Raw genomic sequence first — 144179 nt, forward strand, 5'->3', positions numbered from 1 at the left:
AGTCTCCTGCATACCTCTGACCGAGCCACTGGTCATGGCATGCACAGGACCTGGATGCCCCCCACTCATCCAGGCTCTGCCCCTGACGAGTTGCCAAAGCGACCCCGGCCACATCATCGGGACGCTGACCACATCACAGTTCCCGCCCAGGATGTGTCACCAGCAGAGACCCTGGCCGGCCTTGTCACACAGCTGCCCCCGGAGCTCCAGAACACACCTCAGCCCCACACAAGAGACCATGCAGAATCTACAGGGGTATACTTACCTTCTTCCGGCGCTGGTAATCTTCCAGACACCACTCCACCTGTCTGCTCACCGTTGTGCAGCCCACCCTGGATCCACCGTGGGGCTTCCAGGGACCCCACACCAACCAAGGCAAGTCATGCTGACTGAACCGACAGGCCAGGCCTGGGATCTGTCAATTCTTTTCAACCTTCACAGGTATGTCTAAGGGAAGAGTTTCCGTCAGGGACAGGAAACCAACTGATGAGTGGGAGAGGTGCCGCCCTTTTAGGTTTTCTGTCCCTGAAGGGCGGATCCCCTCTCTTGTGGTGCTGTCATGGGAGACTGAGTAAGTTTATATCCTATTTATTCAAAGAGCAACTTTTCCCTATGATCCCAAAGCAATTTGGTGATGTACAATGCTTTTTCCAGCTTGATAGAGCATTGTGTTACAAGGCAAAAGTGTTATCTAAATGGTTCTGTAAACAAACATTAACCCCTTTCTGACATGTGACGTACTATCCCGTTGAGGTGGGGTGGGCCCGTATGACCACCGATGGGATAGTATGTCATACACGGGGGAGCGCGGCCAGGTGTCAGCTGACTATCGCAGCTGACATCCGGAACTATGTGCCAGGAGCAGTCACGGACCGCCCCCGTCACATTGCGATCAAACATGATCGCGGTGTGCCGGCGGTATAGGGAAGCATCGCGCAAGGAGGGGGCTCCCTGAGACCCCTGGAGCAACGCGATGTGATCGCGTTGCTGCGAGGGTCTCTTACCTCCTCCTCCTCCTTGCAGGCCCAGATCCAAGATGGCCGCTGCATCCGGGTCCTGTAGGGAGGTGGCTTCACTGCGCCTGCTCAGAGCAGGCGCCGGGAAGCCAGGATAAATGCACGTCAGATCGCTGATTTGACACCGTGCACAGCAAAGTGTCAGATCAGCGATCTTACATTATAACATGATGCCCCCCCCTACCTGGGGCAATGTTATAGTGTAGGAAAAAAAAAATATTCACATGTGTAAAAAAAATTTTTTTTAAAGATTCCCCCCCCAAAAAATATTCTTCATATAAATACATAAAAAATAAAAAAAATAATAAAAGTACACATATTTAGTATCGCCGCGTCCGTAACGACCCCACCTATAAAACTATATCACTAGTTAACCCCTTCAGTGAACACCGTTAAAAAAAAAACCGAGGCAAAAAATCACGCTTTATTCTCATACTGCCAAACAAAAAGTGGAATAACACGCGATCAAAAAGACTGATATAAATAACCATGGTACCGCTGAAAACATCATCTTGTCCCGCAAAAAACGAGCCGCCACACAGCTTCATCAGTGAAAAAATAAAAAAGTTATAGTCCTCAGAATAAAGCAATGCAAAAAGAATTATTTTTTCTATAAAATAGTTTTTATCGTATAAAAGCGTCAAGACATAAAAAAATTATATGAGATATCGCTGTAAATGTACTGACCCGAAGAATAAAACTGCATTATCAATTTTACCAAACGCGGAACGGTATAAACGCCTCCCCTAAAAGAAATTCATGAATAGCTGGTTTTTGGTCATTCTGCCTCACAAAAATCGGAATAAAAAAGCGATCAAAAATGTCACGTGCCCGAAAATGTTATCAATAACAACGTCGACTCGTCCCGCAAAAAACAAGACCTCACATGACTCTGTGGACCCAAATGTATAAAATTATAGCTCTCAAAATGTGGTAAAGCAAAAAATATTTTTTGCAATAAAAAGCATCTTTTAGTGTGTGACGGCTGCCAATCATAGAAATCCGCTAAAAAACCCGCTATAAATAGTAAATCAAACCCCCCTTCATCACCCCCTTAGTTAGGGAAAAATTAAAAAAAATGTATTTATTTCCATTTTCCCATTAGGGTTAGGGCTAGGGTTGGGGATAGGTGTTATGAAAGGTAATTCAGTACCACAATGGACATAGAGGTCAGCGCACATATAGTGACCTGGCAATAACCCAAAAAACAAGAACGAGCTCTGAGACGTGGGAACTCTGTTGACCGCAATCCCTAATCCTCTCCAACCACACTAAAGGCAGCCGTGGATTGCGCCTAACGCTCCCTATGCAACTCGGCACGGCCTGAGAAACTAGCTAGCCTGAAGAAAATAAGCCTACCTTGCCTCAGAGAAATACCCCAAAGGAAAAGGCAGCCCCCACATATAATGACTGAGTTAAGATGAAAAGACAAACGTAGAGATGAAATAGATTTAGCAAAGTGAGGCCCAACTTTCTGAACAGAGCGAGGATAGGAAAGGTAACTTTGCGGTCAACACAAAACCCTACAAAAACCACGCAAAGGGGGCAAAAAGACCCTCCGTACCGAACTAACGGCACGGAGGTACACCCTCTGCGTCCCAGAGCTTCCAGCAAGCAGGAAAAAACAAATTGACAAGCTGGACAGAAAAAAACATAAAACAAATAGCAAAGAGGAACTTAGCTATGCAGAGCAGCAGGCCACAGGAACGATCCAGGCGGAAACAGGTCCAATACTAGAACATTGACTGGAGGCCAGGATCAAAGCACTAGGTGGAGTTAAATAGAGCAGCACCTAACAACTTCACCACATCACCTGAGGAAGGAAACTCAGAAGCCGCAGTACCACTTTCCTCCACCAACGGAAGCTCACAGAGAGAATCAGCCGAAGTACCACTTGTGACCACAGGAGGGAGCTCTGCCACCGAATTCACAACAGATAGGGTTAAGGCTACCGTTAGGGTTGGGGCTTAAGTTTGGGGCTAAAGTTATGGTTGGGGCTACATTTACGGTTGGGATTAGGGTTAGGGGTGTGTCAGGGTTAGAGGTGTGGTTAGGGTTACGTTGGGATTAGGGGTGTGTTTGGATTAGGGTTTCAGTTATAATTGGGGGGTTTCCACGGTTTAGGCACATCAGGGGCTCTCCAAACACGACATGGCGTTGATCTCAATTCCAGCCAATTCTGCGTTGAAAAACAGTGCTCCTTCCCTTCCGAGCTCTCCCGTGTGCCCAAACAGGGGTTTACCCCAACATATGGAGTATCAGCGTACTCAGCACAAATTGGACAACAACTTTTGGGGTCCAATTTCTCCTGTTACCCTTGGGAAAATACAAAACCGGGGGCTAAAAAATAATTTTTGTGGGAAAATTTTTTTATTTTTATTTTTACGGCTCTGCATTATAAACTTCTGTGAAGCCCTAGGTGGGTCAAAGTGCTCACCACACATCTAGATAAGTTCCTTAGGAGGTCTACTTTCCAAAATGGTGTCACTTGTGGGGGGTTTCAATGTTTAGGCACATCAGTGGTTCTCCAAACGCAACATGGCGTCCCATCTCAATTCCTGTGAAATTTGCATTGAAAAGTCAGGCGGCGCTCCTTCGCTCTGCCATGCGCCCAAACAGTGGTTTACCCCCACATATGGGGTATCGGTGTACTCGGGACAAATTGTACAACTTTTGGGGTCCACTTTCTCCTGTTACCCTTGGTAAAATAAAAAATTGGAGCTGAAGTAAAAATATTTGTGAAAAAAAGTTAAATGTTCATTTTTATTTAAACATTCCAAAAATTCCTGTGAAACACCTGAAGGGTTAATAAACTTCTTGAATGTGGTTTTGAGCACCTTGAGGGGTGCAGTTTTTAGAATGGTGTCACACTTGGGTATTTTCTATCATATAGACCCCTCAAAATGACTTCAAATGAGATGTGGTCCCTAAAAAACAAAAACAAATTTGTGTTGTAAAAATGAGAAATTTGTGGTCAACTTTTAACCCTTATAACTCCCTAAAAAAAAAAATGGTTCCAAAATTGTGCTGATGTAAAGTAAACATGTGGGAAATGTTACTTATTAAGTATTTTGTATGACATATCTCTGATTTTATTGCATAAACATTCAAAGTTGGAAAATTGCAAAATTTTCGGCAAATTTCCATTTTTTTCACAAATAAACACAGGTAATACCAAATAAGTGTAACCACTAGCATGAAGTACAATATGCCACGAGAAAACAATGTCAGAATCGCCAAGATCCGTTGAAGCGTTCCAGAGTTATAACCTCATAAAGGGACAGTGGTCAGAATTGTAAAAAATGGCCTGGTCATTAACGTGCAAACCACCCTTGGGGGTAAAGGGGTTAAAGTTTTAGTTCTGTGGTCGGGGAAACTCCCCTGGTCTGAATCCCTTTGGTCAATCCTCCAACAAAAGCACTGGAATTGTGATAAATGCCAAGCACTGATTAGACCTGAATGGGTAGCCATCCATCAAGATTTGTACAAGCAGTGGATATTCAGAATACCAGGGCAAATTGCAGAGGTTTTGAAAAATAAGGAAAAGGTCATGTTTTCAGGGTTTCTTTAGCATTACACAGTATAAACTATAATACTAAGAAAATACTGAAAACAATCTGTTAGTGAACTTTAAGGACTGGACTTAGGAACACTGATGAAGCTGCAAAATATAGTACCATGTGTAACAGTAGGTAAACTTTCACAATTTTCTTAATGATAATGATTGTCTGCAAAACATATGAATAATCAACATGTAAAACTTACTATAATACAGTAAATATTTTACAGGTTAGCCTAATGTCTGAATGCCTACTCTGCATCAGAAACGCAACCTCCCTTTACAATGAGATTAGCATTTCCCTCCCTTCTCAGAAATGCCAATAATGTATCTCCTTTTGTGTCCAACCATCTAGTGAACTCACAGCTGTCAACATAAATGCCCAGGTTTTCATCACACCTAGCAAGAAAAGTGAATAGTGTGATTGTAAATATGGCTAAAGGCTTCAGGCATTACTAAACAAGGAGTTTCTCAAACAAAAATGTCGTCATCTACAGTATTGTATATCAATTCAGACCTATTAGTAGAATGCCTGAGAAAATAGGTAATACACCTGCTACACTACTTGTACGATATTTATTCCTAGGCATGCATGAGGTTCAATGCGATAGCACAGCTAATGTTTTGTAAGTTCATGTGTATGCATCGGTCTTAATATATACAACTGCATTTGACTCCAAAACTATTGGTAACGATATTTTACAAACATTTTCAGTTTTAGTCATTTTATTTTTCTTGTCTTTCTGCTTTGCTTAAATTTGGTGAAAAATTCAAATGGCGCAAAATGATGAATTTGGTGCAAATTTAAACACGCTTTTTTTTTCCTTTGCTTGTCGTAGAGGAAAATTAAAAATACATACCGACAGCTCCAGAAAGAGGACATATCACCCTCACGTTGAACATATGGGCTTAGATATAACTGGGGAAGTGAGAAAGAGCTGACACTTGAATCTCAATTGAAGTAGGAACTCACATTCAACATGAGATTCATTATAACTGGGGAAGTGAAAAACGAATAACTGGGGAACTGAAAGTTGACACTTTAACATCTATTGAAGTGGGGACCTCCTGTAGTGGCCAATTACAACAGGAGAATTGCTTGGAGAGACAGCCACTAAGCTTGGAATTTGTTTATTCAGTGGTGGAGAATTACGCTTTCAAGGCATGAGCTTTCATTCATCAAAGCACGGGTCCCAGACTTTTCGGAGCCAGTGATGAATATTGGGGTTTGCATCAATCCGATTTTTATGGGAGATATATACACTGCTAAAAAAAAAAGGGGAACACAAGTCCAACATCCTAGATCTCACTGAATGAAATATTCCAGTTGTAAATCTTTATTCACTACATAGTAATGTGTTGAGAACAATAAAACCTAAAAATTATCAACGTAAATCACAACTATTATCCCACGGAGGTCTGGAGTTGGAATGATGCTCAAAATTAAAGTGGAAAATGAAGTTACAGGCTGATCCAACTTCAGTGGAAATGCCTCGAGAAAAGGAAATGATGCTCAGTAGTGTGTGTGGCCTCCACATGCAGGTATGACCTCCCATCCTCTCCTGGGCATGCTCCTGATGAGGTGGTGGATGGCCTCCTGAGGGATATCCTCCCAGACCTGGACTAAAGCATACGCCAACTCCTGGACAGTCTGTGGTGCAACATGACGTTGGTGGATGGTGCGAGACATGATGTCCCAGATGTGTTCAATTGGATTCAGGTCTGGGGAACAGGCGAGCCAGTCCATAGCTTCAATGCCTTCATCTTGCAGGAACTGCTGACACACTCCAGCCACATGAGGTCTGGCATTGTCCTGCATTAGGAGGAAACCAGGGACAACTGCACTAGCATATGGTCTCACAAGGGTTCTGAGGATCTCATCTCGGTACCTAATAGCAGTCAGGCTACCTCTGACCACATGGAGAGCTGTGAGGCACTCCGAAGAAATGCCACCCCACACCATTACTGACCCACTGCCAAACCGGTCATGCTGAAGGATGTTGCAGGCAGCAGATCGCTCTCCGCGGCATCTCCAGACTGTCCGTGCTCAGTGTGAACCTGCTTTCATCTGTGAAGAGCACAGGGTGCCAGTGGCAAATTTGCCAATGCTGGTGTTCTGTGGCAAATGCCAAGCGTCCTACACAGTGTTGGGCTGTGAACAAAACCTCCATCTATGGACGTCAGGCACTCAGGCCATCCTCATGGAGTCGGTTTCTAACCGTTTGCAGGGCTCTGGCAGTGCTCCTCCTGTTCCTCCTAGCACAAAGGCTGAGGTAGCGGTCCTGCTGCTGGGTGGTTGCCCTCCTATGGCTCCCTCTATGTCTCCTGGTGTACTGGCATGTCTCCTGGTAGCACCTCCAGCTTCTGGACACTATGTTGACAGACAGCAAACCTTCTTGCCACAGCTCGCATTGATGTGCCATCCTGGATGAGCTACACTACCTGAGCCACTTGTGTGGGTTGTGGAGTCTGTCTCATGCTACAAGTGTGAAAGCACAACCAATATTCAAAAGTGACCAAAACATCAGCCAGAAAGCATTGGTACGGAGATGTGGTCTGTGGTCCCCACCTGCAGAACCACTCCTTTATTGAGTGTGTCTTGATAATTGCCAATAATTTCCATCTGTTGTCTATTCTAATAGCACCACATCATATGAAATTGATTGTCAAAAAAACAGTGTTGCTTCCTAAGTGGACAGTTTGATTTCACAGAAGTTTGAGTTACTTGGAGTTATATTCTTTTTAAGTGTTCCCTTAATTTTTTGGAGCAGTGTATTTCAGAGTCATGGACGTATTGGTTTTGATGGATGATGATATCCACACCATGTTTCAGCTCTAAAGAAAGACAAGATCGCAATAGGAAACATACCATCTACCACCTGGGGCCTCCAGTGGCTTAGATATTCTCTAAGTTGGGGATCTCATATGCTACAAGACCTAGAACAACCCACAACCAGCATAAGCAATAGAACGTGGGTGTAACCCTGATTTAATAAAAATGAGAGTTTGGGTATTGATCCTTGTTGATTCTGGAAGACATACTATAGTTTGCTGTGAGAGTATTCCATTTTCCTAATGTGAGCGCTTCCCTCCGTAAAGATGAGAGCCATTCCTGCAACATCATGTTCAGTTCTTCTTTCGTTATTCCTTAATATCTTATGTAACTGCATATACCACATCGTAAATGTAAATATATTACATATTCATGGAATGAATTGTGTAAAAAAAAATATATATATATATTTTATAATATAATTTTTTTTTATTTATTTATTTTATTAACACTGCCTACTTTTACGGACTAAATATATATAAATGCACTGCTATGTATAGAGAAAGTCGGTCTCCTATGAATGACAGTTTAACTCTGCTTGTTATGACCAGTCTCCTGTATTTGTCAGACTAGTGTGTCATTGCAACCTATCGGCAACCCCGCAATCTTAGTCACAGGCACAAAGAATGAAGCGCCACTCTGCCAGTGCTTGCTAAATGCCGCCAAGAGTCTGGCACAGGCATTTAACATATTAAAATAAATGTATATCATGTCGAGGTTAATTTTGGTCAAAGTTTGCCTTATTATCCCACATTGCTGATTAAATCAATACTAATAAAATAAAAAGCAGACAAATTACAATTTGACACAGTCAGTGTTTTATTTCAGCAAATATCTTGTAAATAAAATGATCAACAATACAAAATAAAACTAAATAAAATTTGTCAGTAAGGAACACTGGAAATGTATCCATTTGAAAAAAAAAACATTCTAAAGAGCACCGTTTACATATAATGCTTTATTGGCATTGGCTTCTGTGCGATATTCCTATGCGAGGAAAAAAATTAAAGTTATACTACCATATCACACACACACAAAAAGTTGCACTATGGGTCAACCTTGCAAATATTGCTATAAAATCATTTAACTTTGGCAGAACCATAGAAGCATTACAGAACAAGCCTATTTTTATCGCAGTGCTTTAAAGCTGTTAAAGAGGGTGTATCAGCAATTCTGAGACCTGTGTCTAGAAAAGTATTCAGGTCGTTATTTCCCACAAAAAAATAAAATTATAATAATATGATTGCCATCATCTTCACCTCAATCTCATGGAATTTGTGATACATCCTCTTTAACATCATTTCAAATATCTTCAATAAAGTGCTGGTAATAACCTTACCCCATGTTAACGATGAAATGAATTGTAAACCTGAAAGGTCCTTATGATTGTGGATAAAAAAGGTACCCCCTTTGGCAACATAATGTAAAAATTGATTTTTTTTTCTAAAGGAAACATCCACACGTACAACCACTAATTTCTATGTTCTGAAAGACACTTGTATCTGTAACAAAAGAAATGAAAATATTCAGAGGTATTGGAGTAAACCCATTACAGTGTTTGCCCTTATTCGCATCTCCATGAAAGAAAGATAAAGTAGTTAAAAAAAAAGCCAATCTGACACAGATAGAGGGCCAGAATGGCAAAAATCCACTACAGAGATTTAGTTGTATGGGCATTAAAAAAAAATAATATTTTTAAGAATGCTGCAAGTATTCAGACTGCAAAAGGAAAGCCTGTGTTGGTTAGATTTACTATCGTATTTTGCATAGAATTTAAAGTTGTGTAAATCCAAATGCAATAATTTTTTTATTTTGTGTTTATTTGGGAACTGCAGTCTGGTTTGCAATTTTTAGGTTATGCCAATACAACATACCGTAAGTTTCCATGTCAGAAGAACGTACCGTATATTAAATATAAAATACAATTGCCAGGCTTACAGCAAACAGCCTTCTTTGGTGGCTGCTGCAAAATAAAGTTACATGGTAGCCATTGAGAAGAAAGACCGTGCACCTGAAGAATACAGCTACTCAAGTCCACCATGACGATAACTACTCCTATGAAGAGACTAGGCTATAGAGGAGAACCAAATACTGGAGTACTAGCTATAATTCTGGCGTGTTTATGCCTAGACTACTGTAGCCTTCCACATTAAACATCAGAATCAGGCTGATGGGATAAGTCCATGTGAACAGATCCGAATAGAGTAAATCTTGCAACTCTGGATCGAAGATTGGATCCACAAAAGGTGAGAAATACTTCACTGCTGCATTTCTTACATAAACATCCCCAATGCTTTAAAACAGTTGAATTATATTTTTAAAGGGCAGTTCCAAACATAATTGACAATTCCCCCTCCCCCCAAAAAAATTGTAATCAATAAATTTTTAATAAACTACCACAAAAACAAGTATTCTGTTAAGAACTACATCTTGGTATATCCCACCCACCATAAAACAGCAATATGTAGAGTTCTTAAGAAAGTTGACTTGAAAAAGCTTGTGGTCTTGTTTCTTTTGCAACAGAAGTGGTCATGACCAACTTATATATCTTTTTTTTGAGGTGGACTCAGTTTCCGCATGCCTTGTATCCTGGACAAAAGTTGGTTGATAAAATCCTATAGGGTGAAGAAAAAAAAAAAAAAGACGAAAAAACAAAATTAACATTAACCACATGTCGAAGTTTGGATATATGTTACAGTACATCAGATAAATCAGAGGGGCTTTTTAGGCCTAAACTAAATTACAGTTAAGAAAATGTAAACTCGTAATTTTTCATATGCACTTTTTTTTACCCACATTTCAGTTCTAACGAATGCTCAACCTTCCACTCTTGTCACTGCTGCTGGAATAAGTAATGCTACTTTCTCAAACTGTGCCATACATATGAGAAAATGAGGCCAAACAATTCTTGCAAGTCTGGAAGACTACGTGCTGACCAACACAAAGGTGTGAGGCATGTTGAATTTCAATGCCGGATCCTCTTGTTTTCCTGCATGATTAGCCACCATTAGGGGTGCCTAGCAGCGCTCCTCCAATTAAACTCATGTGTATGTGAGGGGGGTGGGGGGTGTCGAGGGGAAATCTGTTGAGTCATCTCAAGAATTATGGGTGCAATGCAATTAAGTGTATCAGAAGTCTATTGAATAGGGAAATCTATGCTGGAAACCATACAAAAATTACTTTATCGAAGCAAGTTATATGCCCTGTTTCGGATAAAGTATAAATTGAGGCCAAGACAATGATTTTATGTAAATACCCAAAATCTAGAAATGCTACGATAGAAGTTAGATAACATATCTAATACCCATTTTCTACATCAATGCACTAGATTAGACTTGGGCAAAGTGTGGTCTGCACGGGAACAGCCCAAGGGCTTTGTGGGCAGCACGGTGGCGCAGTGGTTAGCACTGCAGCCTTGCAGCGCTCGAGTCATGGGTTCTAATCCCACCCAGGACAACATCTGCAAAGAGTTTGTATGTTCTCTCCGTGTTTGCGTGGGTTTCCTCCGGGCACTCCGGTTTCCTCCCACATTCCAAAGACATACTGATAGGGATTATAGATTGTGAGCCCCATTGGGGACAGTGATGATAATGTGTGCGCTGCGGAATATGTTAGCGCTATATAAAAATAAAGATTATTATTATTATAAGCAGTCGCTGGTCGCCGGCGTCTCTCCTTCACCGATATCTGCTTCTTTGGAATGCAGATACCAGGGAATATAATAAGACAGGCCATGCTCCATCATTGAGCCACTGCATTTGAGAGAGCAGCAGGCGTGATGGCATCACTACATCGTGCCTCAGTACACGGAGCTGCAGGGGGACATGCAAAAGGGAATAGCTTTTTTTATTTTTACACATCATTCTGCAGGAGGTGTTGGGGGAGGGGTGTTGACAATATTGTGTAAGGGGCTATATTCAGACATCTTTCTAAGTGAGTGGATGTGTGGGTACATCATTCTGCATGAGGCAGAATACTGTATTAGTCTATGTTTCCACATTCCGCAAAGGCAGCGCTTTGGACGCAGCACATACCGGCTCCGTCCAAAGCGCTGTCGGCTTTTGTGCGCAAAGCGATTCCATATGTGTTCATTGAACACATGCAAAGTCACCGCATCCTATACATAGGATGCTACTTATCTTGCGGAGACTGAGCCACATGTGTGTATACGCCGGTCTGCCACCTGCATCTTTGCGCATAGTGGAGATGGGATTTCATAAAATGTACACAGCGCCCAATCCGCAGCAAATACTAAATGTGGAAACATACCCTAAAATAGCTACGTGTGGATATTCTTGGGGGGCTGTGGGGACATAATACTGTAGTGAGGCAGTGTGGGAACTGCGGGGCATAATTGTATTAAGGGTAGTGATGAGTGAGTACTCATTGCTCGGGTTTTCCCGAGCACGCTTGGGTGACCTACGAGTATTTATGACTGCTCGGAGATTTCGTTTTCATCATGGCAGCTGAATAATTTACAGCTAGTAGCCAGGCTGAGTACATGTGGGGGTTGCCTGGTTGCTAGGGAATCCCCACATGTAATCAAGCTGGCTAATAGCTGTAAATCATTCAGCTGTGGAGATGAAGACAATCTCTGAGCAGTCAAATACTCGGATGTCACCTGAGCGTGCTCGGGAAAACCCAAGTAATGAGTACACTCGCTCATCACCAATTAAGAGCCGTTGTTCAAAATAAGTGATCCTCTGTAATTAGCTGCTACAGATAATACATGTCACAGTGCGGTCTGTTTTAATATGTATTAGCAGCAATTAATAAGCAGAATTAAGTCTGACTAGTTTAGTTTTACATTGATTTGTATCCCTTAATATTGAGAATTAAGTTCAGCCCTCCACAACAGTCACAGTAGCTCATGTGGCCGCTTTGGAAAAATCCCCACCTCTCTGCTATAGAAATTCTACAAGAACTTAAAAATTAAAATGACTGTTACTCTTTATTTCATAAATCAATAGTACACCTGAAAATAAGAAACTTTGTAACATCTGTGAAATCTGCTGCCTTCTCTGCCAGAATTGGTCATTATCAAAATTCTCAATTCTGATGTATAATCAGTTTTCAGTGAAGACGGAATCTCATCAGTAGCCGCTATCTCCTATCTCAGGAATGGGAGAGTGTCTTCACTGAATACAGATTATACATCACAATTGAGAATTTTGATAATGACTGAACAATTCTGGTAGAGAAAAAAAAACAGATTTCAAAGATATATACCGTATAACAATAGTACACTTGAAAATTAAGAAACTTTGTATTTTCATGTGCTTAAAGAGTAATCTGTTTTAATTTGTTTTTGCAGTGTTGTCTTACTTCATGTATGAATTCTAAGTCTAAATACATGGAGTGCTTGATTTTTTATTTTAGTCTGCACATTTTGCAACAGGGAAAAAGTGCAAAACGCAACAAAAACCTAGAAATCAATGAATATAAGATTGTATGGGAGCAAGTTTTTTTTTTATTATGTACTCTATAAATTTGGATGACAACTTAGTATTCCATCTGCTTTGTTTTGTTGAATTTCACTTTATTACAGGTCCTTCTCAAAAAATTAGCATATAGTGTTAAATTTCATTATTTACCATAATGTAATGATTACAATTAAACTTTCATATATTATAGATTCATTATCCACCAACTGAAATTTGTCAGGTCTTTTATTGTTTTAATACTGATGATTTTGGCATACAACTCCTGATAACCCAAAAAACCTGTCTCAATAAATTAGCATATCAAGAAAAGGTTCTCTAAACGACCTATTACCCTAATCTTCTGAATCAACTAATTAACTCTAAACACATGCAAAAGATACCTGAGGCTTTTATAAACTCCCTGCCTGGTTCATTACTCAAAACCCCCATCATGGGTAAGACTAGCGACCTGACAGATGTCAAGAAGGCCATCATTGACACCCTCAAGCAAGAGGGTAAGACCCAGAAAGAAATTTCTCAACAAATAGGCTGTTCCCAGAGTGCTGTATCAAGGCACCTCAATGGTAAGTCTGTTGGAAGGAAACAATGTGGCAGAAAACGCTGTACAACGAGAAGAGGAGACCGGACCCTGAGGAAGATTGTGGAGAAGGACCGATTCCAGACCTTGGGGAACCTGAGGAAGCAGTGGACTGAGTCTGGTGTGGAAACATCCAGAGCCACCGTGCACAGGCGTGTGCAGGAAATGGGCTACAGGTGGCGCATTCCCCAGGTAAAGCCACTTTTGAGCTACAGAGAAGCAGCACTGGACTGTTGCTAAGTGGTCCCAAGTACTTTTTTCTGATGAAAGCAAATTTTTTCGGAAATCAAGGTGCCAGAGTCTGGAGGAAGACTGGGGAGAAGGAAATGCCAAAATGCCTGAAGTCCAGTGTCAAGTACCCACAGTCAGTGATGGTGTGGGGTGCCATGTCAGCTGCTGGTGTTGGTCCACTGTGTTTCATCAAGGGCAGGGTCAATGCAGCTAGCTATCAGGAGATTTTGGAGCACTTCATGCTTCCATCGGCTGAAATGCTTTATGGAGATGAAGATTTCATTTTTCAGCACGACCTGGCACCTGCTCACAGTGCCAAAACCACTGGTAAATGGTTTACTGACCATGGTATTACTGTGCTCAATTGGCCTGCCAACTCTCCTGACCTGAACCCCATAGAGAATCTGTGGGATATTGTGAAGAGAAAGTTGAGAGACGCAAGACCCAACACTCTGGATGAGCTTAAGGCCGCTATTGAAGCATCCTGGGCCTCCATAACATCTCAGCAGTGTCACAGGCTGATTGCCTCCATGCCACGCCGCATTGAAGCAGTCATTTCTGCCAAAGGATTCCCGACCAAGTATTGAGTGCATAACTGAACATTATTATTTGTTGGTTTTTTTTTGTTTGTTATTAAAAAACACTTTTATTTGATTGGATGGGTGAAATATGCTAATTTATTGAGACAGGTTTTTTGGGTTATCAGGAGTTGTATGCCAAAATCATCAGTATTAAAACAATAAAAGACCTGACAAATTTCAGTTGGTGGATAATGAATCTATAATATATGAAAGTTTAATTGTAATCATTACATTATGGTAAATAATGAAATTTAACACTATATGCTAATTTTTTGAGAAGGACCTGTATTTTCTTCTCCCATCTTTATAGCTACACTGCACCATTAATTCAAATCTTATGCATATAAGGTCAAATACTAAATTATTCAGCTATAGTCATTAAACCATGCATTTTTCTGCCTTTAACTAAACACTCATTCTTGTATTTCTATTTAGTTAAGGGAAGACATACAAATATTTTTTTTATAACAATACTATTACAACTGGAAAGAATTTTAATGACAGATGGAAATCTGCAATGTACAGAAGCTTGGAACAAAAATAACCCAGTTGTCACATCTCCAAACTGATAGCATGGTTTTAGAAGCAGAATCCCAAATCAGACTCATGAACCGCAAAAGCTAGGAACTCCGCAGCCTGCATTGCTTTCAGCGCTCAGATTTTGTTATCACAGTTGGGCTCATCAGAACCCAATAAAGTATGAGTAATTTACACACTGGTGAATGAAACCGTGTATACAAAGTAACAGTGTCATTTAAACCTGTACGTGCTCTTCAATAAAAAAAAATAAAAATAACGCCCATATGTGTAAAGCAGATTCATGCTGCCTGATTCATGGGTTGCATATATCGGGCTCTGCTGTATGATTTCAGCCAGGTACTTGTGACTAAGGGTAAGTTCACACAGGGCGTTTTTGCTGCTTTTTTTTCTGCAGCAAAACCTGATCTTCTGACAGGAAAGAAGCTGTGTCAAAACACAGGTTTAGGTGCGTTTTTTTGTTGTGTATTTGGTGAGGTTTTTTTTGGGTATGTTTTTTTTCCCCCTCTTTGTTCTTGCTAATGTCCTTGGAATTTCAGCAGCAAAAACGCAGCACATAATGATACCTGCATTTCTGCGGCGTTTTTTTCTTCAACACCCATTCAAGTCAATGGGTGAAAAAAGGCAGCAAAAACACTGAAAGAAGTGACATGCTCCATGCCCAAAAACACAGGAAAGCACAAAATACTGATCACACAAAAAAATAATGTGTGTGCATGAGATTTCTGAAATATCATAGGCTTTGCTGGTATTGTAAAAAGCAGCTGAAAATTAGCATAAAAAATGCAGCAAAAACGTCCTGTGTGAACTTACCCTAACACACTGCAGTGTTTGAGAAAAAAAAAACAAAAGAAACCAAAAACACTTTGAAAGCCACCATGGACCAAAGCACAGGATAATAATAGGAGAGGCTGGTCTCAAGTGTCTTCTCCGACCCCCCACCCCCTTGTTTGATGGGTTTTCGGCCTGCATGTGTAGAGACCTGCCAAGCCTTGGCCATGGGTGGGAGAAGCTTTTTTTTCTCCTAGTTGCCCATATGCTTGGTTGCTTGCAGCTTCTAATGTATATTTTTCTCTGAAACGCCACAGTGTTTCACAGTCAAATATACCTACTTTAACCCCTTAATCCCATATGACGTACTATCCCGTCCAGGTGACCTGGGACTTAATTCCCATGGACGGGATAGTACGTCATATGCGATCGGCCGCGCTCACGGGGGGAGCGCGGCCGATCGCGGCCGGGTGTCAGCTGCCTATCGCAGCTGACATCCGGCACTATGTGCCAGGAGCGGTCACGGACCGCTCCCGGCACATTAACCCCCGGCACACCGCGATCAAAGATGATCGCGGTGTGCCGGCGGTGCAGGGAAGCATCGCGCAGGGAGGGGGCTCCCTGCGGGCTTCCCTGAGACGATCGGTACACGGTGATGTGCTCACCGTGTACCGAGCGTCTTCTCCCTGCAGTCCCCGGATCCAAAATGGCCGCCGGGCTGCATCCGGGTCCTGCAGGGAGCACTTCCGGGTCAGGATCAGGCTGCAGCTGCAGCTCTAATCCTGCCCGGCTGTATGTCAGATCACCGATCTGATAGAGTGCTGTGCACACTGTCAGATCGGTGATCTGTGATGTCCCCCCCTGGGACAAAGTGAAAAAGTAAAAAAAAAAATTTCCACACTTGTAAAAAAAGAAAATAAAAAAAAAATTCCTAAATAAAGCAGAAAAAAAAAAAATATTATTCCCATAAATACATTTCTTTACATAAAAAAAAAACAAAAAAACAATAAAAGTACACATATTTAGTATCGCCGCGTCCGTAACGACCCGACCTATAAAACTGGCCCACTAGTTAACCCCTTCAGTGAACACCGTAAGAAAAAAAAAAAAAAAACGAGCCAAAAAACAACGCTTTATTATCATAACGCTGAACAAAGAGTGGAATAACACGCGATCAAAAAGACGGATATAAATAACCATGTTACCTCTGAAAACGTCATCTTGTCCCGCAAAAAACGAGCCGCCATATAGCATCATAACCAAAAAAATAAAAAAGTTATAGTCCTCTGAATAAAGCGATGCCAAAATAATTACTTTTTCTATAAAATAGCTTTTATCGTATAAAAGCGCCAAAACATAAAAAAAATGATATAAATGAGGTGTCGCTGTAATCGTACTGACCCGAAGAATAAAACTGCTTCATCAATTTTACCAAACGCGGAACGGTATAAACGCCTCCCCCAAAAGAAATTCATGAATAGCTGGTTTTTGGTCATTCTGCCTCACAAAAAAATCGGAATAAAAAGCGATCAAAAACTGTCACGTGTCCGAAAATGTAACCGATAAAAACGTCAACTCGTCCCGCAAAAAACAAGACCTCACATGACTCTGTGGACCAAAATATGGAAAAATTATAGGTCTCAAAATGTGGAGACGCAAAAACTTTTTTGCTATAAAAAGCGTCTTTTAGTGTGTGACGGCTGCCAATCATAAAAATCCGCTAAAAAACTCGCTATAAAAGTAAATCAAACCCCCCTTCATCACCCCCTTAGTTAGGCTAGGTTCACATTGCGTTAATGGGTTAACGCTAACGGACAGCGTTGCACGGCGAAAATGTCACAATTAACGCCGTGCAACGGGTCCGTTAGCACAACCATTGACAGCAATGTGATTTTCAGGTGTAGCGCATCGCTAGAGCGTGCCATTTTCGGCTCGCGCTAGCAAGGTGCCATTCTTTTGTGGCGCGCCTCAGACGCTGCTTGCAGCGTCCGCGGCGCGCCCGAGGTCCGATCCCCGATCTTCCAGAGCGGGGACGTTAACGCGACCACTAAACACGACACCTAAAAAGACATTGTGTTAGCGCAATCCGCTAGTGCTAAACGGATTTCCCTAACGCAATGTGAACCTAGCCTTAGGGAAAAATAATAAAATTAAAAAAAATGTATTTATTTCCATTTTCCGGTTAGGGTTAGGGCTAGGGTTGGGGCTAGGGTTAGGGTTTGGATTACATTTACGGTTGGGATTAGGGTTGGGATTAGAATTAGGGGTGTGTCTGGGTTAGGTGTGTGGTTAGGGTTACAGTTGGGATTAGGGTTAGTGGTGCGTTTGGATTAGGGTTTCATTTATAATTGGGGGGTTTCCACTGTTTAGACACATCAGGGGCTCTCCAAACGCGACATGGCGTCCGATCTCAATTCCAGCCAATTCTGCATTGAAAAAGTAAAACAGTGCTCCTTCACTTCCGAGCTCTCCCGTGCGCCCAAACAGGGGTTTACCCCAACATATGGGGTATCAGCGTACTCGAGACAAATTGGACAACAACTTTTTGGGTCCAAGTTCTCTTGTTATCCTTGGGAAAATAAAAATTTGGGGGGCTAAAAATCATTTTTGTGGGAAAAAAAAAGGATTTTTATTTTCACGGCTCTGCGTTGTAAACTGTAGTGAAACACTTGGGGGTTCAAAGTTTTCACAACACATCTAGATAAGTTCCATGGGAGGTCTAGTTTCCAATATGGGGTCACTTGTGGGTGGTTTCTACTGTTTGGGTACATCAGGGGCTCTGCAAATGCAACGTGACGCCTGCAGACCAATCCATCTAAGTCTGCATTCCAAATGGCGCTCCTTCCCTTCCGAGCTCTGCCATGAGCCCAAACAGTGGTTCCCCCCCACATATGGGGTATCAGCGTACTCAGGACAAATTGAACAACAACTTTTGGGGTCCAATTTATTCTGTTACCCTTGTAAAAATACAAAGCTGGGGGCTAAAAAATCATTTTTGTGAAAAAAAAAAGAATTTTTATTTTCACGGGTCTGCGTTATAAACTGTAGTGAAACACTTAGGGGTTCAAAGTTCTCACAACACATCTAGATAAGTTCCATGGGAGGTCTAGTTTCTAATATGGGGTCACTTGTGGGGGGTTTGTACTGTTTGGGTACATCAGGGGCTCTGCAAATGCAACGTGACTCCTGCAGACCAATCCATCTAAGTCTGCATTCCAAATGGCGCTCCTTCCCTTCCGAGCTCTGCCATGCGCCCAAACAGTGGTTCCCCCCCACATATGGGGTATCAGCGTACTCAGGACAAATTGGACAACAACTTTTGGGGTCCAATTTATTATGTTACCCTTGTGAAAATACAAAACTGGGGGCTAAAAAATTTTTGCGAAAAAAAAATAAATTTATTTTAACGGCTCTGCGTTATAAACTGTAGTGAAACACTTGGGGGTTCAAAGCTCTCAAAACACATCTAGATAAGTTCCTTAGAGGGTCTAGTTTCCAAAATGGTGTCACTTGTGAGGGGTTCCAATGTTTAGGCACATCAGGGGCTCTCCAAACGCAACATGGCGTCCCATCTCAATTCCAGTCAATTTTGCATTGAAAAGTCAAATGGCGCTCCTTTCCTTCCGAGCTCTGCCATGCGCCCAAACAGTGGTTTACCCCCACATATGGGGTATCGTCGCACTCAGGACAAATTGCACAACAACTTTTGTGGTCTAATTTCTTCTCTTACCCTTGGGAAAATAAAAAATTGGTGGCGAAAAGATTATTTTTGTGAAAAAATATGATTTTTTATTTTTACGGCTCTGCATTATAAACTTCTGTGAAGCACTTGTTGGGTCAAAGTGCTCACCACACCTCTAGATAAGTTCCTTAAGGGGTCTACTTTCCAAAATGGTGTCACTTGTGGGGATTTCAATGTTTAGGCACATCAGGGGCTCTCCAAACGCAACATGGCATCCCATCTCAATTCCAGTCAATTTTGCATTGAAAAGTAAAATGGCGCTCCTTCCCTTCCGAGCTCTGCCATAAGCCCAAACAATGGTTTACACCCATATACGGGGTATCAGCGTACTCAGGACAAATTGGCCAACAATTTTTGAGGTTCAATTTCTTCTCTTACTCTTGGGAAAATAAAAAATTGGGGGCGAAAAGATCATTTTTGTGAAAAAATATGATTTTTTATTTTTACGGCTCTGCATTATAAACTTCTGTGAAGCAATTGGTGGGTCAAAGTGGTCACCACACATCTAGATAAGTTCCTTAGGGTGTCTACTTTCCAAAATGGTGTCACTTGTGGGGGGTTTCAATGTTTAGGCACATCAGTGGCTCTCCAAACGCAACATGGTGTCCCATCTCAATTCCTGTCAATTTTGCATTTAAAAGTCAAATGGCGCTCCTTCCCTTCCGAGCTCTGCCATGCGCCCAAACAGTGGTTTACCCCCACATATGGGGTATCAGCGTACTCAGTACAGATTGTACAACAATGTTTGGCATCCATTTTATCCTGTTACCCTTGGTAAAATAAAACAAATTGGAGCTGAAATAAATTTTGTGTGAAAAAAAGTTAAATATTCATTTTTATTTAAACATTCCAAAAATTCCTGTGAAACCCCTGAAGGGTTAATAAACTTCTTGAATGTGGTTTTGAGCACCTTGAGGGGTGCAGTTTTTAGAATGGTGTCACACTTGGGTATTTTCTATCATATAGACCCCTCAAAATGACATCAAATGAGATGTGGTCCCTAAAAAAAAATGGTGTTGTAAAAATGAGAAATTGCTGGTCAACATTGAACCCTTATAACTCCCTAACAAAAAAAAATTTTGGTTCCAAAATTGTGCTGATGTAAAGGAGACATGTGGGAAATGTTACTTATTAAGTATTTTGCGTGACATATCTCTGTGATTTAAGGGCATAAAAATTTAAAGTTGGAAAATTGCGAAATTTTCAAAATTTTCGCCAAATTTCCGTTTTTTTCACAAATAAACGCAAGTTATATCGAATAAATGTTACTACTAAAATGAAGTACAATATGTCACGAGAAAACAATGTCAGAATCGCCAAGATCCGTTGAAGCGTTCCAGAGTTATAACCTCATAAAGGGACAGTGGTCAGAATTGTAAAAATTGGCCCGGTCATTAACGTGCAAACCACCCTCGGGGCTTAAGGGGTTAAACCCTACATCCAGACTGATGCATGCTACCCGTAAAACAAGCAGCATATAGCAGTTGTCAGTGCCTCTTTAAAAAAGAAAAAAAGTTAAATATTCCTTTAAAATGCAGGCACTGATAGCTGCAAGTATTGTACATAACATTTTAGAAAAGTTATAAATGGTGTCTATATGTTGGAGATGAATTATGGCACATCAGCTCTCCGTTCAGCTAGCTTAACATTTCAGTACATAAATAGAGGTGAGAAAGTGATAATACAAGTGGATTACGTGTGTTCTACAATGTGTAATGCATGACCTTAGAGGAATAGCGCCTTCAAGTGATTTGACCAAGGTCATACTTTAGACTATGGACCTGTATTACTGTCCTATTCTCCTCACTATAGGACACCTGGTTCTAAGAGCTACCACCATTTTACTTGGGAACATCCCTACACAAAAATGCATCATTTTAAGCAAACTGAACCTCAAGTTTTACCAAATTTGTTTGACTTTCCTATATATGAACTAGTATTATTCGTAGCTAGGTACAAGGTCAACTAAATTGGTTTTACATTTTGGTTTATATTAAAGGGCATAATTTTTCAATTAGCTCACTTGTGCTAGAGCAAGGCATTTTATAAAACACAAATTAGAAGAATATTTAAAAAATACATAATCAATAATTACCTCTGTTGGTTTGTAGCAATCTACTAACGATTCCTAAAAGAGAAAATACAATGAATGAAGACAAAACAAACTACAGGTGTCCAATATTAAAATGGAAGTAATCAGAAAATGTTCCCTACATTTGGGCAGTGAATTTTTGTCTTCACATCACAATCTTCATTAAAAACATAGTTCATACTCTTGCAGTTTTTACACGGACCATTGGCATTTTCTCTTCAACTCCTAATACCTGTCCTGTAGTTCTCTTATCAGTAGAAGCAGCCTTAAAATGAGGCATAACACCCCTATACACTGCTGATAACACAGTATCCATCATAGTATACCATGTCAGAGGTGAACCTCCCCCACCACTCCCTTCAGAGACCTTTAGGCTGGAGTCACACTTTCCTTGTGCAAGGGACTAGGGCCAATTATGCAAATGACACTCAGCTCAAACTTTGTCAGACTGAGTCCTGTCGGTGCACTGTGCTTAAATTCTCTCACATGAGCGAATCGCAGTACAGATACAGAGGAGTTGGAGAAAGTAGTTTCTCCATCCCCTCCATTGCCACAATCCACGGTAATTGGACATCCAAATGTAGTCTAGTGTTTCTCATGCACCCAAAAACTTGTATGGGTGCGTGTGGTCCGATCATGGGATGCATTCACAGCATGCTGCGACTGTTTTCTGATGCTGAATAGGCATGCAAAAATAATCACAGATCTGAGCTGCTCCATAGTATAACATTGCGCCGAGTGCTATGTGATAAAATACAGCAAAGTACTCGGTCATTTTATATGTTAGTGTGAGCGAGGGAGGCCTCAAACGAACTCATTAGATTCATCAATATAAAAGATATTGAAATTGACAGTTGTGACAATGTATACAGGTTTCCTGAAAAAAAACAAAAACAAAAAAAAAGTCTTGAAAAGCCTTAGTAGTATAGTAGTCAATGCAAGTTTTTTTTTTATTATTAAAAAATTAAAAGAACTAACAATTTGAAAAAAAAAAAAAAAAACCCACCCCAATTTAATGAACAGGTCATTTTCTGACGATATCTTCCCTACAGATTGGATAACCATGGGCACGGTGGCTCAGTGGTTAGCACTGCAGCCTTGCAGCACGGGAGTCCTGGGCTCAAATCCCAGCAAGGACAACATCTGCAAGGAGTTTGTATGTTCTCCCCGTGTTTCTGTGGGTTTCCTCTGGGTTCTGCGGTTTCCTCCCACATTACAAACACATACGGATAGGAAATTTAGATTGTGAGCCCCATCTGGGACAGTGACGATAATGTGTGCAAACTGTAAAGTGCTGCAGAATATATGTTAGTGCTATATAAAAATAAAGATTATGATTACCAAACAAACTTCATGAAAGCGGATTAAACTGGATGGATACACTGGGGCTTAAAAGGGCATATCTGGAACTATATGGAGAAGAAAAAAAAAAAAAATGTACCCAAGCACTAACAGGCAGGTAATTGTAGCTTACCTGCTGGTTGAGCATGGCGCCGTTATTCCCTGACACAGAGCGGTTACATGCTCCTGCCGGGAATTCCTATGCCTCCGACGCGATAGGGTAGGACTTCTGATTGACAGCCAGCTCCCCTAGTTAGGCAGCGGGGATCCGGCAACTAGAATGACACTGGAAGTCCCGCCCCCATTGACAGAGCAGACAAGAAAAAAAGACTTCTCCGCTTTGTAGACGTGAAGTCAGCAGAGGTTTCTGAATCTTCGGCAGGAGACCGCTCTGTGCTGGGGAAGAACGGCAATTACCTGACTGTTAATGCTGAGGCACATTTTTTTGTTTGTCCATAAAAGTCCTGGATATCCCCTTTAAAAAGGACAAGGAAAAACAGATGTATGAACGAGTGCTATTAAAAAAAAAAAAAAGGGGGCGACAAATTAAACCAGGGCTTTTGGTATTACCAGTCTATATATAGTTTACCAAGCACAAGTGATCAGAACCATTGATAAAACTGTGTGTTGGCCCCTAAACAGCATTTCCCTTTTCAATGTTGTGCTAAATGATTTATCATGGCCAACAACAATGAAACAATAATAAAAAAAATAATAATAATAGTAGTGTCAGACATCAAACCAGTAAGGGGGTTTCATTACAGGATGTGGTATGCCATGGTTTCCAGCGGTATAAGCATACACTGACAAGAACGCTGCCATCAGGTGACACTTTTTTGTAGGATGCTTCTGTATATTATTTAGTCAATGACACTATTCCCATATACGGTACTTGGGGGGGGGGGGGGGGGGGGGGGGTTGATTTCTACATACACTATATAGTGAAAAAAGTATGAATGCGGTACCTGTAATTTGACAACCCGTTCTTCTTCATTAGCCGCATCTAGAAGATCGTCTATATCTATTTCTACTTCTGGCATTTCTTCTTCCTGAAAGGAAACAAGGATACAATGATTTTGAACAAAAAATGTGCACAATATGCTAATCGTACGATAGAAAAGCCAGCAGTTGTGTATAATTCACGATTTATTATAATTATTAAATAGGGGGAGCCTTCCATGAAGCCAACAATTGAACTGCTGCAGCAGCGTGCAGAAATCCAGCCAGCGTCAGCAGTGCTTGTATGCTGTATAGCACATAGGAAACCGGCAACAAGCAGGAAAGTAGCAAATTAAAATGCTCAGTTCTTCAGAGTGCACAATGTTAGGAAGGAAATTGCAAAACTGACGTTTTCTTGCAAGCATTTTGCAATAATTTATACACTAATGATTAAAATGGGAATCACTCTAGGATACCAAGAAAAGTCAATAATTATATTAACTTATTCAAAAAGGAAACCAAGTCATTTTTAGACCCTGAATTACCCCTGCATTAGGTTGCTTCCCAGTATCTCAAACACTAACGTCAACTTGTAGTTTGGCAAAACAACAACTTTTATTAATAGTTCTTCAATAAAGTGCTGCTCCACAGAACTAGAAAAAGCTATTACACCGCCTGAGCGACTACATTAAAATAAATTCCAAGCAGCGGGATTGGTGTGGCATTAAACAGTTGAGCGAATATGTTTGGAATCAGGCGCCAAATCTGAATTTGCCATATTGGTACTCTATTCATGTCGAATTTATGTTTGATGATAGTTTCTGAACATATTCGTTCATTTCTACTACCCATTAACTCCAATGACGTTCAGCGAATATTGCAAAAAATAATATTAGACGATCATAATCAGAACCAAATTTTGAAAAATTCGCTTAACTCTAATCATACGCACACAGACACACATGGGATACTGGAAAATAGCCCACTACAGGGCTGGAGTCAGTCAAAATAATGTGACCGATTCCCTTTAAGAGTTTTTTTCCCCATACCATTTATGGTTCAGCATAATTTAAAATAAGCCAGGATCTCTCTGTTTTCCTTTTGTGCTGTACAGTAATGTGACTAGCACAGCACTTAAGAACAATCGCATGTCTATGCACAACAGATTCATTCTCTGAAATACACAGGAACCAGCGTGGTTGGGGAGGCTGAAGAGAACCAAATTCTCAAGCATGCCTACGTCAAAATAGATCAGATATACAAGAACTGCAGGGCAAATCTTATTCAACATCCAATGGGCAAAAGTGAAGCCGGAAACATGCACAAAGAAAGCATTCACTAAATATGAGTAGGTGCTGTTACTTATTAAAATCAAGATTTCATGAAAATGCTTTTCACAGCAAAAAAAAAAAAAAAATAAAAACAGACACTTTGTAAGCAATGAAATATGTAGGTGCCATCAGCAGGAATTTCCATTGCTAGAAACGAGATGCGACCTAAGCTGGAGACCATCCAAATGCTGAACATGTAGGATAATAATAGGCACCATCTGACGCCATAGCAGAAAACACTGTTTCACATAGCTCTGTATTGTGCTGAAAATTACAAGCGAGCAGACTGCACACAGCATGTGCAAGTAGAAGCATTTAGTTCCCCGAGAGAAGATTATAAATAGCAGAATGCAGAGGGAGAATTCACGACAAACTGTTGTGAGCTTCCCATCAGCGCAGCACCAGTGTGTGCACAGCCAGTGTCAAGCCAAGTGGCCTCTGGTTTGCTTCGGCTCTACACTGGGCCATCAAGGGTAAGTTGTAGGGACACTTCATTGTCAGTTCTGGAAATGGATAGTCATCATAAACAGAATGTACCTGGTCTAGAACATATGGGAAGCAAGACTAATACAGCAAGAAACGAGAAATTGTAAGGCAACATTCCTTTGCTGAACTCCTGACACCTCACAAGTTATCAAGAAGTCCATAAAAAATAAAAAATTTACACACCACATCTAACAGCTAAATCTAATGATCGCTACTTCCTGCAGATTCCCCTGGATCTCTACGCAGCATTCAACATGGTGGTTCACCAGCTCTTCCTCACCATGTGCTGCTCCATCAGCCTAAGGGCTCCTTTCCACTTGCGAGGAAAACGGACGAGTGCAATCCGATAAAAAAAACAAAAAAAATCGGATTGCACTCGGACCAATGTTAGTCAATAGGTGTCTTCATTTGCAATTTTTTTCTCAGCCGAAATCGGAGAAAAAAAAAATAAAAAAAATCGCAGCATGCTGCGTATTGCTGCAATTCTCGGACGAGACTCGCCAATGCGAGTCAATGGGTTCGACAAAAAAAAAAAAACGCACAGCACTCGCACCATGCGAGTGCTGTCCAATTTTTACGCACCGGTGTCCTTTGAAAAGCCAGCAATTCAGCGCGGTGTACAGTAAAATCACACTGACAGGTTAGATTAGAGTAGATATATACACACAGAATGGGTATATATACACATATATATGTCAGGGACATACATACATACATACATACATACATACATACCAGCGCTAGATAGCAGAAAAGCCAGTAATTCAATTGCCGGCTTTTGCCATCTCCTTCACAAACCCGACATGATATGAGACGTGGTTTACATACAGCATATCATCTCATATCCTTTTTTGTGCATATTCCACACTACTACTGTTAGTAGTGTGTATGTGCAAAATTTGGGCGCTCTAGCTATTAAATTTAAGGCTTAAATCGCGGAAAAAAAAAATCGGGCAGATATTAATAGCCTGGAGAGGGTCCATGGTTATTGCCCCCCTTCCCCCGGCTAAAAAAACATCTGCCCCCAGCCACCCCAGAAAAGGCACATCTGGAAGAACTTTTCAGAATTATTTTCCCAGGCTCGAATTCATATGAGGACATCCAGCAGAGGGCACATCACCGCAACTCGAGGTAACTACAGGTCATTCACCTACATTCCATTCATTCACTGGGGTTTTACAGGCAGGGGTGGCTGCATTAGCTTACAAGCAGAAGCTTACAGGCTTCTGCTTGTAAAATTAGTTAACCCCTTCAGATGGATTTACATCGTGGGATAAGACTGAACGACGGAAGGTATATGTTGTGATAGGCAATTCAGTATCACAATGGACATAGCGGTCAGAGCACATACAGTGATCTGACAATAACCCAAAACAATAGAACGAGCTCTGAGACGTGGGAACTCCGCAGACCGCAATCCCTAATCCTCTCCAAACAACACTAGAGGCAGCCGTGGATTGCGCCTAACTCCGCCTATGCAACTCGGCACAGCCTGAGAAACTAACTAGCCTGAAGATAGAAAATAAGCATACCTTGCCTCAGAGAAATACCCCAGAGGAAAAGGCAGCCCCCCACATATAATGACTGAGTTAAGATGAAAAGACAAACGTAGGGATGAAATAGATTCAGCAAAGTGAGGCCCGACTTTCTTAACAGAGCGAGGATAGGAAAGATAACTTTGCGGTCTACACAAAACCCTAAAGAAAACCACGCAAAGGGGGCAAAAAGACCCTCCGTACCGAACTAACGGCACGGAGGTACACCCTTTGCGTCCCAGAGCTTCCAGCAATACAATTAGACAAGCTGGACAGAAAAAATAGCAAACAAATAGCAAAGAAGAACTTAGCTATGCAGAGCAGCAGGCCACAGGAATGATCCAGGGAAAAACAAGTCCAACACTGGAACATTGACAGGAAGCATGGATCAAAGCATTAGGTGGAGTTAAGTAGAGAAGCACCTAACGACCTCACCAGATCACCTGAGGGAGGAAACTCAGAAGCCGCAGTACCACTTTCCTCCACAAACGGAAGCTCCCAGAGAGAATCAGCCGAAGTACCACTTGTGACCACAGGAGGGAGCTCTGCCACAGAATTCACAACAGGTATGGGATATTGTTGATTTTTTATTTTTCCATTTTTACAGAACGAGGGTCTTCAGGTGGATTAAGAGTCTAATAAAATATTACAACAACCTGTGTCTTTATTTCATTAAAATACTTTGTAATAATGTGTGTTTTATTAACCATTTCATACTATTGGATTACTAATGGATAGGTGTCAGAATTGACGCCTCTCCATTATTAATCTGGCTTAATGTCACCTTACAATAGCAAAGTGACATTAACCCTTCATTACCCCATATCCCACCGCTACACGGGAATGGGAAGAGAGTGGCCAAGTGCCAGAATAGGCGCATCTTCTAGATGTGCCTTTTCTGGGGTGGCAGGGGGCAGATGTTTTTAGCAAGGGGGGGGGGCAATAACCATGGACCCTCTCCAGGCTATTAATATCTGCCCTCAGTCACTGGCTTTACCACTCTGGCGGAGAAAATTGCGCGGGAGACCACGCCAATTTTTTTCCGCGATTTAACCCTTACATTTAATACCTAGAGCGCCCAAATTTTGCACATACACACTACTAACATTAGTAGTGTGGAATATGCAAAAAAATAGAATTATTCTTACCGTTAATTCGGTTTCTAGGAACCTTCCACGACAGCATACGGAGGTTGCCTCTTTGCCCTAATGGGGAACAGGAAATACGGAGAGGTTAAAAGGCCCTCCCACCTCCCCGTGACTTATAACTGAAAACCAAAGCACCTGTTTACCTTGAATCCCAGTTTAAATCTAGCGCCGTCGTGGAAGGTTCCTAGAAACCGAATTAACGGTAAGAATAATTCTATTTTCTCTAGTCACCTTCCACGACGGCATACGGAGGAATACCAACTAATTTGGCGCTAGGGAGGGACAACGGCCTGGAGTACTTTCCGGCCGAAGGCTAAATCCTTGTTGAGCATTATGTCCAATCTGTAATGTCTGGAGAAAGTATGCAACGAAGACCATGTAGCTGCCCTGCAGATTTGTTCTGCTGATGCACCTGCTCTTTCTGCCCAGGAGACTGAGGTTGATCTAGTCGAATGAGCCTTGATTCCCACTGGAGTTTTATTTTGAGCAAGATATGCTTCTGCTATCGCTTTCTTGATCCAGTTAGCAATAGTACTTTTTGCTACTTTCTTCCCTTTATTTTGTCCTGATGGATGGACAAATAGATTTTGATCAAGTCTGTAAGAGCTGGTTTGCACTAGGTAAAATAATACAATGTGTCCAGCGTATGAAATCTCTCTTTTGGATTTGTTGGATTTTGGCAAAAAGAAGGTAGAACAATTTCCTGGGAGCGGTGGAAATCTGATACGACCTTTGGAAGAAAGGAAGGGTCGAGGCGCAGTATTATAGAGTCATCTCTAATGGACAAATATGGTTCTCATTGAGAGGGCCTGTAACTCTCCCACCCTCCTTGCTGAGGAAATGGCCACTAGAAAAATTGTTTTATAGATAAGATTTTTCTGAGAGCAGGAGGATAATGGTTCAAAGGGTGGACCTGTAAGCCCTTGTAACACCAGATTAAGGTCCCATAATGGTACTGTTATCCGTTTTTTAGGGTTCATCCTAGAAGCTGATATCATGAACCTCTTAATCCTGCGATGATTTGCCAGATCCTGATCAAATATTGAACTGAGGGCGGAAACTTGGACTTTTAGGGTGCTAGGCCTGAGGCCTATTTCTAAGCCTTTTTGCAGAAAGTCTAGAATTTGTGATAAATTCGGATTGAAGGGATCTGGTATTTCAGGAAGACAAAATGATGAGAATTTCTTCCAGACTTTATTGTATATAGCATTGGTTACTGGTTTCCTTGATTTTTGGAGTGTGGAAACCACTGGTTCTGATAGTCCTTTGGCTCTCAACACCTGGGCCTCAGTAGCCATGCCGCCAGATTCCATTTGTGGGCATCTAGGAGATGGATTGGTCCTTGAGAAAGAAGGTATTCTTCTATCGGAAATTGGATCGGGCCATCCACCTGTAAATCCATTATCAGGTTGTACCAGCTCCTCTTTGGCCACAATGGGGCTACCAATATAGTTGGTGTCTGTTCTTCCGAACTTTCTGCAAGACTTACCAATATCGGAATTGGTGGAAACGCATAGGCCAGCTGAAAATTCCATTTCTGGGCCAGTGCATTCACTCCTCTGGAGCCGTCCCTGGGGTTTAGGGAGAAGAAGGCTTTGACTTTCGCGTTTTGGCGGGATGCAAAGAGGTCGATTTCTGGAAGACCCCATTTGTTCACAAGCATCTCGAAACTTCGGTTGCTCAAACACCATTCCCCCGGATGTATGTCCTGGCGACTCAGTCTTGCTTGAGTGTTGGATGAGCCCTTCAGGTGAACTGCAGTCAGGGATAATAGATGTCTTCCTGCCCAGGAACATAATCGGGTAGATATGTTCTTCAGGTTGTTGTCCTTTGAACTGCCCTGATGTCTGATGTGAGCCACCGCAGTCATTGTCCGAATATACTCGAACGTGATGTCCCTTGATAAGATGACCCCCTACTAGCAGAGCTTCCTCTACAGCCTTTAGTTCTCTGTAGTTGGATGACTTCCTGCTTGTTGTCTGGTCCCAGACCTTGGAAAGGGGTGTGATTTATCATGGCCCCCCAGCCTCTTTCGCTGGCATCTTTTGTAACTGTAGTCAATGGGACTTGTGTCCAACTGACTCCTTTTTGTGAGTTTTTTGGGGTTACCCACCATGCCAGGGAGGCTTTGACACGACCAGGTGTGTACAACCTCTTGTTCAAAGAACTGGGATGACCGTTCCAATTCTGCAGGATATGTGCCTGAAGACTTCTGGAATGGGCTTGGGCCCATGGTACCGATTGGATGCAGGCTGTCATGGATCCTAGAAGAAACATGCCTTCTCTGATTGTAGGGGATCTGGTGTCTCTGAACGTCTTGACCTTCGAAAGTAGGGTTAGACGATGGTCCAATGGAAGGAAGGACATTGGTCTTGCAGAGTCCAGAAGAACTCCCAGGAATTTCCTGCATTTGGAGGGTCGTAGCTGTGATTTTTCCAGATTCTGAACCCATCCAAGAGATGTCAGGATATTGAGAGTCTTTGACACATGAGACTCCAAGGTTTGTTTGGTAGGAGCCACTAACAAAAGGTCGTCTAGATACGGCACTATACAGACGCCTTGCCTCCGGATAAAGGAGACTACTTCCCCCATTATTTTGGAAAATACTCTTGGTGCAGAGGAGATCCCAAATGGAAGGACGTTGAACTGATAGAGCACTATCAGATGTCCCCTCTGTACTGCAAATTTGAGATACTATCGATGTGTCTGGTGAATGGGGATGTGAAAGTATGCATCTTTCAGATCGATAGTAGCCATGAAGGAGTGCGGGCTTATCAAGGGAATGGCATTTTTCACTGATTCCATCTTGAATCTTCGGTATTTTACATGCCGGTTGAGGCCTTTCAGATTTATAATAATACAGGACTCGCCCGAAGGTTTGGGTACCAGAAACAGACGGGAGTACAAATTTTGAGAGTCTCCCCCCACACTGGGTCGAAGTCACCGCTTCTCCTGCTGAGACCGCTGCTGCTGTTGAGGGATAAGGATATTTCTCCCCCCTCCCTTTGGGTAACCATCTCCCAGGCTTGCCTTTTCCTCTGAGAGGTTTGGGTCTGAAAGGGACGAAAAAGCCGGATTACGTACCGGTAATGCTCTTTTAATGAGTCCACGACAGCACCCCACATGAGAGAGAGGGATCCGCCCATAGGAACAGGAAACCTACAGAATAAAAGGAGGCGGTCCCCTCTCCTCCTCAGTTTAGTTTACAGAGTATAAAAAGGGAACCGCAAAAGTGTTAGTATTAATTCTTATTCAGTAACATAAAATTCTTAACTCTATACAACCATTACTTGTGAACTTAAAGGAAAGAGCTGTGCATAATTTAGGGAGGGTAATACATGGGTGCTGTTGTGGACTCATTAAAAGAGCATTACCGGTACGTAATCCGGCTTTTTACCCTTCGCCACGACAGCACCCCACATGAGAGATTTTCAGAGAGTCATTATTTGGGTGGGATTACTGTATTAAGAACAGCTCTACCAAAGGTCAGATCAGAAGATGTAGATAGATCAAGTCTATTATGGTTGTAAAAGGTAGAAGGTGTAGACCAAGTTGCAGCCTTACATATTAAATGGATCGGTACATCTGCTTGTTCCACCCAGGAGGAAGCCATGGCTCGTGTTGAGTGCGCTTTTATACCCACTGGAGGAATCTCGCCTTTTGACGTATAGGCCAAGCAGATAGCATCTCTGATCCACCGAGATATGGTAGCTCTCGTGACCCCATGTCCTTTCTTGTGGCCCTGAAAGGAGATAAACAGAGCCCTACTCTCCCTCCATGTCTGACACCTTTCTATATAAGTCAGGATGGATCTTCTGACATCTAAGGTGTGGAACTTATGTTGTTCTGGAGTTACAGGTGAATCAAAAAAGGAAGGGAGAAATATTTCTTGTGACCTGTGGTAGGTGGACGCTACCTTAGGGAGGTATGAGGGGTCTGGTTTCAGGACTATCCGATCATGAAATATCAGTAAGAAGGGTGGGTCTACTGATAGGGCCTGGATGTCGCTAACCCGTCTAGCTGAGGTTAGGGCTACTTTATATGTCAGGACTTTTAAAGGTATTGAATCTAGTGGCTCAAATGGGGAGCTGGTTAAGGCCTCTAATACTAGATTTAAATCCCACGGAGGTAGACGGGGAATATGGACCGGTTTACTACGTTCACAAGATTTTATGAATCTGGAGATCCACCTATTAGCTGCTATATTGCATCCATATAGGGCTCCTAATGCTGAGACCTGAACTCTTAAGGTATTTACAGATAACCCTAACTCTCAGCCTTTTTGCAAGAACTCTAGGATAGGTGTGACTGGAACTTGCTTAGTGAACGGTACCGTGTAAAAGTCTAAAAATTTATTCCATACCCTACTATATATTAGGGTGGTAGATTTTTTTTCTGCTCAATAAGAGGGTGTTTACTAGTTCTGCTGAGAACCCTCTTGAACTTAATAGTTGCCTCAAATTCCACGCCGTCAAGTGAAGACCTTTCACTTGCGAGTGGAAAAAGGGGCCTTGGAACAGCAGCTCCTTGTCTGATGGGAGAATCCATGGATCGCATAGGCACATGGTCTGGAGACAAGAGAACCATGGTCTTTTCGGCCAGAATGGTGCAATGAGGATTACTCTTGCTTGTTCCTCTAGTGATCAGAAAGATCAGGAGAGAATTAGTGACATTGGAGGAAAGGCGTAAGCCAGTCTGAACCTCCAAGGATGGTGGAGAGAGTCCAACATATTTGGGTAATCCATGGTGTTCAGGGAAGCGAACCTTTCTACTTGCCGGTTGTCTCTTGTGGCAAATAGGTCGATTTGTGGTATCCCCCATGATTCTGTTATTATTCTGAATATGGATTTGTTTAAGGTCCATTCCCCTTGACGTAACTCGTTCCGGCTGAGGTAGTCTGCCCTGATGTTTTCTACACCTCTGATGTGCAGGGCTGTTAGGGATGTTAGATGAGTCTCCGCCAGCTGAAAGATGTCTGCAGCTATGGTCATTAGACTTCCTGACCTTGTACCACCCCGACGATTCAAATATGCCACTGCGATGGAATTGTCCAAGTAAATTCTTACATTTCCTCCATGAATCTGCGGAAGAAAATGATTTAAGGCATATTCTATTGCTTTTAACTCCTTCCAGTTGGAGGAACACGTTAATTCTGCCTGGTCCCAAGTATTTTGGGCCAGATTGTCTTCCATATGAGCTCCCCACCCAATAGGGCTGGCGTCGGTGGTAATTATTTTAGACGGGTCTATTATCCATGGCACACCCCCCGATAGGTGGTCCATGTCTAGCCACCAGGATAGTGATTCTAAGACATCTTTGGAAAGAGCTATTTTACTTTCTAGATATCCGTCTTTTCCCTGAGCCGATAATACTTCGTACTGCAATTGACGAGTATGGAATTGCGCCCAAGGTACAGCAGGGATACATGATGATAATGACCCCAGTAAGGACATGGCTTTTCTTAGTGTCATGTAGGGGTTGCGTATTGCGTCTGATACCCTTGATTGTATAGTCAGTCTTTTTGACTGAGGAAGGAAGCATTTCTGACTTACGGAGTCTAGCTAGATTCCTAGAAATGTCTGAACGGTTTCTGGATTCAGCTGGGATTTTTCGAAGTTAACGATCCAACCTAACTCCTGTAGGGACGAGATCGTATTAGATAAACGAGTTTTACACTGAAGTATAGAGTTTCCTACTACTAGAAAGTCATCTAGGTAGGGTATTATCAAGGTATCTCGTTGGCGTAGATGAGCCATCACTTCTAGTATCACCTTAGTGAAGACGCGAGGAGCCATATAAAGCCCAAATGGCATTGCTACATACTGAAAGTGACGAACCTGTCCCTCCAGGGTGACTGCCACCCTTAGGTACCGCTGATGTTCGGCATGTATGGGAAGATGATAATAGGCATCTTTTAAGTCTATTCCGGCCATGACACACCTAGGAAATAAAAGTTTTATGGTAGAACTAATGGATTCCATTTTGAAGGTATGATTACGCAGGAAGGAATTTAATCTTTTAAGATTTATGATGGTTCTAAATGAACCATCTGGCTTATTGATCAAGAATAAAGGGGAATAGAACCCCTTCCCTTCTTGATCCTGGGGAACTTCTATCAGGACCTTTTTACATAGAAGAGATAGGATCTCTGATTCCAGAGCCCTTTGTTGGTCTTGACCCTTTGGTGATGTTACTATAAAGGAATCCCAAGGGATTCGGTTAAATTCCAATTTTAGGCCGTATTGCACAATGTCCAGAATCCACTGGCTGGATGTTATCCGTTCCCATTGGGGAAGGAAGAATTTTAATCTGCCGCCCACTCCCTGGTTAGCGGTATTTGCGCTTCGAATTATGGGACCCGCTAAAAAAGGCACCTTTTTGCTTCGGGTCCTTCGACTCCCATCGTTCCCTTTGTTCAAATGGCTTGTTCCTGGTAAAGGGGCGTCTTTTGAAGGCTCTCCTGTTGGATGGAAGGTACTGGTTAGGGAAGCCTTTTTTCCTTTCTCCCGCTTTATTCAGGAGTTCATCCAGAGTCTTTCCAAAAAGGAACTCACCCTGGCAGGGAATCGCGCAAAGTTTTGCTTTGGCCTGTGCGTCCTTTCCAGTTCTTTAGCCAGAGTGCACGCCGAGCTGTGTTCACTAGGCCGGCTGACCTGGCTGCAAGACGTAGCGAGTCCACCGAGGCATCAGCCAGGAATGCTACTGCTTCTTTAATTAGAGGAAATTTCGGCAGGATAGATTCCCTCGAAGTTGTACCTCTACTAGTATGGATGGAGCAATTGGAGGAACAGATTAGTGATCTTGCAGTGCAGGTACTAGATATGGCGGGCCTGAACGCCCCCGTATTGGCTTCCCACGACCTCTTTAGTAAAGCTTCTGCTTTACGATCCAGCGGGTCTGTCAGGACCCCTGAATCCTCCACTGGTAGGATTGACTGCTTGGTTGTGGAGGCTACAGCGGCATCCACCTTCGGCACTTTTGACCAGGTATTCAGCTCCTCATCGCCGAAGGGATAGCGTCTTTTAGAGGACGATGGTAGAAAACCTCTATTTTGCTTATCCCACTCCTTTTTAATGATTTCCTTAATGGTTTGTATGACGGGGAAGGACCTACGTTTCCTCTGTCCTAGCCCCGCGAACATTATGTCCTGAGCCGATTTCTTTTCCTTTTCATCTGGGCACCCCATCGTGCTCCTGACAGATTTTATTAAGTTGTTCACACTACTGTTGGGAAGACAAAGTCCCCCTTCAGTTTCGGATGAGCTCGACTGAGATCTCACTTCGCCTGAGGATATACATACATCCCCTGACTCCGAACTAACTGGAGATCGGGACCTGCTGAGCTGACGGGTACTGGCGCTACTTGTCTGCGCCAAACCCTGCATTTCTTCCCGGATAATAGCTCTGACATCTGACGGAGTCATAATATTTTCCTGCCGTAGAGTTTGCATGATACACTCCGAACATAGTTTTTTAGCATAATCATCCGGAAGGGGTTGCGTACATAAAGCGCATTCTTTGTGCTTAGATTTGTGTGTCCTTTTCTTAGTCTAGAGGAAGGATACAGGAGGAACATATATCAGCATATAGGAAGAGACTGTTTCAAAAACTCACCCAGTGAAGCTGACAGGTACCAGTTCTGGAGGCGGATTTTGTTTGGTGGTAGAACCTTTCTCTGGAGGTCGGCCACCACTCCTTGTGCTGCTCCTTGCACTTCTCTCCTTGCTGGGAGAGCGCTGTTGCACTGCGGGCAGGTGCGCTTCGTCGGCCGGTGAAGCCATCTTACACACACACACACACACACCGGCCCGACACTAGCGCTGCATTTTTAAAACTGCCACCCATTCTCCTGCCTCCCCCGGAAGTGCTCCAGCGACTTCCGGGTTAGACGCGCCGCTCTCACTCACCATGCAGCGGCCGGAGGTATTAAGCCGGCCGCTGCAGCGCGCGCGTCCTCACAGTGCCGGTCGGACCTACGGTGACCGGACCCAGACCGTGGATGTTTGGCCAGACGAGGGGGGAGGCTGCAAGCAGGGGCTCCCCCGCCGCTGCTTCTGGAACCGCAGCCCCTGCCGTTCCCACAGACACCGACGCAGGCGGGTGCATGGCCCAGGGATCCTCTTCATCTGTAGGTAAGCCGGGTCCCTGTAGGAACAGGAAACCTAAACTGAGGAGGAGAGGGGACCGCCTCCTTTTATTCTGTAGGTTTCCTGTTCCTATGGGAGGATCCCTCTCTCTCTCTCTCTCTCATGTGGGGTGCTGTCGTGGCGAAGGGTAAAAAATGTCTTTTTTGGAGTTTCTTGTTCTGGGAGGGCTTTATTCTTATCGGTTGCCTTTTCCAAGATGTCATCTAGGGAAGGCCCGAAGACATAGTTACCCTTAAACGGTATGGCGCACAATTTGGCCTTGGAGGTGATATCACCAGACCACATTTTTAGCCAAAGCGCCCTTCTAGCTGAATTAGTTTGCACTAATGATCTAGCAGCAATTCTGATAGTTTCCATAGAGGCATCCGCTAAGAAACCCATGGCTCTAAGAAGACTGGGTAGAGAGTAACAATTCAGCTCTAGAAGTGCCCTGGGATATGTGGGATTCCAGTTCTCCCAAAAGTGCTCTAGCCACACATGTTGATGCAATATTGGCTTTGAGGGCTACCATGGAGGTCTCCCACGATTTTCTCAACACACTTTCTATTTTTCTGTCCATTGGATCTTTTAATTGTGACGAGTCTTCGAACGGAAGGGCCGTTCTCTTAGCCACTCTTGCCACTTGTGAATCGACCTTGGGGACATCCCATTTGGCCGAATCCCCTTCTAAGGGGAATATATGCTTCATCTCGGATGGGGTACTGACGTTTTTCAGGTAGTTCCCACTCTTGATCAATCATATCAGATATATTAGAATGAATTGGGAAACCCACCCGTTTACCCTTCGTTATACCACCAAACATCTGGTCCTGTATGGACTGTGGTTCTGACTCTTCCTCCAGCCCCATAGTACTGCGCACGGCAGCTACTAAATCCTCAACCCATTCTGAAGAAAAAAGTTATTTCCTAGCTTCAGAGGTTATAGGGGGACGTAGGTTCCTCCCGTCGACCCGAGGATGAGGCATAGGAGAGGTCTGATTCAGATTCAGAATCCTCATCCTGGATTTTTCTTTTCTTAGCTGGAGAAAGTGGTGGTGGGGGTGGAGGGGTAAAGGCCGCTAGGGAAGATTGTACCTCTAGTTTGACTAGGGAGCGGATTTCTTCCAATAGAGAAGGTTGCTCTGCCCTGACAATTTTGTCAGTACAGGTTCTGCAGAGTTTTTTCTCCCATAATGGGGGCAGCTTTATGTTACAGATGGCACACTTCTTTTTACTAGTAGTTTTAGGGGTGGACTTTTCTCCCTGCAACGAGAGGGGAGAGAGAGTCATAACTAATAATATCCCCCTAAATCACTAGCTAAGGACCCCTGTCCCTGCAGCACTTACTGTGGCAGGGGCAGCGCTGGGCTCTGCAGGCGCAGGGCAGGTACTGCTCTCCATGACAGGACAGCCTTACCTGCGACGTTTTCCAGCAGGTTTTATGCACTGCAGCATGTCCCTGCCCCCAGCGGTTAATGAAATCCTCCTCCCCTCCATGGTCCCAGGTGGAGGAACGGCGTCCTGCACGAGGCACCGCCAGCGGAAGTGCCTCCAGAGAGCGCAGAAAAGACAGGAAGTGACGCGCGCGATCACTTCCGGGTCGCCAGCAGCGTGAAGAGGAGAGGAGACCGGAGAGCTCAGGGAGGACTCCGGTCAGGATCGCTGGCCTGCTTTGCCCTCACGGGAGCGCGGGAAGGCCAGGGAGCGGTCCCGAGGACACCGCAGCGCGGCGGGAGTAGCACAAGGGAGGAGGTAATATACGACCCCATGCTGCCCAGTTTTAAATAGGCAGAGCCTTAGTAGGTGCAGTAGTTACCGGCCACCACAGCACACGAAAGAAACCCCTCTGTCCCATGGGGAACAGGAAAGACACTGGTGAGGGGGAGGTGGGAGGGCCTTTTAACCTCTCCGTATTTCCTGTTCCCCATTAGGGCAAAGAGGCAACCTCCGTATGCCGTCGTGGAAGGTGACTAGAGTAAAAGGGGATATGAGATGGGTTACTGCATGTAAACCATGTCTCATATGTCGGGTTTGTGAAGGAGATGGCAGAAAAGCCGGTAATTCAATTGCCGGCTTTTGCTATCTAGCGCTGAGAAATATATATATATATATATATATATATATATATATATATATATATATATATATATATATATATATATATTTTTTTTTTTTCTCCCTGATATATGTATATTTACCTATTCTATGTGTATACATCTACTCTAATCTAACCTGACAGTGTGATTTTACTGTACACTGCGCTGAATTACCGGCTTTTCAAAGGACACTGGTGCGTAAAAATCGGACAGCAATACGGATGTTAAATCGGACCGTTTTTTTCCAGGCAAGTGGAAAGGAGCCCTAAAGGAAACTGCTCTTTTGGTTCTCCTCCTACCTGACTGCTCCTTCATTGCATCTTTTGCTTGTTGTTCTGAAAGGGAAGGGGTTGTCCGGTCTAAAATCTGCAGTCACTGAGTGACTGCAGACTTATGAATTCCCCAGCCCACACACTGTGTGCTGCGAGGATTCACCAGTTTCTGAGCTGGTAACATGCGATAGGCATACTCTCGGCTAGTGGGCATGGCCATGTTCCACACTACACATGCCCACTAGGCAGGCTCTCCATGAAGCATATACTGTATCTATACCATTCCTAACTCAGTCTCAGTGACTGTAGACTTTTCATATTAGACTGGACAACCCGTTTAATTTAACAGTCAATAGAAAGAAAAACCTTGGACCTGTAGAAGCGACAGTAGCGCAAAACTGTTGGAGTCCCCGCGTTATGTTTTAAACTGCTCTGAATAAAAGGATTGCATAAGGAACGGTGGGTGATGCCTTCTTTTTCTTGGACAACCCAATTAATCTCCTCCTCCATTTATTGTCGGGGTTCCTCAGGGCTCAGTTCCCTTCTCCACCTATATACTGCCTCTAATGAACAAACCATTAGATTCCAAATTATACACAGTCTCCTGACCGCTCCCCTCTATTACAAGATACCAGCGATTGTCTTTCAGCCATTTAACATGTCCTCCCTCTATCCAAAATTGAACCTGTCCAAAACAGAACTCCACCTGTTTCCTCCCTATACCAGCCTTCCCAAACCCAACACTGCCATTTCCATGTGTGGTTCTACCATTACTCCCCACCCAGCAGCACGCCAGCGGTCCAGAGGTTACAGTATATTTAACCCCTTTCTGCCATCGGACGGAATAGTACGTCCGATGGCAGTACCCCCACTTTGATGTGGGCTTAGGCGGTGAGCCTGCATCAAAGCCAGGACATGTCAGCTGTTTTGAACAGCTGGCATGTGCCCGCAACAGGCACGGGTGGAATGGCACCTATTAACTAGTTAAATGCCGCTATCAAACTGACAGCGGCATTTAACAAGCTCTTCCTGCCAGAAGATGCCAGATTGCTGTGAGCGCAACCCTGTGGTCAGCGCTCATAGCAATGCTGTAATTCAGCTACATAGAAGCGATCTATGCATCGCTCCTATGTATCAAAGATGATCAGGCTATGCCAGCTTTTAGCCTACCATGGAGGCTATTGAAGCATGGCAAAAGTATAAAAAAAAAAAAAAAAAAAAAAGTTTAAATTACCCCCCTTTCGCCCCGTTCAAAAATCAAAAGAAAAAAAAAAATAATAATCAAACCTACACATATTTGGCATCGCCGCGTTCAGAATCGCCCAATCAATAAAAAAAAAAAAAAAAAGATTAAACTGATCGCTAAACTGCGTAGTGAGAAAAAAAAAGTTAGAAACGCCAGGATTACTTTTTTTGGTCGCCGCGGCATTGCATTAAAATGCAATAACGGGCGATCAAAAGAATGTATCTGCACCAAAATGCCATCTTTAAAAATGTCAACTCGGCACACAAAAAAATAAGCCCTCACCCGACCCCAGATCAAGAAAAATGGAGACGCTACGGGTAACGGAAAATGGCGCAATTTTTTTTTTTTTTTTTAGCAAAGTTTGGAATTTTTTTTTTTACCACTTCGATAAAAGAGAACCTAGACATGTTTGGTGTCTATGAACTCGTAATGACCTGGAGAATCATAATGGCAGGTCCATTTTAGCATTTAGTGAAGCTAGTAAAAAAGCCCATCAAAAAACAGGTGTGGGATTGCACTTTTTGCAATTTCACCACACTTGGAATTTTTTTCCCCGTTTTCTAGTACACGACATGCTAAAACCAATGATGTCGTTCAAAAGTACAACTTGTTTCGCAAAAAATTAGCCATCACATGGCCATATTGACGGAAAAATAAAAAAGTTATGGCTCTGGGAAGAAGGGGAGCAAAAAACGAACACGGAAAAACGGAATATCCCAAGGTCATGAAGGGGTTAAAGTTCAAATCACCCTATTCAAAGTAAAACAAACAAAAATAAATAATTAAAAAAAAAAGCCTACACTATTGGTATCATCGCATTCAGAACCGCCCAATCAAAAAAAAAAAAAAATTATTATTAGCCTGATTGCTAAACGGCGTAGCGAGAAAAAAAAATTAATGCCAGAATTACGGGTTTTTTGGGCGCCGCAACACTGCATTAAAATGCAATAACGGGCGATCAAAAGAACGTATCTACACCAAAATGGCATCAATAAAAATGTCAGCTTGGCGCACAAAAAAAAAAAAAAAAAAAGCCCTTACTCAACCCAAGATCACGAAAAATGGAGACGCTACCGGTCTCGGAAAATTCTGCAGTTTTTTTTTTGTTTAGTAAAGTTTTTTTTTTTTTATCGAAGTTGTAAAAAAATTCCAAACAAAAAAAGAAAAAAAATCAAACTTTGAACTCGTAATGACGTGGAGAATCATAATGGCAGGTCAGTTTTAGCATTTACTGAACCTAGCAAAAAAGCCAAACAAAAAAAACCAGTGTGGGTTTGCACTTTTTTTTGCAATTTCACCGCACTTGGTATTTATTTTACTTCAAAAGTAAAATTCGTCCTGCAAAAAATAAACCCTCCCATGGCCATATTGACAGAAAAAAAAAAAGTTATGGCTCTGGGAAGCATGGGAGTGAAAAACAAACGCAAAACCTGAAAAAAAAAAAAAAAAAAAAAAAAAAAAATTGTGTTAAGGGGTTAAACAGATCTTTCCTTCACTAGCTACATTGGATAACTTGCTCATGTCATCTACAAATCAAAAACCTCTATAAAATTTTACCTTTTCTTTTTCTTTTTTAAACACTTGACTTTGCAAATACTGTTGCTTTCATTCTCGTCTGGACTATTGCAACCCTCTCCACCTTATTAAACTCTCCCCTATCCAATCCAACCTGAATGTGACAGTCAGGATTATACTCCTTGCCAGACGCTACACCAGTGCCTCCATCCTGTGCCAGTCATTGCACTGGTTGCCCATCTGCTACAGGGTTCAAAATCACTCACACCCACCAAGAGCTACATGGTTCAGCCCCACCCTACATCTGTGACCATCACCTTACTCGATCCCAAGTATCTAAAGAAAAACATTCACAATAATCCGAACCTTCCATTTTAGTCTCAAACTTCTGGGGCGAGGGTCAATTCTCTGGAATGTAGTACCCAGGACAAAGATTAATTCCCAGTTGTAAGTATGCCCAAAAAACACAAGTGAGGCGATAGGCCAGTCTAAAGAATTACACCTATTCCAATTTTGCCCTTCCAAGATTTTCTTCCAAATCTGGTCCCTTGTAGTATCTGTTAACACATCGTCCACACAATAGCACTACTGAATCTGTACATATAGATACTGGCTGGTGACTAGTTCATTAAGGCTTTTTTATGAAACCCCACTATACATGTTTGGTAACTGCCTACTAATTCCGATCTGGTGAATTATATTGCCAGGTCAGTTTTAGTGCATAGTGAAGACCCTATATAAGCCCCTAAAAAAACAATTGCGCTTGTTTTTACAATTTCAACGCATTTGGAATTTTTTTTGCCAGCTTTCCAATACGTCACATGGTAAAATGGCCACGGTTTTAATTGCCAATGTATATGGGTAAAGGATTCCTACTACATTCCTCTACTTGGGATGCGTTGCAGCTTGCCATCAGAGGTATACATGTGGAGAAGATATATGGTACATAAAACAGAGGCTCAAACTTAACAGGACTGCGGTATTTTTTTTTCTCTCTCTCTCTTTTTTTTTTTTTTTTAAGCCAAAGAGAAAAAAAAGGACAAATCCGATTTGTTAAAATAAATATTCCCAATTTTACATTTTATTAGTTTTGAACATCTTCTAAGATTTTGCCTTCTATGCAAGATTACAAATTATTTACAGCGTGAAAGGAGACCAATAAGTTTCCGTTACATCAGAACGAGGTCAGATGTGAAGTGTCAGGAGAGCTTTGTTTCTTGGAGAACAGGTTGTTTTATATAGAAAGTCAACAGAAGTCAAACCCTCCAGAGAGGTGCAACAGGCCTTTCACTCACTTTTAGGCCGGTTTCACACGTCAGTGGCTCCGGTACGTGAGGTGACAGTTTCCTCACGTACCGGAGCCACTGATACACGTAGACGCATTGAAATCAATGCATCTGTGCAGATGTCATTGATGTTTTGCGGACCGTGTCTCCGTGTGCCAAACACAGAGACATGTCAGTGTTCGTGGGAGCGCACGGATTACACGGACCCATTAAAGTCAATGGGTCCGTGTGCAGTCCGTGTGCCGTGCAGGAGACAGCGCTACAGTAAGCGCTGTCCCCCCACTGGTGCTGATTCATACGGTATCTTCTTTGCAGCAGCGTTTGCTGTAGAGAAGATATAAATATCTCTTTTTTTTTTGCTTCTCGTGTTTAAAATAAAGATCCATGTGCCCACCCCCCTCCCATCCCCTGTGCGCCCGCCTGCGGTTCTTAAAATACTCACCCGGCTTCCTGTCCTGGCCGCACCTTCTACTGTATGAGCGGTCACGTGAGGTCTTTATTTTAAACACGAGAAACAAACAAAAAAAATAATATTCATATCTTCTCTACAGCAAACGCTGCTACAAAGATGATATGAATGGCAGCTTCAGCACCAGATGCAGGGGACAGCGCTAAACTTTAGCGGTGTCTCCTGCACGGTGCGTGTGGTACATGGGCAGCACACGTGTGCCACACTGATGTGCCACAGAAACGCACGGGCACACGGACACATAATTCCGGTACCGATTTTTCCGGTTCCGGAATTATCTGGACGATGGGACTGCCCTTAATGTGTGTTTATACAGAAATAAAAAGGAAACCAAACTATTTGCCCAGGTGAAAGTAAAGGCTAAACACATTAAATTTTGCTATCAGCTGGTGCTCGTAAGAAAAAATAATTTAAAATATAGAAATCTAGTTCTGGTTTAAAGCAAGTATTTCTCAAAATATCTCTAAAGCAGCTTTATCTATAAAATGGAGAATAGTTGCAATAAAACTGAAGATCTTATGACTTTGCAAACTGTAAGCCTTGGTTCAAATACATTTACCGTATATTGTCAAACAGCCAAAATAGAAAATTCTCACATCCATAATGTAGCAATACATATGTTTTCATCTTTACGGAGAGGACAATACAAAAACCTGAGAAGACACATGATGAGGTCATGCCAATTACGGTAAATATCACAAGGTAAAAAAACAGCACCAAATGGAATGCAATCACTGCAGATGAGCGACATGCACAAACAACTAAGCAAATGTCACACAGACCGACAAAACAGCAAAGACAATGTTCTATAGACCAAAACAGCTGTCAGGTGGGTGTAAAGAAAAAAAAATATACAGAAAAAAAAAAAATAGAAGACCACAAGACACTCCAGCATTCTTTTGTGTAGGCAAAAAAAAAAAAAAAAAAAAAAAAGCAGGAGGCAGTCTTGTCAGATATCCCTCAATAAACCATGGGCTGGAGCTTTAGTCATATTGAGTAGCATTAATCTGCCTGTATTGTGCTCTGTGTTGACCAATTATTAGTTCTGCTTCATAAAAGAGCAAAATGGAGTTTTTTGCAATGTCTAAAAATTTAAAAGGGGATGTCCAGGACATACGGTACATCTGGAAGAGGAAGTCTGGCAACTGGAAGCAAATCGTGTACAAAGCTGGGAAACTACAGTGTGGCACATTGTGTTGTGGCTGTTCAATAGTAGCAAAGCTGCAGTGTAGAAGTGTGCCCATATGGAGCTATGGCGTTCCAATCTGGACAAGGTTTACCTCCAACTTCTGAGGCCGGTCTCACACGTCAGTGATTCCGGTACGTGAGGTGACAGTTTCCTCACGTACCGGATCCACTGACACACGTAGACACAGTGAAATCAATGCATCTGTGCAGATGTCATTGATTTTTTGCGGACCGTGTCTCCGTGTGCCAAACAGTGAGACATGTCATTGTTCGTGGGAGCGCACGGATTACACGGACCCATTAAAGTCAATGGGTCCGTGTAAAACGCGTACCGCACACGGACGTTGTCCGTGTGAAGTCCGTGTGCCGTGCAGGAGACAGCGCTACATTAAGCGCTGTCCCCCCCACTGGTGCTGAAGCCGCCATTGATATCGTCCCTGCAGCAGCGTTTGCTGTAGAGAAGATATGAATAATAGTGTTTAAAATAAAGATCCATGACCCCACCCCCTGTCCGCGCCTTCCCCCCCCCCCCCCCCCCCCCCGCTGTTATTAAAATACTCACCCGGCTCCCTCGCTGGCTGGCGCTGCTTCCTTTCCTGGCCGCACCTTCTACTGTATGAGCAGTCACGTGGGGCCGCCCATTACAATCATGAATATGCAGCTCCACCTCCCATAGGGGTGGAGCCGCATATTCATTACTGTAAATGAGCGGCCCCACGTGACCGCTCATACAGTAGAAGGTGCAGCCAGGACAGGAAGCAGCGCCAGCCAGCGAGGGAGCCGGGTGAGTATTTTAATAACCGCGGGGGGGCATGGATCTTTATTTTAAACACGATTATTCATATCTTCTCTACAGCAAACGCTGCTGCAGGGAAGATATGAATCGCGGCTTCAGCACCAGATGCAGGGGACAGCGCTAAACTTTAGCGCTGTCTCCTGCACGGTGCATGTGGTACCCAGTGGGCACACGGGCGGCACACGTGTGCCACACTGATGTGCCACAGAAACGCACCGGCACACGGACACGGATAATTCCGGTACAGATTTTTCCGGCACCGGAATTATCTGGACGTGTGAGACTGCCCTGAGAGAGATGCAAACAGCTGGTTGGTGGGCGTGCTGGGTTTTAGACCCCTTCCAATCTGATAATTTTAACAATTGGTTAATTTAAAGTCTGGGACAACCATTTTAAAAGGCAAAATGAAATCTACAATTTATGTTCATTGTAGAAAAACGCACACCTTTCTATATATACACAAAGCGCTCAGCATAGAGTACATTCCCTATGAAAAGTCAGACTGTTCTTGCATTCAGTTAGATTTTGAATAATTTTCAACACAGTTTCACAGAACATTATCTACCCCATAACATGAAAGTAAGGTTAATAATATAATTTTCAGTTTTAATCAAATAAGTTGATGCAAAAATGAATACTAACCACACACAAAAATTCTACTACATGTAGGATTTTGTTTGACCTCCATGATTAAGCAAACCAGTCACCAGGTTTGGCAGATATGAATTACAGCCACCACCTTTCAGGACTGATACAGCAATCTGTAATGCTGTATATAAGCCCTCAACCTGACTTGTCAAAACAAGGAAAAAGAACTTTTAGGGTATGTGCACACGATGCAGATTTTGCTGCGGATCCGCAGCAGTTTCCCATGCGTTTACAGTTCACTGTAAACCTATGGGAAACCAAAAACGCTGTGCACATGCTGCGGAAAAAAAAACGTGCGGAAACGCAGCGGTTTACATTCCGCAGCATGTCACTTCTTTCTGCGGATTCCGCAGTGGTTTTACAACTGCTCCAATAGAAATCCACAGTTGTAAAACCGCAGTGAAAACCGCAGAAAAACCAAGGTAAATCCGCAGCTGTTTTCCACTGCGGATTTATCAAATCTACTGAAATCTGCTGCAGAAAAATCCACAGTGGACCCAGAATACGTGTGCACATACCCTTATACTCGCCTGCTGGGCAGTCCAGTCCCGAGTCATCCACATAGTGTACTCGGTATCGCGCAGGTGCCGGGAAGGGTCAGAGCCCCGTTGCCTGCGAACTACAGTACTTTATTATTATTATTATTTACATAGCACCATTAATTCCATGGTGCTGTACATGAGAAAGGGGTTACATACAGAGTTATAGATATCGTTTACAGTATACAAGTTTACAGTGACAGACTGGTACAGAAGGGAGAGGACCCGGTCCTTGCGGACTTACATTCTATGTGTACTTTGCTCTGACATCAAAAGGGTTGAGAAGTACGCCTGCACAGATGTGCGATGATGGCATCGCAAGAAGAACGGAGGCGCCGGACAAAGAGCAGCAACACCCCTTGGACAGGACATTAAAGAATGCTGTACATCAGCCTTGAAAGGTGTTGGCTGTAACTCATATCGGCCCAACCTGGTGACAGGTTCCCTTTAACTTCCTTAATCCCATATGACGTACTATCCCGTCGAGGTGACCTGGGACTTAATTCCCAGTGACGGGATAGTATGTCATATGCGATCGGCCGCGTGTCAGCTGACTATCGCAGCTGACATCCGGCACTTTGTGCCAGGAGTGGTCACAGACCGCTCCCGACACATTAACCCCCGTCACACTGCGATCAAACATGATCGCAGTGTTCCGGCTGCAAAGGGAAGCATCGCGCAGGGAGGGGGCTCCCTGCGTGCTTCCCCGAGACCCTCGGAGCAACGCGATGTGATCGCTTTGCTCCGTGGGTCTCCTACCTCCTCCTCCCTGCAGGCCCTGGATCCAATATGGCCACGGGGCTGCTTCCGGGTCCTGCAGGGAGGTGGCTTGCAGGCGCCTGCTCAGAGCAAGCACTTGCGAGCGTCCCTGCACTGCCTGTCAGATCACTGATCTGACACAGTGCATTGCAAAGTGTCAGATCAGTGATCTGTCCCTATAACATCATGTTCCCCCCTGGGGCAATGTTATAAAGTAAAAAAAAAATAATCCTAAATCGCCGCGTCCGTAGCGACCCGACCTATAAAAAACCTGTCCCACTAGTTAACCCCTTCAAAAAACGCTTTATTATCATACCGCCGAACAAAAAGTGGAACATGCGATCAAAAATACGGATATAAATAACCATGGTACCACTGAAAACGTTATCTTGTCCTGCAAAAAAATGACTCACCATACATCAACGAAAAAATTTAAAAAAATAAAGCGATGCAAAATTTTTTTTCTATAAAATAGTTTTCATCGTATAAAAGCGCCAAAACATAAAAAAAAAATATAAATGATTTATCGCTGTAATCGTACTGACCCGAAGAATAAAACCGCTTTATCAATTTTACCAAACTCTGAACAGTATAAAGGCCCCCACTCCTCCCCCCCCCCCCAAAAAAAAAAAAAGAAAAGCATGAACAGCTGGTTTTTGGTCATTCTGCCTCACATAAATCGGAATAAAAAGCGATCAAAAAATGTCACATGCCCGAAAATGGTACTAATAAAAACGTCAACTCGTCCCGCAAAAAACAAGACCTCACATGACTCTGGACCAGAATATGGAAAAATTATAGCTCTCAAAGTGTGGTGATGCAAAAACTAAAGTGTCTTTTAGTGTGTGACAGCTGCCAATCACAAAAATCCACTATAAAGGGCAAATCAAACCCCCCTTCATCACCCCCTTAGTTAGGGAAAAATAATAAAATTAAAAAAAAAAAAAAAAAAGGTATTTATTTCCATTTCCCATTAGGGTTAGGGTTGGGGCTATGGTTGGGTTAGGGCTACAGTTAGCGTTTGGATTACATTTACAGTTGGGATTAGGGGCATGTGGGGTTAGTGGTGTGGTTAGGGTTTTGGGTAGATTTGAGATTAGGGGTGTGTTTGGATTAGGGTTTCAGTTAGAATTGGGGGCTTCCACTGTTTAGGCACATCAAGGGCTCTCCCAATGTGACATGGTGTCCGATCTCAATTCCAGCCAATTCTGCGTTGAAAAAGTAAAACAGTGCTCCTTCCCTTCCGAGCTCTCCCGTGTGCCCTAACAGGGGTTTACCCTAACATATGGTGTATCAGTATACTCAGGACAAATTGGACAACAACTTTTGGGGTCCAATTTCTATTGTTACCCTTAGGAAAATAAAAAATCCTTTTTTTCCCTCCACAAAAATGTTTTTTTTTTAGCCCCCCAAATTTTTTATTTCACAGCTCTGCATTATAAACTGTAGTGAAACACTTGGAAGTTCAAAGTTCTCACAACGCATCTAGATAAGTTCCTTGGGGGGTCTAGTTTCCAATATGGGGTAACTTGTGGGGGGTTTCTACTGTTTAGGTACATTAGGGGCTCTGCAAATGCAACGTGACGCCTGCAGACCATTCTAAGTCTGCATTCCAAACGGCGCTCCTTCCCTTCCGAGCTCTGACATGCGCCCAAACGGCTCTGCGTTATAAACTGTAGTGAAACACTTGGGGGGTTCAAAGCTCTCACAACACATCTAGATAAGATCCTTAGGGGGTCTACTTTCCAAAATATCGTCACTTGTGGGGGGTTTCAATGTTTAGGCACATCATGGGGCTTCTCTTACCCTTAGGAAAATAAAAAAATTGGGGGGTGAAGAGATCATTTTTGTTAAAAAATATGATTTTTTATTTTTACAGCTCTGCATTATAAACTTCTGTGAAGCACTTGGTGGGTCAAAGTGCTCACCACACATCTAGATAAGTTCCTTAGGAGTAAATGACATTCAATTGTGGAATACCACAAAAGAAAAAAAAAGAAGTGAAGAGAGAGGAGTAATGTTAAAAGGAAATAGATTTATTGAAAAAAAATTATTTAAAATGAATAATGCAAAAGAATACATTAACATGAGGGGAGGGGAAGAAAGGGGGTTTATTCACCAGACTATAATAGGGGAAGACGGATCTGCACTATACCATCAGGGTTAATGCTGTAAAGTAAACCCAATTCATATAAGGTGGTGATATGATGGTAAAAAAAGCGATCATAGGTACACAATACAGGTATGCAAATATACACAGGGGGTGAATCAGTATTCACAGATGCAAAAAAGTATCCCATTCATTGGATTATACTGAAGTAAAGGTGAGTACATGTATATCCAGCAGTACAACAAAAGAGTTGCTAATGGACTGGAGAGTAGACCCTCTATAAATGCCAGAGAAAGGAAGATACCAATTAGAGGGAAATCTCATACAAAGGGTTAATTACCCGTGGTACAAAGTAAATGAGGTGGTGCCTAGCGCTGGTGGTGAGGTGCAGATGCAGTTCCCCGGCACCCAACAAGCGTTGTGTACCCATGATCGCTTTTTTTACCATCATATCACCACTTATTTCCACCTTATATGAATTGGGTTTACTTTACAGCATTAACCCTGATGGTATAGTGCAGATCCGTCTTCCCCTATTATAGTCTGGTGGTCTAAACCCCCTTTCCTTCCCCTCCCCTCATGTTAATGTATTCTTTGGCATTATTCATTTTAAATATTTTTTTTTCAATAAATATATTACCTTTTAACATTACTCCTCTTTCCTTTTTTTCTTTTGTGGTATTTCACAATTGAATATGTAATTTATTGGTTTTTTGAAGTGACCGCAGCCTTTTTGATTAAGGACTATGGGAATAAGTTCCTTAGGAGGTCTACTATCCAAAATGGTGTCACTTGTGTGAGGTTTCAATGTTTAGGTACATTAGGGGCTCTCCAAATGCAATGTGATGCCTGCAGACCATTCCATCTAAGTCTGCAATCCAAACGGCGCTCCTTCCCTTCCAAGCTCTGCCATGCGCCCAAACAGTGGTTTACCCCCGCATATGGGATATCAGCGTACCTCAGGACAAATTGGACAACAACTTTTGGGGTCTTTTTTCTCTTGTTACCTTTGGTAAAATAAAAAATTGTAGCTGAAGTAATTCTTTTGTGAAAAAAAGTTACATTTTTTTATTTTTTTTTTTTTAAATATTCCCAAAATTCCTGTGAAACACCTGAAGGGTTAATAAGCTTGTTGAATGTGGTTTTGAGCACCTTGAGGGGTGCAGTTTTTAGAATGGTGTGACATTTGGGTATTTTCTAATCATATAGACCCCTCAAAGTGACTTCAAATGTGATGTGGTCCGAGGTGTTGCAAAAATGAGAAATTGCTGGTCAACTTTAAACCCTTATAACTCCCTAACAAAAAAAATTTTGGTTCTGAAATTGTCCTGATGTAAAGTAGACATGTGGGAAATGTTACCTATTAAGTATTTTGTGTGACATATCTCTGAGTTAAGGGCATAAAAATTCAAAGTTGGAAAATCACAAAATTTTCGCCAAATTTCCGGTTTTTTTTTTTTCCAGAAACACCAGTAATATCAAAGAAATTTTACCACTATCATGAAGTACAATATGTCACGAGAAAGCAATGTCAGAATCAGGATCCGTTGAAGCGTTCCAGAGTTATAACCTCATAAAAGGGACAGTGGTCAGAATTGTAAAAATTGGCCCGGTCATTAACGTGCAAACCACCCTTGGCGGTTAAGGGACTGCATCAAATTGAGAAGATGGAGAGTTGTAACAATAAACTTTCCATTCTTCAAAAGCAACCTCTTTTAGAGAATGGATGCTGGATGGAGAGTGATGCTCAATTTGTTTCTTCAGAATTCCCCTTAGGGCTACTTCATAAGTCAGTGTTTGCGTTACGTGTGGCGAGTTTTCACACACACACGTAGACCCATTCAAATGAATGGGTCTGCGCACATGTCAGTGCGTTTTCACAAACAGTTTTCCGTGGGCAAGACATACTGACGTTTGTTTTTGTTTTTTTTAATTAATTTTTTTTTAAATCAGCAGCACAGGCCTCAAAAGCTCTCGCACACGGACTATCAGTGTGACACTTATCAGGGCCTGTGAAAAAAAAGGTGGTACAGTTCGCACTATTCCCAGGGGCTGAAGACAGCTTGGATCATTGTCACCTGGTCTACCCGAGATTAGCATGACCCTGCGACAATGATGAGAGTTAATCAGAATCTGCCGATTAGATCATGTGTAAAAAATTAAAAAGACAAAAATTACGGTATATATATATTTGCGTGGGCTCCTGCGTAATTTTCATAACCAGCAGAGGGAAAGCCCACAGAAGGGGTAAGGCTCACAGCTGTTTGCTTTCCCCTTACTGGTTAGTTTATGTAGGAACACGGGGGTGGGGGGAGACGTAGGGTCCCCCCCTCCATTGATTTTAACCAGCATAGGCTAAACAAACAGATCTGAATCTGAGCATGCGCCGCCCCCAGCGGCCATTTTCCCGGAGGCCACCGCATCGCAGCAATGGAGCTGCCGGCGCCTCCGGGCTTTCAGGAGATGCCGGAGGAGCCCCGACTGACTCTGCGTGAAGATACGCCGCCGCTGCCGCCCCACAGCACAGAGCCCCGACGCTGCACGAAGAGGAGCCGCCGCCCCACAGCACCCACGCGGCACAAAGAGGAGCAGCCGCTGCCGCTCCCCAGCACCCCACGCTGACGCTGGCTGCAGCTACAATGTGAGGTAATGGAGTATACTCCACTCACACTTTCCTGTGAGACGCCCCCTCCATCATCGGGACCACTCCCCCCCCCAAAAAAAAGGCACATTAGTCACCGGCCCTATAAGACGACATACAGCGTATAAGACCACACCCGACTTTTAAGAAGATTTTATATTTTAACTGGAAAAGTTGGGGGGTCGTCTTATACGCCGGAAAATATGGTATTTTTACGTCGCGCCTCGTGCAGTATAAGCAATTAGATGACTTTATTCTTTGGGTTGGTGCGATTACAGATTTATATTGGGGTTTTTAGGTTTGGCTGCTGTCACACAAAAAAAGGCTTATTATTGAAAAGTTAGTTTTTGCATCACCATATTTTGAGAGCTATAATTTTTCCATATTTCAGTTCACAGTGTAATGTGAGGGTTTTTTGAACGACAAGTTGACGTATTTATTGGTACCACTTTGGGACACATTGATCGCTTTATATTCAAATTTTTGGGAGGCAGAATGAACAAAAACAAGCAATTCAGTAATTGAGGCTTTTTTTCTTTTCAATGTCGTTCCGCGGGTGGTAAAATTGGATAAGGCAGCTTCATTTTTTGGGTCAGTATGTTTACAGAGATACCGAATTTTACATTTTTTTTTAGTGTTTTGGTGCTTTTACACAAAGTATTTTATAGAAAAAATATTTTTGCATCGCTTTATTCTGACAACTGATTTTTTTCCACTGATGGAGCTGTAGGATTGCTGTTTTTTTGCGGGACAAGACTGTCTTCAGCAGTACCATGTTTATTTAGGTTTGTCTTTTTGTTCAGCGGTATGATAAAGCATTTTTTTATTTATATATGTATGGTGTTCACTAAAGGGGTTGAATAGTGAGACAATTTTATAGGTCGGGTCGTTCGACGCCGCTATACCAAGTTTGTGTACTTTTGCTTTTTTCCCCATAAAAACTTATTTATGGGTACAAAATATTTAGATTTTTGTGTATATATACATATACACACACACATTTTTTTCTTTCTACTTTGTCCCACTATGGGATCATCATTTTTTTTTCAGGCTGATTGCTTGTATAGCATGGGGATTGCAGCAGCATCCCTATGCTATGCAAACTGTCAGCGCTGCACAAAGTTGCTGATCATGATCACAAAACTTTGCTAGCTCTGGACAACCAGAAGTCATGGCGACTTCGGGTCACCATGGCAATGTTGCAGTGTCTCCGATCCAAGGGCAGAGGGGATGTCTTCCCTCTGTCAGCTCCCGAAATGCTGCGATCGAGTTTGACTGCAGCATTTAGGTGGTTAAAGTGAGGTGAGCAGTGCAGGACCACTCCTGGAACTGAGTGCCGGGTGTCAGCTAACACAAGGCAGCGGTCGGGCAAAGTCGCTGGGACGTATCCACAAGGCACAGGTCACAGGGACGTATGGATCCGTCTCGGGTGGGAAAGGGGTTAAAAAAAAAAAAATGGCTTAAGGCTACATTCCCTTGATCAGTATCCAATGAGATTATGACGCTGCAGGGGACGCAAACACTTGCGCTACTTAATGTATACCTGAGCACCCTAGAAAAAAGTAGAGTAACAAACAATGCGCTCATGCATATTGCATGCATTTTTTGGTGGTTTTCCACCACATAAAACACTAAAAAAAACTGCATATGTTTCAGAGAAGACTCAGCATACCAAATCTATGGGGAAAATCCGCAAAGAAGATTCCACGTATCAGCAAGAAAAATTAACATGCTGCGACTTGGAAAAATGCATCACAGGCAAATTTATGATGTGTAAAAAAGAAGCACAGCAGACATGAGATTTCTAGAAATCTCATCCACTTTGCTTGTAATACGAAACGTTACGTTTTAGGGTATGTGCACACGTTGCGGTTTTTGCTGCGGCTCCGCAGCGGTTTTGACGCTGCGGATCTGCAGCAGTTTTCCATGCGGTTTACAGTACAGTGTTAACCTATGGAAAACAAAAACCGCTGTGCACATGCTGCGGAAAAAACAGCGCGGAAACGCTGCGGTTTATTTTCCGCTGCATGTCAATTCTTTGCCACCTGCTCCATGTTAAAAATCCGCAGGTGTCTAAAACCGCAGTGGAAACCGCACAAAAAAACGCGATAAATCCGCAGTACTTTTAGCACTGCGGATTTAATCAAATCCGCTGCGGAAAATTCCGCAACGGAATCCGCAGCGTGTGCACATGGCCTTAAAGAAGTAAATACGCCATGTCAAAAACTTGAGTAAGACTCATGGTGGGCACATACCCGAGGAAGTCTTAATCATTTGGAAGGATATCCCTATTAATATGGATTATAAGATATCCATGTAGACTGACATAAGGTATTATGAATGCCTGTTCTAGATTTTTCTCCTTTCATTCGATATTGCTTTTAAAGTAATAGCTCCTGTTATTTTTGTCAAGTCCTTACCACATTATAATATATGTACATCACAATGGGACTTTGCCTGTATAATTAGATCACGTATTATACATCTCCCTCGTAAACACTGGATTAAATAAAAATCATGAAAATGAGAAGAGCTCATACCACCATGATACATTTGTGTTTATGTGCACTGTATTACAGATCCATACGACTGCTACTGGGTCATAAGGCACTATGACCCTGCTGCAAGAAAAACTATAGAAATGCTGACCTGTCAGAATAGCCTTCATCACAGGAACCCTGGGGACGGATGATCTCTGATCAGGGATTCCCCAGAGCACAAGACTTGTCACTTTACTATAGGGAAGGCAAACAGATTTCAGCCTGCTGAAAGATTAAATGCTAAGCAATAAAACATCTGAGGCATATCAGCCCAGCAGAAGAAGTAGACAATGATTTATCCATCCCTGCCCCAAGCTCTGAAGTAGGAAATAGCATTAAAGCAGTGAGACTGACTGTTAGGAAGGAAGATAGATAGATAGATAGATAGATAGATAGACTATATAATAGTCTAAGGGTAACCTCCGTCTCTGTCTGTCCTTCTGTCTATAACGGAGATCCCAAGTCGCTGATTGGTCGCGGCAAAAAGGCCACGACCAGTGACTGGCACAGTCCGGAGGCAAAATGGCCACTCCTTACTACGCAGTCAGTGCCCGCAGTCCATACTCCACCCCCCCCCCCAGTCAGCGCTCACACAGGGTTAATGGCAGCGTTAACGGACCGCGTTATGCCGCGGTGTAACGCAGTCCGTTAAAGCTGCTATTAACCCTGTGTGACCAACTTTTTACTATTGAAGCTGCCTATGCGGCATCAATAGTAAAAAGATATAAGGTTTCTTGAAAAAGGTTTCTGTTGGGACCGAAACGTCGCTCTCTGGGCTGATTAAATAAGCTCTTTTTTCACTACAAACGGTGATATATATATATATATATATATATATATATATATATATATATATATATATATATATATATATATATATATATAATTATTTTTTTCTGTCTAAGGGGTAATTCTGTCTGTCTCATGGAAATCCCGCTTCGCTGATTGGTGGCAGGCCGCGTCCAATCAGCGACGGGCACAGCCCGGCCGAGAACTAGTCCCTCCCTACTTCTGTCCAGTCAGTCCCCGGCGCCCACTCCATACTCCCCTCCAGTCAGCGCTGACACGGGGTTAATGGCAGCGTTAACGGACCGCGTTATGCCGCAGTACACAATCCGTTAACGCTGCTATTTACCCTCTGTGACCAACTTTACTATTGATGCTACCTATGCAGCATCAATAGTAAAAAGATCTAATGCTAAAAATAATTAAAAAAAACAAAAACCTGCTATTCTCACCTTCCGTTGTCCGCCGATGCACGCGCGGCTGCCGCCAGCTTCCGTTCCCAGAGATGCATTGCGAAATTACCCAGAAGACTTAGCGGTCTCGCGAGACCGCTAAGTCATCTGGATAATTTCGTAATGCATCGCTGGGAACGGAAGCTAGCAGCAGCATCGAGCGCATCGGGACAGCTTCGCTGGATGCTGGCGGGTGAGTATAACACTATTTTTTATTTTAATTATTTATTTTTTACAGGGATATAGTGCCCACACTGCTATATACTGCGTGGCCTGTGTTATAGACTGCGTGGCTGCTATATACTACATGGCTCCGATATACACTACATGGCCTGTGCTATATACTGTGAGGCTGCTATATACATACAAACATATGCTAGATTCGGGCCACCATCTAGTGTTTAATGACCCATTTGTGTCTTGAAATCAGTAATTTTTAAGCAACATTGTTTGTTGAGAAGCTGATCAAATAGCGTCACAGCCTTTAGATCACAAGCCTGTACATCTGTTGGAATTTTTATAAAAAATGATGGCTGCAGACTCTAGCATGACAAATGAGTATTTATTTATTTTTTTTTTTTTTTTTTTTTTTTAAACAGCACTGCCATCCATTACTCGGTCAGGACCAGCACACAGTAACCAAAAGATTTGCACTAGGCCAAACAATGCTCAATACAGAGGCCCCTCGAGAATGAATAAAATGTATAATTTTACACACAAAAATAAATAAATAAATCAACCCCCTACCCTTTACAAGGCTTGTTACAACTTCAGAAGTTCACCACTATCTGTTGCTGGAGTCTGGCCATTGGGACTACAACAGATTTAGAGAATAAGTCTTTGCAGAGCCTGAAACAGATGTTGCACATGAACAACTCTGCTCCATTCATTCTCTATGGGACGGGCAGATATCCAGCCACCATTTCTAGATATCCCATAGAGGAGGAATGTACTGTGTTTATTGTACAGGGCTAAAGTTAGGAATGGCAATTAAAAGCTTTATGTATTGTGAATAGAAGTTTAAAGGAAATCGGTCTGCGCCCCCAAGATGAGCGTGACAGCATGTGTTTCTATGCAGCCATCACTCAGGTCAGAAGAGCAGACGGCCAGACCGAGAACTGTAATGTAATCCTCCGGCATACAGCAGCATTGGGCTTCATGAAAATGACCTCAGTGCATGCAAGAGTCCCAGATCTACACATTGCGAGCAAGAAAAAGGCCACCGGAGGAGTTACATGTGCAGATTGCGATCTCTGTTAGTCATTGACCAGAGATCTAAACCTGCACATGCGATGCTGCCAGTGGCCATTTTCCTGAAGACCACCAGTAAGATCAGTGTACAGAGTGAGGACTCCGCTCCAGCCTCGCTGCCGACATTTCTTGAAGCCCAAGGCCCACAGCCTCGCACTGCTATATATAAATTATATTAATTCCATGGTGCTGTACATGTGAAAAGGGGTTACATACAGGGTTATAGATATCGTTAATAGTTAACAAGTTTACAGTGAGACTGGTACAGAGGGGAGAGGACCCTTTCCTTGCGGACATACATTCTTCAGGATAATGGGGAAGAGACAAGAGGTCGGTGTGCTGCAGCACTGGTGGTGGCGACGCGGAAGCTCAGGTGGTTGGTGGCGTGGCGGCAGCTAGGGTGGTTGGTGGCGTGGCGGCAGAATGGTTATTGCAGGCTGTAGGCTTTCCTGAAGAGATGGGTTTTCAGATTCCGTCTGAAAGATCCGAGGATGGTGGATAATCGGATGTGTTGAGGCGTGGAATTCCAGAGGATGGGGGATTTTCGGGAGAAGTCTTGGAGGCGGTTGTGTGAGGAACGAATAAGTGTGGAGGAGAGTAGGAGGTCTTGGGAGGATCGAAGCTTACATGAGGGAAGATAGTGGGAGATTAGTTCAGAGATACAGGGAGGGGACAGGTTGTGAATGGCTTTGTAGATCAGTGTTAGTAGTTTGAACTGGATTTGTTGGGGAATTGGGAGCCAGTGGAGGGGTTTGCAGATGGGAGAAGCAGGGGAGTAGCGAGGAGAGAGGTGGATTAGCCAGGCAGCATAGTTGAGGACAGACTGGAGTGGTGCAAGGGAGTTAGAGGGGAGGCCACAGAGGAGGGTGTTGCAGTAATCGAGGCGGGAGATGATGAGGGCATGCACAAGAGTTTTAGTAGATTGTGGGCTAAGAAAGGGACGGATTCTGGCAATATTTCTGAGTTGGAGGCGACAGGAGGTGGCAAGAGTTTGGACGTGTGGCTTGAAGGACAGGGCAGAATCGAGTTACCCCGAGGCAGCAGATTTCAGGTGCGGGAGAGAGCGTGATGCCGTTCACCATAATAGGTAGATCAGGTGGGGGGGGGGGGGTTATACGCGAGATGGGGGAAAGAGGAGTTCAGTTTTGTCTACATTGAGTTTTAGGAAGCAAGAGTTGAAGGAGGATATGTCTTACAGGCACTCTGGGATTCTGGACACAAGAGAGGCGACATCTGAGCCAGAGAGGTAGATCTGAGTGTCGTCCGCATATAGGTGGTGCTAGAAGCAATGGGACTTTGAGTTGTCCTAGGCCAAGGGTATAGATGGAAAAAAGTAAAGGCCCTAGGACAGAGCCTTGAGGGACTCCAACAGAGAGGGGCGGGGTGAGGAGATAGTGTGGGAGTGGGAAATGCTAAATGTGCGGTCGGAAAGGTATGAGGCAATCCAGGACAGGGCAAGGCCTTTGATATCAAGGGAAGAAAGAATCTGTAGCAGTAGGCAGTGGTCGACTGTGTCGAAAGCAGAGGACTGGTCGAGAAGGAGGATGGAGAACCGTCTGTTAGCTTTGGCTGTGAGTAAGTCATTAGTAATTTTGGTCAGAGCTGTTTCGGTGGAGTGGTGGGGGGCTGAAGCCAGATTGGAGGTTGTCAAGGAGAGAGTTAGATGAGAGGTGGTAGGAAAGTTGACCATGGTCATGCTGCTCAAGGAGTTTAGAAGCAAACGGGAGCAGTGATATGGGGCAATAAGCTGGGCATAGCAGTTGGGTCAAGGTTAGTTTTTGTGAGGATGGGTGTGATGGTGGCATGTTTGAAGGCAGAGTGGAAAGTACCAGAAGATAGCGATAGGTTGAAGAAATGGGTTAGGGCTGGAATGAGCATGTTAGTGAGGTTGGGGAGCAGGTGGGAAGGGATGGGGTCAAGTGCACAGGTGGTGAGGTGTGATTTGGAAAGGAGGAGAGTAAGTTCTCCTTCAGTGATGTTGGAGAGGTTAGTTCTTGGGGGAAGGGAAGAGGTCTGGTATATGGAGTGGTTGGGGTAGTGGAACAGTAAAGGTTTGCCTTGTTTGGTCGATCTTGTTTTTGAAGTAGGTGGTAAAGTCCTCAGAAGAGATGAGGGGAGTTGGAGGTGGCAGTGGGGGGGCAGAGCAGAGAAATGTGCTGAACAGTTGTTTTGAGTTGTAGGATAGTGAGGATACAAGGTTAGTGAAATAGGTCTGTTTAGCAGAAGTGAGGGCTAGTTTGAAGGCAAGTGTAGCTTGTTTGAAAGTTAAGTTGTCTGGCAGGCGTGTTTTTTTTCCAACGCCGCTCCACGACCCTGGATGTTTGTCGGAGTTTTTTGGTGAGGTTGTTATGCCAGGGTTGCCTATTGATTTGTCGCACTTTGCCATGCATGAGAGGGGCGACTGAGTTTATGGCTGATGTGAGGGTGGAGTTATAGAAAGCGGTGGCGCTATCCATGTAGTGGAGTGTAGATCATATTATACAGATATATATATATTTAGTGTCACTTAATATTGAACAGAATCAAGTATGCCAAAATCCACCCCATATAATATATAAGCACATACACTATATACCGCAAGAGCCCCACATAGCCTCCTATGTACATAGAGACATCCCGCGCACACGGAGAAGGAAGCACACACACGTTAGTTTTCCTGGCGCTCTGCTCCTGTCTCCTCTGCAATGACTCCTCCAATTTATTCATTGCCGTCTGCATCCACATACGGTGACAGATGGACAGCAGGCGGGGGAGGACACTCTGCGGCCCGCGATCCTCTGTTTCAGCCCTACCCAGTTCTGCATTAGGTGATCCCCAAGGATAGAAACTTTCTTTCAGGGCTTTACCTGTGGTAAAGCTGTTGGGCATCACTCCATATCTAAATGTTACTTTGCAGGGCACCAATATTTTACAATACCGTATTTAGATTGTTGCCTTAAATGTATTTTTTAAATTATTAACTACGCACCACTTAGGCCTTAGTGTATTTACATGTCACGTATACACAGACTAAGGTTGGTCACCATTACAGGCTAGGGGAGTCTGAAAGACGTTTGCTATGTAATCTGAGAGCACCATATTGTAGGACAAAAGGCCTGATTCCAACAATATGTCACTTACTGGGCTGTTTTGCAGCTTTAATTCAGTGTCTTATAAACAGGATATCACAACAGGACAACTGGCCTGGTGCAGCCTAGTCCAACCACCGATTAGAAGTTCTGTCACTATACAATGTACACAGACAACTGTAGGGTGGGCACAACACAGCACAACATCTGCTAGAATTGCAACAGAGAACACTTAAGATAGGGTTACATTGCGTTATGTGACCGCGTTTAACGGACTAAGTTACACCGCAGCATAATGCGGTGTAACGTAGTCCGTTAACGCCGCCATAGCCTGTAATGGCGAACGCATCGCTAGCGCACGCCCACATTGGGCGTGTGCTGGCGATGTGCAGTCATTTGAGGCATGGGGATCTGCGCTAGCGGGATCGGCTAACGCGATCCCTTTTGGGACATTGCGTTAGGGCAGTCCGTTTAGCGCATAGCGCTACGGACTGCGCTAACGCAATGTGACCCTAGCCTTAGGCTATGTGCACACGTCAGAAATCATTGCAGAAATTTCCTGACCCAAACCGGACTTTTTCCAGCAGGAAATCCACGTTTTTTGTGCCTTTTTATCGTGTTTTTTGCACTTTTTTCCCCAGAGCTTCCCCAATGCAATATATAGTGGTAAAAATGCAAAGAATCCGCAAAATTAATGAACATGCTGCATTTACCGCGATGCGTTTTTTCTCGCGGGAAAAAACGCAACTTGTGCACAAAAACTGCAGATTGCATTTTATTATTAGGATGCTTAATGGATGCGTTTTTTTCACGGTTTTATAGCGAAAAAAACGGAACGTGTGCACACAGCCTTAGGGTATGTTTCCATAGTCCGTAAAGGCTGTGGGTTTGATGCTGCGTACACAGCCACAGCGTGAAACCCGCAGCAGCCAGATGTTACAGCATAGTGGATGGGATTTTAAAAAATCCCATGTCCACTATGCGTGCACCGGCGCCCGCAGCTTCCTGCAGAGACTGACATGTGGCACATCTTTTCAGACCGCAGCATGTCCATTTATCTTGTGGAGACACTCAGTCTCAGCAAGATAAATAGCACCCGTACAATGTATAGGGCGTGGTGAATCCGCACGGTTCAATGAACACCTGCGTTAAAAAGCCAGCAGCTCTTTGGATGGCGCGGACATATGCTTCGCCCAAAGCGCTGCCAATTACGGACCGTGGGGACAGGGTAACAGCACATGTAGGTTAATTATGTTAATGCTCTTACATACGCTGGTAAGAGAGTGAGTGTCTTTAATGTTTTTTTTAATATGATATCCATTTAGCTTACAAATCCGCATCAAAAACAGGGAGTTTCAACTGCGTTTTCTGCCAAGAGATGCAGAAACCGCACAGAAATTTCCAGAAGCAAATCCACAACGTGCGCACACAGCCTTATTTTTTTTTTAATTATATAATATACTGTAGTTCTTGAACAGATTTAAAAAAAAATAAAAAAATAAAAAATGGGGGCATGTATACTTATGGAGCTGTGATGAACATGTAAGGGTATGTGCACACGTTAAGGGACTTGGCTGCGGATCGGCCGTGGCGGATTCGCAGCAGTTTTGCATGCTGTTTACAGTACCATGTAAACCTATGGAAAACCAAATCCGCAGTGCCCATGCTGCAGAACATACCAAGCGGAAACGCTGCGGTTTATTTTCCGCAGAATGTCAATTCTTTGTGCGGATTCCACAGCATTTTACACCTGCTCCTCAATAGGAATCCGCAGGTGTAAAAAAGCAGGTGAAATCCGCACACAAAAAAAAAAAAAAAAAAGGAAATCCGCAGGTAAAACGCAGTGCGCTTTACCTGCGGATTTCTCAAAAACTGAGCAGGAAAATCCACCCAGAAATCCGCAACGTGGGCACATAGGCTAAGAGAAGAACCCTTTCGTAATTCTGTAAACTATAGAAAGTCTTAAGGAAGCCAATTCTAACATCAGCAGAACCATGAAGAGAACTGCAGGTAGAGTGTTTCTTCTATATGTCTAAAAGTTAACAATAAGGAAAATTAATTAAGCTTTAACAGGCATGTCTAGCCATGCCATCAAAAGTTTAAATGTGTATTTAACCCCTTAGTGGCAGAGCCAATTTGGTACTTAACCCCTTTACCCCCAAGGGTGGTTTGCACGTTAATGACCGGGCCAATTTTTACAATTCTGACCACTGTCCCTTTATGAGGTTATAACTCGAACGCTTCAATGGAGCCCGGTGAGTGACACTGTTTTCTCGTGACATATTGTACTTCATGAGTGGTAAAATTTCTTTCATATAACCTGCGTTTATTAGTGAAAAAAACTGAAATGTGGCGAAAATGTAACAAATTTTGCAATTTTCCAACTTTGAATTTTTATGCAATTACCGTAAATCACATGTGAGATGTGTCACAAAATACTTAATAAGTAACATTTCCCATGTCTAATTTACATCAGCAGAATTTTGGAACCAAAATGTTTCTTTATTAGGGAGTTTATAAGGGTTAAAAGTTGACCAGCAATTTCTCATTTTTACAACACCATTTTTTTTTTTTTTTTTTTAAGGGACCACATCTCATTTGAAGTCATTTTGAGGGGTCTATATGATAGAAAATACCCAAGTGTGACACCATTCTAAAAACTGCACCCCTCAAGGTGCTCAAAACCACATTCAAAAAGTTTATTAACCTTCAGGTGTTTCACAGGAATTTTTGGAATGTTTAAATAAAAATGAATATTTAACTTTTTTCACAAAAAACTTACTTCAGCTCCAATTTCTTTTCTTTTACCAAGGGTAACAGGAGAAAATGGACCCCAAAAGTTGTTGTACAATTTGTCCTGAGTACGCTGGTACCCCATAAGTGGGAGTAAACCACTGTTTGGGCGCTTGGCAGAGCTCGGAAGAGAAGGAGCGGCATTTGACTTTTCAATGCAAAATTGACTGGAATGGAGATGGGACGCCATGTTGCGTTTGGAGAGACATGTGCCTAAACATTGAAACCCCCCTCAAGTGACATTATTTTGGAAAGTTGACCCCCTAAGGAACTTCTCTAGATGTGTTGTGAGAGCTTTGAACCCCCAAGTGTTTCACTACAGTTTATAACGCAGAGCCGTGAAAATAAAAATTCATTATTCCGACAAAAATTATTTTTTAGCCCCCAGTTTTGTATTTTCCCAAGGGTAACAGGAGAAATTGGACCCCAAAAGTTGTCCAATGTGTCCTTAGTACGCTGATACCCCATATGTTGGGGTAAACCCCTGTTTAGGTGCACGGGAGAGCTCGGAAGGGAAGGAGCACTGTTTTGCTTTTTCAACGCAGAATTGGCTGGAATTGAGATCGGACGCCATGTCGCGTTTTTAGGCACATCAGGGGCTCTCCACAGTGGAAACCCCCCAATTATAACAAACCCTAATCCAGACACACCCCTAACCCAAACCTCAACGGTAACCCTAACCACACCCCTAACCCTGACACACCCATAACCCTAATCCCAACCGTAAATGTAATCCAAACCCTAACCCTAGCCCTAACCCTAAACGGGAAAATGGAAATAAATACATTTTTTTAATTTTTCCCTAAGGGGGTGATGAAGGGGGGGTTTGATTTACTATTTATAGCGGGATTTCTAGCGGATTTTTATTATTGACAGCCGTCACACTAAGAGACAATTTATTGCAAAAAATTTTTTTTGCGTTACAACATTTTGAGAGCTATAATTTTTCCATATTCTGGTCCACAGAGTCATGTGAGGTCTTGTTTTTTGCGGGACGAGTTTAGGTTTTTATTGGCAACATTTTTCGGGCATGAGACATTTTTTGATCGCTTTTTATTCCAATTTTTGTGAGGTAAAATGACCAAATACCAACTATTCATGAATTTCTTTTTTTTTTTTGGAAGGGGGGGCGATTATGAAAAAAACAGAAATATGGTGAAAAAGTTTAAAATTTTGCAATTTTCAAACTTTGTATTTTTATGCCCTTAAATCAGAGAGATATGTCATGAAAAATAGTTAATAAACAACATTTCCCACACTACTACTACTATACATCAGCACAATTTTGGAAACCAATTTTTTTTGTTAGGGCGTTATAAGGTTTAAAAGTTGACCAGCAATTTCTCATTTTTACAACACCATTTTTTTTTTTTAGGGACCACATCACATTTTGAGGGGTCTATATGATAGAAAATAACCAAGTGTGACACCATTCTAAAAACTGCACCCCTCAAGGTCCTCAAAACCACATTCAAGAAGTTTATTAACCCTTTACGTGCTTCACAGGAACTGAAACAATGTGGAAGGAAAAAATGAACATTTAACTTTTTTTTGCAAACATTTTACTTCAGAACCATTTTTTATTTTTTATTTTCACAAGTGTAAAAACAGAAATTTAACCATGAATTTTGTTGTGCAATTTCTCCTGAATACGCCGACACCCTATATGTGGGGGTAAACCACTGTTTGGGCGCACCGCAGAGCTTGGAAGAGAAGGAGTGCCGTTTGACTTTTTCAATGCATAATTGGCTGGAATTGAGATCGGATGCCATATCACGTTTAGAGAGCCCCTGATGTGCCTAAACAGTGGAATTGCTCCACAAGTGACCCCATTTTGGAAACTAAACCCCTTAAGGAACTTCTCTAGATGTGTGGTGAGCACTTTAAACCCCCAAGTGCTTCGCAGAAATTTATAAAGTAGAGCCGTGAAAATGAAAAACACTTTTTTCCCTCAAAAATGATTTTTAGCCTGCAATTTTTTATTTTCTCAAGGGTAACAGGAGACATTGGACCCCAAAATCTGTTAACCAGTTTGTCCTGCATATTCTGATACCCCATATGTGGGGGGGGGGGCACGGTTTGGGCACCTATCGGAGCTCAGAAGAGAAGGAGCGCCGCTTGGAATGCAGACTTTGATGGGATGGTCTGCGGGCGTCATGTTGCATTTGCAGAGCCCCTGATGTACCTAAACAGTAGAAACCCCTCACAAGTGACCCCATTTGGGAAACTAGACCCCCCAAGGAACTTATCTAGATGTGTGGTGAGAACTTTGAATGCCCAAGTGCTTCACAGGAGTTTATAATGCAGAGTCGTGAAAATAAAAAATATTTTTTTTTCCCACAAAAAAGATTTTTTAGCCCCTAAGTTTTTAATTTTCACAAGGGTAACAAGAGAAATTGGACCCCAAAAGTTGTTCTCCAATTTGTCCTGAGTATGCTGGCACCCCATGTGTGTGTGTGGGGGGGGGAAACCACTGTTTGGGTGCACGGCAGAGCTCAGAAGGGAGAGGGCACCATTTGACTTTTTGAGCGCAAAATTGGCTGTCGTGTTTGGAGACCCCCTGATGTACCTAAACAGTGGAAACCCCCCAATTCTAGCTCCAACCCTAACCCCAACACACCCCTAACCCTAATCCCAACCCATAATCCTATTCACAACCCTAACGATAATCCCAACCCCAAAACAACCCTAATCAAAACCCTAAATCCAACACACCCCTAATCCTAATCTCAACCCTAACCTCAAACCTAACCCTAATCCCAACCCTAACCTTAACCCCAAGCGTAACCCTAATGCCAACCATAACCCTAATACCAACCCTAATCCAAACCCTAACCCTAACCCCAACTCTAACCCCAACTTTAGCCGCAACCCTAACCCTAAATTTAGCCCCAACCCTAACCCTAAATTTAGCCCCAACTCCTCCAGCTGCCGGCCGGCAGATCATGGCGGGCGCATGCGCAGGCCATTTTCTTACCGGATGAAGAAGCCGGCAGGCAGGAGGGGACGCAGGAGGACCTAGGGACACAAGTACAGCAGGGTCCCCGAATCCCCCTATTTCTCTGTCCTCTGATGTGCGATCACATCAGAGGACAATGAGATCTTTTTTTTTTGCGGCCGCCGGTAAAGTTAATTACCAGCGATCGCAAAACAGGGGTCTGTAAAAACCAACCCCGATCATGTTCTTTGGAGTCTCTGCTACCCCTGGCAGCTGAGACCCCAAAGATTTCCCGGGTGCCGGCCAGTGGGCGCACTGCGCATGCCATTTTTTGGCTGGAACAAGATGGTGGCGCCCATCGGGAGCCACGATGAGCACCGGGGGTGACAGGCGAGTATCGGGGGGCTATTGGGGACCCCATTTCTCTGTCCTCTGACGTGCAATTACATCCGAGGACAGAAATGAAATGGGAAATCGCGTTGTTTTTTTGGGAGAGGTGTTATGAAAGGTAATTCAGTACCACAATGGACATAGAGCTCGTTCTTGTTTTTTGGATTATTGCCAGGTCACTGTATGTGCGCTGACCTCTGAGACGTGGGAACTCTGTTGACCGCAATCCCTAATCCTCTCCAACCACACTAAAGGCAGCCGTGGATTGCGCCTAACGCTCCCTATGCAACTCGGCACGGCCTGAGAAACTAGCTAGCCTGAAGATAGAAAATAAGCCTACCTTGCCTCAGAGAAATACCCCAAAGGAAAAGGCAGCCCCCACATATAATGACTGTGAGTAAGATGAAAAGACAAACGTAGAGATGAAATAGATTTAGCAAAGTGAGGCCCAACTTTCTGAACAGAGCGAGGATAGGAAAGGTAACTTTGCGGTCAACACAAAACCCTACAAATACCACGCAAAGGGGGCAAAAAGACCCTCCGTACCGAACTAACGGCACGGAGGTACACCCTCTGCGTCCCAGAGCTTCCAGCAAGCAGAAAAAAACAAATTGACAAGCTGGACAGAAAAAAACAGCAAACAAATAGCAAAGAGGAACTTAGCTATGCAGAGCAGCAGGCCACAGGAACGATCCAGGAGGAAACAGGTCCAAAACTAGAACATTGACTGGAGGCCAGGATCAAAGCACTAGGTGGAGTTAAATAGAGCAGCACCTAACGACTTCACATCACCTGAGGAAGGAAACTCAGAAGCCGCAGTACCACTTTCCTCCACCAACGGAAGCTCACAGAGAACCAGCCGAAGTACCACTTGTGACCACAGGAGGGAGCTCTGCCACAGAATTCACAACAGAGAGGGTTGCGACCGCCGGTAAACGTTTAATTTAATGCGCTGTGGTTTAAGTACCATTAACTGCCGCCGTTAAAAGGCGCATCGGCAGTCGTTAAGGGGTTAAAGAAGACCCTTCACTAGTATCAGCATGCTGATCTGGCCACATCATGGAACAGTGGTGGCAGAGCCAGAGTCTTGTTTTTCTGTTTACTTTTGGCAATTATCACTATGATTAAGGGGACACTAGGACATATTAGCATTTGTAGTAATTTACTTCTTTGACAGCATGACACTATTCAAATCATAAGCAGGCAGCACTATGTAGAGTAAGAGCGAGAGGAGGATCGGGCATTAAAGGGGGGGGGGGGGGGTCCGAAACAGAGAAACAATTAACAAATACGCCAACACATACATATTCTAGAGAAGGTCATAGCTGGCTCTCATTACAACCACAACCAAGTCTATCCCTGGCACCAGGGTATAATGTCCTGATAGCTAGAGGAGGGGGAGGGAAGCCATCAGTGCTGTGAGATGAGAGCTACGCAAGTCACAAATTTCTGGATCTGTGCCAGAAATAAGGGCACTATTGACCAATGTCTGGGATAGAAGCAAAGAGGTGTTTTATTTAACTTGGACAATCCAATATGTAATATATCCACTGTAATATACTCCACGAGCTCATACAGTCACATCCCTTATAGATTGTTAGCTCAGGGTCCGCTTTCTTTCTATACCAGTTGGTGACTTTTTTGGTTTAAGATTATTGTACTCATTTTTTGCTATGTATACTCATTTTCACATGTAAAGCACCATGGAATAAAATCGCGCTAAAATAAATAATCGTAAGCTCTGCAGATGTTATATGGGATTTTAAGCTTTAAATGTATATTTCCATGGCGGACCTCTTGCAACGTTAAGTGAAATGCTGTGAATTTTTCAATTTTGCAGTGTTGGTCAGTTTACACTAATTTGTGCATGATATGTCTTTACCCTTTAGTGCAAAATGACACAGCTAAGTCAGCATTGGAGCGAGCTATCTCCACATCTGATAAACATCAAATTACATAGCTGGCATCTGTAACAGCAGCAGCCAGAGTTGAGCTCGGATTGCTGCTGTCAAAGGAAATCAGCTGACAAGTTTTGCTCTCCCATCTTAAAACATTATATGTAGTAGTAGAGACCTAGAGCTCCAAATCAGTGGCGTGATCAGGGTTATACAGAGCTGAGCATTCAAAGAAATGCCAGATCAACTAATTCCTTATTGCAATCAGGTTTGTTCATAGAGGCTTATCCATCAATAAAAACTTCTGGATTTTAGAAGTGAAAAATATTAACTTTAAAAATTAACGCATTTAAACCCTTTCTGACCTCAGAAGTATCCATAGGTCCTGGTCGCCTGGTACTTACCGACCTTGGACGAATGGATACGTCCAGGTGATTTTGCGCGTACAGACGTTGTGTGCTCACCGCCAGGTGATTGACTGCCAATATCTGGCACTCCGTGCCAAAAGCAGTCCTGCACCGATCCCAGCACGTTAACCCCCTAAACGATGTGATCCAACTTGATCGCAGCATTTTGGGAGCCTACAGAGGGGTCCCGATCGTTGCCATGGTGACCAGATGTAGTCATGACAACATTCGGCACACCACAGCTAGCAAAGTTGCTTGATCATGCTCAGAGCAAGCTGTCAGTGCAGCGCTGACAGCTTCCATAGCATACGGATGCTTCTGCATCCCCCTATGATATACAAGCTATCAGCCAGAAAAAAAGTGAAAGTACAGATATTTGGTATTGCGCGCACGGAACGACATCCTATAAAATGGTCTTGCTAGGTACCCCCTTTAACCCCAGCTTTTTACGGTTTTACGTTTTCGCTCTCTTCCTTCCCAGAGCGATAAGTTTTTTATTTTTCTGTCAATATGCCCATGTGAGGGCTTATTTTTTGCCGGACAAGTTGTACTTTTGAACAACATCATTGGTTTTTGCATTTCATATAATAGAAAACGGGAAAAAAAATTCCAATTACGGTGAAATTGCCAAAAAAGTGCAATCCCAAACTTGTTTGTTTGGCTTTTTTTGCTAGGTTCACAAAATGCTAAAACTGACCTGCTATTATGATTCTCCAGGTCATTACGAGTTCATAGATAAAAAAAAAATAACCTAGACATGTTTGGTGTCTAAGTGGGGTTGGGTGAGGGCTTATTTTTTGCGTGCCGAGCTGACATTTTTAATGATACTTTTTTGGTGCAGATACGATCTTTTGATCGCCTGTTATTGCATTTTAATGCAATGTTGCAGCAACCATAAAAAAAAAAAAACGTAATTCTGGCGTTTCAAATTTCTCGCTACGCCATTTAGCAATCAGGTTAATCCTTTTCTTATTGTATGCGTTATACAGTGCCATTTGTACGATGTACACAGCCAGTTTTATTATACCTCACCTTTGTCTTCTGCATGGCACTATAGGGCTGGAGGACTTGATCAGAAAGATCAACTCCCCCATGTATTTGTTGTACCCCAGGGCACAGTCTGGTTTGTGGACCTGTGCTGGGGTACTGCGAACGGTGGAGGCCGTGGTGCTGGGACCATTGATTGTTGTCAAGAAAAAGACATCTCTTGTCTTTGAACTTGACCACAAGCATTTTGCAGCTACATTGGGCTCGGCTCTCACCCTTGGGGAGAAACCCCTCTGGTTTCTGCGCACAGTAATGCAAGCGATGGTAGCTCTGGCAGAGAGGGATTGAAAGAGTGGGATGCTTGTATAAAAAGTTATTAACGTACAGATGTAACCTTTATCAAGCAGTGGGTGGACCAAATCCCACACTATTTTCCCACTCACCCCCAGAGCAGGTGGACATTCTGGGGGCTGGATCCTGGTGTCCTTTCCTTGATAAACTCTAAAGCTGAGAGTGTACCCCGAGTTACTCTCACACAGCTTATAGAGTTTTATCCTGTACCTCACCCTCTTGCTGGGCAGGTACTGACGGAACTGAAGCCTCCCTTTGAAGTGGATGAGGGATTCATCCACACAAATTTCCCATTGGGGGAATGTTCACTTCAGCAAACTTGTTGCTGAAGTGTTCGATGACCAGCCGAATTTCGAACAGTATCAAAATTCGGGTCATCACGGAGAAGGATGTCTGTAGTGTCCCTAAAGTAGAGAAATTTATGAATCGCCTCAAAAGTTTGTGTATCATAACCATGCCATATATTGGCGTTTGAGATAAAATATCAGTACTCAAGTATTGGCGAGTCTGGTTTCTTCACAATCCCCATGTGAAGGACCTGTCCCCAATATTTCAACATTTCTACAAAGTCAACGTGACTCCAAGCAGAAAATGATGAATTTGGGTTTCGTGCAAAAAATAAAAAAAATGCTGGACGTACAAGTTTGTTTGTTTCACCATGAGACTGATGAATGACTCCAAGAAATAGACTTTTGAAAAAGTCTATTTCCCTGAAGTTGGCAGTCTCAAACTGGATTCCTGATTGGGGACCGAAATCAGGAATCCGTGGAGCAAAATTTTCAGGGACGGGGCACTAGTTCTAGATTAGGCATGATTAGCAATAGGTTGGGGGTTACTTACACTTGGCTGTAGGTCTTCTCCCCTGGGCTCCGGACTATTTCTCGTCCTGCGACTCCTTGGTGGTGGCGAGTCCGTGACACTGGAGGAGGCAATAAAGGAATATGCCTCCTCAGCCGAGTACAGCCTTTGTGACTGGCATGACTGATGAGCAGGGCATTGTGTGTGGTGTGTGTGTGTGTGTGTAAAAAAAAAAAAAAAAAAATCTAAACTTTATTATAGTGTTGCATGTGTATGTGCAAGTGTTTGGTGAAACTTTCTATCGCAGCAGGAGGTTGTCAGGCGCAGGGGGCAGGAGGGGGCTGAGGAGATGCAGCAGCAGATGGAGCCGGCAGCAGCAGCAGGTGATCAGGGGGTGATTGTGGTGATCACTGGGAGGGGGGTGATCACCAGCGGAGGGGAGCAGAGTACCAACTACAGATAAGCCAGCAGCAGCAGGTGATCAGGGGGTGATCCCCCAGGGTCAAGTATAGGTCTCCCTGTAACTGCAGGTCGGGTGACCTTTCATTAACCCCGGTCACCATACCCGCAGGAATGCGATCATTCTGTGACAGCATCGGGAAGCGGTTAAAAACATCTTGGCATGCAAAAATCCCTCAACCCAACCCCACGAAAAATGGAAACGCTATGGGTATCAGAAACTGGGGCAGTTTATTTCTTTAAACAAAGTTTGGAAAATTTTTCACTAAGGATTAAAAAAAGAACCTGACATTTTTGGTTGTCTATGAACTCGTAATGACCTGGAGAATCATAATGGCAGGTCAGTTATAGCATTTAGTGAACCTAGTAAAAAAAAAAAAATTTTTTTTTTTTTAAAAGTGTGGAATTGCACTTTTTTTTGCAATTTCACCGCACTTGGAATTTCCCCCCCCCCTATTTTCTAGTACACAACATGGTAAAACCAATGGTGTCGTTCAAAAGTAAAACTCATCGCACAAAAAAAAAAGAAAAAAAAAAAAAACCAAGCCCTCAAATTGCCATTTTGACAAAAAAAAAAAAAAGTTAGGGCTCTGGGAAGAAGGGGAGCAAAAAACCCAAAATGCAAAACCAAAAATACCTCTGGTTGTTAAGGGTTTAAAATATGGTTCATTATTGGAGGGTGCTTAGCTGGTAGAGACTGCCTATACTGAAAACCAATGTAGCAGAAGAGGACCAATGTATAAAAGCAGCAACAGCAGCATAGCTACTGGGAACCAGAGGTAGCAGATAACTGAGCTGTGTAGTAAATAAAACCGGTTATATTTGCAATATAAGTAACACTAGTACACACGGCACTCAGGGCTTCTTGGCGGTGCTCAAGTTAGGTATCCAACCCGTCAAATGTAAGTAACAAATTACTTGGCACTCAGGAGATTGTGTTGCAAGATAAGAAATCAGTTTATTCAGTGCATCCAGTTCCAACTGTCCAACTTAAACGTTTTCGGTCTTAACAACAGACCTTCATCAGAAGTAGTTTTTATGGAATACTGTAACACATGTACATAAAACACAGGAGAATACTTTTAGAGGACACACATGATGCACAAAGCAAATACAGATGTAATACATTTTGCTTGAAGAAAAAACAACTAAATACATCACTGGTTGTATAGACAATCACAGCAGTGGCGGTCTAAAAGATCCGGACTGGTGTTCCGTGAGTCACGTTCAGGAGATGCAATAGACTGTGAGCGTGTATAGGAAAAAAGTGAGAGTAACGAGACCATCTCGGGTGACTGAGCGAGTAGGTAGCATGATGACCACCCCCAAAGGATACAGAGAGTGCGGTGACCCCCCAAGGCATGGGGTCACCAGGCTGAGGTGCAAGGTAAGGTGCCTAAAAATATAAAAAACACGTACATATGAGTACACACACTAATGCCAATGTATAAGTATCGTCTAGTGATACTGAGCAGAAAGGTCCGTTAGGCTAATAAACCAATCCTAATGTGTGACCACCTAGAGCCTAGGCCAGTCAGTACAGGGGATATCTGTCTGTACATACGTAGTGCCAAAAAGTGTGCCCCGAGTAGTATGAGTCCGAATGCCCCAATGTAATACCTGGAAGACGTAAACAATATATGGAGGCAATCAGAGGGGCCAGCGTCAGATAGGTACCGGGACCAGAAAGCGCCTAGAACAAAACAGTAGGAGGGAGGACTATGACATGTAGTCTAATATGAGCGTACTAGTATGAAGCAGGGACGCGCTCCTACTACAACCGCCATTACCTGAGAGTCTGGAGGAAGAGGAGAGGAGAAAGCGCTGTACGGGGCGAGATGCTCGCAGGGGCAGTAGCGCTGTAGGAGAGAAGGAGCAAGACGTAAATGACAGGGTCCAGGAGGGGTCGGGAGAGCCGAGCGCTGCTACAGGCGGACAAGACTGATACCTGGGTGCTCAGAGGACATCGGCGCCGATCTGCAGAGGTCGCAAGGTTCCCGGGACTGGTGGCAGGCAGCGGCACTTCCGGGTTTTAAGTGCGCGCTGCCCGCTGGTCACCTGACCCATCGCGTCACCAGAGACACGTGACCGGGTAGGTGGCGCGTGCGCAGTAAGAAGACCGGCCAGAGACGCACTGGAGAAGGATGTCATACCTACGGCGCCTGCGCGCAAGGGGGAGAGCCCTCCGGCTCTGTGTGTGAGCGTAGTAGCTGTGTGTAGGCAGGGCTGCAACGTAGGGCAAACGGGACAGTGAAGGGAACACCTAGTCAGAGCGATGAGGCTGCAGAGCAAGGTTAAGGATGAAGTGGGGAGGCACTTAGTACGAGAAATGAACTGACCATGACACAGAGAGAGGGGCCCTATATGGTGGTCACACAAAGGGGTGATAAAGAGACGTGGAAAACACTCTCTATCAAAAGATGGCATAGTGCAGAAATACTGTACCATATGGGATAAGACCGGTGCTCAGTGCGTGAGGTGTGATTAGCGATTCTGTAGAAAAAGGACAAGAAACAGTTAAAAAACATAGCACAACCAGTCAGAGGTCAACGCATCTAATAAATGTGCTAAACAACATACACAGTATATTACAAAAAAGCTGTAATATTCTGTCCACCCTGTGAAACTGTGATTTGGGTATGGAGTTCTTAATGGAGGGTGGGTGGCAGCTGGTAAAGTGCAAAAGACCATTGCGATCTGTCGGTTTTGTAAACAAATCAATAGCCAAGTGACCCTCCCTCTCCTTGTATACCAGGGTGTCCAGAAAGCTAATCCTATGCGTGTCCTGTTGTATATATCATCGATATATCTCCGCTAAACCCTACAGTGAGTGTTGTTGGGCAACAACAAGGCACAGCAATGGGCGCGAACGTAGCGCCCCCTTACGCTATTGCATACATGGCGGCCTTTGAAAGTGATTTTGTATATAATCATCCCCTATTCATAGCTCACTGTAGGGTTTGGCGGAGATATATCGATGATATATTTTGCGTATGGGATGGTCCTATTGAATCACTACTGTCGTTTGACCAACACATCAACAGTATCTGGCCTGAACTCAAATTCTCTATACAACAGGACACGCATAGGATTAGCTTTCTGGACACCCTGGTATACAAGGAGAGGGAGGGTCACTTGGCTATTGATTTGTTTACAAAACCGACAGATCTCAATGGTCTTTTGCACTTTACCAGCTGCCACCCACCCTCCATTAAGAACTCCATACCCAAATCACAGTTTCACAGGGTGGACAGAATTGTCTCCGATGAAAATATTAAAAAGACTAGGCTGACAGAGATGGAACATAAATTTACTGATAGGGGCTATCCCCATGGGGTACTGACAGATGCCAGACGGAATTTATCACACAGCAAACCCAAGGATAATCGAAAGAGAATCCCCTTTGTTTCCACTTTCCACCCTTTCTCTGGCCTGGTACAGTCTACCATTAGGAGACATTGGAACATCTTAACCAAAAGTTACCCTACAATTGCAGAGTTCCAAGTGCCTTTCCTCTCATGCTTCAAACGAGCTAGGAACCTTAAGGATAGGCTAGTTAAGGCAGATGTTGGCCCGGGCACGATGGTCCCCAAACAAACATTCCTACAAACCCAGAGACGTGGTACATTCCCTTGCTTAAAATGTCTCCAGTGCAGCAACGTACAAAAGGGGCCCTCGGTATTTCACCCACAGACTGGCAAAGCCATTCCCATAAGAGGCTTTTACACCTGTGAGTCCACTCTTGTAGTCTATCTTATTAAATGCCCTTGTGGTCTGGCCTATGTGGGCGAGACCACACAAACAGTGAGGGATAGGGTGGCCCAACATAAATCCACCATCCGATGCAACAAAACGCACCTCCCCCTCCCATACCATTTTTCCACAAAGAATCACAGCATCTCCCAACTCCGGTTCCAGGTTCTGGAACAGGTCGACATCCCAAGGAGGGGCCAAAACCGTACCAAGTTGCTCCAAAAGAGGGAAGCATATTGGATTTACACACTACAGACTTTAGAACCAAAGGGATTAAACAGGGATTACGATGTCTCAGCTTTTTTGTAATATACTGTGTATGTTGTTTAGCACATTTATTAGATGCGTTGACCTCTGTTGACTGGTTGTGCTATGTTTTTTAACTGTTTCTTGTCCTTTTTCTACAGAATCGCTAATCACACCTCACGCACTGAGCACCGGTCTTATCCCATACGGTACAGTATTTCTGCACTATGCCATCTTTTGATAGAGAGTGTTTTCCACGTCTCTTTATCACCCCTTTGTGTGACCACCATATAGGGCCCCTCTCTCTGTGTCATGGTCAGTTCATTTCTCGTACTAAGTGCCTCCCCACTTCATCCTTAACCTTGCTCTGCAGCCTCATCGCTCTGGCTAGATGTTCCCTTCACTGTCCCGTTTGCCCTACGTTGCAGCCCTGCCTACACACAGCTACTACGCTCACACACAGAGCCGGAGGGCTCTCCCCCTTGCGCGCAGGCGCCGTAGGTATGACATCCTTCTCCAGTGAGTCTCTGGCCGGTGTTCTTACTGCGCACGCGCAACCTACCCGGTCACGTGTCTCTGGTGACGCGATGGGTCAGGTGACCAGCGGGCAGCGCGCACTTAAAACCCGGAAGTGCCGCTGCCTGCCACCAGTCCCGGGAACCTTGCGACCTCTGCAGATCGGCGCCGATGTCCTCTGAGCACCCAGGTATCAGTCTTGTGCGCCTGTAGCAGCGCTCGGCTCTCCCGACCCCTCCTGGACCCTGTCATTTACGTCTTGCTCCTTCTCTCCTACAGCGCTACTGCCAGTGCGAGCATCTCGCCCCGTACAGCGCTTTCTCCTCTCCTCTTCCTCCAGACTCTCAGGTAATGGTGGTTGTAGTAGGAGCGCGTCCCTGCTTCATACTAGTACGCTCATATTAGACTACATGTCATAGTCCTCCCTCCTACTGTTTTGTTCTAGGCGCTTTCTGGTCCCGGTACCTATCTGACGCTGGCCCCTCTGATTGCCTCCATATATTGTTTACGTCTTCCAGGCATTACATTGAGGCATTCGGACTCATACTACTCGGGGCACACTTTTTGGCACTACGTATGTACAGACAGATATCCCCTGTACTGACTGGCCTAGGCTCTAGGTGGTCACACATTAGGATTGGTTTATTAGCCTAACGGACCTTTCTGCTCAGTATCACTAGACGATACTTATACATTGGCATTAGTGTGTGTACTCATATGTACGTGTTCTTTATATTTTTAGGCACCTTACCTTGCACCTCAGCCTGGTGACCCCATGCCTTGGGGGGTCACCGCACTCTCTGTATCCTTTGGGGGTGGTCATCATGCTACCTACTCGCTCAGTCACCCGAGATGGTCTCGTTACTCTCACTTTTTTCCTATACACGCTCACAGTCTATTGCATCTCCTGAACGTGACTCACGGAACACCAGTCCGGATCTTTTAGACCGCCACTGCTGAGATTGTCTATACAACCAGTGATGTATTTAGTGGTTTTTTCTTCGAGCAAAATGTATTACATCTGTATTTGCTTTGTGCATCATGTGTGTCCTCTAAAAGTATTCTCCTGTGTTTTATGTACATGTGTTACAGTATTCCATAAAAACTACTTCTGATGAAGGTCTGTTGTTAAGACCGAAAACGTTTAAGTTGGACAGTTGGAACTGGATGCACTGAATAAACTGATTTCTTATCTTGCAACACAATCTCCTGAGTGCCAAGTAATTTGTTACTTATATTTGCAATATAAGTTTGCACTTACACAGCAATTAAGTTGCCATCAAAATAAGTAATACATATCTAATTAAACATTATGCATTCATATACATTTTAATGTAGGTCAAAATTCCTGACTAGTGAATCAGTAAGCCAATACACAAGTAAACCATTAATGATATAATTTAGGAAGCTCGGAGTTAATCAAAACTCACATACTGTGATAGAAACTGTCACTCAGATTGATGACTAAAGGTTTCCATTTCTGCATATGTCATTCAACCATCCAAGGCAATGAAGTCTGACAAGAATAACTGATCATGTGGGAAGTTGAGTGTCACCGAGAAGAATTAGTGAAAATTATTAGTGATGAGCGAATATGCTCGTTACTCGAGATTTCGCGAGCATGCTCGGGGCTCCTCCGAGTTTTTATTAGTGCTCGGAGATTTAGTTTTTCTTGCCGCAGCTGAATGTTTTACATCTGTTAGCCAGCATAAGCACATGTGGGGGTTGCCTGGCTGCTAGGGAATCTCCACATGTAATCAAGCTGGCTAACAGATGTAAATCATTCAGCTGCGGCAAGAAAAACAATCTCCGAGCACTAAAAAAAAAAAAAAAAAAAAAAAAAAAAAAAATTTTTACACAAGGAGGAAACCTCCCCCCCCCGAGCATGCCCGAGAAATCTCGAGTAACGAGTATATTTGTTCATCACTAAAAATTATGAATGTTAGGAATTTTCAAAATGAAAAAAAAGAAACAAGAAGGTACCAGTTAAACTGTTAGACATTGGCCGATTGCTAAAATAAACCCTTTCATTAGAAGTACAATAATCTAGAACAAAACGAGTCACCGACTGGTATAAGTAGAGGACCTTGCCCGCGAGGGCTCACATTCTACAAGGGATGGGTGAGAATACAGTAGGGGAGGATAGGGCTGGTCATGCAGCGACAGATAGTGGAATGTAGGTTACTGCATGCTGTACACTTGTCAGAAGAGGTAGGTCTTCAGGTTCCTTTTGATGGTTTCTACAGTAGGCAAGAGTCTGATCTGTTGGGGTAGAGTTCCACAGTGCGAGGCAGAGAAGAAATCTTGTATGCGACTGTAGACAGTAAGGGAGGGGAGTAGAGAAAGATCTTGTGAGGATCGGAGATTGCATGCAGGCAAGTATTGGCAGACAAGATCAAAGATGTATGGCAGAGACCTGTTGTAGATGTTTTGTACGCCATGGTTAGGGTTTTGAACTGAAGTCTCTGGGTAATGGAGAACTAGTGAACGGCTTGACAGAGGAGAAGGTGGAATAACAGAGGGGATAGGTGGATTAGTCAAGCAATGGAGTTTAGGATAGATTGGAGGGGTGGAAGAGTGTTACAAGGGAGGCGATAAAAGCAGGAGGTTGCAGTAGTCGAGACTGGGAGATTATGGTGGCATGCACTATGGTTCTTGCAGATTCTTGGTAAAGGAATATGCAGATCTGGGAAGTTTTTGAGTGCCAATCGGCAGGAATTAGAAAGGGCTTGGATATCTGGTTTAAGGGCTCATACGCACAGGAGCGGAGCATGCGGCTGCATGTATTGCTACGCGGCCGCACGCTCCGCTCCCGAGTGCCGTGTATTGACGTGCGAGACTCATCCGAGTTTGTCGCATGTGAGTATGAGCCCTTAGAGTAAAGGTACCTTCACACTCAGCGACGCTGCAGCGATACCGACAACGATGTCGATCGCTGCAGCGTCGCTGTTTGGTCGCTGGAGAGCTGTCACACAGACCGCTCTCCAGCGACCAACGATGCCGGTAACCAGGGTAAACATCGGGTTACTAAGCGCAGGGCCGCGCTTAGTAACCCGATGTTTACCCTGGTTACCATCATAAAAGTAAAAAAAAAACACTACATACTTACCTTCCGCTGTCTGTCCCCGGCGCTGTGCTTTCCTGCACTGACTGTGCACGGCGGCCGGAAAGCAGAGCGGTGACGTCACCGCTGTGCTTTCCGGCTGGCCGGCGCTCACAGCCAGTGCAGAGAAGCAGAGCGCCGGGGACAGACACCGGAATGTAAGTATGTAGTGTTTGTTTTTTTAACTTTTACGCTGGTAACCAGGGTAAACATCGGGTTACTAAGCGCGGCCCTGCGCTTAGTAACCTGATGTTTACCCTGGTTACCAGTGAAGACATCGCTGAATCGGCGTCACACACGCCGATTCAGCGATGTGTGCAGGGAGTCCAGCGACGAAATAAAGTTCTGGACTTTCTGCAGCGACCAACGACATCACAGCAGGATCCTGATCGTTGCTGCGTGTCAAACTGAAAGATATCGCTAGCCAGGACGCTGCAACGTCACAGATCGCTAGCGATATCGTTCAGTGTGACGGTACCTTTAGATCAGAGTCAAGGGTTACCCCGAAGCAGCGAGCAGCCATAGACTTTGAAAGATAAGTTTGTTTGATTAGCAATGAAGTGATCAGGCCCAGATAGGTAAATCTGTGTGTCATCAACATAGAGGAAATATTGAAAGCCGTGGGACTGAGCTGTCCATGGCCAAAAAGGTGTAGACAAGAAAAGCAGGGGTCCTATAACTCAACCTTAGGGGACACCAACAAATAGAGGGAGAGATCAGGAGAATGTATGGGAGATGCTGAATGTCTGGTCTGTTAGGTATGAGGAAATCCAAGATAGGGCCAAGTTTGATGCCAAAAGATGAGAGAACCTGCAATAAGAGGGAATGGTCCACTGTGTCAAAGGCAGAGGACAGGTTCAGGAAGAGTAGGACAGTAGTGTCATTTGGATTTGGCGGTTAGTAGGTAATTGGCGACTTTAGCCAGGGCAGTTTCAGTGGAATAATGTGGTTGGCAGTGATCAATGAGAAAGTGGACAGGTTGTTCCAGTAGTTTTTAGGCATGGGGAGTGATGACAGAGGATGGGTCGAGGGACGGTTGAGAATGGGTGTGATTGAAGCATGAGGGGAAGATAAGTTGTTAGGGACAGGTTGAGGAGATGGAAAGATGGGTTACGGTTGAGATGAAGACTGGCAAGGTTTGGGATGAGGTGGGATGGGCTCCGGTCAAGTGCACAGGTGGCAAGATGTGACCTGTAGAGTAGAGACGAAAGCTGCTCTTCTGTAATGGCGGAGAAGATGGTTTTGGAGGAGGGCTGAGTAGTTCTGAGGAGAGGCTGTGGGGACTATAGGCAAAAAGCTTTGATTTTATTCTTCTGCTTGAAGAATGAGAAAGTCTTCAGCTGATATGAGAGGGAGGAGGTGCTGGGGGGAGAAAATTGAAAGTGTTGAATATCTGTTAAAGGTTGTGAGATAGGGAGGATACAGGAGCTGAGAAGTAGGTTTGTTCTGCTGCAGTGAGTGTGGACTTTAAAGTAGTGAGGGACTGTTTGAATGTGATGAAGTGCTCATTGGAATGGGATCTTTTCCATCTCCGCCCAGCCACCCTGGAAGGGTTCATTACTCACAGGATTCTCAGTGGTCATGTTTTTAGATTGCTCTGCATTTTTACTTTTAATCAAGGGGTCATTGAACACAGACCACAAAAAGTAGCATCAGCTGTCTCATCTCTGGAACAATATGAAAATTTGAAAACAGGGCTGTGGAGTTGAAGCCCTTTTGGTGGAGTCGGAATAAAATGAACCGACTAAAATATATAATAAATTGGGTACAGTAGTTCAATGCAGTTTGTCGGAAATATTTTTTTTTCCTTAAGAATTTGGGAAAGTTATGAAATGTCCTATAAATGTCTGTCCTATTCCTGATTTAAGGTCTAGACTTTTAGCTGAGATGAATCTGTGCTGCAGTTTATGTTCATGATAAGTAGTGAAGCTCCTCTACAGATAAGGGGAAAAAAGAAAAACACGGGGAAGGAAAGCCTACATTCATCTCAGAATTTCTGGAGTGAACAAGAAAGCAGGATTAAAGAAGGCAAGTACTTCATAAAGCATATCTAAACTTTCAATAACTGTGCATATATCAATAGTCCAGTATATGTTGTCTCTGTATGCTTGATGTTTTAGTTTGTTTTTCCTCTTAGCTCATGTTTGGAGAAATTAGCTGCTCTGATGACTTATGTACACTATACATAGAATATAAGGGAAAAAAATGGTTTCTAACATCTCAAATTGGGAAATACAGTAACAGGATCGAGGTGTGTGTGTGTGTGTGTGTGTGTGTGTGTGTGTGTGTGTGTGTGTGTGTGTTGGTTCAGCTCAAACATACTCCCTCTCTCCCTGCTCCCCTCTTCAGACTGAAGAAATATGATTTGGAGCATTTAGTGAGCTGTACCCTGAGACAAGCCTTGACATTGAGAGTTCAGAGTAGAGCCATTTACAACACATTTTACAAACTTTATGCTTATCTGTCCTATTTGTTCCGGTTTTATTTCAATCCCAAATTATACAGTGCACGATTCCCTATTCTTGCAAGAATTTCAATATATTTTAATTTATTTATTTTTTTAAACAGGACAAAATTTTGAGAGCAAATTTACATAATTACAAAAAGGCCAAAGAAGCATCTTATGAAGTCAGCTGTTATTTGAGCATTTCAGTGTGACTCAAGATAATAAACTTTGTGTGTGTGTGTGTCAGTGTATAAGAGACCCAAGAGCTTCCAATCTAAAAAGACATTTACAACACTGCCACCCAGAAGTTTGCAAAGCTGTGACTGAAAATGATCACAGCAGCACCAAGAAACCAGAGACCAACACTTCTCGCCAGGCAAAGGAGGAGGAAAGAGCGTCTCAAACATCAGTTACAAGATATTTTGTAAGTGACAAAGTTACTGTAACAATGACAGCAGATATGTTTAAAAGACAGCTCATCAAGCTTGTTGTGAAGGACTGTGTACCATTATCATTATTTGCATGACCAGTAGTGTTGAGCATTCCGATACCGCAAGTATCGGGTATCGGCTGATACTTGCGGTATCGGAAGTCCGATACCGAGATCCGATACTTTTGTGATATCGGGTATCGGTATTGGATCAATAGGGATGTGTAAAAGAATTAAAATAAAAAATATTGATATGCTCACCTCTCCGGCGGCCCCTGGACATCACGCTGGTAACCGGCCGGCTTCTTTGTTTAAAATGAGCGCCTTCAGGACCTGCAAATGACGTCGCGGGTTCTGATTGGTCGCGTGCCGCCCATGTGACCGGCACGCGACCAATCAGAAGCCGCGACGTCATTCTCATTCACAAAACTCCTAATTCTCGGAATTAAGGACCTGCGAATGACGTCGCGGCTTCTGATTGGTCGCGTGCCGGTCACATGGGCGGCACGCGACCAATCAGAACACGCGACGTCATTCGCAGGTCCTGAAGGCGCTCATTTTAAACAAAGAAGCCAGCCGGTTACCAGCGTGATGTCCAGGGGCCGCCGGAGAGGTGAGCATATCAATATTTTTTATTTTAATTCTTTATTTTACACATCCCTATGGATCCCAGGGCCTGAAGGAGAGTTTCCTCTCCTTCAGACCCTGGGAACCATGAGAATACCTTCCGATACTTGATGTCCCATTGACTTGTATTGGTATCGGATATCGGTATCGGCGATATCTGATATTTTTCGGGTATCGGCCGATACTATCCGATACCGATACTTTCAAGTATCGGACGGTATCGCTCAACACTAATGACCAGCTTTTACAGCTCTTAATGGAGAAATGGCTAGCAAACTTGGTGTTTCTCTGGAAAGAGAAAGTATTTGACAATCAGTGATTGAAGAAGCCCTTAACCAAAAGGAAGATCTTAAAGAGACTCAAGAGATGCTTTGTATTTCTTAAAATGGATGCCTGTACACTTCAGAGTGAACTATTTTGCAATCAACGTTGGATATGTTTGTGACAACAACAAAAAAAAAAAAAATTGTTACCAAGACACTGGCAGTAAAAGATACTAAATCTCATCACAGCAGCCAGTTTCTCCAGACTGTTGTGGAAAAAGTTTTACAAGATTATGCACTCCAAAAAGAACAGGTTCTTGCTATTGAAACTGATAATGCTTCAAACATAAGTACAATTAAACTGATGAATGAGAATAATGAAGGTGAACAGCAGCTAGAAGAACATTTCACATTCAGTATGTTGGAGGCCACAATCCTGTTCCCATAACGGAGGAACAAACATTGATAGAAAAGAAGAGTTGAGTGGGCACCACTACAAATACATGACCTAAATCAAAGGGAAGGTGCAACTAATGCGCCAAAAAGCATGCATGGAGAAAAGAGAAAGAAGCGCAAATAAAGTGCACACACAACCCATATAAAGTGAACACGGCTTTTGTTGAGACCAAAAAAGTGCTAACAAGACATAAAAACATTTAAAAACGCATGTAAAAAACATAGCCAAACAACAATAGCACCCCCTATATGTGAAGATGCAAATCAAGCAGAGTCAAGGGAATAAATAAGCCCAAAGAAGATCTCGAGTAGTAATAATCCATAAATAAGAGTAAAGATAAAATACACACCCACCAAATGCTCAAGTGGAGAAAACCCTTTAAGCCTAAAGGCTAAAGATATTCAATGGACAATATCGCCACATAGTGGCTTATGAAGAGGAATAATATTCTGGAGGATTTGCCTTACACTGGCTTCCTTTTGCCCTAAATCTACCCTTTTGTAAGTAATGGGTGACTCTGATCGGTTTCTTATTTTGGTTCTATTTTAAAGATTTGGTATCCTTGATTGTTGGTTCTGTTAGTTTGGTTCCTATGTCTACCTGGGTGGGGGGGGGGAGGGGGTTTTTAAATAGCTCTATTGTTTAACTATAGGCCATATGTGCGTTTTTAAATGTTTTTATGTCCTGTTCGCACTTATTTGGTCTCAACGAAAGCAGTGTTCACTTTATATGGGTTGTGTGTGCACTTTATTTGCGCTCCTTTCTCTCTTTTCTCCATGGAGGAACAAACATTACTACAGAAGAACAGCAAAAAATTCTTTACAATTGGATGATCTTGTTGAAGCGGCTTCACACTTCTTTCCTATTCATCACATGCGTTGTGTTGTGCAAACGCTGCAGCTGGCAATAAGAGATAGTCTGCAAAAGGGACATGCTGGAACTCTGATTAGCAAAGTGAGGAAATTGGCTATTGCTGCCAGAACCCCTAAAATTGATTCCATCTTGAAGAGACGTGCTGGTAAAAGGGGCAATTGTGGATCAAGACACTCGGTGGGGCAGCACCTATTTAATGATTGAGCAATTGCTTGAGCTGAAACCCTTCCTTGAAGATATGGCCAATCCTTAGGTAACACAACATGAAGATCAATGGACACAGGTGGCTGAATTGAAGGAATTGCTTCATCACCCATTTACAGTGATTAAAAAAAGTTACAAGTTGAGTATTTTACTCCTGGCATTTTAATAACTTGTTGCTTTGCCTGTCCCAAAGAGGAGATTTAATCGCAGATGGCATTGCTGCTTCAATGAAGCAGAGAGAGACACGGCTATTAGAAAACATAATTCTTCTGGCAGCTGTTTATGTGGACCAGAGTCATCATATATTGCTGGATGATTAACAGCTTACTAAAGGAAAAGAAGCTTTGATTGAGGGAGCAGTTAGGGTATGTGCACACGTCGAATGGTCCACTGCGGATTTTTCCACAGCGGATTTTTTGTGCGGATTCCACTGCGCTTTTACACCTGCGGTTCTCTATTATAGAGCAGGTGTAAAACCGCTGCGGATTCCGCACAAAAAATTGACATGCTGCGGAATGTAAACCAATGAGTTTCCGCGCAATTTTTTCCGCAGCATGTGCACTGCGGATTGCATTTCCCATAGGTTTACATTGAATTGTAAACGCATGGGAAACTGCTGCTGACCAGCAGCTGCGGAAACGCTGCAGCTCCACAGCAAAATCCGCAGCATGTGAACATAGCCTTAGGATGAGCGAGCTACAGGACAGCCAAGAGCAAGAGGACTCTGATCCTGGCAGTACTGCTGCTGCCGCCATTCCTTCATCCTCATCAGATGAGAAGTTTGATTTCGACAAGCATTTGAACGACATGGAGCAGACAAAGCGTTTCTGCAGAGAAAAAAAAAGATTTTACTCCCATAGAAAATAGATTGACCATATTTCAGCAAAATGTTTCACTTGCTCTCAAAGAAGGATAAGAGTTCAACCGTTCATCAAAACTGACTGTGCAAGAGGCAATTCCTTTATACCCTGAAATTGTTAGAGATTTTGCCCATGTGGTTACTGCTTTGCCACCAACCCAAGTAAGTGTAGAAAGGTTGTCCTCTAGCCTTAAAATAATTAGGTCAGATTTGAGGTCATCTATGAAGGAGCATCTGATGGAGGCGATACTATTTCTCAGGACAAATTCATAGACTGCACAAATGCTATTGAGGGAGTTTTGTTGAAAATTGTCCCCCCCCCCCCCCCCACACACACACACACACACACACACTGCAGAGTGAATAATACATTGTAAATATATAAAGTTTTTTTTTTTAGTTCTAAACTTGTATTCCAATAAATATATTTTACTATTGAGTATTCTAGTATCTATCTATCTATCTATCGCTGTGAGTGGGGGTTAAATTCCGCGCCAATATCGCTGATCGGCCAGCCGGGTGCGACCTTCAGCGAAGGGTGGTTTAAATCCCGCGTCAATTTGTGGCTGGACTGTCTGTCGCTGATTGGTTGCAGGATGTCGGGGTGCAGTATACAGCACAGCCCACGCGGTATACAGCAGTGTGGGCACCATATCTCTGTTAAAAAAAAAAAAAATTAAATAAATAGTTATATACTCACCCTCCGGCGTCAACCGAAGTTGTCCCGATGCATGCGAGGCTGCCACAAGCTTCCGTTCCCAGAGATGAATTGCAAAATTACCCAGATGACTTAGCGGTCTCGCGAGACCGCCAAGTCATCTGGCTAATTTGGCAATGCATCTCTGAAAACGGAAGCTGGCGGCAGCCTCGCCGCTTGCGCGCATCAGTGGACGGCGGAAGGTGAGAATAGCGCCAATTTTTATTTATTTTTTTAAATTTTTAACATTCTATCTTTTTACTATTGATGCTGCATAGGCAGCATCAATAGTAAAAAGTTCGTCACACAGGGTTAATAGCAGCGTTAACAGACTGTTACACGACTTGGGATTTCCGTGACAGACAGAAGTGCCCCTTAGAATGGGGAGAAAAAAAAATTATATATTTTTTTTTTGTCTATCTAAATGGCTTGATTATTGTATCATAATAAAGATCAATAGCCTGATGTTACCATTTTACTACAGTAAATTTATCACTTGAACATGAGCCATGTATGAGGGAGTCAGTCGTGGAGTCTGAGTTGGAATCGGGGTCATGGGCATTGAGGAGTCGGAGGTTTGGTTTACCGACTCCACAGCCCTCATAGAAAATAGACAAGAAAAAAAAAAAAAAACTGGACTTGACTTGGAGTATTTCCCTGCAAAACTAATCACATAATCCAACACCTGCAAACTTAGCCTTACATTACCATATTAACCAGATGGAACTGGTAGGCAGTCTAAGGCTGCTTTCACACTAGCGTCGGCACGGGGCCGTCGCTATGCGTCGGCCCGACGTGCGTTGTGAAAATAATGTCCGACGTGGGCAGCGGAAGCAGTCTTATGACGCTTCCGCTGCCCCATTGTAAGGTCTGGGGAGGAGGGGGCGGAGTTTCGGCCGCGCATGCGCGGTCGAAAATGGCGGACACGACGCGCAAAAAAAAAAAAAAAAAAAAAAAAAAGGTACATGTAACTTTCTGTGCCGACGGTGTGCCAAAACACGACGCAACCGTTGCATTGCGTCGCTAATGTTAGTCTATGGAGAAAAATCGCATCCTGCAGACAACTTGCAGGATGCGTTTTTTCTCCTAAACGACGCATTGCGACGTGCAGCCAACAACGCTAGTGTGAAAGTAGCCTAAAGCTATATGCACACGTTGCGGATTTGACTGGAATTTTCTGTATAGATTCTGCATTTCTTGGCAGAAAACGCAGGTCAGAATTTGAGCTGACTTTTTTTTGCTTTTTTTGAGCGGATTTCTTCCTTTTTTTACCCTTGCGGATTTGTATTATGAAATGGGTGCAGAAACGTAGCAGATCCGCAAAAAGAGATACTGTCCTTTTTTGAATCTGCTGCGTTTTCCGTGCAGATTTTTCTACACCATTAGCACAGCATTTTTTTTTGCCATTGATTTACATTGTACTGTAAATCACTTGCGGATCTGCAGCGTTTCTGCGCAGAAAAAAAAAAGTGCTTCGGATCCAAAGGAAATCTGCAACGTCTGCACATAGCCCAAGTCTGGATACATAGGACTTTACCCTACACACGATGCTGTCTATTGAGGCATGACATGTTTTATAATAGTCATATCCCGCAAGGTTTATTATGCTGGAAGCTTTGAGATCTGTATAGAAGCCATGATACTAGTATAAGCTTTATAGGAGACTAGCTGAAGAGCCCGGCGTTGCCTGGGCTTAGTAAATATCTGTGGTTAGTTATAGCACCTCACTTCTCTTATTTTCCCATCACACCTCATTTCCCCCCTCATATCTTTCATTTTCTCCCTCACACCTCGTTTTCCCCCTCTAACACTTGTCTTTTCGACCGCACATCTGTCATTTTCCGATCACTCCACTATTTTCCCTCACACCTCATTTTCCCCTCAGTATATACATGTTTGTCATCTCCCTTATATACTATATATAAGGGAGATGACACCTGTATGTCATCTCCTGTATTTAGTATTTACCTGTATGTCATCTCCCCTGTAAATAGTATATACCTGTTGCATATCATCTCCTCCTCTATATACCCATGTGTCATCTCCTCCTCTATATACCTACGTGTCATCTCCTGTATATAGTATATACGTGGGTCATCTCCTCCTGTATATAGTATATAACTGTATGTCATCTGCTCCTGTATATAGTATATACGTGGGTCATCTCCTCCTGTATATAGTATATACCTGTATGTCATCTGCTCCTGTATATAGTATATACCTGTGTGTCATCTCCTCCTGTATTAGACCTCGTTCTCATGTTATTTGGTCAGCATTTTTACCTCCGTATTTGTAAGCTAAATTGGCAGCCTGATAAATCCCCAGCCAACAGGAAGCCCTCCCCCTGGCAGTATATATTAGCTCACACATACACATAATAGACAGGTCATGTGACTGACAGCTGCCGTATTTCCAATATGGTACATTTGTTGCTCTTGTAGTTTGTCTGCTTATTAGGCTGGGATCACACACAGCGAGATACGGCCGAGTCTCACTGGTTAAAAACAAGCTCTGGCACCGACACTCCAGAGCGGAGCGTGCGGCCGCATAGCAATACATGGAGCTGCACGCTCCGTTCCGGAGTGCCAGTGCTTGCTTTTAACCAGCGAGACTCAGCCGTCTCGTTGTAGTGTGACTCCGGCCAAAATGAGATTTTTATTTTTGAAGGATAATACCAGACTTGTGTGTTTTAGAGCGAGTTTCATGTGTCAAGTTGTGTGTGTCCAGTTGCGTGCGGCGACATGCATGTAGCGACTTTTGTGAGATGAGTTTTGTGTGGCGACATGCGTGTAGAAACTTTGTGTGTCGAGTTGCATGTGACAGGTTAGTGTAGCAAGTTGTGTGCGAGTTTTATGTGTGGTGCCTTTTGAGTATGTGCAAGTTTTGTGTGAGGCAACTTTTGCATGTGTTGCAACTTTTGTGGATGTGGCAATTTTTCCACGTGTGGCTAGTTGTGTGTGGAGAGTTTTCCATGAGGCGAGTTTTGCACGTGTGGCGAGTTTTCCATGAGGTGAGTTTTGCACGTGTGGCTAGTTTTGCATGTGTAGAATTTTGCATGTGGCGAATTCTGCGCGTGGCGAGTTTTGAGTGGCGACTTGTGCTTCGACTTTCATGTGGCGCAGAGTGTGTGTGTGTGGCGTGTGTGTGTGTGTGTGTGTGTGTGTGTGTGTGTGTGTGTGTGTGTGTGTGTGTGTGTGTGTGTGTGTGTGTGTGTGTGTGTTCATATCCCCGTGTGTGGTGAGTATCCATGTCAGGGCCCCACCTTAGCAACTGTACGGTATATACTTTGGCGCCATCGTTCTCATTCTTAAAGTCCCCTTGTTCACATCCAGCAGCTGTCAATTTGCCTCTAACACTTTTCTTTTCACCTTTTCCCCCCCATTATGTAGATAAGGGCAAAATTGTTGGTGAATTTGAAAGCGCGGGGTTAAAATTTCGCCTCACAACATAGCCTATGATGCTCTCGGGGTCCAGACGTGTGACTGCAAAATTTTGTGGCTGTAGCTGCGACGGTGCAGATGCCAATCCTGGACACACACACACCTTTATATATTAGATAAGCCATAGTGGCTATGTAGGTTACTTTTCTGGTTTTATGGGGATCCACCCACAAATAGAAAAAAAAAAAAAAAAAAAAAACACAACAATCCCTATTGACTCCTCAGGCTTCCACGTGTAGAGAATGAAACATTGATGTGAGCGATTGGTTAGATTCTAATATAATGTATCATAGAGAAAAAAAAAAAAAAAATTTAAGTCTAACAAAGTGAATCAACAGAAACCAGAGTCTAGCTGTCAGCCTAATGCCAGATTTATGCAATTGCCGAGGGCAACAAATTAGGAAGGTGAAAAGTGATGAAGGCATTTGTGAAGCAACAACGTAATGCTCTTCCCTCCACTTAACGAGTTGAGTTTCGTGAGATCATCTAATGCTCAAAAAGCAGAAAAGGCGAGGCCCAATGGATTTCACATCAGTATGACATACTTGTATATGACCGAGCACATGTTAAATATACGTTAGACAGCACTGCACAAGCTGCCTGCAAGGATCGAGGCGGTCATTTCGCACGTTAGAGTACAGCACGGTCTTTTAAAATCAGGCCATGAAAGATCTTGGGTTTCCAACAGGAGCAGCAATGTTTCCAACCAAGGGGTTTCTTTACGTTTAATGACCCACTTGTGACTTGAAATCAGTCATTTTTAAGCAACATTGTTTGGTCGAGAAGCTGATCAAATAGCATCACAGCCTTTAGATCACAAGCCTGTACATCTGTTGGGATTTTTAATCAAAAAATGTTGGCTGCAGACTCTAGCATGACTACAGATGAGGTTTTTTTTTTTTTTCTAAACAGCACTGCCATCCATTACTTGGTCAGGACAAGCACACAGTAACCAAAAGATTTGCACTAGGCCAAACAATGTTCAACACAGAGGCCCCTCGAGAATGAATAAAATGTATAATTTTACACACAAAAATTAATAAATCAACCCCCCTACCCATTAAAGGGCTTGTTACAACTTCAGAAGTTCACCACTATCTGTTGCTGGAGTCTGGCCATTGGGACTGCAACAGATTTAGGGAATAAGTCTTTGCAGAGCCTGAAACAGATGTTGAACATGCAGGGCCGCCATCAGGGCATGACAGCCATGACTGGCGTATGGGGCCCGGTGGGCAGAGGGGGCCCGCATCGGACCCCGTCTCATCTGCTCACCGGGCCCCCCCCTGCAAGCGCTGCGGCACACTATTGACGTCAATAAACGTCGCCGCCAGCCAGTCGGAGGCTGGCAGCTGACTTGAGCGGCCGCAGTGCGCAGTCGCACCTCGCCGGCGTCTGACGTCATCGTCAGCCGCCGGCGAGTGCGTCCTTCACCTGCGTGGAGGAGCTTCGCCCGCCGCAGGAGCACACGGCCAGGTAAGAAGTATTTTTATTTTTTTTTGGTAGCGGCGATCCAGGGGATGGGGCCCGGGGCAGTATGCTGGACACGGGGGCAGAAAGCGGGGCAGAAAGCGGGGCAGAGGAGATGCTGGACACGCTGGGGCAGAGGAGATGCTGGACACGCTGGGGCAGAGGAGATGCTGGACACAGAGGTAGAACGCTGGACACGGGCAGAACGCTGGACACGGGCAGAACGCTGGACACGGGCAGAATGGAGATACAGGGTATGATGAAAGACATGGGGGCATGACTGGAGACAGATGTGGAAGGATTGGAGACAGATGGGGCAGAATGGAGACACGTGGCAGGATTGCAGACATGGGGGCATGATTGGAGACACTGGGGGCAGAATTGGAGACAGATCTTGCAGGATCATGGGGCAGGATGGATATGATGGAGACAAATGGGTCAGGATGGGGAGATCATATGGGGCAGAATGGATACTCATGAGGGCAGGATGGGAGAACATATGGCTGACGCCAGGAATGAGACACACATTGGCCAGGATGGGAAATATTTCCATAGGGACTAATTTAGGGATATTATTACTGCAGTGATGTATTTATTTTATTTTTTGAGGATACGGTTTTAAATGAGGGGGCGGTCCTGTTACTGTGTAGAGTGATACTATGTCGCCTGTTTTTCTTCATGTGGTGTAATGTAGAAGTTGGAAAAATTAAGTAATGTATTCTACAAGCAGAAACGAGTCCTGGCTGGATGAAGTGATGGCGGTCTGTGCTAGATGAAAGATGAAGGACTTCACCTAGAGACGTCACTGGTGAGTCAGTGTGTTACCTATACACTGACACTATACACTGTATACAGAGCTCCTGTGTATAATTTCACTAGTGATCACTGTATTATCTGTACACAGACACCGCATACTAAGTACAGATCTCCTGTGTATAATGGCACCTATGGTGATAGTATGGTGCTTTTTTTTTTTTTTTTTTTTTTTAATACTGATCAGAATTGTAGTATTCAGTCACTATATGGTGGTAATATGTGGTCTGGTCATGGTGTAGCGGTATTTATTCTTTGTATGTGATATTCGATCACTACGGTGGTAATATGTCATCCGGTCATAGTGCTGTGGTATTTGTTTTTTGTATGTGATATTATTGGTCATTTAAAAAAAATTGAAAAATAAATTAAAATATACCTAAATTGTATTGCATATTTTAACAAATATTTAATAGGTTACAGTAGAGTAGGGCCCGGCCAAAAGTGTCTACCGTGTTATGGTGGCGGCTTAAAAAATCTTTTGGCCAAAACAAAAGCTGCCGGTTATATGTGTGATCTGGTGATGGGAACTGTTAATGTGTGATAGGTGAGAAGTGGAGTTTTTCCAAGAGAGCGGTGAGACTGTGGACAGTTCGAGGGGTGGAGGCGGGGCTGGGGTGGAGCCTGGGTGGAGTCTCAAGGGGGCCCCAAAAATTTTGCCAGTATGGGGCCCCGAAATTTCTAGTGGCAGCCCTGCCTCCTGGTATCTGAAGCTCTTCCTTTGATTAGCCAGCTTGAGGAGACATTATTGCAACATGACGCGTGATGCTGCACTGAAGCAGCTAATAAAACAGAAGAGCCACAGGTGCCAGGAGGTAGCTCATCCGACAACCACAGATTCCTGACATGGCCTCTGGAGCAGGTCCTTCAAAAACCAATTTACTCAAGTGGTCAGTAATCTACAGCAGTAAAGCAAAACTATAGCATTTAAATCCCTCTATTCTTGAGCGGTAAATTGGAAAGTTGATTGTCATATGGTTAAAATTAAGGTCTTGTAAAAACAGTATAGCTAATCCTTGCACAAATTTGCAGCAGAGTTAGATGGGTCAACCTCTCATTTCTGCTTCAGAAAATACGTCACATTTTAGTCTGACGACATGTGAACATAGATTTGTCATATTTCACAATACAAACTGCATATATTAAATAAATCTTCTAAACATGAGATTGTACTTTGAAAATCCATGTCAAACTCAGCAGCACAGTGACTCAATGGTTAGCACTGTTGACGTCCCAAGTTCATGAATAATATGTTCATAGTATCTAAAGCCTCCCTGAGGGAGTACCTGGAAGAAATCCATGTTGCTTCTTCCAACCCTACAATAGACATTAATTGTCTATTAGTGATGAGCGAATATATTCCTTACTTGAGATTTCCCGAGCACGCTCGGGTGTCCGAGTATTTGTAAGTACTGGGAGAATTAGTTTTCAGTGCCGCAGCTGAATGATTTACAGCTACTACCGTAGCCACCATAAGTACATGTGGGGGTTGCCAGGGAAACCCCACATGTACTTATGTTGGCTAACAGATGTAAATCATTCAGCTGCAGCACTCAAAACTAATTCTCCGAATACTTAAATACTCGGAGGACACCCGAGCGTGCTCGGGAAATCTCGAGTACCGAGTATATTCGCTCATCACTAGTCTATAGGACAGTCAGTGCTCAACTTTCTCTTGCGGTCCTATAGACAACGAATTGAATAGAGGTTTGGCGTGGGCATCTCTGCTCTATTCAAGACAGGCACTATGGAGCTTGGTTCCCATAGCCTTGATATTCGATCACTGAGGGACCCAGCAGTTCGACCTCCATTGATCAGCAAGTTATCCATTATCCCCAGAATTGGACAGAAAACTAATATTTTAAAAGAGTAACCCTTAAAAGTGAGCTCTCCTATGAAAAGGTATTTTATATTAATACTATAAAGTGAAGAAAAAAAAATTATGACAGTGATTTTACTAATATCGTAATTGCTCCAGTGGCCCTCCTGAGGCTATTCGCCAATTTTAGCCTGCAAAGGAAAAACGATCAATTATCTTGTTTTTTTTTGGGTGCTGAATTTGTTTCCATAAAACATCTACTTTAGACATTAAACCATTTCTCCGGGACGGTCATCTTTCATGGCCCATCAGTATTTAGTGGAGGTCAAGATCTTAATTCCCATATAAAAACAACATTAGGTCAAATTTCTGCGCTGCAGATATTGAGGAAATTTCATCAAAATGGAAACCTAAAATTCATATTAATAGAACAGTTTCAGAATTCTTCCCAACACAATCTGCAGAAAATGCACAACGGTAGGGTATACTAGTACATTAAGGACATGTGCACGTGTCAAGTATTTGCTGCATCTCTCTGCAGTAAAAACACTGGGTGCAGATTTTCCTTCACTGATCGGTATGAGAAGTGTGCAGCAAAAATGCTGAATGAATGGATACAAGTCAAGACTTGGGGATGCTCAGTCACTTTGCTGGCACCAAGAAACCCTTCAGGTTTTGTGACAAATCTGCAATGTGTACACCGGCCCAAAGTTTAAATTCTGTTGGCAGGCTTACCAGAGTAGCAACTACAGGGTAAAAAAAAATAAAGCTATATATCCCTATAGCTTCTTGCATTCATTGTGGAAGTAAAGTCTTACAGAAAACATGGAGCCCAAGTCCAAAAATATGTATAACACCAAAAATGTGTTGGATACACAAAACAGGCTAACATGTATAACACCAATGTTAAAGGTAAACAAACGAGAATACAGGTGTTAAAGGGAACCTGTTACCCCGAAAATCGCGGGTGAGGTAAGCCCACCGGCATCAGGGGCTTATCTACAGCATTCTGTAATGCTGTAGATAAGCCCCCGATGTTACCTGAAAGAGGAGAAAAAGACGTTAGATTATACTCACCCAGGGGCGGTCCCGCTGCTGGTCAGGTCAGATGGGCGTCTCTGGTCCGCTGCGGCGCCTCCCATCTTCTTTCCATGACGTCCTCTTCTGATCTTCAGCCACGGCTCTGGCGCAGGTGCCGGAAAGATCAGAGAGGCCCGGCGCCTGCACACTGCAGTACTTTGCTCTGCCCTCAACAGGGCAGACAAAATACGCCTGCGCCGGAGCCGTGGCTGAAGATCAGAAGAGGACGTCATGGAAAGAAGATGGGAGGCGCTGTACAGGACCCGAGACACCCATCCGTACTGACCAGCAGCGGGACCGCCCCTGGGTGAGTATAATCTAACGTGTTTTTCTCCTCTTTCAGGTAACATCGGGGGCTTATCTACAGCATTACAGAATGCTGTAGATAAGCCCCTGATGCCGGTGGGCTTACCTCACCTGCGATTTTCGGGGTGACAGGTTCCCTTTAAAGGCTCAGTCAATATATATGATGATGTAGAAAGAGGGTGTATACAAAATAAAGTGCTACTGCATAATCTCCACATTCATTTTCAATATAGAATAAAGTCTGATCTCATGGAATAGCAGTCCAGTCTTATTAATCCAGGATAACCAACCAGGCTAACATAGCCCACCTGGATATACAGTGGGGGAAACCGGTTTTTACGTACCGGTAATAGGATTTTACAGAGTCCACGACAGCACCCACAACGAGAGAGGGGATCCGCCCACCTTCCGGACAGGAACCTACAGGTTAAAAAGGGGGGGTCCCCCTCACCCTCCAGTTTGTGTTCCAGAGTACAAGGGATACCGCCAATGCATCAGTACATGACAATATTATCTTAAACACTACTAAATACCACCACCTCTATAGAGTGATCTCTAAGGCACACCTTCCAACAGAGTGCAGGAATAAGTAACTAAATACGGGGGGGAATGTATGGGTGCTGTCGTGGACTCTGTAAAATCCTATTACCGGTACGTAGAAACCGGTTTTCCTATCGCCACGACAGCACCCACAACGAGAGACTTTCAAAGACTATTTAACTGGGAGGGACCACAGCACTAAGTACTGAACGGCCAAACTGTAAGCTGGAATTAGCAGATAGATCAAGGCGATAGTGCTTATAAAAGGTGGAAGGTGATGACCAAGTTGCCGCCTTACATATCATTTCAATGGGGACATCTGCCTTCTCCGCCCAGGATGATGCCATGGCCCGAGTGGAGTGCGCCCTGATGCCTTCTGGTGGTGTTACTCCCCTGGCAGAGTAGGCAAGACATATCGCTTCTCTAATCCATCTAGCGATTGAGTTCTTCGTGACACCAGAACCCTTTTTCTGATTCTGGAAAGAAATAAACAGAGCCCTACTCTGTCTCCAGCTTTGTGTCCTATCCAGGTATTCTAATATCGCCCTCTTTACATCTAGGGTATGATATTTTTTCTCCTCTTCTGAACCTGGATTTTCATAGAAAGATGGTAAATAAATCTCCTGACTTCTATGAAATTTAGTTGCTACTTTTGGTAAATATGCAGGATCAGGCTTTAAGACAATCTTATCCTGGAGAATTATTAGATAGGGAGGATCTACTGATAACGCGTGTATATCACTGACCCTCCTGGCAGACGTTAATGCTAAAAGTAGAGCTGTCTTTAAAGTTAAATTTTTTATCGAAATAGAGTCTAATGGCTCAAAAGGAGGTTCGGTCAACGCCTCAAGCACCAAATTTAGATCCCAAGGGGGTATTCTTACAATATGGATTGGGTTAGAACGCTGACATGCCTTAATAAATCTAGCAACCCATCCATTACCAGCTATATCACTGTTATATAGAGCTCCCAAGGCTGAAACATGAACTCTTAGAGTGTTGACTGCTAAACCCAATTCCCAGCCTTTCTGAAGGAATTCTAAAATAGCTGAAATCGGAGCCTTATCTCCTAATGGTTGCTGATAAAACATAAGGAATTTTTTCCCAATTTTTGTGTAGATCTTTGTAGTGACCTCCTTCCTACTTTTCAATAAGGTAGCTATTAAAGCATTAGAGAACCCCCTCTCCTTCAGAAGCTCCCTCTCAAGTTCCAAGCCGTTAAGTGAAGAGTCTCCAAATTTGGATGATGAAATGGACCTTGAGAGAGGAGTTCCGGAACCACTGGCAATACCCAGGGATCGGACACAGACATTGTCCTGAGGAGAGAGAACCAAGGCCTCCTGGGCCAGAAGGGGGCGATTAAGATCACTCTGGCTCTTTCCTCCCGGATTTTCCTGAGAACTATCGGAATCAGACACATTGGGGGAAAGGCATATGCCAGCTGGAAGTCCCAACGGACACGCAGGGAATCCACTATAAATGGTTGGTCTGCTATCTGTAAAGATGCGAACCTTCTGACCTTCCTGTTCTTCCTCGTAGCAAACAGATCTATTGTCGGCAACCCCCACAGATTGACTATCTGATCGAATATCTGTTGGTTTAGGGACCACTCTCCCTGACGAAGGGAATGGCGACTGAGGTAGTCCACCTCTATATTGAGTTCCCTTTTATATGAACTGCCGACAGGGATTGTAAGTGTTTCTCGGCCAGAGACAATATCTGTGCTGTAGTGGTCATCAGGGATCGAGACCTTGTCCCCCCCTGATGATTGATGTAGGCTACCACAGTCATATTGTCTGTTTGTATCTGTACATGTGAATTCCTCAGGGATGGTAATAAGCAAAGAAGAGCTTGTTTGACTGCAGCAAGCTCTCTTAGATTTGAGGAATTCTGGGACTCTTGAATCGACCATCGCCCTTGGGTTAGAATGTCTCCCATATGGGCTCCCCAACCGAACGGACTGGCATCTGTTGTAATTATGTTGTCCGGAGTGATGGTCCAGAGAACTCCTTTTGACAAATGTGCCAGATTGAGCCACCATCTCAGATCGTGAAGAGTGGCGGGTGATAGACTGAACTTTCTGCTCAGAGCACCGTGAAGATCTTTTTCTGCTTGAAGAACCTCGTATTGAAGCATTCGGGTATGAGCCTGAGCCCATCTCACCGCCGAAATACACGCAAAGATCCCAGTAGAGACATTGCTTCTCTTAAACTTAAGTTTGGAACTTCTCTTACGGCCGTGATCCTTTGAATGATCTTCTGCTTCTTCTCTTCTGGTAGGAAGGATGACTGATCTTCTGAGTCTAGAAGAACTCCTAGGAACATCTGACGTCTTGTGGGTTCCAGTTTTGACTTTTCCCAATTGATAATCCATCCGAGTTCCTGTAGGGATGATATTATGGCATTTACCCTAGACGTACACTGAGCAATTGAATTTCCGATTATCAAAAAATCATCTAGATAAGGCACTACAAGGGTTTCCTTTTCCCTGATATGGGCCATTACTTCCGAAACAACCTTCGTAAAAACTCTAGGTGCCATGGACAGGCCAAAGGGCATTGCCAAAAATTGAAAATGTTTAATCTGATGGTTTACCCATACTGCCATCCTGAGGAATTGCTGGTGATTTCTGTGAACTGGAAGATGGTAGTACGCATCTTTTAGATCCAAGACCGACATGTAGCACCTAGGAAACAAAAGCTTAGTTGTTGATTTAATGGATTCCATCTTAAAAGCGTGGTACTGAAGATATTTATTCAATTTTCGTAAATTTATGATCGTCCTAAAGGACCCATCAGGTTTAGAGATTAAGAATAGCGGAGAATAAAAGCCCGTCTTCTCCTGATGTTTTGGTACTTCTTCAATAACTCGCTTTGTAAGCAATTGTTGAATCTCTAATTCTAACTCCTGTTTGACCAGCTCTTTAATGGTATCTACCACCGGGAAAGCTTTGCGACTTCTCTGGCTCAGCCCTGCGAACATGATTTCCTGGGTTGTTTTCGGTTCTTTACTCTCCGCCACACCCATAGTCGCACGGACTGCCTTAATTAAAGTTTCCATATTATCGGTGGCAAAGCAAGGCCTTCCCTCCTCATCTGAGGAGGATGGTGATGAACTCTCCGAGCACTCGCCCTCTTGCAACGAAGGGCTGGAATCGGATACGATTTCCATACTACTCTTCTCATGCCGCTTAGATTTAAGGGAAGATTTTATTTCTTCCCTAATTACTTCCCTCAAATCCGATACACGGAGGGGGGCCTCTTCCTCTAACGTACGGCATATACACGTCTGACAATTTCTTTATATAGGTGTCAGGTAGTGGCTCCGTGCATAACGCACACTGCTTATGTTTAGACTTTGAGACCTTCTTCCCCTATAACAAAGCATAGTATAGAAGACAGTTGTATCAGCCAATGGCTCAGATATAACACTCACCACCGCTGATGAAAATAGAGTACCGGTTTCTGAGGGGGTGAGGTGCGATGTGACGTCGGGTTGCCAGGGTCCTGCTGCCCGTGTGCCACATCTCCACTATGAGATCTGCTGCTGCTCTGCTAGCTGTCGGTGTTCGGCATCTCCTGTGGAAGACATGTTGCCGCACACCACTCACCAAGCGCTGCCTTCTTTTCAAAGGTCCCGCGCTCCTCCTCCGGAAGTCGTTGGTTCACTTCCGGGTCATAAGCGCCGACCTGCTCCCGCAGCGTCGCGCGCGTGTGGACGACCCAGGGCGGCGTGCCTTCCCCCGGGAACGCCACTTCTAACGCTCGGCCATGCCGCTCCTTGCCAGACGAGGGGGGAAGCTGACACAGGACTTCCCCCGACGCTGCTTCCGGGCCCCCGACTCTGCCGTTCTCCCTGGACACCGCACAGAGGCTTGGCGGACCCGGGTAGGTGAACGAGACCTGTAGGCTCCCGCCTTCCGGACAGGAACCCAAACTGGAGGGCGAGGGGGACCGCCCCTTTTTAACCTGTAGGTTCCTGTCCGGAAGGTGGGCGGATCCCCTCTCGTGGGTGCTGTCGTGGCGATAGGAAAATAAGAATTTGATGCCTTGCTGATTTTGTAAAAATTGCCCACTGACAAAGACATGAACATTCTATAATTTTAAGGGTAGGTTAATTTTAACATTGAGAGATGGGATATCAAACATAAAATCCAGAAAATCACAAGTATTTGATCCCTCCGGCAAACAAGACCTAATACTTAGTGGCAAAACCCTTGTTGGCAAGTATAGCAGTCTGACATTTTTGCAGTTGATGAGGTTTGCGCACATGTCAGGAGGAAGTTTGGTCCACTCCTTTTTGCAGATCATCTCTAAATCATTAAGATTTTGAGGCTGTCACTTGGCAATTCAGAGCTTCAACTCCGTCCATAATTTTTCTATGGGATTAACGTTTGGAAACTGGCTAGGTCACTCCATGACCTTAACGTGCTTCATTTTGAGCCACTCCTTTTTTGCCTTGGCTGCATGTTTTGGGTCATTGTCTTGCTGGAACACCCAGCCACAACCCATTTTTAATGTCCTGGCAGAGGGAAGGAGGTTGTCACTCAGGATTTTACTGTACATGGCTCCATCAATTCTCCCATGGATGCGGTGAAGTAGTCATGTGCACGTAGCAGAGAAACATCCCCCCAAAAATAATGTTTCCACCTCCATGCTTGACAGTGTTCTTTGGATCATAAGCAGCATTTCTCTTCCTCCAAATACAGCGAGTTGTGTTAATGCCAAAGACCTCAATTTTTGTCTCATCTGACCACAGCACCTTCTCCCAATCACTCACAGAATCATCCAGATGCGCAGGCCCATCTGAAGTTTGCCAACGAACATGTGCCTTCTTGAGCAGGGGGACCTTGCGGGCACTGCAGGATTTTAAACCTTTACGACGTAATGTGTGGTCAATGGTTTTCTTGGTGACTGTGGTCCCAGCTGCCTTGAGATCATTAACAAGTTCACGCCGTGTAGTTTTAGGTTGACCTCGTGGGGATATCCTTGATCATAGGAAGGAGAGAGATCAGATTTTGCATGGTGCCACAGATCGATGTCGACTGACAGTCATTTATTATTTCATCCATTTTCTTACTATTGCACCAACAGTTGTCTCCTTCTCACCCCAGTGTCTTACTTACTGCTTTGTAGCCAATTCCAGCTTTGTGCAGGTCTATGATCTTGTCCCTCAAACAAAAAGGCAGCACACTGTAGCGCCAACATTTGCAAACATGAAATATCAAAATTGAATTGCATTACTGCACTAGAAATATGATAAATTGAGAAAGTTTAGCGCATAAATTGGCCAATTCATGTGTACCTGGTAGCCACTATAAGGAATTTCTTGTTTACCGGGACCTAGCAATGCTTTTCCTTGCTTAGAATAAGTCTTCATCTGTATGGGAACATAAATCCACTGTAGACTAGGTCCTGGTAAACGAGAAATGCCTTATCGTGGCTACCAGGTACACATGAAATGGTCAATTTATGCGCTAAACTAAGACAGCTGTCATAAAATGCAGGTAACGAGTTGATTAGGAGCATCTAAGGCCGCCGTCACACTAGCAGTATTTGGTCAGTATTTTACATCAGTATTTGTAGCCAAAACCAGGAGTGGGTGATAGAAACATATGCACCACTTCTGCATTTATTATACTTTTCCTCTATTTGCTCCACTCCTGGTTTCGGCTACAAATACTGATTTAAAATACTGACCAAATACTGCTAGTGTGACGGCAGCCTAACTCTTAATGGTTGGTAGGGGATCAAATACATTTATATAAATTTATACAATGTGATTTTCTGGATTTTATTTTTGATATCCTATCTCTTAATGTTAAAATTAACCTACCCTTAAAATTATACTGTTCATGTCTGTCAGTGGGCAAACTTACAAAATCAGCAAGGGATCAAATACTTATTTAACCCCCGTAAGGCTGTGTTTTAACGTTGCGGATTTGCTTGCGGAAATTTCTGCATCTTTTAGCAGAAAATGCAGTGGAAATTTCACACTTTTCACGTGGATGTTATGCATTTTTGATGCGGATTTGTATGACATTTATTAAATAAAGATCTGGTATTTAAAAAAATAAAATTTGATGTCATTTACTTGTCCAACCTCCATTGTTGATGTGCTTCAACCAAGATGGGTACTACTCTATTCTCCGCCCATACACTCTTCCTCCTTCAGACATCATTTCCTTTTACAAATCTGCAGCGTTTTTGGCACCAAATCTGCAACCTTTTCACCCCTGCGCTTTTGATTTGAGTGACTCAATGGAAGTCAGTCAATGGGTGGAAAATGCTGAAGTTCTGCCAAAAGAGACATGCTGCAAAAAATAAGACACTGCATCATGTGCACAATTCAGGATTGTCATTTGTTAATCTTGATTAAGTTATCCTTTTGCGTTTTTGGTGCATTTCCGCGCAGGAAAAAAAAAAAAAAAAAAGCGCTGCGGAAACGCAACAAATCTGTATCGTGTGCACATAGCCTTAACCCCTTCACGACATGCGCCGTACTAGTGCACTGAAGACTAGTGGGCCCAAAAGGTTCCTTTGCTCAATATGTAAAGTACCTGTGATCGATCCGGGCCCTGTTGAGCATTTTGCATTGGGGCGCACAAGCTTCAGAGGTGTGTGTGTGTGTGTGTGTGTGTGTGTGTGTGTGTGTGTGTGTGTGTGTGTGTGTGTGTGTGTGTGTGTGTGTGTGTGTGTGTGTGTGTGTCTTTTTGGTCCTAACGCCGATCCGCAGCTTTTATGATGTCACACCCGAGCAGATACTAGTAGCCATTTTTTCAGCTGTATCCAGGGACGCCTTCAGCTGGGGCACCCTTGGTATCACAGCTGAGGTGCTCTCTGCCTCCTACCGCTAGCAAGAAGCAACTTAAATCCAACCCCCCACCTGTACATTACCACGCAGCCGGATGAGACACCGTGGATCGTGGGACACGGACGGCTATCCACCATATTTAGGGTAAGCGCTAAATGCCGCATATACCTGTGCTATTCACTGATTAGTAAGGGGTGGTTTTTATCAGTGGTCTCTCGTGCACACCAGGCATCAGTCCTTTTTTCATAAGAGTAATATCCAGCTGAATGATTCAAGCAGGGAATTAACTAATTAACCAGTCCCATTAGTTCATTCCTAACTGAGACTCCTTGGCCACACAATTTCCCCCCACCCCCCAAGACTATGAAAACGGAAAAAAAAAAAAAAAAAACAGGGTGTGTGCATGAGATTTCTGATATCTCAGACTTTGCTGGTACTGTAAAACAGCTGAACATTTGCATGAAAAAAAAAAAAAAAAAAAAACACCTAATGTGAACTTACCCTAGAGGTTGCAATAAACATCCACCGAGTCTGGTTGTTCTCATTTCTACCATCTCCTTATTCACCAGTATCAATATTCAATTTCTTCCTGGTGAGACTGCAGAATACATTTTGTTATCCGTCATCCAACTTTGTCCAAGAACATCAAGACATCCAAGAACAATATGCTAACATAAGCAAAACCCAAGAAAGGGTGGTTTGTAAGTGAAAATGTTCTGCTCTGATAAAACCATGACTGTGCGTCTAGATAAGATATATTGTATGTCACAACCATGCTGATGCGAGGATGGCCAACAGTTGCACGCCCTAACCATAATTGTTCAATATACGAGACTAACGAGAAGTAGCTGGAGCAAGCCTCACAGACTAAGGAAACGTTTCAAAAGAAAAGCACCACGATAAGCCTATTTGGGAACCGTGAAATATGATGGCACAAGTCCACTAGGAACAAAAAAAAAAAAAAAAAAAAAACCACCACAGCATGGGTGGGATAGCCAGTTCCTTAAAGCATACATTTTTTTTTCCCCCCTTACCAGCACCCGACCTCCAGATAAATGCTAAATATTAATGCAAATGCAGAGCAACTATTAGTAGATTTTAGGCTGAATATTTACCCAAATAAGGGAAGGTGTCCCCTTTAACCAAGCTGTAATAAAATTATTATTTGAGGATTTGTGTCCAATACCTATGATGTTTTGGACACTACAATATCAGGTGTACTAGATACTCATAAGATACTACATTTATCACAGCAAGAGAACTATCTTTAAATGTAGAGCAATAATTTGGGAGAATAAAGATGGCTTACATACACAATGCCCCCCCAAAAAAAAATAAACTGAATGCAAGGCGACGTTACTAACTCCGCTACATGCAAATGACCATAAAACACCAATGTTTACATAAATCATTCCCAAAATTAAGTAGATAAATACTGACATACCATACATAGCCATTTTTTGTTATCCAGTTTAAACAATATGAAACATTTGTTGGATACCATCTTAACTCCTTAGTGACAGAGCCAACTTGCAAATTAATGACCAAGCCATTTTTACAATTCTGACCACTGTCTCTTTATGTGGTTATAACTCTGGAATGCTTCAACACATCCCACCGATTCTGAGGCTTTTTTTTGTGACATTGTACTTCACGTTAGTGATAAAATTTATGCAATATGACTTGCGTTTATTTATGAAAAAAGCAAAAATATGGCAAAAATGTTGAAACTTTAGCAAGTTTCAAACTTTGAATTTTCATGCCCTTAAATCAGAGTGGTGTCACACAATATCGTAATAACAAAATTTGTTTGCCAGGAAGTTATAGGGGTTAAAAGTTGGACCAGCGAGGTCTCATTTTTACAACAAATTGTTGAAAAGACGGATCCTGTACAGATTGTAAAAAACGGGTGCACTGGGTCCGTATTTTTGACGGACCCATCGAGGCAGTTGTTGGCAGAATTGGCTGTGTTGTGTCTTCACCGCGAAAAACACACACACACACACACACACACACACACACACACCCCATGTTAAAAATATAAAAATCGTGATATTCTTACCTTCCGGCGTCCCCCGCCGGGAGCATCAGGAAGGCTGCGGGGGGACACCGTAAGGTAAGACTATCTCGATTTTTTATTATTTTTAATGGTCAGCGACGGATCCTGCATCCATAGGCTTTCACTATAGCCAACGACGGACAGCGCAGGATCCGTCGCTGGGCGATTTTCCGACGTACACAAAAAACGTTTCTATGTGCATTGTCTCCGCCTGACGGACAGCGATTTTACGATGGATCCAGTGCACGACAGATGAAACGGAAGGCCATCCTTCACCAATACAAGTCTATGAGAAAGGAAGGAATGAAAAAAAAAAAAAAAAGGATCCAGCAGAAACATTTCCTGGATTCATTTTTTTTTTAATTTTTTTATTCCCGACAAACTGACACATTGTGACGGAAAGAGACAGAAGTGTGAAAGAGACCAAAGCCAGTCATTCTGTACAAAAAAAAAAAAGTTAATGAACATCTCATGTCTTCTTTACATCAGCATCATTTTTTCAATTAACTTTATTTTCTTATGTTAAAAGAGGTTTAAAAGTTTAGCAACAATTTTCCAAGAAACTTACAAAACCTGTTTCTTTTGGGACCTATTCAATATATAGGCCTCACAAAGTCCATGTAAATCTGAAGTCTTCCAAAAAAAATACCATTTTGATAATTGCACCTCTCAAATACTTCAAAACTGCAGAAAGGAAATGCTTTTAAGCCTTCATGTGCTACACAGGAATACAAAGTTTTAGCTCCAATTTTTTCTTAATTACTAGGATGGGAAAATGGACCCCACAATTTGTTACCCAGTTTCTTCTCAGCATGCCGATACCCCACATGTGGCTAGAAACCTCTATTTGGACAAGACAGGTCTCAGAAGGGAAGGAACACAATTTGTCTGAAAAAGATTTCAGGCGCCATGTTGCATTTGCAGGGCCCCTGAACAGCAGAAATCCCAAACAAGCAACTGCATTTTGGAGACTACACCCTGGAAGGACTTTATCCAGGGGTACAGTAAGCATTTTGAACTCACAAATATGGCACTTTGATAACATTAGGTTGGCATATTGATTTACCCCCCTCCCACCCCCCCCCCATGAAAATGTTGCTTTACTAAGAGGTAAAGAGAAAAACTGGACCGCAACTGGACTGGCTACCAACGTTCTTCAGAGTGCGACGATACCGCAAAAGCTCCGTTTGGACACACAGGAGGACTCAGAAGGGAAGAAGCAACATTAGATATTTGGAATTTAATTTGTTTGGAACAGCTTGCAATGTCTGAGGTACCAAAAGCAAACCCCAAAAGTTACCCCATTTTGGAAACTAGACCCATCAAGGAATTCATCTACTCGTGTTGAACACATAGGTGCTTCCAGAACTATATAAAATGTGGATTTGAAAACAAAAAAAAAGTTAGTTTTTTTTCCTCCTGCTAAAATGTTGTTTTAGCCCCAAATTTGTCATTTTTATAATCGATATAAGAAAACTATATGTGATCATAACCTATATGTGGTCAAAAAACTGCTGTTTGGGCACATGGCAGAGCTCGGCAAGGAATGATTTAACCCTATTAAGACCAGCTCTCTGCTTTCCCTCAACTAATTAATAAGAACAAGGGGCGTCCCCACACCATTTTTTTTTTTTGTTATTAGCTAAATACATGTACAGTAAGTTTCACACACTGCTATATATATATACCCCAATCTTAAGTACAGAGATGGCTGATGGAAATGTCATTGAGAGTATATATATATATATATATATATATATATATATATATATATATATATATATATATATATATATATATATATATATATATATATATATATATAAAAATGGAACAGCACAATGCTCACCAATGGTGGGTGCCTAGCCCTCTGGATAAAAATGGTCCAACCATTAATCCAACATGTATACCAAATAGCAAAAAGAAGGCAGCACTCCAGACGTTTCAGATGAAAAAAAGTGAAGTTTTAATCGACCCACATCACTGCGCGACGTTTCGGCTCACTGAGCCTTTTTCAAGCAATGGGTGTTAACAATGATTGTGCTTTTATAGAAACAATTTGAATAAATTTGCATTTTTATCCAGAGGGCTAGGCACCCACCATTGGTGAGCATTGTGCTGTTCCATTTTTCCCTATATATCTATGTCCGGAAATTTTTGCACAATTTTTTCTCTTTCTTCTTTTTCTTTTTGTATCTATTTGCTTTACAAGCCATTTTTTTGTCTCATGGATGGAAGCACCATGGAACTAGGAGCCTTTAAATATACATCCGAGGAGGAGGAACAAAGGAGAAAGTGGGGAAGTGTGATATTTTATAAAGAACATAGCACAAAGCACTTTAATAAGCACGGATATTGCACTAAAGAGACACTATATGCACATTATATAAAATTGTACAACTGTATGTTTATTTATGTATTAATGGTAATTGTAACATGCAAATTTATTCAAATTGTTTCTATAAAAGCACAATATATATATATATATATATATATATATATATATATATATATATATCTCAATGACATTTCCATCAGCCATCTCTGTACTTAAGATTGGTGAGGGAGAGAGATACACACAAACACACACAGTACAGGCCAAAAGAGAATGCCAAGAGTATGCAAAGCAGTCATCAAAGCAAAAGGTGGCTACTTTGAAGAACCTAGAATATAAGACATAATTTCAGTTGTTTTACACTTCTTTGTTAAGTATATAATGCCACATGTGTTAATTCATAGTTTTGATGCCTTCTGTGTGAATTTACAATTTTCATAGTCATGAAAATACAGAAATATCTTTAAAAGAGAAGGGGTCTCCAAACTTTTGGTCTGTACTGTATATACACATACACTACTGTTCAAAAGTAGACACATTGACAAGGTTAAAAAAAAAAAATGGTTTTAATTTGAAATAATTTTCTCCTTCAAACTTTGCCTTCGTCAAAGAATGCTCCCTTTGCAGCAATTACAGCATTGCAGACCTTTGGCATTCTAGCAGTTAATTTGCTGAGGTAATCTGTAGAAATTTCACTCCATGCTTCCAGAAGCCCCTCACACAAGTTGGCTTGCTTGATGGGCACTTTTTACACACGGTTACGGTACGGTTAAGCTGCTCCCACAACAGCTCAATGGGGTTGAGATCTGGTGACTGCGATGGCCACTCCATTACAGATAGAATGCCAGCTGCCTGCTTCTTCCCTAAATAGTTCTTGTATAATTTGGAGGCGTGCTTTGGGTCATTGTCCTGTTGTATGATGAAATTGGCTCCAATCAAGCGCTGTCCACAGGGCATGGCATGGTGTTGCAAATGGAGTGGTAGCCTTCCTTAATCAAAATCCATTTTACCTTGTACAAATCTCCCACTTTACAAGCACCAAAGCAACCTCAGACCATCACATTACCTCCACCATGCTTAACAGATGGCGTCAGGCACTCTTCCAGCATCTTTTCAGTTGTTCTGCGTCTTAAAAAACGTAATTATATTTCCAGGAATCCATCCTGACAGCATACTGGAGGACGTCCTTCTTTTCCACCATGGGACAGGAAACACGAGAGGTTAAAAAGGACCGTCCCTCTACCACCCTTCAGTGCTTTTCAAAGTAACACATCTGGATGGATGCAAAAAACAAGGTTTATTCCAACAAAATAATCATTCATACAAATGTTACATCACATGAGTATAATGATCATATAATAGGGAGGGAACTAATAGTGATGTCAGGATGGATTCCTGGAAATACAATAACCGGTAGGTCTAATTACCGTTTTCCAGGTCACCACCTGACAGCACACTGGAGAAATAACAAAGGAGAATGGTATTCAGGGTGGGACCACTGCTTGAAGTACCTTTCTACCAAAAGCCAACTGAGGCGATACCACATCTAACTTATAATGTTTAGAAAAGGTACCAAGACTAGACCATGATGCAGCCCTGCAGATTTGATCTGCAGTAGCCCCCCCTTTCTCTGCCCATGACGTGGCCATGGCCCTAGATGAATGGGCTCTAAGGTCAACCGGGGAACTCTCCCCTTTAGCTTTATAGGCTAAATTGATTGTGGACTTAATCCACCGTGCAATAGTCGCTTTAGACGCTTTTTTCCCCTTATTTTGACCCCTGAACTGAACGAACAAGTGGTTATCCTGTCTCCAGGGCCTAGATTAATGAAGGTACTTGAGTACCGTCTCTCTCACGTCTAGATTATGGTAAAATCTTTCTTTTTGGTTTTTAGGGAACTGACAAGATGACGGCAAGACAAACTCCTGATTCATATTAGCATCTGATACGACTTTCGGGAGAAAAGCCGGATCAAGTCTTAGCACTAGTTTATCAAAGATTTGTATCGGTTCTGAACCGATGGGGGGAACCTGCAGGCTCTCCCCAACCTTTTTGCCGACGTGATCGCAACTAGAAACGTGGTTTAAAGGGAGAGTTTGTTAATCTCCATGTCTCCCGTTATGTCCCACAGCTGTTCACATAGAAAATTCAGGACCAGATCAAGATCCCACGGCGGGACCGATCTCCTGATTAAAGGTTTTAGTCTCTGGGCTCCTCTAGGGAACCGATTAATCCAGGGGTGGGTAGATAGAGGGAAGAGGAGGGGGGGGGGGGAGGATGAAAAAAAAAAACAAAAAACAAACACACACTCAGGGCCGCTGTTTGGACCCTCAATGTACTAGGTCTAAGGCCTTTTTGGAATCCTGACTGCAAGAAGTCAAGGGTCCTTGGAATATTTGGATGGTCAGTATCAACTGTCATCTCCCCACAAAATCCTTTCCATATTTTTGTATAGATAGCTGATGTCACTGGTTTTCTGCTGGCTTGTAGGGTAGAGAACGTTGTCTGAAAGGCCCTTTGCTTTTAAAGACCTGCCGTTCAGGATCCAGGCCGCCAAACGAAGAGCTCCTGGATTCTGGAGTAGAACTGGACCCTGCCGAAGAAGATCCTCTCTTTCTGGTAACAGGAGGGGTTCCTCTACTGACAGGCTTCTTAGCAAGGGAAACCCAACTCCGTTTCGGCCAGTGAGGAGCTATGAGAATGACCATGGTCTTGTCCTCGCAAATTTTCCTGAGTGTTCATGGGATCATTGCCAGAGGAGGAAAAGCATACAGAAGAACGTTGTTCCAGGGGTGTGATAAAGCATTGATCGCTGCTGGACTTTCCCAGAGATTCAGGGAGTAAAATGTTTTGACCTTTGCATTTCGTTTGGCTGCAAACAGATCCACATCCGGCTTCCCCCAACGGTGACAAAGATTTTTGAAGACCTCGCTGTTCAGTTCCCACTCTATAGGAGACAATTTTCCTGCTGAGGAAATCAGCGAACTGGTTCTTGGACCCTTCTAAATGCACCGACGAAACTGACAGTACCGACTTTTCCGCCCATCTGAAGATCTGTTCCGCCAGACCTTGCAATGCCATATGTCTTGAGTCCCCTTGATGTCGAAGGAAGGCTACAGTCGTCGAATTGTCCGAAAAGACTTTTATGTGTTTGTTTCTCAGTAGGTTCTGCGCGGCCGTTAGGACTTTCCAAACTGCGTGTAGATCCCTGTAGTTTGATGATTTCTTGCTGTCCTTCCTTTCCCAACGACTTTGGAAATATCTTCCTTGAACATGACCTCCCCAACCTTGTTGACTTGCGTCTGTTGTGACTGAGACACTCGGGGATTGAAGCCATGGTACCCCAACTTGAAGGTTCCTGGGAAGAGTCCACCATCTCAAAGATCTTTTGAGCTGAAGAGAGAGATTCAGCTTCTGATTTAGGGAGTTCAGTTTCCTGTTCCAGCTCGTCAGAACTCCTTGCTGAAGCTGCCGAGAATGAAAGTGGCTCCAGTTTACACAAGGGATGCAGGCTGTCATTAATCCTAAGATTTTCATTGCATCTCTGATAGAATTCTGGCCTTGGGAAAAGTGGAGAACTTTCTATTATGCCCTTTAGCCTGTCTTCTGGTAGGTAGGACATTCTTGTCTCCGAATCTAGCACGACTCCTAGGAACTTTATTCTGGACTTGGGTATCAGATCCGATTTCTTCCAATTTATGATCCACCCTAGACCCTCTAGTGTGGAAATGAGGGATTGACAGTTGATCCTGAGCTGGTTTACGGAGTCTGCTGCTATTAAAAAGTAGTCTATATAAGGAATTACCATTATATCCTGATTTCTCAGATAGGCGACCACCTGTACCATAAGTTTTGTAAAAACTCTGGGAGTTGATGCCAGGCAGAAGGAGAGACAGTGAAATTGAAAATGGTAGATTTTGCCTTCCATATTTACCGCAAACCTTAGCAACTTTTGGTGACTTAGATGAATAGGTACATGGTAATATGCACTCTTTAGATCTAGAGTACACATTACCATACCATTTCCTAACAGAGGGATGGTTGACCGAATTGAGTCCATTATGAATCTTTTGTATGTCACCCATTTGTTTAGGTGTTTTAGATTTATCATTGTTCTCGTCTCTCCAGACGGTTTTATTATTGAGAAGAGATTCAAGTAATGACCTCTACTCTTCCTGAGGGGGTACCGGAACAATTGCCGCCATTCCTAGGAGGTCCTTTATATCTGACCACATGGGGGATGCCGATTTTAGATGGGAGCTGGAAACTAGGAATCTTTCGGGGAGGGAGAGAAACTCTATTTTGTATCCCTGGGACACAACCTGTAAGGCCCAAGGACTTGCCATTACTTCCCGCCATCCTTCTAGGAATTCAGCTAGACTACCCCCCACTCTGATGGCATCATTTTCTCCGGTAGCTAGATCCCGAAACAGAGTAGCTCAATTTGCTTTTAAGCCTGCTTTTCCCCCACCTTTTTGATAACTCCATCTACCCAGTTTCCCTTTACCCCTGTAATCTGATTTCTGAATATAGCGGGGTCTACGAAAGGGCTGGAATTTTTTAGTCTTTTCTTCAGGGAACCCTTTCTTTACATCTGAGGCTTTCTCCAAGATATCATCGAGGACCGGTCTGAAGACCCTGCCCCAGGAAAAGGGTATCGAACGCAGCTTATTCTTGGAATGCATATCTCCCTACTAGTTTTTCAGCCAGATAGCTCTTCGGGCTGCATTAGATAGGGATTGACCCCTAGCTGCGAACGTAACAGATTCTGCGGATGAATCGGTCAAAAAGGTGGTTGCCAATTTTAACAGAAGTAGGGATTTCAGAATAGTTTCCCTAGGAGTCTTGGCTGTTAACTGATCCTGGAGATCTTTTAAACCATAGGTGCATGGGGTGAGCAACAGATGTCGCTGCTATATTTGCTCCAATAATTGCTGATGAACTGTCCCAGGCCCTTTTTAAAAGGCCGTCTGCCTTTCTATCCATGGGCTCTTTTAGGTTGGAAGAGTCCTCAAAAGGAATTGCAGTCCTTTTAGACACTTTAGCTAATGGAATGTCTATTTTAGGAATGTCCACCCATTCTTTAACCTCGTCTGGATCAAACGGCAAGCAGAGTCTGAAGTCCTTAGGGATAATCAGTCTTTTCTCCGCTTCCTCCCATTCCTCCAGAATCATGGATCGGATATGGGAGTTTACCGGAAAAACCTTAGAGGTCAGAGAGCGTAACCCTCCAAACAGCTCATCCTGAACCGAACGAGATGGCTCAGGCTCCTCAATCTGCATAGTATGTCGTATCGCCTCTAATAGTTCTCCCGTGCCTGCAGCGGGAAATAAATATCTTCTCCCTTTCTCCGGAGGCGCTCTACTTTCTTCCTTCTCGTCTAGATATGACACGGAAGGAGATAAGTCTCCCGAGGAACACTCTTCCCTTGGCCTTTTCCTAGATTTTTCTGGAAGCGAAGCCTGAGGGAGTACTAGGCCTGATACGGAGGCTTGAACCTCCTCTCTTATAATGGCCCTCATTTGTCATAAGAGAAGCCTGCTCCTCTCCTATGATCCTGCAGGTGCATGCTTCACACAGGGGTTTCTGCCAGGTATCCATCTTAGCCGGACAGATAGGGCACTTATTTCTGCTGGGCTTCTTTAAGGATTTTTCAGGTAAGGAGGTAGCCTATAAGAAATACATAGCACTTGCTAGTATGGTGGACATAATTATTTAGGTACCATATAATACAGGGCTCCCGCCTCACTCACTGGCGCTATGCTCTCCTGCCCCTCCGATCTGGCTGCGTCCTCCATTTTCTCTTGGAGATCGCCTAATGCTCACAGCACATACCTCTTATTCTGCTTGTCTGGTGCAGCGCTCTCGCGCCATCCGACCACTCCGGAACTTCCTGTAGCTGAAGAGATGCCGCCGCCCCACTCGGCCGCAAACCGGAAGTGACGTGTGGCCGGAAACTGAGCGTGGTGCAGCGTGGTTTGGCCTCCCCCAGCAGCTGCATGGAGATGCCGCCATCAGAGGCAGCCGCAGGGATCGCATGCACCAGGGGGCGCGACGGAAGGGTCGAGAGCCCCCGGCAGGGGGAAGCGACCCTCAAATAAGGAGCAGCGCTACACTGGTAGGCAGAGGGACCCTCGGGTGGGTGTCAGCCAGCGGGTAACTCATGGTGGGAAGGGTGAAGCAAAGCCCCCCTGATCCGCACCTCCTGCACAGAACGGTCAGACCTCTCGTCCGTTCCTATCCATAATGGGACAGGAAAGACACTGAAGGGTGGTAGGGGGAAGGTCCCTTTTAACCTCTCATGTTTCCTGTCCTATGATGGACGTCCTCCAGTGTACTGTCAGGTGGTGACCTGGAAATGTTCTTTTGTGTGATCCAAACACCTCAAACTTGGATTCGTCTGTCCATAACACTTTTTTTACAATCTTCCTCTGTCCAATGTCTGTTCTTTTGCCCTTATTAATCTTTTCCTTTTATTAGCCAGTCTCAGATATGGCTTTTTCTTTGCCACTCTGCCCTGATGGCCAGCATCCCGGAGTCGCTTCTTCACTGTAGACGTTGACACGGGCATTTACGTTTTGCATGTACTAATATTTAATGAAGCTGAAAGTTGAGGACCTGTGAGGCGTCGATTTCTCAAACTACAAACTCTAATCTACTTGTCTTGTTGCTCAGTTGTGAAGTTGGGCCTCCCACTTCTTTTTCTACTCTGGTTAGAGCCTGTTTGTGCTCTTCTCTGAAGTAGTAGTACACACCATTGTAGGAAATCTCCAGTTTCTTGGCAATTTCTCGCATGGAATAGCCTTCATTTCTAAAGAACAAGAAATGACTGTCAAATTTCACATGAAAGTTCTTTTTTTCTGGCCATTTTGAGAGTTTAAGGGGCCACTGTCACCCCCCTCCAGCCGTTATAGACTAAAAGAGCCACCTTGTGCAGCAGTAATGCTGCATTCTAACAAGGTGGCTCTTTTAGTTTTGTGTTCAGGTATTACTAAAATAAAGCGCTTTGAAACTTTGCAAAAATACCCCTCTTTGTCCACGGAGGCGGGTCCTCTATCCCTAGCTTGAACGGTACTGTGCTGTCACTCACATCTTCAGGGGCTTTCAGCGCCGCCCCCTCCACGCTGTTTTCTCTTCAAATCCGGCGCCTGCGCTGTGTAAATCTTTGTGGGGCAGGCGCAGTAAGCTCTGGCGGTCTGATGTCCCAGCCAGGCTTGGAGACTGCGCCTGTGCTGGCAGTGCGGCCACCCACCTCGGTAATCCCTGCCCCGCACTGTGTTATGCATTATGCACAGTGCGGGGCTAGGATTCCTGGGCATGCGCACTGCGTGTGTCAAACTGTCACCCAGGTCCCCCGCCTTACAGCCTCTGTCTATTCAGCTGATTGTCCCGGTGATTGCGATGAGGAGGAGGAGGAGGCACAATCAGCTGAATAGACAGAGGCTGTAAGGCGGGGGACCTGGGTGAGTGTGACACGCAGTGCGCATGCCCAGGAATCCTAGCCCCGCACTGTGCATAATGCATAACAGTGCGGGGCAGGGATTACCGAGGTGGGTGGCCGCACTGCCAGCACAGGCGCAGTCTCCAAGCCTGGCTGGGACGTCAGACCGCCAGAGCTTACTGCGCCTGCCCCACAAAGATTTACACAGCGCAGGCGCCGGATTTGAAGAGAAAACAGCGGAGGGGGCGGCGCCGAAAGCCCCTGAAGATGTGAGTGACAGCAGAGTACCGTTCAAGCTGGGTATTGAAGACCCGCCTCCGTGGACAAAGAGAGGTATTTTTGCAAAGTTTCATTTTAGTAATACCTGAACACAAAACTAAAAGAGCCACCTTGTTAGAATGCAGCATTACTGCTGCACAATGTGGTTCTTTTAGTTTATAACGGCTGGAGGGGGTGACAGTGGCCCTTTAATGGAACCAACAAATGTAATGCTCCAGATTCTCAACTACCTTAAAGGAAGGTCAGGTTTATAGGTTCTCTAATCAGCCAAACTGTTTGGAGCTGTGCTAACCTACTTCCACAAGGGTTTTCAAGGGTATTCTAACCATCCATTAGCCTTCTTACACAGTTAACAAAACACAAAGTACCATAAGAACACTGCAGTGATTGCTTGTTGGAAATGGGACTCTATACACCTATGAAGATATTGCATTACAAACCAGACGTTTGCAGCTAGAACAGTCATTTACCACATTAACAATGTATAGAGCGTACGTCTGAATCATTGAGGGTATGTGCACACGATGTAGAAAACGCTGCGGATCCGCAGCGTTTCCACAGCTGCGAGTCCGCAGCAGTTTCCCATGAGTTTACATTACAATGTAAACCTATGGGAAACGAAAAACGCTGTGCACATGCTGCGGAAAAAAAACGCGCGGAAACGCAGCGGTTTACATTCCGCAGCATGTCACTTCTTTCTGCGGATTCCGCAGTGGTTTTACAGCTGTTCCTATAGAAAACTGCAGTTGTAAAACCGCAGTGAAATCTGCAGCAAAAACGCAGTGTTTTTGCCCTGCAGATTTATCAAATCTGCAGTGGATATCAAATCTGCAGTGGACCATTCTACGTGTGCACATACCCGGCAGCGGTCATTGACCGCTACTGCCAGCAGTTTCTCTTCCTGTTGACAAGTCATGACTACTGGTGTCATGCTGACTGACAGCTGGCTCCACTACCCAATTGGGAGATTTTTTTTATTTTTTTTTGTAACACATGTAACTGATGAAAATCACTCATAAAACTAGGTCTGATTTTCTTGTACATGAAAAAACTGGTGATAAACAGAATCCCAAAATTATATCGACAGTCTGGGTAGAGGCACATAAAAATAATGGGCCCCCAGACAAATTATATCCGCTCCATAAATTGCATGTAGAAAAAGGAGAACAAGGAGCATGCAATAGAATTATATATAAACAATATCTTTATTAGTACAAACATTAAAAATAAATTATCAGTAATGCGTAGTTGTATTGCTATTCCAATAAATAACAGAAGGAAAACTACCACCCCAATTCCCCTCACTAGTAATAAATAGTAACCCAAGAGGGAAAGAGCAAAGCACAGTCCCTGCACAGTGTGTAATGGGTGAGGCAGCCCATGTAAAACCAATGCACTGGGTACCCAAGCAATATATGCCTAGCATAGAAGTAAAGTCATAAATAGTATATGGCATAACAGCGGTTATTAAAGATGGACTTACCACATGAGGGAGGAAGAGGGAGAGGTACAGCCGGAGAGGGACCCCCAACGTGCCCCGTATGGATTCAAGTGATCAGCACTCCTGCCATCTACAAATATGAACACTTAACTCTGGATAAGAACATGCTGTCTATAACTGATATCTGAGGCCTAAATGTTATACAGATTTGTTAAAGAATTATAGACATTACATGGAGGAATTTTAAGTAACCCCATACACAAGTTGCAGGAAGAAAATCTGCATGAAAATGAGAGCAAGGAGCCAATTTGGAAATCTGAACAAGAACGAGTATGCTGCAGATATCAAATTTTGTGTCATCATTTACATTAAAGGGAACCCGTCACACCCCCCCTCCCCTCAGACGTTTGTAACCAAAAAAACCTTCTGGTGCAAGCAGTAATGCTGTAATCTGACAAGGTAGCTCTTTTAGGCTGTGCGCACACGTTCAGGTTTTTTTTCGTGTTTTTTGCAATAAAACCGCTCTAAAAACTCATTAAAAACGCATACATTATGCATCCGATCATTTAGAATGCATTCTACATGTTTTGTGCACATGATGCGTTTTTTTTCCCGCGAAAAAACGCATCGCGGTAAAAAAAAAAAAGCAGCATGTTCATTAATTTTGCGGGTTTTCTGCGTTTTTCCTGCTATTCTATGCATTTGGTTAAAAAAAAAAACGCACAAAAAACGTGTCAAAAACGCATGAAAAGAAACACGAAAAAAAAAAACGCATGCGGATTTCTGGCACAAATGTCTTGTTTTTGTCCGGTGCGCACCGGACAAGCAGTGGATACTGCGTCCATCCCACGTCGTTCACATCTTCTGACCTGGTGTCACTACGACATTCCTGGCCTATATTTTTGGGTATTCTCCCATATATGACCCTGAGGCTTTAAATAATAGTAAGAGGTACATTGATGAAGGTCAAAAAATTGACCGAAACGTCTACTATTGTATGTACTGTTACCTCATTAAATTTCACCGCATTTACGTCCTGTGTGTGTCAAGTTTTTCTTTTCTTATGTGACAAGTAAACGCCATGAGTCCGAGTAATCATTTGACTTTGTCTTATGATCGTCACTGACTTTCAGCAAATCCATTAAAACTGTGCAAGTAGTTCATGAACGTTGTACAAGATACAAATTACTCATTTATTTAACTGGATTAGCAACTTTAGTGCAAAAAAAAAAAAGGAATAAAATTTCCACCGATGTTTCCAGTGTACATAAAACCACCCCAAGAACTGGGATGTGGACAGAGGGCATTGCCACCAAATTTTGTGACTTTCAAGTGATGAATCAGGCAAACACTAAAATTAATTTGCAAAAGCAAATAAAAAAAAAAAAAAAAATTAAAAAAGTAAATGGAATGGGGAATATGACGCAAACAGAAAAAGGTGCAAAGGACTAAGGCTATGTGCACACGTTGCGGATTAGGCATTTCTGGTGCGGATTCTGCCTCTACTGGCAGAAAACGCACCTGCGGATTTGTCGCGTTTTTTGTGCGGTTCTGCAGCGTTTTTGCTGCAGTTTTCTTGCGGATTTGCTGCGTTTTTTACCCCTGCGGTTTTCTATAATGGAATGGGTACAAAAACGCTGCAGATTCACAAAAGAGAAGTAACATGCTACTTCTTTTAAACCGCAGCGTTTCCGCAGCGTATTTTCCGCAAAGTGTGCACAGGATTTTTTTCTCATTGATTTACATTGTACTGTAGATCAATTGCGGATCTGCAGCATTTCTGCACTGCAAAAACCGCTTCGGATCCGCAGAGAATCTGCAAGGTATGCACATACTCCAAGAACAGAGGCAAATTGAATAATGAATCGGGCTGGCAGTACATACTTTGGGGGTTTCAGAATATGTTCTATGCAGGGTTTTTTGTATTGGTCTAACAAACCCAATGTGCTTGGTGTGCACACAATATTTTGTACGGTATTCTCCTGCCCGGTCTTTATTCCTCACTCAGACATCTGTTTGTTCATGCATGATGAAAAATAAATAAATAAAAACAGTTCTATAGACTAATCTGTGAAAATCATGGGTAGAATGTGGAAAAACAGACTTCTGAATGAGGCCTTGAGGTTGTTAATGCATTTTATTAAGGCTGCATCCTTTAGATCAGAGGTCCCCAACCTTTTTTGCACCAGGGACCGGCTTTAAGCAAGACCAGTTTTCCATGGCCCGGTGGGGTGGGGGTGGGGCTCTGGTCATATGAGGGTGGGGTTATGGAGGGGTGGAGCTTAGTGCATACTTATGTAATTATGACATTTATAATGAGAATGTGATTCACACACTCACACACACACACATTCTCACACACACACACACATTCTCACACACACATTCTCACACCCCTCTCACCTCTCCTCGCACTCTACCACAGCATCTCATTGCCTTCCTCTGACACAGCCGGCCGCTGAATGATGACGTCATCCAGCGGCGCGTCTGTGTGAGAGGAAACAGGAAGACAGATTGCTGGGCAGCGGAGCTGCGGGGATTTCTCCCTGCCCGTCGCAGCCACCCTGCAGGGGCTCCCCTCCACCTCTGCACACGTTGTGAGCCGGCGCTCTGCAGCTTCTCTGTGCCGGCTGTCAGCTTGCAGCCGCCGGGGGAGACACTGCGGACCGCCGAATGAGGCGGCCCGACTGCGCCCCTCCCTGCCGGCTGCCCCCCCCCCTAGATACGCCACTGGGCGTGTCAGTGAGGAGAACCTGCCGCCCCACCCCATCAGGAACACACCATGCTGCGCAGGAAAGCTGCGTCACTAAGACCCGCCTGACGCCCCGCCCCGTCCTGCATAATGTTCTCTGCCGGGAGCTGCGAGCTGTCACAGAGCGTGCTCTGACCAGGCGCAGGGCCGCGAAGCTAGCTGTCAGCGGCGCCGCGGACCGGCTGAAAAACCTCAATGGCCCGGTCCTGGTCCGCGGACCGGCGGTTGGGGACCTCTGCTTTAGATTATTGCACATTAGTCACACTGAAGGAAAGCATTATGGAGCTTGCCTGCACCAAATACCGTAGATATTATACAGTCCAACAGTGGAAATACAAAATTACCTAGAGAACCCCCACTATTAGCTCGTAGTGGTAGGGGAAATCGGCTAGGGGAACCTCATCGCCCCTGTAGATTAGTGAAGTATTACAGGCCCTCACTGAAATTTAAGGGTCAAGGACTTGATGTGAAGTGCTTCAGCGCGGTTCACCACTTCAACAGAAAAGGGGATCCATGAATTTCAGATGCTTTTGGGGACCAACAGATCTAGGTGGTGAAGGATTTAAAAACCATTTAAAAGGTCTAAACAGATTTACATCCGATCTGTATTCTCCAGAAATGGAAAAAAAAAACCCACCATGGATTCTGTGAGGCTGTAAAACCTTTCCTAAGAGACCACTGGTGATGAAGAACTTCAGTGGACAAGAAATTCAGACACCAGTGAAGAGAAAGGGCAATCAGTGTACCCGGCTCCTGGTATCTGTCCAGGAATAAGGGGGCCTACAAGCCATATTACCATGCCCGCTACATGTACTTGGCTCCTCATTGTCACTTCTTAATCAGTTTGGGAAATATTATACATTTAATAATAACAGTGTTACAGATGTGTCACATTACAGGAGTAAACCCTTCTGATCTGATGGAGGCTCAGAGAGCCAGACACAATAGCCGGATCCAGACAGTACATGTAATGGCATTAAGTGAAGGTGACCCAGGCACTGGGCATTCCTGGACCAGCCAAGGGCACTGCCCCATATACCGCACATACCCACACCAAGATAGAGTATATATATATATATATATATATATATATATATATATATATATATATATATATACATATACACACATATCGGATAAAGCAGTGAATCGTCTGCAAAGCTATACGCACTTAAGAGGGGCACTCCATAGTAGCCCCCATGTATCACCTGGCAGAGAGCTGCTGCTATCAGGCACCTCTGTATCCAGGTGTAGGTCTATAGGGACTGAGGCTGGCATGGGGCACACATCCTGCTGACCTCGCCTCCCTGCCCCCCACAACCAGTGCTGGCTGATACCAGGGAACCATAGCCTGCATTATAAGCAGTGACGTCACGAGCCGCTGTATATAGAATGTGAGGAGACAGTACCTCGCAGCCATAGAGCTCGCTGAGCTGCTCCACTATCCACTCCTCCAGCACCAGCCGCTTCCTCAGCTCCTTCCTGTCGTATTTCACAGTCACTTTGCCCTGCTGCTGCCTCCTTTGCTGCTGCTGCTTGTGCTGCTGAGCCGACATCTGCGGGGAGTCTTCCCGGGCTCCGGGTGCAGCCAGCGGGGTCTGAAAGAACACCCTGCCCGTGGCTGCAGCAGGGCTGGGCTCCGTGCCGCTCACTGCCGACATCTCCCTGAGTAGAGCCGGGCGCGCTAGATGCGAGGACCGCGCAGTGATCCCGAGACCCCGCAGGACGTGTGCGCTCTCCGGTGTGTGCTGAGCCCGCAGCGCCCTACTTCTTCATCACCACAGTCCGCGTATTATTCCGCCCGCTCTATATAAGCAGCAGCGGAGGCTTCACGTCCCCGATATGCCTGCTGTCATCTGCCGTCTGCTCACCTCGCACCTGCGCTCCCTCCTCCCGCACACTGCCCGCTTCTGGTTCGCTGCTCCTTCAGGGGGAGGGTCTCACTTTCCAAAAAATAGCAACAGGGGAGGAGACCCTGATCCGCCCGCCGCGCTCCTGTCAGGCGGTGAATGAAGGTGCGGAGTGACGGTGACGGGCGCTTCCCCATAGCCTTCACACTGTGCCACTATGATGGGAATGGCCGAGTCAGGATTATTGTTGCGACTGTCATATTATGGGTGTTTTATTTTTTGTCTGTATCTTTAGGCTACGTTCACATTTGCGTTGCTGGGCGCAGCGTCGTCGACGCATACTGGCGCATGCGTCGTGCGCCCCTATCTTTAACATGGGGGGCATGGACATGCGCCGGTATGCGTTGTACTGCGTTTTACGACGCATTGCGTCATATAGACGCACAAGACAGGGCGCAGAGGACGCCACTTGTAGCGTTTTCCCTGCGCCGAAATTCTTGATCTGTAGGGTCTTATGACAACGCATGCGTCACAAAACGCTGCATTGTGTATTTGCGTTGTTGTTGGTTCGTTGCGTCGCCGACGCTGCGCCCAACAACGCAAATGTGAACGTAGCCTTTACTCATCTTTCCATTTGCGTCTTTTCTAAAGTCACTTTTCATGTGTTTCCCTTTTATGTTTGTCCAGGCCTGAGGGTTTCTAGATGTTTTCGTCACCCTTTTTGTGACTTTTAAAAAAGTTGGAAACTTTGTCACAAATATTCTTCAGTCGATCTGAAAAAGTGAAAGTCGCAAAAATAGTAACATCAAAATTAAGGCTCTGATTCATCACTTGCAGTTTTTCGAGTCATTTTCGTTTTGTGACATTTCGTTTGCCAAATTCATCGAAAGGGAGCACACTGTTCAAGGACAAAAATGTTCTTTAGTTTTGTCTAAAATTTTCATGCAACGTTTTCGTGCAATCAGTTGCAGAAATGTCACAAAATTTTGGGGCCAAACACTAAGGCCAGGGTCACACTTGCGAGTGCAATGCGAGAAACGCACATCAATACCCGGCACTGACGCCGGCACTCGGGTCATGTATTTCTATGCAGCTGAACGCTCCACTCCCGTGTGCCAGCGGCAGTGGCGGATATTGAGGTGAGAGACTCGTGCGAGTTCTTCGCATTGCACCCACAAGTGTGACGCCGGCCTAAGGGGGAGTCTGGAGAAGAGTTGAGCAAAAGTTTTGAGACTCTTGGAAAAGTCGCAAATGCTGAATCAGGCAAAAACATCAAGAAACTTCAAATTCCACCCACAATAACAAAATAAAACAGGAGAATACGGCAAGTACTAACTTTAAAAAAAGGCAGAAATAAAATGATAAATATGGAAAAAAACAAAATAAACACAAAAAAGGCACAAAAGCAATGATGGATTGGGCACAATGAGTATTTTCATTACTTTGGAGTGTCTGCCGAGCAGTCTGCGCCTCAGTACTACGCAGAGATCTTATAGCAGTCTCTGGAGTAAGAATTCTGGGGTAAGGAACGCCACGACTCGTCATGAATTAGGCCGGCGTCACACTAGGCGTAAGTAAATACAGTCCTTTTTTTACGGCCGTAATACGCAGTAATTGTCCCAAAACACTTCCGTATTCAATGCGAGGATGCGATTTTTACACACAAATTTATCCGTGTGTCATCCGTATGGCTTTCGTACGGCGATTTTTTTTCTCACAGGCTTGCAAAATGGACATATCATGGATCCATCAGCTCAAATATACTAAAAAACATATATACCGTCTATATATATATATATATGTCAGTGAGACATATATATATATATATATATATATATATATATATGTATACGTACAGTTATGGTCAAAAGTATTGACACCCCTGCAATTCTGTCAGATAATACTCAGTTTCTTCCTGAAAATAATTGCAAACACAAATTATTTGTTATTATTATCTTCATTTAATTTGTCTTAAATGAAAAAACAAAAAAGAGAATGAAGCAAAAAGCAAAACATTGATCATTTCACACAAAACTCCAAAAATGGGCCAGACAAAAGTATTGGCACCCTCAGCCTAAGGCCGGCCTCACACTAGCGAGTTTTACGGATGTATGAGCGCATTAAATACGTCCGTAAAACACACATTACACACGGCCCAATTATTCTCTATGCCCCAGCTCCTATCTGCCGTATTTTACTGATCCGCATTATACGGCTTTCTACGGCCGTAGAAAATCGCAGCATGCTGCGTTTGTCACCGTATTGCGCAAAAAAAATCGCCAATGCAAGTCTATGGGGGCCCGAAAAATACGGATTACACACGGACCAGCAGTGTGACTTGCGAGAAATACGCAGCGGTGTTAGCGAGAAAAGCCAGCAATTCAGCGCGGTGTACAGTAAAATCACACTGACAGCTTACAATAGAATAGGTGGAATAAATGTGTACACATATATATATATATATATATACCTATTCTATGTCATTGAGACACATATATGTATATATATTAATATTTCATCCAGCGCGAGATAGCTTAAAAGCCGGTAATTCAATTACCGGCTTTTGCTTTCTCCTTTCTAAACCCGACATGATATGAGACATGGTTTACATGCAGTAAACCATCTCATATCCCCCTTTTTTTTGCATATTCCACACTACTAATGTTAGTAGTGTGTATGTGCAAAATTTGGCCGTTCTAGCTATTAAAATAAAGGGTTAAATGGCGGAAAAAATTGGCGTGGGCTCAGGCGCAATTTTCTCCGCCAGAGTAGTAAAGCCAGTGACTGAGGGCAGATATTAATAGCCTGGAGAGGGTCCATGGTTATTGGCCCCCCTGGCTAAAAACATCTGCCCCCAGCCACCCCAGAAAAGGCACATCTGGAAGAAATTGGTGTGGGCTCCCGCGCAATTTTCTCCGCCAGAGTGGGAAAGCCAGTGACAGTCAGGAGCACAGCTGCATTAGCAGAGCTCCTGGGTGTAAAATGATTTAACCCCTTCAGATTGATTTACAGCGTGGGACAAGACTGTAACGACAGACGGTATGGAATATTGTTTGGGTTTTTTTTACTTTGTTTCAGGTGACAAGGGTCTTCAGGTGGATTAAGAGTATAATAAAATATTAAAACACCATGTGTCTTTATTTCATTAAAATACTTTTTAATAATGTGTGTGTTTTATTAACCATTTCGTACTATTGGATTAATAATGGATAGGTGTCATAATTGACGCCTCTCCATTATTAACCTGGCTTAATGTCACCCTACAATAGCAAGGTGACATTAACCCTTCATTACCCCATATCCCACCGCTACAGGGGAGTGGGAAGAGAGAGGCTAAGTGCCAGAATAGGCACATCTTACAGATGTGCCTTTTCTGGGGTGGCTGGGGGCAGATGTTTTTAGCCAGGGGGGGGGCAATAACCATGGTCCCTCTCTAGGCTATTAATAGCTGCCCTCAGTCAGTGGCTTTCCCATTCTGGCGGAGAAAATTGTGCGGGAGCCCACACCAATTTTTTCCGGGATTTAACCCTTTGATTTAATAGCTAGAGACCCCAAATTTGACACAAAGACACTTCTTACATTACTAAAGAATTACCGGCTTTTCTGCTATCTAGCGCTGAATTAAATATATATATATATATGTGTGTGTGTGTCTCACTGACATATATATATCTATCTATATATATATATATATATATGTGTATATATATACCTATTCTATGTGTACACATTTATTCTACCTATTCTATTCTGTCAGTGTGATTTTACTGTACACCGCGCTGAATTGCCGGCTTTTCTATAGAACACCACTGCGCAAGTCACACGCATGGTCCGTGTGTAATCCATAATTTTCTCACCGCCATAGACTTTCATTGGCGTATTTTTTGCGCAAACGCAGCATGCTGCGATGTTCTACGCCCGTAACATACGGCAGATAGGAGCTGCCCTGTAGAGAATCATTGGTCCGTGTGCAATGCGTATTTTGTAGACGTATTTTCTGCGCTCATCCGTCCGTAAAACTCGCTAGTGTGACGCCGGCCTTAGCCATGTCGTCACGCCTCAGCTCTACCCATTTTGGTGGAGCTAGGGCAGACTGGCGTGAAAATGCCAAAAGTCACAACATTTTGAGCATCAGAAACAAAAACGCATTAAAAAAAATGTCATGCTGTTTTTTGCATTTTTATCCCAATCATTAGAATGGGTGAAAAATTCTGAAAGAATAGTCATGATGCTAATATGTGTAGGGGTAGGAAAAGACATCGGGGCCTCAATTCCATTCCCGGGGATTGGGAAGGTCTGTCTACTAGTAGCACCATTACAAGGCATAGGGATATACAGAGTTGGCCATTTATATGGATACACCGAAATAAAATGGGAATGGTTGGTGATATCAACTTCCTGTTTGTGGCACATTAGTATATGAGAGGGGGAAACTTTTTAAGATGGGTGGTGACTATGGTGGCCATTTTGAAGTTGGCCATTTTGGATCCAACTTTATTTTTCCCAATGGGAAGAAGGTCATGTGACCCATCAAACTTATTTAGAATTTCACAAGAAAAACAGTGGTTTGCTTGGTTTTAACGTAACTTCTTTCATGTGTTATTTACAAGTTTATGATCACTTATAAAATGTGTTCAAAGTGCTGCCCATTGTGTTGGATTGTCAATGCAACCCTTTTCTCCCACTCTTGACACACTGATAGCAACACCGCAGAAGAAATGCTAGCACAAGCTTCCAGCATCCATTGTTTCAGATGCTGCACATCTCGTATCTTCACAGCATAGACAATTGCCTTCATATGACCCCAAAGATAAAAGCCTAAGGGGGTCAGATCGGGAGACCTTGGTGGTCGTTCAACTGGCCCACGACGACCAATCCACTTTCTAGGAAACTGTTCATGTAGGAATGATTGGATCTGACAACCATAATGTGGTGGTGCAACATCTTGCTGGAAAAACTCAGGGAACATGCCATCTTAAGTGCATAAAGAGGGCAACACATCATCAAGTAGCAATTTCAGATATCCAGTGGCATTGAGGTTTCCATTGATGAAGAATGGCCCCACTATCTTTGTACCCCATATACCACACCATACCATCAATTTTGTTTGTTAACTTCACCATTCCCAAAAAAGTTTTCTTCATCACTGAGCATAATGCTCTGTGTAAACTGAGGGTCCTGTCCCAATTTTTGTTTTGCCCATTCTGCAAATTCAGCATGCCAATCTGGGTCATCCTCGTTGAGATGCTGCAGCAGCTGGATTTTGTAAGGGTGCCATTTGTGAGTGGCAAATATCCGCAGAAGGGATGTTCAACTGATGCCACTCTCCAGTGACAAGCGGCGAGTGCTACACTGTGGGCTCTTGTTGAATGAAGCTAGGACAGCCACTGATGTTTCTTTATTAGTGACAGTTTTCTTGCGTCCACATTTTGACAAATCCAGCACTGAACCTGTTTCACAAAATTTGGCAAGTAGTTTGCTAACTGGAGCATGGGAGATGGGAGGTATCGTGGGGTGTCTTGGATTGAAATCTGCTGCAATGACCTGGGTACTGCATTCACCAGACATCAACACAATTTCTATCCGCTCCTCACGTGTTAACCTCTGCGACATGTCAATGGCTGTAAACAAAGAGAAATGTGTAAATAACTAATGAAAGAATAAAGTTATGTTAAAACCAAGCACACCAGTGTTTGTCTTGGGAAATTCTCAATAAGTTTCATGTGTCACATGACCCTCTTCCCATTGAAAAAGATAAAGTTGGATCCAAAATGTCTGACTTCAAAATGGCCGTCATGGCCACCACCCATCTTGAAAAGTTTTCCCTCTCCCATACACTAATGTGCCACAAACAAGAAGTTGATATCACCAACCATTCCCATTTTATTTAGGTGTATCCATATAAATGGCCCACCGTGTAGTTTGAATCACACAGGGTAGTATATATTTAACAGCTTGGGATTAACCCACATATGGGAAGGGGTTAGAGCAGTTAAAAAGGGACGCACTTCCTGCTCTAGTCAGTCAGGTTGAGCATCAGGAGCTAGTGAAGGTGAGTTCAGTGAAGTGAAGTGCTCAACAGTGACAGTGTTTGACAGGTTCCAAGAAAGTGATACAGCAGCGGCAAAGGGATCCCGTCAGTGCTAAGTCTCCAAACAGGATGAGGACACATTTTTAGTCTCGTGCAGATCCCGAAGCAGTCTCGAGCCTAGAGCCCAGAAGTGGCATTGGGTGCCATGTCTCTGTTCCCCCTGTGAGGAAGAAGCCAGTCGGGGGGGGGGGGGTATCAGGGAAGCTGTTATGCCAGATGGATGGTCCCTGGTACCAACAGGAGCTGTTGAGGCTGGGGCAAGTCGGGAGGAATGTAGTCAAGGACCAATAGTACACTGGACAAAGGAAACATCATCAGCAGTGGATTTTGCTGTGTGCCGCAATTGCACGTGTCATGCCGTAAATGGTGATAAAGGGGCAGGACGGTGTACTGGAACCCGCACCTGTCCCTACCACTTAAATGGGGCCCTGGCTTTCCCTTATCTCGGGGGTACCTATGATGGTTAGGAGGCCCGAGCCGCCAGCTTATCCCTGTCTCCTGTGCAGGCCCTATCAGGGGCCCCCTCTCCCCCCAAAAGAGGTGGACTGCACCAGTGTAATAATACAACAAATAACAGGGTATACAGACAAGGTAACTAAAAGTCTCAAACTCACCAAATGCTCACACAACCACAGAGGAAACACAGAGAAGGGAAGAGAAGGAATAAACTTAGGAAGGAAAACAGGTTTAACATACAACCAAAACTGCAGACACCAATCTCTGTAAATAAACCTCCAACACCAACACTACGATCCTTCAACCTCCAAGCCAGGCAGCAGAACTGATCACTGACACCAGCTGAAATCAGGACTGGGTCTATATAGAGGATCAGATTACAAAATCCACTTCAGCTGAGAGACCCAGCTCTCAGCAAATTAGCAATAAGGTTAACTCCTGCACTGCTGGCACAAAGCAGCTAGGTCAGAATACAGGTGAAGAGCTTCTGTTCTCTGTGTGTGAACGAGGCCCAGAGCGCTGCGGTTCTCTGGAACCTTTCTGTCGCGGTGGCCCCATGACAGCACGTATCTGAATTGCACAGTAAAGCTGAACCTGTTGAACCGGACTCAAGGTCTCCTGTCATGTGTGCTTCTGAATCCGGTCCCATGGACCTGGAAGTAACAAGGATTCCCATCCTACGAGTACAGAAAGAATCCCACAGCACATCACACTCATGTCAGACTCCTGTTTAAAAGAGGGGTTTCAGGGCAAATAGAACTCAGTTCCAGCCCTGTGACCCCTTCTTATGAAACTGCTTCAAATCTGCAAGGAAAAAATATGTAGCATGTGCACGTGATTTCAGAAATCTCATTCAATTTGCTGGTACAGTAAAATACTATTTTTGCTGCAAATATGCAATGTGTGCACATACTCTTTACTTACTCTTGCAAAGCGTGGAAGGTATCTGCAGCGCCCCAGGGTCCTGGTCATTGCAGTAATGTCATTCTTCCACCAGGGGGAGTGGTGTTACGTCTGAAGGCAATAAAGGAGATCACCTTACCAGGTATCACAAACCACACAACACACGACGGCCGTTTCGCGCCTGGTGGGCGCTTCTACGGGTCAGACCCGTAGAAGCGCCCACCAGGCGCGAAACGGCCGTCGTCAGGCTTGCCGCTCTCATTGTATAGCTCCCCCGGCCGTGAAGATGTTTTACCGCATGTGAATAAATTTACCTGTCTCGGACGATCGGTGAGTGCTGCCTCTTTCTTCTTCGCAATTGAAAAAGTCTACATGCAAATCTGGCATAGCACCCGGGATCTGAAGACCTGATTTCCACTGCAGGTGAACAGTTTCCACTAAATCATACAGGCGGTGGTGCGGTCTACCTGTTTCTTAACACATTGCAATCCATCAACATGTAAAGAAGGGGTCCGGGTTTTCTGATAAACCACCCAGTATTCTGATTATCACCATTGTCACTGCAGCAGTTCATTTACAACTCTTTATTGAAGTCTAACAAGATAAGTGAAAAAGGTGTTGGAGTGCAGCAATAAATGGTGCATTAGTCAAAGATAAGGTAATAGCAGCCAACACCAAAAGACACTTTATATCATATCAGACCAACATGTCCCAAGAACGGTACTGGTCTTCTATAGCATTTCATAGACTAAGGGTATGTTTCCACGTGCCGGATTACATCTGGATTAACTGCGGATTAAACGCTGCGTACAGCCACAGCATGCAATCGGCAGCGTCCAGCTGTTACAGCATAGTGGAGGGGATTTTATGAAATCCTGTCTCCACTATGCGTGCGAACACGTATCCGGCGGCCCTGCGTTTCCGGACATGCGGCGTCTTTTTAGAAAGCAGCATGTCTGTTTACCTTGCGGCGAAGCTCCGTTGACGCAATGTAAATCACAGGGCCCTATGTATGGAGTGTGGAGATTCCGGATGTGTGCAATGAACACATCCAGAATCACCACGCGTACAGAAGGTGGTGGCGCTTTGGGCGGAGCGGGTTGTCCGCTCCATCCAAAGCGCCGTCATTACGGACCATGGACACACACCCTTAGAGTGGTTGTCTGGTCCAAATCAATAAGTCTGCAATAACTCTGTATTAGTGATAGGTAGTCTGAATCTTTTTCGGGATCTGGCTCTCATGTCTTTGCTCACCAAAAAGAAAGACAGCTTTTTTTGGATGCTAAATGAATCCCTATTAAATATGTGTTCACCCATGGTTAATAATGCTGAATTAATGTGGCTGAAACCACTCCCATTTGCATATAGCCAATTAAATTGATGAATAGGTGAGGTTTGGTTTAGGTGGGATGGGGTTTGTCCGCCGAACACTTGAATTTTACGCTCAGTGAGAGCCATTAAGAGAATTCAGTAGCTCTCACTGGGATGTCAGCTCCTGTCGTTCACACCAGTGAACCGCCTCTTTGCCTTGGTTCATTCGCAAACGACCCATCACTAGTGTGTACGGATCAATGAAACTATGGGCCAGTGTGCTGATGGAGAAAAAACGGAGAGCATTAGGACGTGTCACACAGATTTGGGAATGTAGTCTTAGACCTCATTCAGACGTCTGTGTTACATACATGTGATCTATCAGTACTTTTCACGGATACAACACGTACCCATTATAGTCTATGGGTTGTTCACATGTCTGTGTTTTTTCACAGGCCGTTTGTCCAGACAAAACGCAAGGAAACATGTCTGGATTCTTCTGGCAGCATGGATCAAAAGTGCCAATACAAGTCTATGGGTCCGTAAAAAACACGTAATGCGCTCACATGCCATCTGCTTGTTTAACATTGCAAAAGATTGAAGAAGCTTTGTAATTTATCAATACGTGAAAAACACTGAGACATTGACTAAACAGTGATGGCACGGGTACTATTTTTTTGTATATGTGAAGATTACTCAAGTCTGAAGGAGGTGCCTGCATTTTTTAGGCTTCAGAAAGGCCAATTACGTTGCCTGCATTGTCTTCTTGTTTTAATTAATATGAAATAAAGATCAAGTTTTTATCAAGAACTTGCAGTTTTAGTGCCTTGGCTTCTCTGAATTTTCTGTGAGGTCTAATGTGCATTCACACTGCACAAATATAGCAAGCAAGTGTTCTAAAGGTACTGTCACACATAACGATATCGTTAACGATATCGTTGCTTTTTGTGATGTAGCAATGATATCGTTACCGAAATCGTTATGCGTGACAGCGATCAACGATCAGGCCCCTGCTGGGAGATCGTTGGTCGCTGGGGAATGATCAGGACTTTATTTTGGTCGCTGATCTCCCGCTGACATCGCTGAATCGGCGTGTGTGACGCCGATTCAGCGATGTCTTCACTGGTAACCAGGGTAAATATCGGGTTACTAAGTGCAGGGCCGCGCTTAGTAATCCGATGTTTACCCTGGTTACCATTGTAAATGTAAAAAAAAAACACTACATACTTACATTCCGGTGTCTGGTCACGTCCCTCGCCTTCAGCTTCCCGCACTGACTGTGAGCGCCGGCCGGCCGTAAAGCAGAGCACAGCGGTGACGTCACCGCTCTGCTTTACGGCCGGCCGGCGCGCCGCTCACAGTCAGTGCGTGAAGCTGAAGGCGAGGGACGTGACCAAACACCGGAATGTAAGTATGTAGTGTTTTTTTTTTTTACATTTACAATGGTAATGTCCTTCAAAAAGAACCTGAAGACCCACCTCTTCCGGCAAGCCTACAACCTGCAGTAACCACCGATCGACCAAACCACTGCATGACCAGCTCTACCCTCACCTACTGTATTCTCACCCATCCCTTGTAGATTGTGAGCCTTCGCGGGCAGGGTCCTCATTCCTCCTGTACCAGTTATGATTTGTATTGTTTAAGATTATTGTACTTGTTTTTATTATGTATACCCCTCCTCACATGTAAAGCACCATGGAATAAATGGCGCTATAACAATAAATAATAATAATAATAATAATAATGGTAACCAGGATAAACATCGGGTTACTAAGTGCTGCCCTGCGCTTAGTAACCCGATGTTTACCCTGGTTACCCGGGGACTTCGGCATCGTTGGTCACTGGAGAGCTGTCTGTGTGACAGCTCTCCAGCGACCAAACAGCGACGCTGCAGCGATCAGCATCGTTGTCTGTATCGCTGCAGCTTCGCTTAATGTGACGGTACCTTTAGGAATGATTATTTCCCAATAATCGTGCAGTGTAAACTGATTGCTGATCAGTCAACAAATGAGCTAAACTATCATTCGTTGGGTGACATGAGCCTTTGATTTGCTTAAAAGATCATCCTTCTGTGGACGGTTAAGAACCCACCCTTCTTCAAATTGCAGGTAGATTTGAAGAATGCTGTATAGCTCCCAAATGAATCATAATGTAGAGGAAATTGATGAATATTTAAACCAGATAGAATTTCCCAGATTTTCTTGTGAAGACCAGGCGTTCTTGGATAGGGATATCACTTTGGAAAAAATACGGGAAGCAGCTATGTCTGTCTCTAAGGCCGGGGTCACACTAGCGTATTGCACCCGATGCGAGATCATCGGATGCGATATGCTAATGACACTCGGCTCCTGCTCGCAGCAGAGCAGGAGCCGAGTGTCATGCGTCTGTGCTCCGATTCTCTCGCACAGGGAGGATCGGAGCACAGCTGCGGAGGAGGCGGAGAAATGAATTTCTCCATCTCCTCCATTGCTGGGGTCCGCTTAGAGCGCACATCACTCGGATGATATCCGAGTGGTGTGCGCTGTCTCACTCGCACCCATAGGCTTATATGGGTGCGAGTGAGCCGAGAGTCTTCCTCGGTCCGAGACAATCGCAGCATGCTGCGATTGTCTTGGACCGAGGAAAACGGCCGACAAAAAGTCTGCTGGTGGGAGCGGCCCCATATGGTAACATTGGTCCGAGTGCAATGCGATTTTTTATCGCAATGCACTCGGCCGTATTACGGTCTAGTGTGACCTCGGCCTTATGGGAAGGCTCCGGGGCCTGATGGCATGCCTATAGTACTACAGTGAAGGAAACAATTATTTGATCCCTTGCTGATTTTGTACGTTTGCCGACTGAGAAAGACATGAACAGTCTATAATTTTAAGGGAAGGTTAATTTTTAACATTGAGAGATAGAATATCAAAACTAAAATCCAGGAAATCACGTTGTATAAATTGGTTAAATTTATTTGCATTTTGCAGTGAGAAATAAGTATTTGATCCCCTACCAACCATTAAGGGTTATGGCTCCTACAGACCAGTTAGACGCTCCTAACTAACTCGTTACCTGTATTTAAAGACAGCTGTCTTACATAGTCACCTTTATAAAAGACTCCTGTCCACAGACTCAATTAATCAGTCAGACTGTAACCTCTACAACATGGGCAAGACCAAAGAGCTTTATAAGGATGTCAGGGACAAGATCATAGACCTGCACAAAGCTGGAATGGGCTACAAAACCATAAGATGCATGGTGAGAAGGAGACAACTGTTGGTGCAATAGTAAGAAAATGGAAGAAATACAAAATGACTGTCAGTTGACATCGATCTGGGGTACCATGCAAAATCTCACCTCGTGGAGTATCCTTGATAATGAGGAAGGTGAGAGATCAGCCTAAAACTACACGGGGGGAACTTGCTAATGATCTCAAGGCAGCTGGGACGACAGTCACCAAGAAACCGATGCTGTCACTTCACTCTTTCTCTAACTGCCCTTGACACTTGCTGAACTTGGCACTAACTCTAGCTCTCCCTCCCTAATCTGGGCTGGCCATTACAGTCAACTCTACCTAGGCTAAACTGCAGTCTCAGAGAGTTTTACTCTCAATATAAAATACGTTTAACCACATTTAACCATTTGGGGTGTCAAGGAGTAGAACATCACCTCCACCACTTCTACGTATTCACCTCACTTCCTTAAAAAAATTAAAAATGCTGAAAATGTCATATGTACTCCTATTTGGTATCAATAAAGCCGTCAGCTCCTAACACAGAAAACAAGCTCTCACACAGCTAAATTGACAGAAAAATGATTTTTTTTTCAACACTTAAATAGAAAAAAAAATGCGTTTTGGATAGCAGTAACTGTACTTATGGGGAGAATAATTTTACTGTGTTGTTTTTATTATACATTGAATACCATAAAAACAAACCCCCAAAAAGCAATGGTGGAGTTGCAGTTCTTTTACTGTTTTATCCCACTTGAAAGAATGTTTTCCCAATTTTCAGTACATTATATGGTAAAATGGATGGTGTTACTCAAAACTACAACTCTTCCTGTTCAAAACAACCCCTCATATGGCTATAACATGATATACATCTTGGAAAAAAGGGAGGAAAAGACGCAAACATAAAATCGAAAATTACTGCACATGTGAGAGGTAAAACCCGTGATAGTTGGGGTTCCTGTTGGACATTTGGTATTGAGACCCATGAACTTCAAGTTTCACCACTAAATTCCAAGTCACGTGCTATTAAACATTAGAGGTACGGTACCCTATTGGCTATTATTTTTGTTCAATATGTAAATATAATTTGTACAGCACGTATATACCATTTAGATTATCACAACACATCATTATGTTATGTTTATTATAAAATTCTCATGTATACCACTATTTATATTATCCTCTTCTCTTTGCAGCAACTTAGTGAAAAAGACCCTAGTGGGGTCGAAACGTCTAAACGTTGTCACTTAATCCAGAGTTATAATTTTGTCTTTATCCGCTCCCACAAATAAACTTTTTGCATCAATGAAATAAAGAGTGTGTGGTGAATTTCTCTTGCCTCAGGTTTAGGGGACATGTACCCTGTTACACCTCTACAAAGAAAATCCTCTAGATTCCCCAAAAGTGGCAATATTATCTCACGGACACAGATCTGTTCTTGGACAGGTCACTCAAGCTGGGAAGAAATATTGGCCCTATAACCATGCCATCCAGATAAGCGGAGCTTCCGGATAAGTTTCCTTGTCATTGCAGCTTAACTTGCCATAAATAGTGGCAATAAATGGTGTAACAGGGACACTTTCCCAGAAGATAGTCTCCAGATGGCGGGAACAATGTGTAAAATTACAATGGAAATAGGAGATTACTTCTTCACTGTTCTCCAGTAGTACAGCTGTCACCCCCAGTGTAATTAATGGAGCAAAGCACTTAATTAGAACATAATCTTAAATTATTTTTACTTCATCCTTAGGACACCTATGTCATTTCAGATCATTACCAAATTGCTATTTAATGTTTGGTTTTTGCATGATAAGAAGATGGATGTGCAGCATTCTAGATCTTAATCCTTGTAGTAAATGTGAGTAAATACAACTGTATGGTACTGTAAGCAGAATCGTTGAGAAGTGCTGCACTATGATTAAAGTTTTATAAAAAAGCAATATAACACTTTTTACTGCTGTCATTATCAACATGTCTACATACAATATATTGCAGAATTTCTAAGATCAAGGGTTTGTGATTGGGTAGCATGTGACCCAATGTGTTTGTTTTGTTTTGTTTTTTACATATTTTCTTACCTTAATTTTTTCATTCATACAATATATGCTCTTTTATTAATCAGTTTCACCATGAGAAGTCCATCAAAAACTTATACTGGCCAGCAACATAGTGGCACATGCCCTAAGGGTGAATCCACAAGTGCCAACCTTGCTGGGGATTTTAACGGCAGAGTTTTTACCGGTAACATTTACAGTGGATTACAGAAAAAGACTAGAGGATGAATATTGACACACCTCATTCACACATTGCACATGAACTGAAAAATTTACATTTTGGGGGGAAATGTCCCAGATTTTAGCTAGGGATTTCAGCATTTTCAATGTGGCAGGTGAAAATCAGTAGAGAATCCCAACAGTGAATATGCTGCAGGTTTACTTATTATTAGATTTTTATTTAGCTTTGCATTCTGTTTCTTCCTGGAAAACCTGGGTGCCAACACATAGAGCACTGTCGTAAATACTAAGTGGGCTTTATACACCTTTCCTGGAGTCCATACAGGCAATATCACCTGGATAAGCAAGATAGGAAAAAAGATTAAGGGGTTTTCCAAGAAATGGTTTTTTTATGGCCGATGTCACACTTGCGAGTGCCATGCAAGTCTCTCGCCTCAATACCTGGCACTGCCGCCAGCACTTGGGATCAGAGCTTTCAGCTGCATAGAAATACATCTAGCCGCACACTCCAGTCCCGAGTGCCGGTGGCAGTGCCGGGTATTGAGGTGCGAGTTTCTCGCATGGCACTCGCAAGTGTGACCCCAGCCTACCCCATGGGCTTGCAGAGGTTAACCCCTTTGTGACCTATGACATATAGATATGGTCGCCTCTTTCCCTTTGATGTGTGCTCCAGCGCTCATGACAGCAGATTTTATCGCGATCAAATCCCTGCTATGTGTAGAACAAGCGATAGGATGAGCGCAGCTTCAAGTCTCCTAAGAGGACTATTGAAGTCAATAAAAAGCATAAGTAAAAAAATGTATATAAAAGATCAAATCATCCCCCCTTTTGCCCCATTCAAAATAAAAGAATAAAAAAGTACACGTTTGATAGTGCTGCATTCAGAAATGTCAGATCTATCAAAGTGTAAAAAGAATTAATCCGATTGGAAAGCATAACAAGAAAAAAATCTAAACTCTACAATTTTTTTTTTGTCGCCGCAACATTGCAATTAAATGAAATAACAGGCAATCAAAAGGTTTTATCTACCCCTAAATGGTATCAATAAAAACGCCAGCTAGTTGCACAAAAAATAAGCCCTCACTCAGCCCCAGATTCCAAAAAATAGAGACGCTGTGGGTTTCGGAAAATGGCATCATTTTTTTTTATACAAACTTTGGATTTTTTTTTCACCACTTAAATAAAGAACATGTACTAGGTAGGTATCTGCAAACTTGTAATGACTTGGAGAATTATCATAGCAGGCCAATTTTAGAATTTAAAGAATGTGGTAAAAACAAAAACCCCAAAAAACAATTGTGGAATGGCACTTTTTTTTTGGAATTTCACCGCACTTGGAATTTTTCTCCATTTTCCAGTATACTATATGGTTAAATGATTAAATCAATGGTGTTGATCATAAATACAACCACAAAAAAACAAGCCCTCGAATAGCTATATTAACTGACAAATAAAAAAAGTTATGGCTCTGGAAAGAAGGGGAGCAAAAAAACGAAACAACAAAATGCAAAAATCCCGAGGCCGTGAAGGTGTTAAAAACAACAACATCATCTGTACTCACCCAGTTCTGTTTCTACATGTTGTGTACATCCACTTTCCTTGGTACAATATTGTATTGTTATTACTTTAGGCAGTTGTTTGGCTTTATCTTGTATGTAGTGTTTTATAACTACTGGTGAAAACAAAGGCTTAGTGAGTCATCGAAAGGCTCCTCGTCGTCACCGCCTGCAGGCTACAGAACACCCACACCTCATTGTTTAAAATATGGTTCACTATAAGAGTTTTATTAATACCATAATATAGATCTTGTAAAAAAAAAAGCCAAGGATCAGATTTGAATTACCGTAGATTTAATTGAAGCTGTAATTTTGCAGCTGACATTTTCTTATGAGAAAAAGGCACCGTCTGCTGGATATCATCATGTGACTTAAATCCACTGAAGTGACACTAACGTGACTTAAAGGTCACTTGGCCGAGTGTCAACACGGATTATTCGAATAAAGGCAGTTTTAGCCTTTTAAGGGTATGTAATTACATGGGCTTACAAAATATAGGAAATATTTAGTAGGCATGCTTATTGCTACAATTCTTAAGAAATGTTAAATTTAAAGTAAAATCATATAATGGGTTAAGTCTAACATAAAAGGTTGAAGGGAACATGTCACCAGGTTTTCCCCAATAGGGTCGGCATCTTTAAGCCCTCTTTTACAGAATACTGGTATGTGTGTCATAAATCCCCTGTGCAATGCACAAAAAAGACCTTACATATAGAGTTGAGCGACCTTGACCTTTTTAGAGTCGAGCCGGGTTTCGCGAAACCCGACTATCTCAAAAGTCGGGTCGAGTGAAATCGGCCGATTATGACGTAAAGTCGGGATCAACCGAAACACGAAACCCAATGCAAGTCAATGGGGCAGCATAGTCGGCAGTGAGTGGGGGCCAGGAAAACACCTAGAGTGCCCATTTTAATGTCAAAACCATCCATTCTTCTTAATGAAGCTTGTCAAGCGTAATTTACCTTATAATAATTGGAAGGCATTTGAAATTGGGGGTCATTTGGCTAAAGTTGTGGTGGGTAGGGCTGGTTCAAGTAATTAGTGGGCCCAGGAAATCTGGACCACGTCACGGCAGTGGAGCAGGGAGAGGTAAGTATTTCAACTTTGCAAGTGCTGTGAACCTGAGCAAGCAGGAGGGGCCCACTCGTTGGCATTGGCACTGGCACAGGGCCCCTCAAAGTACAGCGGTGTGTTTGCACGGCGGGGGCGCCTCCCACCGGCAGCAACACTTTTGCGTACCATGAGAGGCCCTGTGCCAGTGACGTCGCCAACTAGTATTCCTCCCCCCACCTGATGAAGGAACCTGCACTTTCATCTGCACCTTCCTGTTTGTCCCCGTGTAAGGTGGTATGGTATGCGGGAAGGGGGACCTGACTTTCAGCAGGGTCACAATCTTGCAGTGTAGCGTGCACGGGAAATGTTGCGTTATGGGTCAATGTACCAGCAGACTCATCTATCACTGGCTGGGCAATGGGCAGGATGAGGAGGAAACACAGATATAGGCCCAAAGAATAAAGTGGGCTAAATGCAGTTCAAAATTGGTAACACAGGACTAATCAGGGGGCATTGCAGTGGAGGACAACTGGAATGAGAGGCTGACACAGAGAGTAGGCCCAAATCAGTAAGTAGTCGAAATGCAGTTCAAAATTGGCAACAGTAGTAAACAGGCGGCACAGCTTTGTTCAGTGGAGGAGAACAGCAAGGAGTGGCAGACACCGATAGTAGGCCCCAACCCAACTAGTAGGGCAAATGCAGTCTAACATTAACAACTACTTAACGAGCGCCTGAAAACGGAATTTCAGGACAGGAAACCAGGAGAACAGCAAGGAGCGGCAGACACCGATAGTAGGCCCCAAACCAACTAGTACGCCAAATGCAGTTGTTCCGTTTAACCACAATTTAATGAGAGCCTGAAGATAGAAGTTCAGGAAAGGCAACCTGGAGAACACCTTGGAGTGGAACACACCATCTCTCTACACCCCATACCCAATTTGTAGGCCTAATGCAGCGTAGTTTCCAACAACTACTAAACGAGAGCATGATGATCGAAGCATTGGCGAGGAAACCTGGGGAACACCTTGGAGTGGAACACACCATCTCTCTACAGTGGAACACACCATCTCTCTACACCCCATACCCAATTTGTAGGCCTAATGCAGCGTAGTTTCCAACAACTACTAAACGAGAGCCGGAAGATCGAAGCAATGGAGAGGAAACCTGGGGAACACCTTGGAGTGTAACACACCATCTCTCTACACCCCATACCCAATTTGTAGGCCTAATGCAGCGTAGTTTCCAACAACTACTAAACGAGAGCCGGAAGATCGAAGCTCAGGAAAGGCAACCTGGAGAACACCTTGGAGTGGAACACACCATCTCTCTACACCCCATACCCAATTTGTAGGCCCAATGCAGCGTAGTTTCCAACAACTACTAAACGAGAGCCGGAACATCGAAGCAATGGAGAGGAAACCTGGGGAACACCTTGGAGTGTAACACACCATCTCTCTACACCCCATACCCAATTTGTAGGCCTAATGCAGCGTAGTTTCCAACAACTACTAAACGAGAGCCGGAAGATCGAAGCAATGGAGAGGAAACCTGGGGAACACCTTGGAGTGTAACACACCATCTCTCTACACCCCATACCCAATTTGTAGGCCTAATGCAGCGTAGTTTCCAACAACTACTAAACGAGAGCCGGAAGATCGAAGCAATGGAGAGGAAACCTGGGGAACACCTTGGAGTGTAACACACCATCTCTCTACACCCCATACCCAATTTGTAGGCCTAATGCAGTGTAGTTTCCAACAACTACTAAACGAGAGCCGGAAGATCGAAGCAATGGAGAGGAAACCTGGGGAACACCTTGGAGTGTAACACACCATCTCTCTACACCCCATACCCAATTTGTAGGCCTAATGCAGCGTAGTTTCCAACAACTACTAAACGAGAGCCGGAAGATCGAAGCAATGGAGAGGAAACCTGGGGAACACCTTGGAGTGTAACACACCATCTCTCTACACCCCATACCCAATTTGTAGGCCTAATGCAGCGTAGTTTCCAACAACTACTAAACGAGAGCCGGAAGATCGAAGCAATGGAGAGGAAACCTGGGGAACACCTTGGAGTGTAACACACCATCTCTCTACACCCCATACCCAATTTGTAGGCCTAATGCAGCGTAGTTTCCAACAACTACTAAACGAGAGCCGGAAGATCGAAGCAATGGAGAGGAAACCTGGGGAACACCTTGGAGTGTAACACACCATCTCTCTACACCCCATACCCAATTTGTAGGCCTAATGCAGCGTAGTTTCCAACAACTACTAAACGAGAGCCGGAAGATCGAAGCTCAGGAAAGGCAACCTGGAGAACACCTTGGAGTGGAACACACCATCTCTCTACACCCCATACCCAATTTGTAGGCCCAATGCAGCGTAGTTTCCAACAACTACTAAACGAGAGCCGGAAGATCGAAGCAATGGAGAGGAAACCTAGGGAACACCTTGGAGTGTAACACACCATCTCTCTACACCCCATACCCAATTTGTAGGCCTAATGCAGCGTAGTTTCCAACAACTACTAAACGAGAGCCGGAAGATCGAAGCAATGGAGAGGAAACCTGGGGAACACCTTGGAGTGTAACACACCATCTCTCTACACCCCATACCCAATTTGTAGGCCTAATGCAGCGTAGTTTCCAACAACTACTAAACGAGAGCCGGAAGATCGAAGCAATGGAGAGGAAACCTGGGGAACACCTTGGAGTGGAACACACCATCTCTCTACAGTGGAACACACCATCTCTCTACACCCCATACCCAATTTGTAGGCCTAATGCAGCGTAGTTTCCAACAACTACTAAACGAGAGTCGGAAGATCGAAGCTCAGGAAAGGCAACCTGGGGAACACCTTGGAGTGGAACACACCATCTCTCTACACCCCATACACAATTTGTAGGCCCAATGCAGCGTAGTTTCCAACAACTACTAAACGAGAGCCGGAAGATCGAAGCTCAGGAAAGGCAACCTGGGGAACACCTTGGAGTGTAACAAACCCTCTCTCTACACCACGGAAGGGCTGATTCTTAGGAAGGAAGGCTGTCGGAAAGAAGCAGGGCGCGTCCGAGGGTGATTATATTCTTATTAGGTATATACTCACCCTCGGACGCGCCCTGCTTCTTTATTTGTAATGAATGTTTATTTGCAATGTGGTTTTGACTTACTCTATTTTTTTGGTAAATAATGATTTTATTATTTTCATTGTTTTGCATCTTCTCGGCAATAATATAAAGAAGACGCGACAGGACAACACTCGGTGGATGCCATATCTGTGTTTAAAATTGAAAAAACCTTTCAGTTAACTACTTGCAGGAGAAAGTTATTGTAGCTGGTGGCCATTTTTACTACTGTACCAGATTTTTGTTGTATGTGTTTGTTTTTAATGTTAAAATGTCTGCATTTGATATCTCTCCAGTATTTTCTTTTTTATAAGCAAAATACTTATTTTTATATTTTCTGATGTTGGTTCCAGGGGTACACGGGCAGCAGTGGTGTGGTCAGTGGAGGCCTAGTGGAAGGAGTGACCGCAGACAGGCATCGAAGGCCTAAAATAATAACACATGGCTGTAGGCAATTTTAAATTGGTTACAGGGGTACACGGGCAGCAGTGGTGTGGTCAGTGGAGGCCTAGTGGAAGGAGTGACCATAGACAGGCATCGAAGGCCTAAAATAATAACACATGGCTGTAGGCAATTTTAAATTGGTTACAGGGGTACACGGGCAGCAGTGGTGTGGTCAGTGGAGGCCTAGTGGAAGGAGTGACCGCAGACAGGCATCGAAGGCCTAAAATAATAACACATGGCTGTAGGCAATTTTAAATTGGTTCCAGGGGTACACGGGCAGCAGTGGTGTGGTCAGTGGAGGCCTAGTGGAAGGAGTCACCGCAGACAGGCATCGAAGGCCTAAAATAATAACACATGGCTGTAGGCAATTTTAAATTGGTTACAGGGGTACACGGGCAGCAGTGGTGTGGTCAGTGGAGGCCTAGTGGAAGGAGTGACCACAGACAGGCATCGAAGGCCTAAAATAATAACACATGGCTGTAGGCAATTTTAAATTGGTTACAGGGGTACACGGGCAGCAGTGGTGTGGTCAGTGGAGGCCTAGTGGAAGGAGTGACCGCAGACAGGCATCGAAGGCCTAAAATAATAACACATGGCTGTAGGCAATTTTAAATTGGTTCCAGGGGTACACGGGCAGCAGTGGTGTGGTCAGTGGAGGCCTAGAGGAAGGAGTGACCGCAGACAGGCATCGAAGGCCTAAAATAATAACACATGGCTGTAGGCAATTTTAAATTGGTTCCAGGGGTACACGGGCAGCAGTGGTGTGGTCAGTGGAGGCCTAGTGGAAGGAGTGACCGCAGACAGGCATCGAAGGCCTAAAATAATAACACATGGCTGTAGGCAATTTTAAATTGGTTACAGGGGTACACGGGCAGCAGTGGTGTGGTCAGTGGATGCCTAGTGGAAGGAGTGACCGCAGACAGGCATCGAAGGCCTAAAATAATAACACATGGCTGTAGGCAATTTTAAATTGGTTCCAGGGGTACACGGGCAGCAGTGGTGTGGTCAGTGGAGGCCTAGTGGAAGGAGTCACCACAGACAGGCATCGAAGGCCTAAAATAATAACACATGGCTGTAGGCAATTTTAAATTGGTTACAGGGGTACACGGGCAGCAGTGGTGTGGTCAGTGGAGGCCTAGTGGAAGGAGTGACCACAGACAGGCATCGAAGGCCTAACATAACAAAAATGTCAATACAATGGTATTGTCAGTGGCAGGCATTGAAGGATGTCAGCGCATAGACTAAACATTGGTGGAGCTGTGAGATAATTTTGCAAGTGGTAGGGCACTGTTTGAGCTGGGGTGGGGGAAACTGTCTTGTGGCCGGCGGTACAGGCCCAGGGCCCCTCATATTACAACGGTGTGTCTGACGTTGGGTGCGTACCACCACCGCCAGAGACACTTTATTGTACTAGGAGGGACCCAGTGGCAGTGCCGTCGACCAAAAGCGGGCTCACCCACCTCTTCAGACAAACTGCACTCTCACGGGTGCTGTCGCCAAGTGTCGATACCACGGCCCCGTGTGGGGAGTTTGGCCATTTAGTGAGGTGTAAACATGTCGTATGCTGGACAATCAGGTGCAGAAAATTACGAGATTGGAAAAGGCATTCAGAATAGTCCACAGGCAAGACCTTTTCATAGGAAAGCTAGGTGTCAGCCGGGCAAGGTGGGGCAAAAGATTTCGAAATCCAGTTGTGGTTCATTTTAATGAAGGTTAGATCATCTACATTTTGGGTAGCCAGACGAGTCCTTTTTTCTGTTAGTATTGAACCTGCAGCACTGAATACTCTTTCTGATAGGACACTAGCTGCCGGGCAAGCAAGCTCCTGCAATGCATATTCTGCCAATTCTGGCCAGGTGTCTAATTTTGATGCCCAGTAATCAAATGGGAATGACGGTTGAGGGAGAACATCGATAAGGGATGAAAAATAGTTTGTAACCATACTGGACAAATGTTGTCTCCTGTCACTTTGAATTGATGCTGCAGTACCTGTCCTGTCTGCGGTCATAGCAAAATCACTCCACAACCTGGTCAGAAAACCCCTCTGGCCAACGCCACTTCTGATTTCTGCCCCTCTAACTCCTCTGGTCTGCTGGCCCCTGCAGCTCGTGTGAGAACGATCACGGGCGCTGTGTGCAGGGAATGCCAGAAGCAAACGGTCAACAAGAGTTGATTGTTTGGTTGCTAATATTAGTTCCAAGTTCTCATGTGGCATTATATTTTGCAATTTGCCTTTATAGCGAGGATCAAGGAGGCAGGCCAACCAGTAATCGTCATCATTCATCATTTTAGTTATGCGTGTGTCCCTTTTGAGGATACGTAAGGCATAATCCGCCATGTGGGCCAAAGTTCCAGTTCTCAAATCTGCGGTTGTGCTTGGTTGAGGGGCAGTTTCAGGCAAATCCACGTCACTTGTGTCCCTCAAAAAACCAGAACCCGGCCTTGCCGCGCCACCAATTTCCAGTGGCCCCGGAAAAGCTTCCTCATTAAAAATATAATCATCCCCATCATCCTCCTCGTCCTCCTCCTCCTCTTCGCCCGCTACCTCGTCCTGTACACTGCCCTGGCCAGACAATGGCTGACTGTCATCAAGGCTTTCCTCTTCCTCAGCTGCAGACGCCTGATCCTTTATGTGCGTCAAACTTTGCATCAGCAGACGCATTAGGGGGATGCTCATGCTTATTATGGCGTTGTCTGCACTAACCAGCCGTGTGCATTCCTCAAAACACTGAAGGACTTGACACATGTCTTGAATCTTCGACCACTGCACACCTGACAACTCCATGTCTGCCATCCTACTGCCTGCCCGTGTATGTGTATCCTCCCACAAAAACATAACAGCCCGCCTCTGTTCACACAGTCTCTGAAGCATATGCAGTGTTGAGTTCCACCTTGTTGCAACGTCTATGATTAGGCGATGCTGGGGATTGGGAAGGTTCAAAGAACGCTGATAGGTCTGCATACGGCTGGAGTGTACGGGCGAACGGCGGATATGTGAGCAAAGTCCACGCACTTTGAGGAGCAGGTCGGATAACCCCGGATAACTTTTCAGGAAGCACTGCACCACCAGGTTTAAGGTGTGAGCCAGGCAAGGAATGTGTTTCAGTTGGGAAAGGGAGATGGCAGCCATGAAATTCCTTCCGTTATCACTCACTACCTTGCCTGCCTCAAGATCTACAGTGCCCAGCCACGACTGCGTTTCTTTCTGCAAGAACTCGGACAGAACTTCCGCGGTGTGTCTGTTGTCGCCCAAACACTTCATAGCCAATACAGCCTGCTGACGTTTGCCAGTAGCTGCCCCACAATGGGAGACCTGGTGTGCAACAGTGGCAGCTGCGGATGGAGTGGTTGTGCGACTGCGGTCTGTGGACGAGCTATCGCTTCTGCAGGAGGACAAAGAGGAGGAGGAGGGGGTGCGAACGGCTACAGCCAATTGTTTCCTAGACCATGGGCTAGGCAGAACTGTCCCAAACTTGCTGTCCCCTGTGGACCCTGCATCCACCACATTTACCCAGTGTGCCGTGATGGACACGTAACGTCCCTGGCCATGCCTACTGGTCCATGCATCTGTTGTCAGGTGCACCTTTGTGCTCACAGATTGCCTGAGTGCATGGACGATGCGCTCTTTAACATGCTGGTGGAGGGCTGGGATGGCTTTTCTGGAAAAAAAGTGTCGACTGGGTAGCTCGTAGCGTGGTACAGCGTAGTCCATCAGGGCTTTGAAAGCTTCGCTTTCAACTAACCGGTAGGGCATCATCTCTAACGAGATTAGTCTAGCTATGTGTGCGTTCAAACCCTGTGTACGCGGATGCGAGGCTAAGTACTTCCTTTTTCTAACCATAGTCTCATGTAGGGTGAGCTGGACTGGAGAGCTGGAGATCGTGGAACTAGCGGGGGTGCCGGTGGACATGGC

At 43.8% G+C, this 144179-nt stretch overlaps 1 protein-coding gene across 1 annotated transcript; it reads right to left on the reverse strand.

Moving 5' to 3' along the window:
• Positions 1 to 8203: 8203 nt before the first annotated feature.
• On the reverse strand, positions 8204 to 120094 carry PPP1R14C (protein phosphatase 1 regulatory inhibitor subunit 14C). The gene is made up of 4 exons (XM_069769148.1): positions 119437 to 120094; positions 23690 to 23773; positions 21387 to 21419; positions 8204 to 10023 (listed from the first exon to the last, which is right to left on the reverse strand). Exons 1-4 carry the CDS (start codon positions 119686 to 119688, stop codon positions 9949 to 9951), a joined length of 444 nt encoding a protein of 147 aa, XP_069625249.1. The 5' UTR covers positions 119689 to 120094; the 3' UTR covers positions 8204 to 9948.
• Positions 120095 to 144179: the final 24085 nt, after the last annotated feature.

Source organism: Ranitomeya imitator, chromosome 5, assembly GCF_032444005.1.
Source record: "Ranitomeya imitator isolate aRanImi1 chromosome 5, aRanImi1.pri, whole genome shotgun sequence".
Lineage (NCBI taxonomy): Eukaryota > Metazoa > Chordata > Amphibia > Anura > Dendrobatidae > Ranitomeya > Ranitomeya imitator.

Excerpts from the sequence above, each read along its gene's own strand:
- PPP1R14C (XM_069769148.1), bottom strand. The coding sequence starts at position 119,688 with ATGTCGGCAGTGAGCGGCACGGAGCCCAGCCCTGCTGCAGCCACGGGC. Across the intron at positions 23,774-119,436 it reads GCGAGCTCTATGGCTGCGAG|GAAGAAGAAATGCCAGAAGT; the intron begins GTACTGTCTCCT and ends GTTTCCTTTCAG. Across the intron at positions 21,420-23,689 it reads AACGGGTTGTCAAATTACAG|GAATCGTTAGTAGATTGCTA; the intron begins GTACCGCATTCA and ends TTTCTCTTTTAG.